General features: G+C 45.7%; 1 protein-coding gene across 1 annotated transcript; it reads left to right on the forward strand.

The window, feature by feature from the left end:
• Positions 1 to 11,598: 11,598 nt before the first annotated feature.
• Positions 11,599 to 109,756, forward strand: rspo2 (R-spondin 2). The gene is made up of 6 exons (XM_080194857.1): positions 11,599 to 11,768; positions 12,110 to 12,477; positions 58,012 to 58,200; positions 67,813 to 67,956; positions 69,687 to 69,875; positions 109,025 to 109,756. The coding sequence occupies exons 2-6, from the start codon at positions 12,384 to 12,386 to the stop codon at positions 109,135 to 109,137; spliced, it is 729 nt and encodes a 242-aa protein (XP_080050983.1). The 5' UTR covers positions 11,599 to 11,768; positions 12,110 to 12,383; the 3' UTR covers positions 109,138 to 109,756.
• Positions 109,757 to 144,179: the final 34,423 nt, after the last annotated feature.

Below are 144,179 nucleotides of genomic sequence, written 5' to 3' on the forward strand. Positions count from 1 at the left end.
CCACACTGTCAGAGGGTCAGTACTGAGGGGGTGCCGCACTGTCAGAGGGTCAGTACTGAGGGAGTGCCGCACTGTCAGAGGGTCAGTACTGAGGGAGTGCCGCACTGTCAGAGGGTCAGTACTGAGAGAGTGCCGCACTGCCTGAGGGTCAGTACTGAGGGAGTGCCGCACTGTCAGAGGGTCAGTACTGAGGGAGTGCCGCACTGTCAGAGGGTCAGTACTGAGGGAGTGCTGCACTGTCAGGGGGTCAGTACTGAGGGAGTGCTGCACTGTCAGGGGGTCAGTACTGAGGGAGTGCCACACTGTCAGAGGGTCAGTACTGAGGGAGTGCTGCACTGTCAGGGGGTCAGTACTGAGGGAGTGCCCCACTGTCAGAGGGTCAGTACTGAGGGAGTGCCGCACTGTCATAGGGTCAGTACTGAGGGAGTGCCGCACTGTCAGAGGGTCAGTGCTGAGGGAGTGCCGCACTGTCAGAGGGTAAGTATTGAGGGAGTGCCGCACTGTCAGAGGGTCAGTACTGAGGGAATGCTGCACTGTCAGAGGGTCAGTACTGAGGGAGTGCCGCACTGTCAGAGGGTCAGTACTGAGGGAGTGCCACACTGTCAGAGGTTCAGTGCTGAGGGAGTGCCGCACTGTCAGAGGGTCAGTACTGAGGGAGTGCCGCACTGTCAGAGGGTCAGTGCTGAGGGAGTGCCGCACTGTCAGAAGGTTGGTACTGAGGGAGTGCCGCACTGTCAGAGGGTCAGTGCTGAGGGAGTGCCGCACTGTCAGAGGGTCAGTACTGAGGGAGTGCCGCACTGTCAGTGGGTCAACACTGAGGGAGTGCCGCACTGTCAGAGGGTCAGTGCTGAGGGAGTGCCGCACTGTCAGAGGGTCAGTACTGAGGGAGTGCCGCACTGTCAGAGGGTCAGTGCTGAGGGAGTGCCGCACTGTCAGAGGGTCAGTACTGAGGGAGTGCCGCACTGTCAGAGGGTCAGTACTGAGGGAGTGCCGCACTGTCAGAGGGTCAGTACTGAGGGAGTGCCGCACTGTCAGAGGGTCAGTGCTGCGGGAGTGCCGCACTGTCAGAGGGTCAGTACTGAGGGAGTGCCGCACTGTCAGAGGGTCAGTGCTGAGGGAGTGCCGCACTGTCAGTGGGTCAACACTGAGGGAGTGCCGCACTGTCAGAGGGCCAGTACTGAGGGAGTGCCGCACTGTCAGAGGGTCAGTACTGAGGGAATGCAGCACTGTCAGAGGGTCAGTACTGAGGGAGTGCCGCACTGTCAGAGGGTCAGTACTGAGGGAGTGCCGCACTGTCAGAGGGTCAGTACTGAGGGAATGCAGCACTGTCAGAGGGTCAGTACTGAGGGAGTGCCGCACTGTCATAGGGTCAGTACTGAGGGAGTGCCGCACTGTCAGAGGGTCAGTGCTGAGGGAGTGCCGCACTGTCAGAGGGTAAGTATTGAGGGAGTGCCGCACTGTCAGAGGGTCAGTACTGAGGGAATGCTGCACTGTCAGAGGGTCAGTACTGAGGGAGTGCCGCACTGTCAGAGGGTCAGTACTGAGGGAGTGCCACACTGTCAGAGGTTCAGTGCTGAGGGAGTGCCGCACTGTCAGAGGGTCAGTACTGAGGGAGTGCCGCACTGTCAGAGGGTCAGTGCTGAGGGAGTGCCGCACTGTCAGAAGGTTGGTACTGAGGGAGTGCCGCACTGTCAGAGGGTCAGTGCTGAGGGAGTGCCGCACTGTCAGAGGGTCAGTACTGAGGGAGTGCCGCACTGTCAGTGGGTCAACACTGAGGGAGTGCCGCACTGTCAGAGGGTCAGTGCTGAGGGAGTGCCGCACTGTCAGAGGGTCAGTACTGAGGGAGTGCCGCACTGTCAGAGGGTCAGTGCTGAGGGAGTGCCGCACTGTCAGAGGGTCAGTACTGAGGGAGTGCCGCACTGTCAGAGGGTCAGTACTGAGGGAGTGCCGCACTGTCAGAGGGTCAGTACTGAGGGAGTGCCGCACTGTCAGAGGGTCAGTGCTGCGGGAGTGCCGCACTGTCAGAGGGTCAGTACTGAGGGAGTGCCGCACTGTCAGAGGGTCAGTGCTGAGGGAGTGCCGCACTGTCAGTGGGTCAACACTGAGGGAGTGCCGCACTGTCAGAGGGCCAGTACTGAGGGAGTGCCGCACTGTCAGAGGGTCAGTACTGAGGGAATGCAGCACTGTCAGAGGGTCAGTACTGAGGGAGTGCCGCACTGTCAGAGGGTCAGTACTGAGGGAGTGCCGCACTGTCAGAGGGTCAGTACTGAGGGAATGCAGCACTGTCAGAGGGTCAGTACTGAGGGAATGCAGCACTGTCAGAGGGTCAGTACTGAGGGAGTGCCGCACTGTCAGAGGGTCAGTGCTGAGGGAGTGCCGCACTGTCAGTGAGTCAACACTGAGGGAGTGCTGCACTATCAGAGGGTCAGTACTGAGGGAGTGCCGCACTGTCAGAGGGTCAGTGCTGAGGGAGTGCCGCACTGTCAGAGGGTCAGTACTGAGGGAGTGCCGCACTGTCAGAGGGTCAGTACTGAGGGAGTGCCGCACTGTCAGAGGGTCAGTACTGAGGGAATGCAGCACTGTCAGAGGGTCAGTACTGAGGGAGTGCCGCACTGTCAGAGGGTCAGTGCTGAGGGAGTGCCGCACTGTCAGAGGGTCAGTGCTGAGGGAGTGCCGCACTGTCAGAGGGTCAGTACTGAGGGAGTGCCGCACTGTCAGAGGGTCAGTGCTGAGGGAGTGCCGCACTGTCAGAGGGTCAGTGCTGAGGGAGTGCCGCACTGTCAGAGGGTTGGTACTGAGGAAATGCTGCACTGTTTATGGATGAGATGCTAAATGAAGGCCTGGTCTGGATGTTTGAATGGAATGTAAAGGGAACCTTGGAGAAGAGCAGGGAGAATTCTCCCAATGTGTAGCCAATATTTATTCCTCAAACATCATCACAAAAAGTAAATTATTCGTGATCTTTATTCCATCTGTGGGATCTTGCTATGCATAAAATAGCTGCTGCATTTCCTACATTACAACAGTCACTTCACTTCTAAAACCACTTCATTGGTCATAAAACACTGAGAGCTGCAGAGATGGGGAGAAGTGTGATATGAGTTTCTCATGTCTTTGATTTTGGGAGTGAAAGGAATGAGAATTTGGTATTTTTAGATGTTGCTGACAATTTGGTTTTTTGGGCGCTGTTGTCGAATAAAGGGTTAACAATGCCAATATAACAATGAGGCACAGTCACATGACTGAGATCTGGCAGGAAGCGGGAGTCAAACCTCGTGTTTCTGGGAATTTCTGGGAGTGAGATGTTTCTGATTTGATCTGATTTGATTTATTATTGACACATGTAATAGTATACAGTGAAAAGTATATAGTTTCTTGCACGTTGTACAGACAAAACATACATCAAGTACATAGGGGAGAAGGAAAGGAGAGGGTGGATAGACTGGGATTTTTTCCTCTGGAGTGTAAAGGCTGAGGGGTGATCTTATAGAGGTCCATAAAATAATGAGGAGCACAGATCAGTTAGATAGTCAATATCTTTTTCCAGAGGTAAGGGAGTCTAAAATTAGAGGGCATAGGTTTAAGGTGAGAGGGAAGAGATACAAAAGGATCCAAAGGGGCAATTTTTTCACACAGAGGGTGGTGAGTGGAAGAAGCTGCCAGAGGTAATAGTAGAGGCAGGTACAATTTTGTCTTTTAAAAAGCATTTAGACAGTTACATGGGTAAGATGGGTATAGAGGGATATGGACCAAATATGGGCAATTGGGATTAGCTTAGGGGTTTTAAATAAAAGGGCAGCATGGACAAGTTGGGCTGAAGGGCCTGTTTCCATGTTGTAAACCTCTATGACTCTATGATTCTATGAGAGATTGCAGAATGTGGTGTTACAGTCATAGCTAGGGTGTAGAGAAAGATCAACTTAATGCAAGGTAACTCCATTCAAAAGTCTGAAAGCAGCAGAGAAGAAGCTGTTTTTGAGTCAGTTGATATCTTTTTCCTGATGGAGGAAGGTGGAAGAGAGAATGTCTGGGGTGCATGGGGTTCTTGATTATGCTGGCTGCTTTGCTGAGGCAGCAGGAAGTGTAGACAGAGTCAACGGATGGGAGGCTGGTTTGCGTGATGGATTGGGCTACGTTCACAATGTTTTGTAGTTTCTTGCGATCTTGGACAGACGAAGAGCCATACCAACCTGTGATACAACCAGAAAGAATGGTTTCTATGGTGCATCTGTAAAAGTTGGTGAGAGTTGTAGCGGACATGCTGAATTTCCTTAGCCTTCTGAGAAAATTTGGGAGCAGTAGATAAACAAGCACAGTTTTTTTTAACCAGTAACCAAAAACAGCCTGTTGGAGTTTTCTTGGAAAACAGGCAAATCCTAGATCCCAAACCCAAGATAAAGATCCAGGCTTGAGCTGACAAGTGGCAAGTAACATTTGTGCCACACAAATGCCAGGCAATCACCAATAAGAGACATTCTAACAACTGCCCCTTGACATTTAATGGTGTAACCATCACTGAATTCCCCACTGTCAACATCCTTGTGGTTACCATTGACCAGAAACTTAACTGGACTCACCACATAAACAGTGGCGACAAGAACAGGTCAGAGGTTAGGAATAATGCGGCATGTAACTCACCTCCTGACTCTCCAAAGCCTGAGCACCATCCACAGGTCAAGAGTGTGGTGGAATATTCCCCACTTGCCTGGATGGCTGCAGCTTCAACAACACTCGAGAAGTTTGGCACCATCCAGCCCATTGATTGATACCACATCCACTCTCTCCACCACAGACACTTGATAGCAGCAGTGTGCACTATCTACAAGATGCACTGCAGCAATTCACCAAAGATCCTTAGCACCTTCCAAACCCATGACCACTTCCATCTAGAAGGACAAGGGCAGCAGATAAGTGGGAACGTCACCACCTGCAAGTTCCCCACCGAGTCACTCACCATCCTGACTTAGAAATATATCGCCTTCGCAGTCGCTACGTCAAAATCTTGGAATTCCCTCCCTAACGGCATTGTGGGTCAACCCACAGCACATGGACTGCAGCAAGTCAAGAAGGCAGCTCCCCACCACCTTCTCAAGGGGCAACTAGAGATGGGCAATAAATACTGGCCAGCCAGCGACGCCCAGGTCCCACAAATGAATAAAAAAAGGGACATGACCACAGAACTTAGCTGTGATAAGGTGAGACTTTGTGTCCTGGTGCGTTATTGTGTGGGTAATCATGGATTTTGCACAGTTCAACGTGAGGTGCCTAAACCTGGTTTCTACTGTTGGCATACAAAATACAGAGTTCAGGCATTGTGATTGTCAATGAGAAGAGAGAGAGAGATTCTCAGATTAAAGGGTCTGTGGGATCTTTTGGATTTACACAGCGTAGGTTTATCTGAAAACACCAATCGCCTTCTTCCTGGAATTAATTGACATTTCAGTTTAAATCCAGTATTTGAGTCTAATAGACCACCTAGTCAGCCTCATTCGTTCTAAAGTAGCCATCCAGCATTCTCTGCATAGCTGAGCTAATATTTGCAGCAGAGTTGTCAGCTCATAGGCACACACACAAAACAAACTGAACAGCTTATAAATTATTACACTCATCACAAGTGGCAATGCTCACTTTCTATAGATTTGGGACTTTATGATTTAACAGAATGACTTTGGGGGTCTTATCTTTAAGGAGGTTAATCATGACCAGTGCAGGAGAAGCTAGTGCAAAGATGCAATGAGATACTGATGGAATACAGATGGAACATGTTGAGATATTATTGTGCTGGTGCCAATTGGTGGATTTCCAGGAACAGAGGACGAGGATGATGGAAGGGCTAATGGAAGGACTCTTGGTAGTGTGGACGAGCAGAGAGATCTCGGGGTACATGTGCATAGCTCCCTGAAAGTTGGCACCCGGGTTGATAAGGTTGTTAAGAAGGCGTACGGTGTGTTAGCTTTTATTGGTAGAGGGATTGAATTTCGGAGCCGTGAGGTCATGTTACAACTGTACAAAACTCTGGTGCGGCCGCACTTGGAGTATTGTGTACAGTTCTGGTCGCCGCATTATAAGAAAACTGTGGAGGTATTGGAAAGGGTGCAGAGGAGGTTTACCAGGATGTTGCCTGGTATGGTGGGAAGGTCTTATGAGGAAAGGCTGAGGGACTTCAGGTTGTTTTCATTGGAGAGAAGAAGATTACAAGGTGACCTAATTGAGACATACAAGATCATCAAAGGATTGGATAGGGTGGACAGTGAGAGCCTTTTACCTCGGATGGTGATGGCTAACACAAGGGGACATAGCTTTAAATTAAGGGGTGGTAATTATAGGATGGATGTCAGAGGTAGGTTCTTTACTCAGAGGGTAGTAAGGGAGTGGAATGCCCTGATTACAGCAGTTGTGGACTCGCCAACTTTAAGGGCATTCAAATGGTCAGTGGCTAGGCATATGGATAACATTGGAATAGTTTAGGTTAGAGGGTCAATAGATTGGTTCCACTGGTCGGTGCAACATCGAGGGCCGAAGGGCCTGTACTGCGCTGTAATGTTCTATGTTCTATGAATAAATAAAAAAGATCAAAATATTTACCCAACATTAGATTTCACAGCTGAAAGCTTCAGGTGATCTTCAGTGTCGACAGTCTTTCAGGAGAGAGTTTTCCTGATTTCCATTCTCCTTTGTGTGAGAAAGTGCTTCCTGATCTCACCCACCTCCCCCTCTGACTCAGATTCCTGGTTTGTTCTGGAGTCCCTCAGCAAAGGGAATAATTTCTCTGTCTTGACCCTATTAGATCCCAGAATCAGCCCATCCCTGATCCATCTAACCTTAGGCTAATACAAACCTAGTTTATACAATCAGTTCTCAATAACTAAACACTCCAGCCCCTAACTCATTCTGGTGAATCGCTGCTTCCAACACCAATGTATTGTCTGAGGCACAGTGCCCTGAATTAAATGCAGTGACTCCAGATGAGGTCTCTGTAAAACCGATCTATTGCATCCTTCCCTGTGTATTCCAGCCTGGTTGTTAGGCTAAGACCAATGTTGCATTAGTCTCTTCAGTTCAGCAGCTTTTAGTGATCTGTGCACCTTCACAGATTCCAATCCCTTTGCTCCTGAACAATCCTATCCCTTGAAACTTGGGAAATTTGCGTGGCACCCAAATACCATCATGCACTTTGGAATTGTCCCAGCCAATGACCAGAGGTTTGGAATGAGCTGCATAAATAGGCAACAGGATCAGATGTGACATCCACATAGAAAACCCTGCAAACACAGACTGAGCCAGAATGTGAAAGCTTTGATAATTAATGACTAATATGTGAGGCAGCAGGCAAAGGTTTAGGGAACCGGCTGAACCTGACCCAAGGGAAAGTGACTGATCCTTACAGCAATCACTGAGACAGCACTGGGCCGGAGTACTCTGAAGACACATTCTGGAGGAGAATAGCAGAGATAACAGCAATGTCAGTGTTCATATTGAATCCAGCCCATGAAGCTTTCACATTCTGGCTCAGTCTGTGTTTGCAGGGTTTTCTATGTGGATGTCACATCTGATCCTGTTTCCTATTTATACAGCTCACTCCAAACCTCTGGTCATTGGCTGGGACAATTCCAAGGTGCATGATGGGATTTGGGTGCTATGTACCTTGGAACAATTTCACATTTCCCAAAAGACAAGGGGCCAGCATTGGTCCGACATGTTTGGTGATGATAAGAGTTGAGTTGCTTTATCAATGGCTCCAGCTGAGTCAGGAGGGAGATTACTCTCTGCAGAATTCCCAGTCTCTGACCTGCCCTTGTAGTTGTATTGATATGGATGGTCCTGTTCAGATTCTGGTCAATGCTAACTTCCAGAATATTGTAGTGATTCAGCAATGATAATGCTATTGAATGTCAGAGAGGAGATCGTTGGAGTCTCTCTTGTTGGAGATGGTCATTGCCTAGCACCTCTGTGGCATGAATGTTTCTTAGAAGGACTAACATGGTAAGTGAATACACAATGAACGGCAGGATGCTAGGAAGTACAGAGGACCAGAGGGACCTTGGAATGCATTTCCATAGATCCAGAGACAGCAGAACAGGTAGATAAGAAGATATATGGTTTACTTGCCTTTATTATCCGAGGTATAGAATATAAAAGCAGAGAGGTTATGATGAAGTTGTATAAGACACTGGTTAGGCCACAGCTAGAGTACTGTGTGCAGTTCTGGTCACAATACTATAGGAAGGATGTGATTGCACTGCAGAGGGTGCAGAGGAGATTCACCAGGATGTTGCCTGGGATGGAGTGTTTCAGCTATGAAGAGAGGCTGGTTAGATTGGGGTTGTTTTCCTTCGAGCAGAGGAGGCTGAGGGGGACCTGATTGAGGCATAGAAAATTATGAGGGACACAGATAGGGTGGATAGGAAGGAGCTTTTCCCCTTAGGAGAGGGGTCAATAACCAGGGGGCAGAATTTTAAGATTAATGGGCAAGAGATTTAGAGGGGATTTGAGGAAAGACCTTTCCATCCACAGGGTAGTGGGAATCTGGAACTCGCTGTCTGAAAGGGTGGTCATGGCGGGAACCCTCGCAATATTTAAGAAGCATTTAGATGACCACTTGAAACACCATAGCCAGTGGAGTGGACCGAGTGCTGGAAAATGGGATCAGAATTGATAGGTACCCGATGAGTGATGCAGACATGATGGTCCAAATGGCCTCTTTATGTGCTATAAAATTCTATGACTCGAAGCTGCTTATCATCCTCAGTCTTGATTTTGTCCAGATCTTGCTGCACTTGGACATGGACTGCTTCAGTATCTGAGGAGTCGCAAATGGTGCTGAACATTGTGCAATCATCAGCGAACATCCCCACTTCGTACCTTATGATGGAAGGAAAGTCATTGATGAAGCAGCTGAAGATGGTCGGGCCTCGGACACTGCCCTGAGGGACTGCCGCAGAGATGTCCTACAGCTGAACTGACTGACATCTAACCACCACAACCATCTTCCTTTGTGCCAAGTATGACTCCAACCAGCAGAGAGTTTTCCCCTGATTCCCATTGACTCTGGTTTTGCCTGGGCTCCTTGATGCCACACTCAGTCAAATGCTACCTTGATGTCAAGGGCAGTCACTCTCACCTCACTCTGGAGTTCCACTCCATGTTTGAACCAAGGCTGTAATGAGGTTAGGAGCTGAGTGTCCCTGGCAAAACAGGATTCTATAGACTCTGGAACAGTCCCTGCAGATTGCAGGGCAGTGAATGTTGCTGCAATATTCAAAAAGAGAGATAGAGAGAAAACAGGGAATTATAGACCAGTCAGCTTTACATCTGTAGTGGGGAAGATTCTCAAATTCATTATTAAGGACTTTATAGCAGAGCATTTAGAAAGCAGTGGCAGATCAGACAGAGACAGCATGGATTTATGAAGGGGAAATCATGCTTGACAAACCTGTTGGAATTCTTTGAAGATGTAACTAGTGGAGTTGACAAGGGGGAGCCAGTCGATGAGATATATTTGGACTTTCAGAAAGCGTTTGACAAAATCCTGCATAAGAGATTATCGTGCAAGATTAAAGCGCGTGGGATTGGGGGAGGTGTATTGAGATGGATAGAAAACTAGTTGGCAGAGAGGAAGCAAAGAGTAGGAATTAATGGGTGCTTTTCAAATTGGCAGGCAATAACTAGTGGGGTGCCACAGGGATTGGTGCTGAGACCCCAGCTATTTGTAATGTGTATTAATGATTTGGATGAGGGAGCAAAATGTAACATCACAAAATTTGCCAATGGTACCAAGTTGAGTGGGAGGGTGAACTGTGATGAGGATGCAGAGATCCTTTAGAATGATCTGGACTGGTTGGGTGAATGGGCAAATCAATGGCAGATGCAGTATAATTTTGGATAAATGTGAGCTAATTCACTTTGGAAGCAAAAATAAGAAGACAGATTTACTACCTGAATGGATGTAAATTGGGAGAGGGGAGTGTGCAGCAGGACCTTGTGCACCGGTCACTGAAGGTAAGCATGTAGGTGCAGCAGGTGGTAAAGAAGGCAAATGGTATGTTGGCCTTCATTGTGAGAGATTTCCAGAACAGGAGCAAGGATGTGTTGTTACAATTATACAGGGCCTTGGTGAGGCAACACATACAGTATTGTGTGCAGTTTTGTCTTGTTTTCTGAGGAAGATGTTTTTGCTCTTGAGGGAGTGCAGTGAAGATTTACCAGGCTGATTCCGGGCATGGCGGGACTGGTGTATGAGGAGAGATTGACTAGGTTAGGATTATTTTCACTGGAGTTCAGACGAATTAGGGGGGATCTCATAGAGATTTATCAAATTCTAACAGGGCTAGACAGGATAGATGCAAAGAGGATATTCCTGATGGTGGGGGAGTCCAGAACCAGGGGTCACAGTCTGATGATTCGGGGTAGACCATTTAGAATGGAGGTAAGGAAACATTCCTTCACCCAAAGAGTGGTGAGCCTGTGGAATTCATTACCACAGGAAGTAGCTGATCCAAAACATTGAATGTATTCGAGAGGTGGCTGGATATAGCACTTGGGGTGAATGGGATCAAAGGTTATGGGGAGAAAGCAGGATTAGGTTATTGAGTTGGATGATTAGCCATGATTGTGATGAGCAGGCTCGAAGGGCTGAATGGCCTTCTTCTGCTCCTATCTTCTATAGTTCTGCGTTTCTATGTTAAAACTCAAATTGAGCATCAGTGAGCAGGTTATTGCTAAGTGTCACCTATTCACAACGCCTTCCATCACTCTACTGATAATCGAGAGTAGACTGATTGGGTGGTAGTTGGCTGGGTTGGATACAGGGCAATTTTCCACATTGTCAGGCAGATGCCAATGTTGTAGCTGTATTGGGATAGCTTGGCTAGGGGCAAGTCCTGGAGCACGTCCTCATTTTAATCCTGATCCATAGACACAATTCCAGATTAATCTGTTTGTACACACGGTTCCAGACTTGCTAATTAACCTTCAGCCAACAAACTAAGCACAAATTATTATGGAATAGATTTTTCTATTCAACCTTTGGAAGATTGACTGTGGGTGGCAGTGATGCTGGGTTCTAACTGTAACATTCGCTTAACGTCTTCTGCACTGTAGGGATTCCATGATTAAGTGGTAGGTTGTAGATTTCTCTGTGATGGCTCTGTGACTGTGGAAGTGTAGGTCTTTGGGGGAGTGGGGTGAGGAGGAGACAGAAATGAAGAGGGGGAGGTGGGAGTGTGGGGAGTGAGGGGGAGAGAGAGGCTGGCTGTTGAGTGAGTGGGAAGTGAGGGGGGAGTGACTGGCTGCTGAGTGTGTGGAGAGTGAAGATGAGTTAAGTAGCTGGCTGCTGGGGATGTGAATGCTCCAGGCAGTAGGACCCCGCGGAGAGCAGAGGACAATGTCTTGAGAGGAGTTGGTGTGAGATGAGAGCACAGCACCCCCTGTTAGTCCTCAATCCTTTTTGCACCTTGCAAAAAAAATAGGAACGCTTCTCTCTCTCTCCACCTCCCTGAGCTGTTCCCAGCGTCATCCGTGGAGCGGTTGCAGAGGGAGGGACAGAGACATTATTTGTGCGGGGAAGATCTGTGTTGAATTGCAGTCGGGATGTGAGTGAGCAACAACTGGAGACAGAGAGAGAGACACACACAGAGAGGCAGCAAGAAACAACTTCAGTGTCCCTGGGATCATGTCCTTGCTGAGGTGCCTGGGTCACACACACTCCATTTACTAGCTGCTTTACAGAGGCTCCCAGAAGGTGTTATTCACATCACCCCAACCCCCAGGTAATTGCATTGAAACTGACCGACTCAATTGCAAAAGATTTTTTTAAAAAAAGGGCATTTCTTCCCAGTCCTGAAATGTTCTCCCTTTTAAAAAATATTTTTTTGTTTTAAATCCAATCCCAACAATTCTTGGGGAGGGAGAGATTATGTTTCATATATTTATTTGTTATTTGCCAGGAGGGCTGGGTGGGGGGAGAGGGAGGTATTTAGCCCCAGTGAGAGGGGGGTATTTAGCCTCACTAAGTATGATCTGTTGGATTGTGTCTTGCCCAGGGAGTTTATTGGCGGTGTGAGTTTGATGTGATTATTGATAAAGTGCTTCTCTTCTGCTCCCTGTCTAGGGCCAGGCCAGCTGACTGTCTGGGGTTCTCACTTCTTATCCTGGAGCTCTGAAGATGTGGGGGTGGCAACTTCTCAGCCTGGTGACTCCCTGCTGCCCAGAGTGAGGGACAAATCCCTACCCTGCCTCACTCACTCTGTCTCTGTCCGGCTGCTTCACCATCATTACTGTCTGGACATTTCTCTAATGAGCCGCCACTTTCTGCATTAAACACCGGAGCAGAGAAAGAGAGAGAGAGAGCGAGTGCACAGTCCGATCCCACTGCAGGAGCACAGATGCATTTTCGACTCTTTTCACTGGCGCTGGTTCTGCTGAACTGTATGGAGAATGGGCGCAGCCTGAGCCAGCGAGGGAAGCGGATCAGGAGAGGTCAGTACCCCGTCTGGCACCGGGTTTAATACCCACTCAGCCCCTCTCTCACTCTGAGAGGGCGGACACTTGGCAAACTTCATCCTTTAACAAAGTTAGGCGATACTAAATCAATGGAGAGTTTGTTCCTAACGGAATCCTTGTAGATTGTGCTGTGTTTTGGTGAAGATTCCGGAGTTAAACTGGATCAGGATCAGGGTGAGGCGGAACCCCCAGAATCGCACTGAACTGACCAGGGACCCTCCAACTTTCCCTCCACTCACCCACTCATCAGGGATTGATTGTGTCTGACTGTGTGTGTATCTGTGTCTCTGATTCTGAGTGTGTGTGTGTGCGTGTCTGTTTGTCTGTGTGTATCTGTGCCTCTGACTGTGTGTGTAACTGTGTCTCTGATTCTGACTCTATGTGTGTGTGTCTGTGACTCTGTGTCTAACTCTGTGCCTCTGTACACGTGTGTACCTCCTTAACTCTCTGTGCATCTGATTATGTGTTCCTGACCACCTGATTGTGCAAGTGTGTGCCTGATCATCTGTGTACCTGTAAGCCTGATGGTTTGTCTGTGTGACTGTCTGTCTGCATGTAAGCCTGACTGTCCATTCGAATGGCTGTGTGTGTGTGTGTGTGTGTGTGTGTGGGGGGGGGGGGGGGGGGGTGGCAGTGGTGTGTGCGGATGTGTGTGTGTGTGTGTAGGTGGGGCAGGGGTGTGTGTGTGGGTGAGTGTGTGTGTGGATGTGTGGGTGTGTGTGTGGGGGGGGTGAGTATATGTATAGGTGAGTGTGTGTGTGTGAATGAGTGTGTGTGTATGAGTGCGCGTGCGTGTGTGTGGGTGAGTGTGAGAGTGTGTGTGTGGGGGGTGAGTATATGTGTAGGTGAGTGTGCGTGTACGAGTGTGTGAGTGTGTGAGAGTGTGTGTGTGGGGGGATGAGTATATGTGTAGGTGAGTGTGTGTGTGTGTACGAGTGTATGAGTGTGTGTGTGTGGGGGGTTGAGTATATGTGTAGGTGTGTGAGTGTGTGTATGAGTGTATGAGAGTGTGTGTGTGAGTGTATGTGTGAGTGTGTATGAGTGTATGAGTGTGTGTGTGTATGAGTGAGTGTGTATGAGAGTTGTGTGTGTATGAGAGTGTGCGTGTGTGTATGAGTGTATGAGAGTGTGTGTGTGAGTGTATGTGCGTGTGTGTATGAGTGTATGAGAGTGTGTGTGTGAGTGTATGTGTGAGTGTGTATGAGTGTATGAGAGTGTGTGTGTGTATGAGTGAGTGTGTATGAGAGTTGTGTGTGTATGAGTGTATGAGAGTGTGTGTGTGTGTGTGTGTATGAGAGTGTGTGTGTGTGTGTGTGTATGAGTGTGTGTGTGTGTATGAGTGTATGAGAGTGTGTGTGTGTGTATGAGTGAGTGTGTATGAGAGTTGTGTGTGTATGAGTGTATGAGTGTGTGTGTGTGTGTGTGTATGAGTGAGTGTATGAGTGAGTGTGTGTGAGTGTGTATGAGTGTGTGTGTGTGAGTATGAGTGAGTGTGTATGAGAGTTGTGTGTGTATGAGTGTATGAGAGTGTGTGTGTGAGTGTGTATGAGTGAGTGTATGAGTGAGTGTGTGTGAGTGTGTATGAGTGTGTGTGTGTGAGTATGTGAGTGCGTGTGGAGTGTCATGTGGTTAGGTGGGTAGAGGGGCTGTGTGGGTGTGTTATAGGGGGGTTATATTGAAGGCAGTGTGGGGATTGGACAGTTTAGGTTTTGGGGGGGTTGAGGACAGCAGCGATACATCAGGAACTGAAAGCACGGAAAGCAGTGGGTGGGGGGCTGGATTCTCATTTTCGAAATCTGGCAGTGAGTGAGGGTCCACTTGCTGTCTGGGGGAGGGGGTGCTGTCTTCAGGGGTGCGTTAGAATGTTCTTCAAGGGGTTAAATTTACACTCCAGCTGAGAATAAACAAGGAATGAACTCGCCACAATGATGCTCTGTCTAAATAAAAGATGATGCTTTGTCAGTGAAATAAGCAGTTTATTATCTGTGATCCCAGGTTGCTCTGCGGAGAGGGTTAATTCTCAGCTGACTATATCATGTCTCCCCAGCTGCTGTTTAATGTCCCGATGTGAAATTAGTGAACCTCATCAAACCTAATGAATGAAAACTAACTCTTTCAGTGAGTAACAGGCTGGGAAATCCTGTATTTGGAACCAAACATTGTAACCAGGAGGGTAACATTGCCCCCTCCTCATTTTCAACACGACCCTGCTATATGGCAGTTATAATACTGGCCTAATGAGGGCTCATGGAGGCACTTTGAGGACTTCTGTTAATCAGTCTGTTAATAAAGAGTTGGTGTGAGTAAAAGTGACCCATGGAGCTCAGAGACAGTCATTAAAAACACATTCATTCAGAAATCCTCATGTGTTCCTGTAAATATGTGACTCCAGAGGCAGGTTCCATCTCAGCTGACTGCACTGCGCTGACCTGAGCCATGTGTAGAATGAAACTACCCAGTGGCCTAAGCTAGCTCTCTAAGACATGGCTGTGAGAATTGGACAATATGTTCTTTAAAAAGTGGGTTTATATAAATTTAAAACACAAGCTGATGTTAAGTGGCTTCATCAGTGCATTAGTAAGAGGGTAACTGTGGAAACTGGATGTATTACTGTTAATCCTGTAGAAACTGGGGTTTATTACTCACTGTTACTGCTGTAGAAACTGGGATTTATTACTCACTGTTACTGCTGCAGAAACTGGGGTTCATTACTCACTATATTGCTGTAGAAGCTGGGGTTTATGACACACTGTTACTGCTGTAGAAACTGCAGTTTATTACTCATTGTTACTGTTGCAGAAACTGGGTTTTATTACTCACTGTTACTGCTGCAGAAACTGTGGTTTATTACTCACTGTTACTACTGCAGAAACTGTGGTTTATTACTCACTGTTACTGCTGTAGAAACTGGGGTTCATTACTCACTGTTAATATGTAGTAACAAGGTTTTATTACTTGCTGTTACAGCAGTCGAAACTGGGGTTTAGTACTCAGTGTTATTGCTGTGGAATTGTGGTTTATTACTCACTATTACTGCTGCAGAAACTGTGGTTTACTATTCACTGTTATTGTGTAGAAACTGGGGTTTATTACTCATTTTTACTACTGTTGAAACTGGTGTTTATTACTCACTGTTACTGCTGCAGAAGCTGTGGTTTATTACTCACTGTTACTGCTGTAGAAAGTGGGGCTTATTACTCACTGTTACTTCTGTAGTAACTGGGTTTTATTACTCACTGTTATTGCAGTAGAAACTAGGGTTGATTACTCAGTGTTATTGCTGTAGAAACTGTGTTTATTTCTCAGTCTTACTGTGTTGAAACTGGGGTTTATTAAGCACTGTTACTGCTGTTGAAATGGGTTATCACTCACTTTGCTGAAGAAACTGTGTGTTATTACTCAATGTAACCATGTAGAAACAGGAGTTTGTTACTCACTCTTATAAGGTGTAGAATCTGTGTTTTATTACTCCCTGTTACTGCTGTAGAATCTAGGGTTGATTCCTTCTGTTACTGCTCAGAAACTGGGATTTGTTACTCACTGTTACTTCTGTAGAATCTCGGGTTTATTACTCACTGTTACTTCTGCAGAAACTGAGGTTTATTACTCACTGTTACTGCTGTAGAAACTGGGTTTTATTACTCTGTTACTGCTATGGAAGCTGGAGTTTATTATTCACTGTTGCTACTGTAGAAACAGAGTTTCATTATGGTTACTGCTGTAGAAACTGGGGTTTATTACTCACTATTACTGCAGCAGAAACTGGGGTTTATTACTCATTGTTACTGCTGCAGAATCTGGGGTTTATTGTTCACTGTTACTGCTGTAGGAACTGGGGTGTATTACTCAGTCTTACTATGTTGAGGCTGGGGTTTATTACTCACTGCTAATGCTCTTGAAATGGGTATTGCTCACTGTTTTTTCTGTGGAAACTGGGGTTTATTACTCACTGTTACCGTGTAGAAACTGGGGCTTATTACTCACTGTTACTGGTATAGAGTCTGGGTTTTATTACTCCCTGTTACTCCTGTAGAAACTGGGGTTGCTTCCTTCTGTTACTGCTCAAAAACTGAGGTTTATTACTTACTGTTAGTGCTGTAGAAACTCTGGTTTATTACTCACTGTTACTTCTGCAGAAACTGGGATTTGTTACTCACTGTTACTGTTGTAGAAACTGGATTTTATTACTCCATTACTGCTATAGAAGCTGGAGTTTATTACTCACTGTTACTGCTGTAGAAACTGGGTTTCATTACTGTTACTGCTGTAGAAACTGGGGTTTATTATCCACTGTCACTGCTGCAGAATCTGGGGTTTATTGCTCACTGTGACTGCTGTGGAAAATGGGGTCAATTACTCACTGTTACTGTTGTAGAAACTGGGATTTATTAGTCTGTTATCGCTGTAGAAACTCGAGTTTATTACTCTCTGGTACTGCTGTGGAGACTTCACTTTATTACTCACTGATACTGCTGCAGTCACTGGGGTTTATCACTCCCTGTTACTTCTGTAGAAGCTGTTTTTATTACTCACTGTTAATGCTGTAGATACTAGGGTTCATTAATCACTGTCCCTGATGTAGAAACTGGGGTTTATTACTCACTGTTGCTGCTGCAGAAATTGGGGTTTGTTACTCACTGTTACTGCAGTGGAAACTGAGGTTTATGACACTGTTGCTGCGGTAGAAACTAGGGTTTATTACTCACTGTTACTGCTGCAGAAACTGGGGTTTATTACTCACTGTTACTGCTGCAGAATCTCGGGTTTATTACTCACTGTTACTGCTGCAGAATCTCGGGTTTATTACTCACTATTACTTCTGTAGAAACTGTGGTTCATTACTTACTGATACTGCTGTAGCAACTGGGTTTTATTACTCACTGTTACAGCTGCAGAAACTGGGCTTTATTACTCACTGTTACTGCTGCAGGAACTGTGGTTTATTACTCACTGTTACTGCTGCAGAAACTGTGGTTTATTACTCACTGTTACTGCTGCAGAAACTGTGGTTTATTACTCACTGTTACTTCTGTACTAACTGGGTTTTATTACTGTTACTGCTACAGAAACTGGGGTTTATTACTCACTGTTACTGCTGCAGAAACTGTGGTATTTTACTCACTGTTACTGCTGTGGAAAGTGGGGTTTATTACTCACTGTTACTTCTGTAGTAACTGGGTTTTATTACTCATTGTTACTGCAGTAGAAACTGGGGTTGATTACTCAGTGTTATTGCTGTAGAAACTGTGTTTATTACTCAGTCTTACTGTGTTGAAACTGGGGTTTATTAAGCACTGTTACTGCTGTTGAAATGGGTTATCACTCATGTTTTTGCTGAAGAAACTGTGTGTTATTACTCAATGTAACCATGTAGAAACTGGAGTTTGTTACTCGCTCTTATAAGGTGTTTTATTACTCCCTGTTACTGCTGTAGAATCTAGGGTTGATTCCTTCTGTTACTGCTTAGAAACTGGGGTTTGTTACTGCTGTAGAATCTTTGGTTTATTACTCACTGTTACTTCTGCAGAAACTGAGGTTTATTAATCACTGTTACTGCTGTAGAAACTGGGTTTTATTACTCTGTTACTGCTATGGAAGCTGGAGTTTATTATTCACTATTGCTACTGTAGAAACAGAGTTTCATTATGGTTACTGCTGTAGAAACTGCGGTTTATTACTCACTATTACTGCAGCAGAAACTGGGGTTTATTACTCATTGTTACTGCTGCAGAATCTGGGGTTTATTGCTCACTGTTACTGCTGTAGAAACTGGGGTTTATTACTCAGTCTTACTATGTTAAAGCTGGAGTTTATTACGCACTGCTAATGCTCTTGAAATGGGTATTGCTCACTGTTTTTTCTGTGGAAACTGGGGTTTATTACTCACTGTTACCGTGTAGAAACTGGGGCTTATTACTCACTGTTACTGGTATAGAGTCTGGGTTTTATTACTCCCTGTTACTCCTGTAGAAACTGGGGTTGCTTCCTTCTGTTACTGCTCAAAAACTGAGGTTTATTACTTACTGTTAGTGCTGTAGAAACTCTGGTTTATTACTCACTGTTACTTCTGCAGAAACTGGGATTTGTTACTCACTGTTACTGTTGTAGAAACTGGATTTTATTACTCCATTACTGCTATAGAAGCTGGAGTTTATTACTCACTGTTACTGCTGTAGAAACTGGGTTTCATTACTGTTACTGCAGTAAAAACTGGGGTTTATTACTGTACTACTGGTGTAGAAACTGGGGTTTATTACTCACTGTCACTGCTGCAGAATCTGGGGTTTATTGCTCACTGTTACTGCTGTGGAAAATGGGGTTAATTACTCACTGTTACTGTTGTAGAAACTGGGATTTATTAGTCTGTTACTGCTGTAGAAACTCGAGTTTATTACTCTCTGGTACTGCTGTAGAAACTTCACTTTATTACTCACTGATACTGCTGCAGTCACTGGGGTTTATCACTCTCTGTTACTTCTGTAGAAACTGTTTTTATTACTCACTGTTAATGCTGTAGATACTAGGGTTCATTAATCACTGTCCCTGATGTAGAAACTGGGGTTTATTACTCACTGTCGCTGCTGCAGAAATTGGGGTTTGTTACTCACTGTTACTGCAGTGGAAACTCAGGTTTATGACACTGTTACTGCAATAGAAACTAGGGTTTACTACGCACTGTTACTGCTGCAGAAACTGGGCTGTATTACTCACTGTTATTGCTTTAGAAATTGGTGTTTATTACTCACTGATATTGCTGCAGAAACTGAGGTTGATTACTCACTGTTACTGCTGCAGAAACTGGGGTTTATTACTCACTGTTACTGCTGTAGAAACTGGAGTTTATTACTCACTGTTGCTCCTGTAGAAACTGGGGTTTATTACTCACTGATACTGCTGTAGAAACTGGCGTTTATTACTCACCGTTGCTGCTGTAGGAACTGAAGTTTATTACTCACTGTTACTGCTGTAGAAACTGGAGTTTATTACTCACTGTTGCTCCTGTAGAAACTGGGGTTTATTACTCACTGATACTGCTGTAGAAACTGGCGTTTATTACTCACCGTTGCTGCTGTAGGAACTGAAGTTTATTACTCACTGTTACTGCTGTAGAAACTGGGGTTTATTACTCACTGTTGCTGCTGAAGAATCTGGAATTTATTACTCCCTGTTACTGCTGTAGAAACTGGGGTTTATTACTCTTTGTTACCACTGTGGAACCTGGGATTTATTGCTCACTGTTATTGCTGTAGAAACTGGATTTCACCACTCACTGTCACTGTGTAGAAAGTAGGGTTTATTACTCACTGTTACTGTTGTAGAAACTGTGGTTGATTATTTACTGTTACTGCTCAGGAACTGGGTTTTATTACTCACTGTTATGGCTGCAGAAACTGTGGTTTATTACTCACTCTTAATGCTGAAGATTCTGGGTTTTATTACTGTTACTGCTGTAGAAACTGGGGGTTATCATTCACTGTTACTACTGTAGAAACCAATGTTTAATCCTCACTGTTATTGCTGTAGAAACTGGGGTTTATTACTCACTATTAATGCTGCAGAATCTGAGGTTTCTTACTCACTGTTACTGCTCTCGAAACTGGGTTTTATTCCTCACTGTTACTGCTGTAGAAACTGGAGTTTATTACTCATTATTAATGCTGCAGAAACTGTGGCTTAGTGCTCAATGTTACTGCTGTATAAGTGGGTTTATTATGTACTGTTACTGCAGTAGAAACTGTGGTTTATTACTCTCTCTTACTGCAGTTGAAACTGGGTTTTATTACTCATTGTTACTGCTGCAGCTATTGGGGTTCATTACTCACTGCCACTGCTGCAGTAACTGGGGTTCATTACTTAGTGTTACTGCTGTAGAAATGTTTTTTTTTTACTCACTGTTACTGCGGTAGAATCAGGGGTTTATTACTCATTGTTCCAGCAGTATCACTGTTACTGTTATAGAAACTGGGTTTTATGATTCACTGTTCCTGCTGTAGAATCTGGTGTTTATTACTCTCTGTTATTGCTGTAGAAAATGTGGTTTATTACTCAATGTCACTGCTGTAGAATCTGGTGTTTATTACTCACTGTTATTGCTGTAGAAAATGTGGTTTATTACTCAATGTCTCTGCTGTAGAAACTGGAGTTTATTATGCACTGTTACTGCATTAGAAACTATGATTTATTACTCTCTTTTACTGCAGTAAAAACTGGGCTTTATTACTCACCGTTACTGCTGCAGCAAATGAGGTTCATTACTCACTGTTACTGCTGTAGAAACTGGAGTTCATTACTCACAGTTACAGCTGTAGAAACTGCGGTTTATTGTGCGCTGTTATTGCAGTAGAAACTGAGATTTATTATTCACTGTTACTGTTGTAGAAACTGGGGTTTATTATGCACTGTTACTTCTGCAGTAACTGTGGTTTATTAATCACTGTTACTACAGTAGAAACTGTGGTTTATTATTCACTCTTACTGAGTAGAAACTGGGGTTTATTACTCACTGTTACTGCTGTACAAACTGGGGTTTATTACTCACTCTTACTACTGTACAAACTGGGTTTTATTACTCACTGTTATTACTGTGGAAACTGGGGTTGATTATTTACTGTTACTGCTCAGAAACTGGGGTTGATTACTCACTGTTTCTGTGTAGAAACTGGAATTTATTACTCATTGTTACTGCTGTAGAAACTGGTGTTTATTAATCTCTGTTACAGCCATAGAAACTGGGGTTTATTACTCACTGTTACTGCAGTAGGAACTGGAGTTTATTACTCACTGTTATTGCTGCAGAAACTGAGTTTTAATTCTCACTCTCACTGCTGTAGCAACTGGCGTTCATTAATCATTGTTACTGCTGTTGTTTATTACTCATTGTTATTGCTGTAGCATCTGGGGCTTATTACTCATTGTGCTGTAGAAACTGGGGTATATTACTCATTGTTACTGATGTAAAAGCTGGGGCCTATTACTCAGTGTTACTGGTGTAGAAACTGGGGTTTATCACTCACTGTTCCTTTGTAGAAACTGGGGTTTATTACTCACTGTTACTGCTGTAGAAATTGGGGTTTATTACTCATTGTTACTGTGGTAGGAACTTTATTATGCGCTGTCACTGCTGTAGAATCTGGGTTTTATTGCTCACTGTTACCGCTGTAGAAACTGGATTTTATTACTCACTGATATTGCTGCAGAAACTGGGGTTTATTACTCATTGTTAATGGTGTAGAAACGGGTATATTAAACACTGTTACTGCTGCAGAAACTGGGGTTTATAACTCAGTGTTACAGCTGCAGAAACTGTGTTTTATTACTCACTGTTACTGCTGTAGAAACTGCGGTTTATTACTCACTGTTACTGCCATAGAAAGTAGGGTTTATTGTCACTATTTTTGCTGTAGAAACTTGGGTTTATTACTCACTGACACTGCTGTCAAAGCTGGGTTTTATTACTCACTATTACTGCTGTAGAAACTGGGGTTAATTACTCAATATTATTGCTGTACAAATTGGAGTTTATTATTCTCTGTTACTGCTGTAGAACCCGGGTTTTATTACTCACTGTTTCTGCTGCAGAAACTACTGTTATTACTCACTGTTAGTGCTGCAGAAACTGGGGTTTAGTACTCACTGTTACTGTGGTAGAAACTGTGGTTTATTACTCGCTGTTACTTCTATAATAACTGGGATTTATTACTCACTGTTACTGCTGTAGAAATTTGGGTTTAATACTCATTGTTAGTGCTGCAAAAACTGGGGTTTATTGCTCACTGTTACTGCCAGATCTTTGTGCTGGAGTGGATTTCATGAGGGGAGGAGTGGTGCGATAATGAAGGTAATTATAAACCAGAATATGATGTTTTTATTGGGAAACTTTACCTGTTTGGGAGTCATTGTAATTCAGTGACCACAGACCTGATGCTGCAGTGGGACTTGATTTCGAGGTAGGACACCAACAGCAGTTTTGGAAGGTTGCCCTGTAATTGTTGGGATATTTAATTCGAGAGATGACATAAACAGGAATAAGAGTTCTCAGCTGCAGATGAACTGAGGCAGGAGTGAATTCTCCCAACGAGATGGAGGTAGCATGGGGCAGTCTTCCTGATGGTGCGGGTACGAGGTCACAAGCTCACCTCATTCGGTACTCCTGTATGTCCTTGTCTGCCACCATTCAGTAGATTGTGAAGCCCAGTAAGATGTCCAAGTATTTAATTGAACTGCTGGGAAATATTTGTCAAAGTGTTTTTATTAGAGACAATATGCGCGCCTGCCTCAACTTCTTATCAAATTAAACATAGCTCAACAAATCTCCAGCGTTGAGCAATCCCGCTCAGCTGTGTTAAAAGATGAGCAGTTTGATGTGATCTTGATCAATTGGGCCAGTGGGCTGATGAATGGCAGATGGAGTTTAATTTAGACAAATGCAAGGTGTTGCATTTTGGTAGATTGAACCAGGGCAGGACTTACTCAGTTAATGGTAGGGCATTGGGGAGAGTTACAGAACAAAGAGATCTAGGGGTACATGTTCATAGCTCCTTGAAAGTGGAGTCACAGGTGGACAGAGTGGTGAAGAAGGCATTTGGCATGCAGTCAGAACATTGAATACAGGAGTTGGGACGTCTTGTTGAAGTTGTACAAGACATTGCACAGATCAGCTAGATAGACAATATCTTTTCCCAAAGATAGAGGAGTCTAAAACTAGAGGGCATAGGTTTAAGGTGAGAGGGAAGAGATACAAAAGGGTCCAGAGGGGCAATGTTTTCATACAGAGGGTGGTGAGTGTTTGGAACAAGCTGCCAGAGGTAGTAGTAGAGGTGGCTACAATTTTACCTTTTAAAAAGTTTTTTATATAGTTCCATAGGTAAGATGGGTATGGAGGGATATGGACCAAACGGGGGCAATTGGGACTAACTTCAGAGTTAAAAAAAGGGCAGCATGAACAAGTTGAGCCAAAGGGCCTGTTTCCATGCTGTAAACCTCTATGACTCTATGACTTGTTTGCTAAGAGGCCACTACATCAGCGATTGAATTCATAAACAAGGCTAATGTGGGCATGGGTTATATGAAAGGGTGTGTCTGGTATCTGAGTGTAGAGGTATGCGCAGTGTTATACAGACAAGAGGCTGTGTCTAATCTGAAATGCGGATATGAATTCAGAGTGACGCAAAGGGGGGGAGGTGGCGGGTGGGGGGAGGGCAGAGAGGAGGGTGGGTGGGGGTGGGGGGTGGGGATGGGTGGGGGAGGAGGTGGGGGGGCTTGGTGTGGCTTGAAGTCGGGAAACCCGGACAGAGCAGTTTTCTCCTTGGTGCTGCCAAACTTCATGGCGGAACCATTAGATAGAAAACTGGATGGCAGACAGGAACCAAAAAGTTGGAATGAGTGAGGCATTTTTCAAATGGCAGGCAGTGATGTCTCTTGCTGCAGGGTGTGTGCTACTTTGGGGTCACACCTGGAGTTTCAGTGTCAGCTCAGGGAGGGACAGACTGAGCCCGTACTCTCTGGAGTTAGAGCTCATAAAATCCCTACAGAGCAGGAAGAGGCTATTTACCCCATCGAGCCTGCAGCAACTCTCTGACAGATCATCTGACCCAGGTCCTATCTATGTAACTTTGTGTATTTACCCCGCTAATCCCAAATCCCACACATCTTTGGAGTGTGGGAGGAAATCGGAGCACCCTGAGGAGAATGTGCAAACTCCACACAGAGTGACCCAAGCCGGTAATTGAACTCAGGTCCCTGGTGCCATGAGGCAGCGGCGCTAACCACTGTGCCACTCTACCACCTAGTGACCTCACTGGAACATATTAGGAGGTTTGATGGTGTAGATTTGGACAACTTGTTTACCCTGGGCTAGGGCCTGGAACAAGGGTGATTGTTTCAGAGTGAGGGGTGAACCATTTAAATGAGGCTTGTGACTGAGATTCCTTCACTCAAAGGAGTTGTGAAGCTGGAAACGGGAGTTCAGGATGCTCTGTCTCTGAACACATTCAGGTTTGGAATTGTTAGGTATTTGGGTATTGAAGGAATGGAGAGGAAGGGGATAGTCTGAGAAAATGGAGTTGAGAGAATGGTCAGGTGTGAGTATTACCCTTCAGCCTCTAATAAACTGAGGGTATTAGATAGAATGATGGCTGCAGAGAGACGGAGGAGCTGTAGAGGGTACAGGGAGGTGTGTGGAGACATTGTTGTGTCCTGTGGGGGGTGGTGGGATGGGGGTGCGGGGAAGGATTGTGATGTTCTGTGGGTGGAGGGGGGAAGGGACAGAGGGGTTTGCGGTGTCCTGCAGGGTTGGGGAGGGGTGGGGAAGTTGCTATGTTCTATAAAGAAGCTTTTTTCTATATCCTGTAGGGTGGTGGGGTGGGGTGGGGAGTGGGGTGGGGTGGGGGTTGGTTGCTGTGTCTTGTAGGTGTGCAGGGGTGTGGGGGCGTTCCGATGGTACACCCAGTGCCCAACGTATCAGACCAATGCAGAAGTGGCTGGAAGATGTGACAAAATGTAGGGTTTGAGTTAGTCTCCACCCTGGGGGATGTGGTTCAGGGAGTTCCAGGGGCTTGGACTCGTGCAGAGAGGAGCTCTCACTGTGAAATTGAAAGTAATACTTACATGGAAGGTGTAAAGAGTGTAAAATTGGAGAGGGAGTGCTGTGAGCGCATTGAAGATTGTGACTACAGGAGTTACCCAATTAGTGTTTGTCCAGATTTGCTTCTTCCTCAATTTCCAATCCCAGTTTTTCTATGGTTGGGGAGACTCCAAAATCCCCCACCAATCATGTGGCCAGGTGCTCTTTAACCAGACTTTAATATAACTTCAAAATGATTTAAATAAGAGGTTATTTATCAGAACCATTGTTCCATTGTTTTCTGACAGATCCCAGTAAAAGTCCCCCTCTGCACTCAGGGGGTTAATTTCAGCCAGAAGACAGACAGGTACCCAGGATGCCTCCTTCACATCTGAGGGGAAAGTGGAGGGCAGTGATTTATTGAGGGTGTTTGTGAGTGGAGTATTACCACTGCTGGGGATACAAAGAACAACTATACAGCGCAGGAACAGGCCCTTCGGCCCTCCAAGCCTGCACTGACCATGTGTTCCTAACTAGACCATCTGTTTGTATCCCTCTATTCCCAGTCTGTTCAAGTAGCAATTGTATGTTGAGAGAGTGAGGGGGATTGTGGAAAACGTTAGCAGCTGCATTCTGACCCTCTGAGTGTTCCTACAGAGATATTTCACTGTGTAAGTGTGAGTTGGAATGAAATGTGGCCAGACAAATGAACTGAATGAAGCGCAGTGATTTATTGAACATGCAATGCCAGTTTATAAAACTTGACCTCCCCTGAAGGATGGAACTGCAGTTATTTCTCAGTTATCATAGAATCATACTGTGCAGAAGGAGGCCATTCAGTCCATCGAGTCTGCACTGACCACAATCCCACCCAGGCCCTATCCCCAAAAGCCCACACATTTATTCTGCCAAACCACTGACACTAAGGGACAATTTAACATAGCCAATCAACCTAACCCGCACATCTCTGGAGTGTGGGAAGAAACTGGAGCACCTGGAGGAAACCCATGCAGACATGGGGAGAATGTGGACCCAGTCACCCGAGGCCGGAATTGAACCCGGGCCCCTGGTGCTGTGAGGCAGCAGTGCTAACCACTGTGCCACTGTGCTGCCCCATTGATCCATTATCTGTTATTTTTTGATAAGTGTGTAACACAGACTGAAATTAAATAGCATGAGGATTTCTCAGTAACCCATTCCTTAATTCACTGTCAGATTTTCACTTGGGGCGTTTAAGTTAAACCCAGCAATGGAGCGTTTTGTTTCTACTGGCTGATTGATTGTGTCTTGTGGGAAATATCTTTAAAACCTTAGGTCGGGGTACTTTTACAAAATGAATCTCACCAATCAGAACTTTGGACCGGTGCCTATAGGAGGCAGTGTTTCTTATGCAATAAACTTCAGTCTGACCTTCCCATCACTAAACTGGAACTTCAGTGCAATTAAATACAAACGATCTACAATTCAAGTGGTGACACTTTTCAACACGGACTTTGATTCATTGCGGCAATCCCACATCGACATGTCAAAGATTTCTGAGATTTTAAATGAAACGACTTTAAGAGTTTGGACCTTGTTTACATTTAACAATACGCAAACTGTTTTAAAGAACTTTCCCCCCTAATTGTTGACTGGATTGTGATTCACCCACTGCTGAGTCACAAGGCTGTGGGTTCAAGTCCCACTCTAGTACATCATCATTCATTCATGATGTACCAGAATCCCTACAGTGAGAAAGAGGCCATTCGGCCCGTTGAGTCTGCATTGACTCTCAGGCTGACACTCCCAGTGCCGCACTCAGGAGGGGTACAATATCCAAGACGCCAACATTCAGATAAGGTATCAACTCTGGTGTAGTCGCATGACACTATTTTATACAGGAGTAGGGGCAGTTCTCTCTGGTGCACCGGACAATATTTACCCCAAATCAATCAGATTCATCTGGCCATTATCACATCGCTGTTCTGTGGGAGATTGTTGTGTGCAAATTAATTGCTGTATTTCCCACATTACAACATTACCTACACTTCAAAACTATCTCAGTGCTTGTAAGGTGGGTTGGCATGTTCTTGGGTTCTGAAAGATGCTATATAAATGCAAGTCTTTTCTCTTGAGGTAATTGCAAAGGGAAGGGAGTCTGTTATGTGAAAGCAGATTCTTTCCAAGTCCTTTTGTTCAGCTTGCAAGACTGTGATCTATGGAGTTAGAGTCAGTCCAGTGCAGCAGGATTGGCTAGTTGTGTTTGCCCGCAAGAGTATAAAATGGCACAAGTCTTCAGTCACTGTTCAGTTGGCTAGAGATTGTCTTTAGACGTGGTCAAAATGGCAAACACATGTCTAGAGAACAGTTCTCCCAAGAAAAATGGCTGGGATTACCATTGACCTTGGCTGAGTGTCCGATAGAACTGGCCATAACAAAGACCCACCTGCAGGATTGAGAATGCAGGAGTGATTGTGGAACCAACTCTATAAATAGAAATGAACACTGCTTCGCATCTCCAACAGACTATGGGTTAGTGAATGAAGTTCGTTCCAAATTCCTGATTCTAATTTAAAATTAAAATAAATAATTCTAGGGATGTGGGCATCATTGGCAAGGTTAATTATTCATTGACAACCCTTGGTTGTTTTGAGAAGATGGTGGTGAGCCTTAGATAAAACTAAATGGTCGACTAGACCACTTCAGAGGGCAGTTTTGAGTTATTCATGTTACTGAGGGATGGGAATCAGACAGACGCAGACTGACAAAGGATATTGGACTTTTCCTCCTCTCCTAAAGGGCAATTGTCAACCAGTTGGGTTTTCTTGACAATTCCATGGCTTCTGGGACCCTCTTCTTGATTCACATTCTCAGAATGCCACAGTGAGCTTTGAGCTTTCATTCTTCGAGTTATTCCTCCATGTGGGAGAAGGGGAGAGGGAGAGATGAGGAACGTCTGTGGCTTGGAGACAGTTGCCTAGAAAGATCTGTTCTGGCTGCTGCTGGTCCCTGCTGATGTGCTCCCCAGAAACTTGTAGACTCAGCTCCCAAACTTTCTAAACACTTTTACTAGACTGGAGGTTGTCCCAAAGCACTTCACACTCAATGCAGTATTTATTGGGAGTGCAGTCACTATTGTTAATGTTGGAAACACAGTAGCCGATTTCCACAAGGCAAGATCCCCACAAACAGCAATGTAGATAATGATCTGATGATCTGTTTTTGGGACTGTGGTAACCTGAGACCACAAATAAGGTAGTCGAATGTGTTATTTAAAGAATGATTCTTTCTTATATAAATCTAAAAGAAGGTTTAAAAGTAACTAACAGTATAACAGTCATAACTATGAAAACAGGAGCACTCTCTTGCAGACTGAGAAGCCTGTCAAAACCTACACATGCTCAGAACCATCAACAGATGTCAGTAAAACAACTGCATAGGAGAAAGGTTTAAGAGCGCTCTGTAGTTAAAATAACACCTTTCCCACCTGAAATTTCAATCTCCTATCAAAGCAGAAATACAATGAAAATAATGTCTTAACTGTATGGAAGTCTGTCAGGAGCTTTGCGGGTGTGTTGTAATCTGTGCTATACCACTGGTGAAACTTGTAATGATGATTCAGGAATTGTAGGTGTAGAAATGAGCTCAGAATCTGTACCTGAACATTCCTCTTCTACTCCACAGCAGAGTCAACTGGCAAACCTGGAAACCCAGGAACAGCTTCCTAGTGAACTTCCCTTTGCCATGTTCCCTGTAACAGTTGCTGACTCTGAAACTTTTTCTGACCCCAGGTCACGTCATAAACCAAAAGAGAAAATCTCAGTAGGTCTGGCAGCATCTGTAAGGAGAGGAAAGAGCAAAGGGTCATCTGGACTTGAAACAACAGCTCTTTTCTCTCCTTACAGTTGCTGAGACCTGCTGAGATTTTCCAGCGTTTTCTCTTTTGGTTTCAGATTCCAGCATCTGCAGTAATTTCCTTATACACATCATAAAGCAATATGGTCTTAGTGTCTGCAAATAGCTTTTCTGTTTCACAGTCTCACAACTCAAGATACTGGACCACTTTAATCAAAAATTATTCCCAGTGACTTCTGGATGTAACTAAAGTGCCGGATGTGAACTTGATCATCTGGTTTGAACTGCCGCTCTATGGTGTGGTAATCGTATCTCTCCTTCTGCTTCTCTTGTCTCCTGCTCACTTGCCCTCTGAGATCTGGATGAAGCAGATCCTGGTGAGACTTCTACCTAACAACAGTTCTGCTGAAGAGAAGCCGCTTGTAGATTGTGGTGTGATCCGATACTGGGATAAAAATCTGCAGAGCTTTATACTCTCAGTGTCACTTGGCATTCTCTTCAATCCTTCCTTCAGAGTTTGAACAGCTCGCTCTGCTAAACCATTCGATGCTGGCTGAAATGGTGCAGTACACACATGGCAGATACCATCTTACAAATGAATTCTTGTAAACATAGTGCTTCTATCTGAAACAAGTGAATCTGGTAAACCAGGAGTTGCAGAAATTTGATGTGGTTTCTCAATGTCATAGGAACTGTAATATTACTCATCATCTGATCTGCCAACCATTTTGAACATACATTGACAACAATCAGAAACACATGGTTCCCAAAATAAACAGAAGCACTAGTAAAACAGGTTTCGCTTACAGAGTACTCTCTCTTGCAGACCGAAAAGCCTTCCAAAACCTACACACGCTCAGAACCCTCAACAATTACATCAGAGTTCGTAAGGACTGTAACAGAGTTCGTAAGTTCTTAAGGACACCATATATTCAGAATGACCCTCTGGAACAGTGATGTTGGTTGAGGGGTAAACATGGGTCAGGACACAAGGGAGAACCCTCCCTCGATCTCTGAGTAATGTCCATGAGATGTTTTTATATCCAGCTGAGGGAGCAGACAGGGTCTCTGTCGAGAAGCAGGCTGAATTTCATGAAATGGAGGCAGGTTAGAGTTAAATGGAACTATTTAAACCCTCTGCTGCATGTTGTCAGTCTTCAGTGATGTGAGTTATTGATTGAGGTGTACCACAGCTGTAGTCCAGGATCACTGCAAGGCCCCACCTGTGTCGATTTGCTGCACAAAAGCCTTGGCCACTTGACCCAGTGTGGAAGCGGGTGAGGAGAGCCCAATGTTGGCATTGTAGGGTGAAGCTGGGTGGGTGGGCTGTGGGATCTGTGACGAGGAAGTGGTTTTGAATGGTGGCATGTTGATTTCTGCTGCCATAGCGTCTCTGCTGTTATCCCTTGGCCTGGTGGTCTTAGCCATAAGGCTGGCGGGAAGGGAGGTGAGCAGTAGCTGGATTGGTGAGGTTCTTGTGCACTGACAGGATTGGGTTGATGTAAACCTTCTCCAGGAGTTTTCTTGTTGCAATCTCCCTCCTTATGTGAGGGGCTGGGGTGTTGCTCAGGACTGGGAGCCGGGAGATTGCACTGATCAGAAGGTCCCTGGCACAATACACATTGTTGTGTTGAGCTGAGAATCTACAGGACTGGTGGGGACGAGATGCGGCACCCTGGTGCACAGTGCTCTGCATCGAGTAGACGAGGGCAGGAGTTGAGAATCTTAAGTCATGAGAATCTGAACCCCATGAAGAGCAGCAAGTTTGCTGAGGAGGATGTTTGCATTTTGATCTTTGCTGATGTCTTGTTCTGAAGTTTTTTCTATGTCAATGTTTGGCCAAGGGTAAGACAAAGATAAACAGGATTCAGAGTCTTGCCATTCAAGGAGATGTTGAATTCCCTTTTGGCACTGGCATTATGGTGATGGATTATACTGGAGACCGTTTTGTTGCTCTGGGCTGAAGGCTCCATTTCTTATAGCAGTTGGCCAACTTTACAACATCATTATTTAGTGTTGCCTCTAGTTTAGAAAATGCCTGATACTGAGAGACACCACATACATCATAGACAACAAGCTTGGGGGAAACTCATTGACGTGGAGATTTAAAAGGGTTGGGGCTGAACAGACCCAGGGAATGCCCAGAATTAGTTCCTCCAGCCTCTTGTCTCATCTCCCATGTTCACCCTGAACCATCTATCTCCGAGTCATATTTCAATGGTGTCACTATCCCATGGAGACAGGACTCTTGAGGTTTTCATAAGGAAACCACTGTTCCAGACTATGTCATATTCTGCCATGAGATCGAGAGGGAGACCACGTTGTTTCAAGCTGTTTACAATGACAGTGCTGAGAACAAGGAATTGAACACATGAGCCCCATCCTCACTGAGAACCAGCTTGGACAAGATTGTCTCCACTTCTGGCATATTTAAAGAGGCAAATAGAAATACTGGCAACCGGAGGGTTGTAGGATTTGCTAACAGTGAAGTGAAAGAAGTGGGGGAGAGGCTGGAGGCAGAGGAATGGTGAATAATTGAGGAGGTGAGGACACAGGCCAGAATAAGTCTGGAGGAATTAGCGTTCCAGTGCTGGTGACCTTTACACTGGGGCAGCTTTGTGAGGATCACTTCTCCAAGCTCTGTATCCTGTGCCTCCATCCATTTTTGACCGTGGCATTGTTAGAAAGCAATTTGCTTAGAGTCTCTTGCAGCTATTCTTTTCTGTAAGTGTTCCAGGCAGACGTGCCTGGGAGTGACTCTGGGAGTGACCCTGTCTGGGAGTGACTCTGTCTGGGAGTGGCCCTGTTTGGGAGTCACCTTGTCTGGGAGTGACCCTGTCTGGGAGTGACCCTGTCTGGGAGTGACCTTGTCTGGGAGTCACCTTGTCTGGGAGTCACCTTGTCTGGGAGTCACCCTGCCTGGGAGAAACTGTAACTGGGAATCATTCTGTCTGGGAGTCACCCTGCCTGGGAGTCTCCCTGTCTGGGAGAAACTGTAACTGGGAATCATTCTGTCTGGGAGTCACCCTGCCTGGGAGAAACTGTAACTGGGAATCATTCTGTCTGGGAGTTACCCTGCCTGGGAGTCTCCCTGTCTGGGAGAAACTGTAACTGGGAATCATTCTGTCTGGGAGTTACCCTGCCTGGGAGTCACCCTGTCTGGGAGAAACTGTAACTGGGAATCATTCTGTCTGGGAGTTACCCTGCCTGGGACTCACCCTGTCTGGGAGAAACTGTAACTGGGAATCATCCTGTCTGGGAGTTACCCTGTCTGGGAATCACCCTGTCCGAGAGTCATCTTGCTTCGCACATCGTTGAACCAATAAGATCAGACGGTGGGTATTTTTGGGGTGAAGATGTCTTATTTCAGAGACTCAGTTGCAGTCCCAGTCACCTGATCATTCCAGTGGCTGACTTCAATCCTGCTGTTTCCCTCCTCACTCCAAAGTGAGAACAACTTGAAACCAGATGGTTGTGATGGTTGGATGTCAATCATCTCAGTTCCAGGACATCACTGCAGCAGTTCCTCAGGACAGTGTCCAAGGCCCAACCATCTGCAGCTGCTTCAGCAATGACCTTCCCATCATCTTAAGGTCAGAACTGGGGATGTTTGCTGATGATCGTTCAGTCCCACTCTTGGTGTCTCAGACACTGAAGAAGTCCATGTCCCTCTGCAGCAAGACCTGAACAACATTCAGTCTTAGGCTGTCAAAGTGGCAAGTTACATTTGAGCCACGCAAGAAATGACCACCTCCAACACGAGAAATCCAACCATCTCTCCTGGGAATTCAATGGCATTACCATGACTGCATCTTATTTCACCCCTGTCCCCTTCAACATTCTGGGGGTTACCAGGGACCAGAAACTGAACTGAACCAGCCATATAAATACTGTGGCTACCAGAGCGGGTTAAAGGCTGGGAATCCTGCGGCGAGCAACTCACCTGCTGACTCCCCAAAACTTGTCCACTAACTACAAGGCACAAGTCAGGGTGTGATGGATAGTCTGAGTAACTTAAGAGAAATAATTTCTGGTTCAAATTTGCCCAAAGTTTTACTGTGACAGCATTAGGCTTGGTACCTCGGGGAGGGTGGCATTGGGGCATCATCTTGGGGGAGGAAACAAGCAGTCTCGCTCCAAAGGAAAAAAAACCTTGTCAGAAACTGTAAGTTGAGGCTGATGCAGATGCTAATCTCTCTGCGTTTCTCTAACCCTTCGTGGACCCCTCAGTCCAATGTGAGGATTCTACAGCTGCATCATTTACTAACTTACATCTGCTAATAATTGAGCAGACACAGCGGGACAGCTGATGTGACCATCACTCTGCTATTCGGTTTTCTTGTAACACTTCTTCCCTCTCCTCTACGCACTATTGTATCATGTTTTTGAAAACATATCTCTTGGCAGAAATTGGTGAGTCAGGAAAGTAACATCATGTTGGTCATAAACCCAGTATGATGGACCCTCTCTCTCTTGCCCTCACTCTCTCTTGGCTGCTGTGTATCATCCACTTTAATCTCACAGATTTGTACAGAAATTGCCATTTAACTGCTGGAACCACACTGCCCGACTTGGCAGCAATGCTTTTTTTCAAAAATGTATTTTTCAAGTTGGAGTGAATTTTCTGCTGTTAAATTCAGCATTGTTGCTGAATCCCCGGCTGGATGCTAGTGTGAAGTTTATGATGGGGAAATTGGGTATTGGATTCTGAATTGGCACAGAAATAGAATGAGGGGCTGCCCATGGATCACACTCTTTTCCCTGCCCTGCTGGGCTAGATTCCAGATTCTGGCTGTGTGACTGCCAAAATATAAACTTGTGTTTACAGCAAATACTGACCCTGTAATAAGTGTGAGCACGCTGAGATAACTGTGTGCGTACAATTGAAGTTCATCACTTCCTGTTCTGCCTTATTGCAGAATTAACTCACAAGAAGGCATGAGTCTTATGAAGTGAGTCTTTCAAATTCTTTGAACTGTGTGTTTGAGCTCTGATAAGATGTTTTAAACCTTGGGTGATTCATCAGTTGTTTGCCTCCCTCACTCTGAGCTCCGATCTTTCTCTGGTTTCTCTCTCATTCCCCAACATGTCTTGTTCATGACACCTGTCCCCTACTCCCTTGACCTATCACCACCAATCCAGCTTCCCCTCCTGGTCTCCACGGTAACTAATATGGTGAACAGTTTGTTCCCTTCAGATATTATCCCTCTCTCCTTTTAACCTGCTGTCATCACACCGCTCCTCACAAAAAAAACCTTGAACTCACCATCCCTGCAAATTACTACCTCTCTTTCCTCACCAAAATCCTTGAACATGTTCCCACCTCCCAAACTCCTTCCCATCTGTCCCAGAATTCCAGGTTTCAATCTCTCCAATCAGGTTGCTGCCCCGGTCACAGTACCCAATCAGCTCTTATCAAAGCCACAAACAACATCCAGTGTGTGAGTGTGACAAAGAGAAACTTTCCCTCCACGTCCCTCTCCAGCTGTCTGCAGCCTCTGACTCGATGGCTGCACCATCCTCATCAACACCTCTCCACTGTCATCCAGCTGGGACTGCTCTCACCTATTTCCATTCTTGTCTATTTAATCACATTCAGAGAATCACTGGCAGTGTTCTCTCTTCCAGTTCATGTGCCATTATCGCTGATGTCTCCCAAAGAACATAAGAAATAGGAGCAGGAGTAGGCCCTCTAGCCCCTTGAGCCTGCCCCGCCATTCAGTAAGGCCAAGGCGGATACACTTTTTTTTTGCCTCTTGTATGTGGGGCAGCCAAGTGGCAGGAAGGAGAGTGCATCAGGAGAAAAGCACGTACACTAGTGATAGTGGCTACAAAATGGGGATGGCACCTTGGTATATTCACGGCAACATGAGGCCAGCGGGAGGGAATCAGGTCAGGGAGTGGAGGTAGCTCAGTCTACCGGAGTCTTCGTTCTTGATTTTGTAAATGGGAAGGGCTGCATATCGATTGATTTTTGGCTATGAATTGTCTCCTCATTTACTAGGCACAAGTCAGGAATGTGATGGAATACTCCCCACTTGCCTGGGTGAGTGCAGCTCCAACAACACTCAAGAAGCTCAACACCGTCCAGGACAAAGCAATCCACTTGATTGGTACCACATCCACAAACACCCACTCTCTCCACCACCGACACTCAATAGCAGCAGTGTGTACTACCTACAACATGCACTGCAGCAATTCACCAAAGATCCTTAGACAACACCTCCCAAATCCACGACCTCTTCCATCTCGAAGGACAAGGACTGGAGATACCTGGGAATACCATCACCTGCATGTTCCCCTCTGAGTCACTCACCATCCTGACTTGGAAATATATCATCATTCCTTCATAGTCACTGCGTCAAAATCCTGGAATTCCCTCCCTAATGGCATTGTGGGTCAACCCACAGCACATGGACTGCAGTGATTCAAGAAGGCAGCTCAGCACCACCTTCTCAAGGGCACCTCGGGATGGGCAGTAAGTACTAGCCAGCCAGTGACACCTATGTCCTATGAATGAATTAAAAAAATCTCTTCACGCTTGCAGAGCAGCAGAGTGGATTTATCTGAGGACAGTGCTGCAATGGGGATTCCTGCTTTGCTTTGTGTTTTCCTGGTCTTTTCGATCCACTCAGAGTGCAGCCTGTCGTGTAATATCCATGTACAAGGTAGACTCTCGAATGGGCAGCACAGTTCCTGCTGGGTAGAATGACGGAGCAGCTTAACTGGCAGTGGGATGACCAGCAGAGGAACTTGAAGTCTTGGCTCTGTTTCTCTCTCCACAGATAATGTCGGACCTCTGGAGTTTATTCAGTGTTTTCTGTTCTTTTATTCTAGGCCGTGGGATGAAGCTTTTGAAATTTGTTCACAGGTTGCGGATGTTGCTGGCTGGGCTAACACTTATTGTCTTGACTCTCGTTAACCTGGAGAAAGTGATTAATGATCAGCCTTCACCTTGAGGCACTAGGCTCCATGTGGTGTGGGTACATCCACTGTCTGATTTTCCAGCAGCATAGTGGCTCACTCAGCCACAGGCAGTTAAGTGGCAACCACATTGCTGTGGCTCTGGAGCCACATGTAGGCCAGACCGGATAAGGCTGGTAGATTTCCTTCCCTAAAGGACATTATAGTGAACCAGATGTGTTTTTCCGACAATCCAATCGATTCATGATCATTTTTAATAAGACCAGCATTTTATTCCAGATTTATTAATTGAATTGAAATTTCACCAAGTGTGGTGAAGCGATTTGAACTGGTCCTGCACATTGTCCATCTATTACTGTTACTCTGAAGCTGAATCGTTCACACATTCATTTTGGTGTCATGATCGAGTCAGTACCTTGTCTTGACAAGATAGATCCCAACCCCAACTTGGAACCCTGCATGTTTTTATTATTGCCAATGTTGGTCTGTGAGAAAAACCTCTGCAACAAAAAAAAGTTCAAAAGAGTTTATGGAAAGCTGATATGAAGTAGGGTTTCGCAGTTTCTTGTTACGTGGTATGTTTTCGTTCTAATCTGAGAGTTCTGTTCCATGGCCCAAGTTGTAAACCTAATTCCTAAATCCTAAAATCCTTCTTAATTCTGGATAGCAAATCACTGCAAGATGTACAAATTTCCCAAGCATGTGCTAGAATTTGCAGTAAGTAACTGTGTGGCGGGGGGGTTGGGGGGTACTTTACTGCTCTTGCTTTGTTAATTAAGAAGCATATATAGGTTAAAACAAACTGCTTGGCTTGTTTTTGCCTCAACATATGTTAATACTTTGAAATTGCTACAGTTTCCCACACTTGACTGACTGCATGTTTAAAGCATTGTGAGAATTTGGGAAGTTAAATATGTCAGTGATTTATGGGCAGTTAAGATGTTGTGTTCCGTTGGAGAACGTGAACCAACAGAGACCATCCCACTTTGGAGAGGGCTGCCGGGCCTTACTTTTTTTCTCTCTTTTGTTTCCCTGGCGATTGTTTGGGGGTTTCAGCCAATGAGGTCTTGTGTGAGTGTGACGTTGAAGGTTGTAGCGTTCCATATAGGTTGGTCTCTGGGAAATCCAAAATATTTTCTAAATTTATGATGAATCTGTGGTCTCTCAGCTGCCTTCTAAACGTTTGGAGAGACGCTTATTGAGATCTTAATGGGACCTGACCTGAACTGTGAGCCTTATTCGGAAGGAACAGCGTCAGATAAAGGTGAGAGGTGGTGTATGTTCACCATTATCATTTCAAACAGTCGTGTGAGCAAGCTGTACTGTTTATTCAAGATTCGTACATGTTAAGTGAATAGATTTGTTTTCTCATGTAGAGGTCAATATTCAAGTGTTGTGGTTTTCTTTCCTACATTACAATAACTACACATCAAAATAGGCTGACGTAAAAACAGAGGGTGCCGGATAAACTCAGCAGGTCTGATAGCATCTGTGGAGAGAGACACAGAGTTAATGTTTCCAGTCAGGGCTGAGAGGCAGCAATGCGATAGGCTTCATGTTGTTGAAAAGAGAGAGGGGGCAGCTGCAGCAAAAAGGGAAGGTTAGAGAGAAGTGATGCCCCACAGCGCTAAGGACCTGGGTTCGATTCCTGGCTTGGGACGCTGTCTGTGTGGAGCTTGCACATTCTCCCTGTGTCTGCATGGGTTTCCTCCGGGTGCTCTGGTTTCTCCCCACATTCCAAAGATGTGCGGTTAGGTCAATTGACCGTGCTAAGTTGACTCTTGTGTCGGGGGGGATTAACAGGGTAAATGTGCGGGGCTGTGTGAGTACAGCCTGGGTAGGGTTTTGGTCGGTACAGACTTAATGGGCCGAATGGCCTCCTTCTGTGCTGTAGGGATTCTATGATTCTATTCAAGTGGAGGTTAAATAAACCCAATGTGATGGGACAAGAGATCGGTAGGGGAAGGAGGTGGGGCAAGTGTTGGTAAACACCTTATCATCAGCAGGAGGGAAAACAATGAAACTGAACACAGTGAAAGAGACTGTGGAAGCGTGGCTCCTTTAAGGGGTGTTCCCTGAAGGTCATGTGATCGGGTCGGACCCAATGGAGTGTCGGGGCGGGAAGCCGAGTCAATCAAGAGCAAGGACGTGCATCCCAAGTTGGGGAGAATCCTCAGTTGGAGCCGGGGGGAGAGTTGCATTGTTGAATGGTTTATTCTGTCTGGCCCTTCATTGTAAATGCCAATTTATCATTGACAATAAATTCTTTGTTACTTTGAGTCACATCAAGTTACCCTCGATTTATTACAGAGATAAACAGAAATCCCATTGGAGAGAAGAAGAGAAATTCAGGGCTGACTTCCCAGTCTAATACTGAGGGGTCCAACTGGAGTTGCCGTTTATTGGATGAGGTCCCAGTGTATGTAAAAAGGTCCACTGGCAATCATTTGATGAGCAAGAGAGTTCTCCTGGTGTTCTGGCCAATATTTATCCATTGACTTGGGATACTGTGTACAGTTCTGGTTACCCTATTATGGAAAGAATATTATTAAATGAGAAAGAGTGCAGAAAAGATTTACTAGGAAACTACCGAGATTAGATGGTTTGAGTTATAAGGAGAGGCTGGATAGGCTGGGCCCTTCTTCTCTGGGGTGTAGAAGGGTGAGGGATGATTTTATAAAGGTCTAAAAAATAATGAGGAGCATAGATCAGCTGGATAGTCAATACCTCTTCTGAAAGTTGGGGAGTCTAAAACTAGAGGGCATAGGTTTAAGGTGAGAGGGGAGAGATACAAAAGTGTCCAGAGGGGCAATGTTTTCACACAGAAGGTGGTGAGTGTCTGGAACAAGCTGCCAGAGGTAGTAATAGAGGCGGGTACAGTTTTGTCTTTTAAAAAGCATTTGAACAGTTACATAAGTATGATGGATATAGAGGGATCTGGCCCAAACGCATGCAATTGGGATTGGCTTAGGGGGTTGAAAAAGAAGGGCAGCATGGACAAGTTGGGTCGAAGGGCATGTTTCTATGCTGTAAACCTCTATGACTCTGTGACCACCTAAAACAGATCATCTGGTTGTTATCATACTGCTGCTTTTGGGGCCTTGTTATGTTTTCTCTGTCATAGCAGTGATTATTTCTGAACTGCTTCATTGACTACAAGGTGCTTTGGAATGTTCTGAGGTTGGGAAAGGTGCTGAAGAAATGTCAGCCTCTTGTATCTTTAAGCGTTCTGGCTTGACCAATAAGAAGGGAGGCCTCATCCTGAGATGGCCCTTGGACCACAGGGGACAAACTGCTTGCCAGGAAGTGTTACTGCCCTTCCCCCCAGAGAGGTGAGTCACTTTTGGGGATTTGTCTCCTTTGTAGCTATGCTCCACTGGGTGAAATTGGTCTTTGAAGCTCTGAATGTTTCAGGTTGGATTATAGAATCATAGAATCCTTACAGTACAGAAGAGATCATTTAGCCCATCTAGTCTGCACTGACTCTCTGACAGAGTAACTTACCCAAGCCCTCTCCCCTGCCCTATCTGAGTAACTCCATGCATTTACCGTGGTTAATCCCCCTAGCCCAAACATCTTGGGAGACTAAGGGGCAATTTCCCATGGCCAATCCACTTAACCTGTATATCTGTGGATGTATTAATGTGTGTATTTAGTGTGGGCTGTTGTTACTGTGTGCTGGAAATAACTTGCACCCATGAATGTAATGGTAAAACCTCTTTTACACTTTGACAGCTGAAGTTTTTCAAGATGCCTTTTACGCTCTGAGCAGACTTTGTTCAAGTTCTGATGGAAATCAAGGTCCCTTTAATGACCAATAGCAAATTAATGACATTTCTCCAAGGTGGCCACAAGTACCGGGTATAATTCCAGTCTTACTTAGTGAAATAATATTAGACTGTGCTATTAAACACTGGGGCTTAAGGGCAAACGAGGAAAATATTTGAGATGAACTGAGTGTGTTTGAATATAATCGCTGTCACCTGAGCAGAATTAGTTCTTGCTGACACTTGATTTGATCTGGAGTTTATTCTTGGGATTTGATTATCTGCTAACTGTTCCTGCGTTTTTTAATGTAACTGTGAACAGTGCTCCATGAACCTACTCTTACTTGTTAATGCGAGCTAGTGCCCTCCATATCTCCCTCCCACCAGCTTTGTTCGCTCTCAATGTACAAGATAATCTTGTTTTTAAAAAAGTTGCTTTTTTTTAATAACTCTAATTGTAAGTTGTTTGATTCTTTGATCTTTATTTAAAATGTTCTGACTGCGTTTCAATATGAACATTGACAGATATCTCTCTGGCTGTAACTGAATCAGTTTATTCATGTTTACTAGTAAGTCAGTAATTGGAGGTCAGTGGGAATCAGGGTGAGAAAGGCTACTGAGGTCAGTGACAGGTCCTGGGACACCCTGTCCACTGAGGGTAACTGTAGTGTCTTTACTGCTGATTGAGCTTCATTTCTGAGTATAGGCCATTGCCACAAGATGCTTGTCCTTGGAGATCCCTTGTTAATGCTGATTTGAGATCTTGGCCTTATATTTCAATGTAAAAATCTGCTCTTTCTCTTTGTAGTAACAGGATTGTTTGGCTAATTCCCACGCTGATATGACAGGTGGGACCAAGGTAATGAGTCCTGGCTCAATCAGTAGCCTTTCTCAGCCTGATTCAGAAGGTAATGGCTTCAAGTCCCACTCCATGGAATTGAGTCAATAATTCCAAGCTGACACTCAATATTTTCAGTAACGAGATTAAATTTCTCACCCAATTTTAAATCATTTTCTCACGGGATTCTTTTTCTTCTGAGCAGGAAAACAAGTTTGCTTAGCATTTATTGTTGCTTCTTAATCTTTGCAGATGTCAAATATTGCTGAGGCGATTACACGGGCTAGAGTTCCATGGAATTAGCATAACCTCTAACCATGTATGAGTATGACGTATTATCCATTCCAAACCTCACTGGCTCATAGTTTGGAACAGGGGTCTTCAAACTACAACCCGCGGGCCACATCATAGAATCCTATAGTGCAGGAGAAGGCCATTCGGCCCATCGAGTCTGCATCAACCACAATTCCACCCTGGCCCTATCCCCATAACCCCATGCATTTACTCTAGCTAATCCCCCTGACACTAAGGGGCAATTTGTCATGGCCAGTTTGCCTATCCCGCACATCTTTGGACTGTGAAAGGAAACCGGAACACCCAAAGAAAACCCACGCAGACACAAAGAGAACGTGCAGATGTCACAAAGTGACCCAAGCCGGGTATTGAACCCGGGTCCCTGGTGCTGTGTGGCAGCAGTGCTAATCACTGTGTCACTATGCCACCCCAATAAGCGGGTATCCACTTCCATACCCTCTCCCCATTGTTCAGATACACATTCTACATGAAGTGTGTATGATACTATTAATTTACTCTTAAATGAAACCCAAATAGCTCCTGGTTATACTCTTGGATTTTAGACACCAATAACTTGATATTCTATCAAAATATGAGTAGTAAAAGAATGGGAAAAGGAGAAGTAAGGCCGATTAGGGACCTAAAAGGGAATTTACACATGGAGAGAGGTAATAAACGAACACTTTGCTTCATCTTTCACACGGAGGTGGCTGCTCCTCAGGACATGGTGATTATCTGGTGATAAAGGAGAATCCAGAAACCCTGTCTTAAAATTCCAGTTGGGTCAATTAAAACACAAATTGGGAGGCATTTGGTTACACAAAGAGTAGCGGAAATTTGGAATTCTACCCCCTGCTCCCTCCCCAAAAAAAGGGCTGTAATGCTGAGGGTGGGTTGAAATTTATCTGGCCGAGGTTGGTAGTTCTGTGGGGCTGGTGATGGATATGGAATAAAAGTGAGAAGATTGCATTGAGGTACAAATCAGCCATGACCTCCTCTGAACATGAAGAGATGATCCTTTTCAGTGTTGATTGAAGGATAAATAATGGCCAGGACACCAGGGAGAACGCCCCTTCAAAATATTACCATGACATCTTCCCCAGTTTAACATCTTATCTGAAAGATGGCATCTCTGACAGCACAGCACTCCCTCAATGTTTAAAGTTTATTTATTAGCATCACGAATTGGCTTACATTAACACTGCAATGAAGTTACTGTGAAAATCCCCTAGTCGCCACACTACACTGCCTGTTCGGGTACACTGAGGGGGAATTTAACATAGCCAATGCATCTAACCAGCAAGTCTTTCAGACTGTGGGAGGAAATTGGAGCACCTGGAAGAAACCCATGCAGACACGGGGAGAATGTGCAAACTTCACACAGACAGTGACCCAAGCCAGGAATTGAATCCAGGCCCCTAGTGCTGTGAGGCAGCAGTGCTAACCATTGTGCCACTGTAATACTCCATTGGATTGTCTCCACAGTGATAGCCATGATGTGGAGATGCTGGCATTAGACTGGGGTGGGTCTCAAAACACCAGATTAAAGTCCAATAGATTTATTTGGAATCATGAGCCTTCAGAGCACTCCTCCTTCATCAGGTGAGTCCACAATGGGACTTGAACCCATAAATCTCTGACTCATGTGTGTCAACTACTGACTGCATCACATTGGTACACCGGTTTTATGTACTGTGAGACCATTAAAATTCCTGATGTCCTTCAGTTTATTCATTTCAAGGTGTTGTATTGAAGTCTCTGAGGAAGTATATTGTGAGATATGAATGTTAGGAATAGGTTATCTTCAGGGTAATTAAGAATATTTGCTTTGAGGTAATGGGAACCCATTCAGAGAATGCAGAAGATGTTGTCAGAAATAACTCCTCAGATATGAGGGTTGTCTTTAGTAAAGATCATTCTTGGGTTTTTTTGATTAACTGTCTTTCTTTTTAAACCTTCCCAAAAATCTAGCGTGCAATCAGATTTCAGCTTCAAGGACATCTTGGATTGAGATTAGGAGGTGGCTGAAATAAAAATCTATTTCATCTTATTCCAGGAATAGTTGGAGTGCAGCTAGAATCCAATTTGCTTTTGAAGTTTTGCGAGTATCTGAGCTTTGCATTTGACAGCTTGTTGGTCAGTCCGAGGGTTGTGAACATTGTGCATCGCTGTTCTTTACAAAAGTGTAATAACATTCAGACTGGACAATAGGATAAGCCAGCCCTTCAATGGGAGAGTGGGGGGGAAAGGGTGAGGCGGATGGGGGGGTTGTGGATTTGGGAGCTGCACAGGGATGTCGTCGCTGAAGGGGGCACCTCAGATGCCTTGATCAAAGGTTGACTTTGAGTGATTTGGTGTTATGAGGGATGGGCTACATTAAAGCAGATATTAAAGCTTGTTCGAGTTCAGCTTCCTCTCTGCTCCTCTTTAAACTTTGCTACACGGACATTCATGTAAATTGATAGCCTGTTTGATCATTTTAGGTCCCAGTTGCCCTCCCATGGGAGACAGTGATGAGAAATATTGATTCAAAGTGAAGAGAAAATGAAGTTTATAGTGAATTAATAGAAACTGTAATCTTTTAATAACCTTCATGATTCCAAGAAGGAGTTTTTTTTAAATCTTGGAAGTTATTAACCATTTATGTTTGCGACAATGCCCTGGCCACTGAGTTTAAATTCCACTGCAGCAACTGGTGCAATTAAAATTCATTCATAAATTATAAAATCTGGATTTGAAAGCTATACAGCAACTGTGAAACGATTGACAGAAACACCCATCTAATTCACCAATGTCCTTTAGAGAAGGAAATCTGCCGTCCTTACCCAGTCTGGCCTACATCTGACTCCAGAGCCACAGCAGTGTGGTTGATTCACAACTGCCCTCTGAAATGGCTGAGTGAGACACTCAGTTTAAGGGCAATTAGTGATGGGCAATAAATGCTGGCCTTGATGCCCACATCCTATGAAAGAATAAAAACCTTGGGTTGACTTATATCAGTCACATTGAGTAATGAAGCATGACCACCTGAGAGCAAAAAGCTTCTCCTTATCTCTATTTCCAATGGACGTCCTCTTGTTTTTAAACAGTGATCCTCTAGTTCTAGATATTCTAACAACAGGAAACATCTTCTCCACATCCACCCTGTCAATACCCCGAAGGATTTTAAAGGACGTTTCAGTACATTAAAGATGCTTTATAAATATAAGTTGTTACAGACAGCTGTATTCGAGCCTAGGCTACCTGTAACTATCCAGATAGTCACATGGAGAGAATCATAGAATCTCTACATTTCAGAAGGAGGCCATTCAGCCCATCGAGTCTGCACTGAGCACAATCCCATCCGGGCCCTATTCCTGTGACCCCTCATATTTACCCTGCTAATCCCCCTGACACTAGGGTTAATTTAGCATGACCAATCAACCTAACCCACATGTCTTTGGACTGTGGGAGGAAACCGGAGCACTTGGAGGAAACCCACACAGACACAGGGAGAACATGCAAACTTCACACAGACAGTGACCCAAGCTGGGAATTGAACCCAGGTCTCTGGTGCTGTGAGGCAGCAGTGCTAATCACTGTGCCACCGTGTCGCCCCAAAAAGAGAGTCAGTGAACTAGTTACCGTGAAGATAAACAAGAACTTATATTTCAATCCTGCCTTTTGCAAACTCAGATTCGAACCGTCATTGTGCTAATGAAGGAAATGCAGCAACCAAAATTACACGCAGCAAGATCCCACAAACAGCAATATAATAATGTCTAAATGATTGTTTAGTGATTTTTGGTTGAGGGATAAATATTGGCCCAGTGACTGGGGGAAAGCTCTCCCATTCTTCTTTAACATTTAAACCACAGGATCCTTTACATCCACCTGAGACTGGGAAAAACAGGATTTCTGTTTATAATGTCTCAGCTGGAAGACAAGTTCTTTAACAAAGTGAGAATCCCAGGTTAGGAAGCCTGTCTGTGGTGGGGCAGTGTGTCAATGGGAGAGAATCCAAGAGCAATAAAGTTGTTCTCAGGTTGGAGGAGGAAGTAAGATTATTCATGAATATCATCAAGAAAAGTTAAAAGCAAAACACTGCAGATGCTGCAATCAAAACCAGAAAATGCTGGAAAAGCTCAGCCGGTCTGACAGCATCTGTGGAGAGAGAACACAGCTCCATGTCTATATGGATTTCCTCCGGATGCTTCGGTTTCCTCCCACAGTTCAAAGATGTGCGGATTAGGTGGATTGGCCATGCTAAATTGCCCATTAGGACCCCAAGATGTGTAGTTAGCCATGGGAAAAGTGTGGGGTTAGGGGGATAGGATGAGGGAAAAAGGGCTGGGCAAGGTACTCTAACAGAGAAGTCAGTGCAGATGTGATGGGCCAAGTGGCTTCCTCCCACACTGTAGGGATTCCATGATTCTATGACTCTGACGAAGGGTTATCCAGACTCAAAACATTAGCTCTGTTCTCTCTCCACAGATGCTGTCAGACCTGCTGAGATTTTCCAACATTTTCTGTTTTTGTTATCGAGAAAAGGCCACGTTCTAAAACATGAGAACTTGCTGGACGAGGTCTTTGGAGAACGATTAGAGAGATGTGGATCAAGAGGGAGAAAGAGAATGGTGTTAGATAATGGGAATAAGAAAAGTGCAAGAATGGAGGAGTGAAGACCTGAGCAGAGGCTGTGCCCAGGGGCACACCACTCTGACTATTGATGAGATGACAGGAAGTGGTGTATGCAGCTTCTGCCTCCCAGAGTATGATGCAGGTTTGCCCCAGAGGGAATTATGATGCAGCTTCACCCGACCGGCTCTTGGGATGAGGGACCATCCTATGGGAGAGACTGAGTAGACTAGGTCTGTATTCCCTGATGCTTAAAGGAATGAGGTGCCCTCATTGAAACTTAATTGAAAATTCTAAAGTATATTTATTTGTCATAAGTAAGGCTTACATTAACACTGCAATGAAGTTACTATGAAATTCCCCTAGTCGCCTGTTTGGGTCAATGCACCTAACCAGCATGTCTTTCAGGTTGTGGGAGGAAACTGGAACACCCGGTGGAAACCCATGCAGACATAGGGAGAACGCCTAGACACCACACAGACAATGACCCAAGCCGGGAATTGAACCTGGGACCCTAGCACTCTGAGGTAGCAGTGCTAACTGCTGTGCCACCATGCCATTCTGAGGCTTGGCATGGTAGAGCTGAGAGGGTGTACTTATCTCCTGGCTAGAGAATCCTGAACACCCCCAGATCCGTATCAAATTAGCATAAATCCCATGCTTGTGTGAGGTTGCTGTTTGCTATTGCATTTCGTAGGGTTGGCATGGTGGCACAGTGGTTAGTACTGCTGCCTCACAGTGCCAGGGACCTGGGTTCGATTCCCGGCTTGGATCACTGTCTGTGTGGAGTTTGCACATTCTCCCCATGTCTATGGGGGTTTACTCTGGGTGCTCCGGTTTCCTCCCACAGTCTGAAAGATGTGCTGGTTAGGTGCATTGACCTGAACTAAATGCCTGACTGCAACACATTACAGTGTTAATGTAAGCTTTACCTGTGATTAATAAATAAACTTTTTAGTAACAGCAATAATTCAAGTGCTTAATTGGTTATGAGGTACTTTGGGATGTGGAAGATATAGATATGTCTTTCCTTTGAACAGATAATTAATGCATGTTTTCTTCATTCAAATAAATGGTGACAATTTGTAAAAATTTGGATTTGTGTTGCCTGAATGTTTTTGGCTCTGTCCTAAAATTACCCAGCACGTAAGATAGAAATGTATTTGCTATTGTTTTGGGTAAGTCTAGCGCTGTCCCATTGCAAACATTGCCCAAGTCTGATTTATTTCTTAAATCTTTGACGTGGTATTTTCCCAGCATCGTCCAGTTGTTACTGAAGATTCTCTGCTGTGTTGGGAATTACATAATGCAATTATTGATTGAATTGCACTGTGATTCGATACTTGCAGCTAGTTCTGGTATCCATGACAACTGGCTTGTTTCCTCCACTGATCTGATTATTTTTTTAAATCCAACTATTACAAAATCTGCTCCAGGCTGTAACCTCATAAATTTATTGGGTGTCAAATCAGTACATTTTTAGCTGAATCCAGAGGGATGTGAGTGGACAGTTCCCCAAGTGTGTGTGCGTTTATGCGCGTGTGTGCGTGTGTGTGTGTGTGTGCGCGCGTGTGTGTGTGTGCGCGCGTGTGTGTGTGTGCGCGCGTGTGTGTGTGTGCGCGCGTGTGTGTGTGTGCGCGCGTGTGTGTGTGTGCGCGCGCGCGTGTGTGTGTGTGCGTGCGTGCGTGTGCGTGTGTGTGTAATGCTGCCATTGGTAGTCTCGGAAAATGCTTTGCAATTTGGAATGTACATGATACAGGCTGTTTAGCCTATCAAGCCCGCTGTGCCATTCATAAGGTCATTGGCTGATCCTCTGCCCTGTGGCCTTATCCCTCCACATCCCTTAGAAATCAATAGATTTTTGAGCACTGTCTCAGAAATACTCCAACGATTCACAACCCTTTGAGTGAAGACATTTCTCCTCACCTCAGTGCCAACTAATTGACCGCTTATTCTGAGATTCTATTCTAGATTTTCCAGCCTGGGAAAGCATCGCCCCGGCCTCTAACCCTTCCAGAATTTTGGAATATTTCAATGAAATCACCTCTTGTTCTTCTTACAGGGAATATGGAATTACTCCTCAATTTCTCCTTGTGGGGAAGACTAATCCAGTGAACCTTTTGTACACTCTAGAACAATCGTACCCTTCCTTGGTGAAATGATAATTTGATAGATTATTTGAACAATGGATTGAAAAATGGGTAAATAGACTGATTCATAGATAGTTGATAGGTGAATAGTCAGCAGATGGCCAAATAACTAAGAAAATATCTAAAGAGACATAGGAGCAGGCAGATGGAGATACAGAAACATTCGGGGAATCTGCTGAAGATGGAAAATGTTTTCTTGTCCATAAATGATGAGTAAAGATAAAAGAGAGTTCACCTCTCTCCATTTCTTATCCTTCTGCCAGCTCCATTGTTCTGCAGATTCATCAGGGTGCTGGCATGACCTTCTGAGCCTTCGGCAAATGGCACACGACTTTAGAGAATGTTTGTATCATTATAGTAAGACTTCTTTAATCTTGTACTTCAATCCCCTTGTAACTCATGACAACGTCATTTTGCCCAATTGCTTGCAAATTTTGAGGCAGTGACGGATTTAACACTGGAGCCTGGTGCCTGATTTGATTTTTGAAGCAAAGGTTTGACTTCTCCCCGTGACCCAACGTTCACCTACCAGTTAATCACATGACTTCATTGGGTCAAAGCGAAAGGTCCTGCTTCTTTTCAATGAAGCATTTAAAGATGAATTTATTTCACATCTCACTCCTACACAGTGAAGTAATAACCATCTTGTGACTGACTCCATTAAGTCTGGCCTAACGCTCTGTTTTTATAAGATAAATTTATATTTGAGAAGTGTGTCTGATAGTTCCTTTATAAACTATTTAGACTTTGTAACTGGAGCTGGAAAATGGTGAGTGTAGACCAAATGACCATATATGACACAGATATTAAAGGGTCATGCAATCATACAATATAATCATAGAATCCTATAGAGCAGAAAGAGGCCATTCAGCCCACCGAGCCTGCATTGGCAACAATCCCACCCAGGCCCTATCCCCATAACCCCACATATTTACCTTGTTAATCTTCTGATGCTAAGGGGCAATTTAGCATGGCCAGTGCACCTAACCAGCACCTCTTTCAGACTGTGGGAGGAAACCGGAGCACCCGAAGGAAACCCACACAGGGAGAACGTGCAGACTCTGCACAAACACTGATGCAAGCCGGGAATTGAACTCGGGTCCCTGGTGCTATGAAGCAGCAGTGTTAACCATTGTGCCAGCCCTGTCATGTGACAGAAGTTTGGGAGCTCTCCCCAGAGTACGGGCAGAGTGGAAGTTTGTTGGAGCTGCTCATTGTACGCAATAAACTATTGTTTGTTCTAAGCCCCATGTCATTGGAATCCAACACTTCTACAGTGAGTTTAGAATTTATTTGATTACCTTTAGGATACCGGTAATAGAACTCCATTTCAAAAGTTTATCCTAGAATTTCCAGGGATGTGACTCTTTAAATTTACTCCCCCTCTCAGTCTGTGGTGCAACATAAGTGTCATTGGTGTCTGTTTTCACATCTATCTGATGTAGTTTGTTGGAGAAAATGGCATGCAGTCTTGGAGATATTGGTTATTTTTCAATGCCAGGTGGTGTATTCAATGACTTATTTGTAGCGATTTATACAACAGAGTGGCCTCCCCCCACATCCTCCACAACCCCCGCCTCCCCCCACATCCTCCACAACCCCCGCCTCCCCCCACAACCCCCGCCTCCCCCCGCAACCCCCGCCTCCCCCCGCAACCCCCGCCTCCCCCCGCAACCCCCGCCTCCTCCCACCTCCCCGCCTCCCCCCGCCTCCCCCCACAACCCCCGCCTCCCCCCACAACCCCCGCCTCCCCCCATCTCCCCGCCTCCCCCCACAACTCCCGCCTCCCCTGCAGCCCCCACACACCCCGCCTCCTCCCCTCCCCCACATCCCCCACCTCCCCCCACAACCCCCGCCTCCCCCCACAACCCCCGCCTCCCCCCACAACCCCCACCTCTCCCCGCCTCCCCCCACAACCCCCGCCTCCCCCCACAACCCCCGCCTCCCCCCGCCTCCCCCCACAACCCCCGCCTCCCCCCACCCCCCGCCTCCCCCCACAACTCCCGCCTCCCCTGCAGCCCCCACACACCCCGCCTCCTCCCCTCCCCCACATCCCCCACCTCCCCCCACAACCCCTGCCTCCCCCCATACCCCCCCACCTCTCCCCACACCCCCCGCCTCCAACCACATCCCCCCCATCTCTCTCCATCTCCCCCCACCCCCGCTTCCCCTGCCTTCCCATTTCATCTGTTCCCCCACACCCCCTCGTTTCCTCCTCCCCGTTTTCCCGCCTCCTCCAGCCCCGCTCCACCGCCCCCCGCCTCCTCCAGCCCCGTCCCATTCCCCTCCCTGCCCACCTCCCCGTTTTTTGCCCTGCCTCTGGCCTCTCCCCCCTTCTGGCTCGTTCAGACGTTGAACTGAGAGGATTTCTGTTTCTAGAAGCTGGAAACTCTGCTCTGGGTATTTCAGAATTTTACCTCTTTAAATTTGTCATTGATCACTGCTCCCTCCATACTTATTTTTAAAAGATTAAATCGTCTGCATTGATTTAAAACATAGAAACTAGAAGCAGGAGGAAGCCATTCGACTCTTCGAGCCATTCATTTTGGTCATGGCTAATCATCAAATTTAACATCCTTGTCCCCCCCCCTAATATCCCGTGGTCCCTTTAGGTTTGACTAAAAGCTGAAACATTTTTTGAAAAGTGGTATTTCCAGCGAGAGGGTTAAAAGTGTTTTGCTGAACGCTGCTCTTCTAAAAATGAATGATGGGGTGGGGGGATTTTGAGTTTAGAAACCAGTCAGTTCTTGCTGTGGAAGGTGTGTAGATTTTGTCTTTGGTATGATCCTAGGTTGACGCCTGATGGTTTAATTTTTAATCACTTGTTCCTCTGTTAGACAGTCACAATTGTCAAGCCACCTCACTTCCACTCTCTGCCTTGGACAAATGTTTAAAAAGTAGGACTTCAAGTTTTAAAGTGATTTTTTGCCAGCCTGGTGTCTGGATTTTGTTCTTATCTGGTCTTGTGCCTCTCCCACTCCCTGCTCAACAATTGGTGGCCGTGCCTTCAGCTGCCTGGGCCCTAAGCTCTGGAATTCCCTCCCTAAATCTCCCCACATTCCCTCCCTCCTCCTTTTGGGATACATTTCCGAGCCAGTTTTCGGTCACCTGTCCCGACATCCCCTTAACATGGTTCAGTACGTCTGATTTATTCTTTTTATCTCATAACACGTGTTCAGGAATGAATTACTCTGCTTTCAGTTTTAAGGATTGTTAAGATCCAACCAACAGCTCATAGAGTCATAGAGGTTTACAGCATGGGAACAGGCCCTTTGGCCCAATTTCTCCTTGCTGCCTTCTTTTACCGCTGAGCTAGTCCCAATTGCCTGCATTTGGCCCATATCCCTCGATACCCATCTTACCCACGTAACTGTCTAAATGCTTTTTAAAAGGCAAAATTGTATCTGCCTCTACTACTGTCTCTGGCAGGAATCTTCACTAGAGGCAGAGTCCTCTAGGGGAATCTCACAGTAACTTAATTGCAGTGTCAATGTAAATTTTACTTGTGACCAGTAAATAAACTTTTAACTTTGTTCCAGATGCACACCACCCTCTGAGTGAAAAAATTGCCCCCGGACCCTTTTGTATCTCTCCCCTCTCACCTTAAATCTATGCCCTCTAGTTTTAGACTCCTCTACCTTTGAGAAAAGATATTGACTGTCTAGCTGATCTGTGCCCCTCATTATTTCACAGGCCTCTGTAAGATCACCCCTAAGCCTCTTATGCTCCAGGAAAAAATGTCCCAATCTATCCAGCGCCTGCTTATAATTCAATCCATTAAGTCCCAGCAGCATCCTAGTAAATTTTTTCTGCACTCTTTCTAGTTTAATAATATCCTTTCTATAATAGGGTGACCAGAACTGTACACAGTATTCCAAGTGTGGCCTTACCAATGTCTTGTACAACTTCAACAAGACGTCCCAATTCCTGTATTCAATGTTCTGACTGATGAAACCAAGCATGCAGAATGCCTTCTTCACCACTCTGTCCACCTGTGACTCCACTTTCAAGGACCTGTGAACCTGTATCCCAAGATCTCTTGGTCTGTAACTCTCCCCATTAACTGAGTAAGTCCTGCCCTGGTTCAATCTACCAAAATGCATCATCTTGCATTTATCTGAATTAAACTCCATCTGCCATTCATCAGCCCACTGGCCCAATTGATCACAATCCCATTGCAATCGTGATAACCTTCTTCATTGTTGACTATGCCACCAATCTTGGTGTCATCTGCAAACTTACTAACCATGCCTCCAAGCTTTCAATGCATTTAGAAGAAAGAGAAAAAACAGTTTTTTAAAAATAAATGATTGTGTTTGAAGTGCCACTGGTTAACCTGATGCCAAAATCATTCCCATTTTCACTGAATTGGGGTTACCTTTTCTGTGTTTTATGGGATTGAAGGAATTATTTGACGTTTAATACAAATAGCCTTTTTTATCTGCTACAAGTCTCATGATCAGATACGAAGCAAGTATAAGGTTTTTGGATAGTTGACTCAAGAGATAAGCTTGCAGCTTCGACATGAAGGTCTGAGATGGCAAATCTATATTCTTTTAAAAATCTCTTGCTCTAGACAACAATAAGTTGAATTAATTTTCTGATTGGGTGCCTCAATTAATTGTGAATGATCCAACTTCCAAAGGTGGCACGGTGGTTAGCACTGCTGCCTCACAGCGCCAGGGACCCAGGTTCAATTCCTGGCTTGAGTCACTGTCTGTACGGAGTCTGCACATTTCCCCGTGTCTGCATGGGTTTACTCTGGGTGCTCTGGTTTCCTCCCACAGTCCAAAGATGTGCAGATTAAGTGGGTTAGCCATGCTAAATTGGCCCTTAGTGTCAGGGGGATTAGCTAGGGTAAATGCATTGGGTTCTGGGGATAGGACCTGGGTGGGATTGTAGTCGGTGCAGACATGATGGGTCTAATGGCTTGCTTCTGCACTGTAGGATTCTATGATTCTAAGTTCACAGCTAAAGCAAAACGGCAATACATCAGCCAGAATATAATGAGGAGAATATTTTCTTTCAAAATACCAGTTTGGAAGGCAAATCACTAAGTCCGAACTTTGGTATTCCTTGCAGATAATAAATGTCGGAGCACTTTTTCCAGGCAAACTGGGGAGAGAAACTTCCCTTGCCAATCAGTAACAACATGCGGACTCCATCTGTCCTGCTCCAAAACAGCATGCACAAGTTCCAACTCTTGACTAATGCTTCCGCCCCTCCAAATATCAACTCATTTCTTGATTTATCATGGGAACAATCACCCAAAATGAGACTTGTGATTTAATCCGAGACTGCTGGGAACTGAACTGAAATGGCCCCTTCAGTCCATCGTCAAGGCTGGAATGAATTTCAGGTCTGCGAGTTGCAGAGGTGATGCATTCTTACCCAGTGGGTTAGAATTATGTTAGTGCGTGCTGCTGATTAATAAGCGTAGGCCTGCTTTTTCACGGCTTTCAGTTATTTGGCATTTGAAGTTTTGTAAAGACCGTTGGTTGATATTTCATCCAGATTGGCTGTCCAGGGTGAATATGCCTCTGGATTCATTTTGTCAAGCTTGGCAAGGAGGTAGATGTGCTTATTTATTTTATATTAGCTGAAGACCTCAGTCACTGTTTGCAGGATCTACCAGAAGGACATTGATTTGATTTGATTTATTATTGTCACATGTATTAGTATACAGTGAAAAGTATACCGTTCATAGAGAAGGAGAGAGTGCAGACTGTAGTGTTAGTCATGGCGAGCGTGTAGAGAAAGATCAACTTAATGCAAGGTAAGTCCAGTCAAAAGTCTGACAGCAGCAGGGAGGAAGCTGATCTTGAGTTAGTTGGTACGTGACCTCAGACTTTTGTATCTTTTTCCCCGACGGAAGAAGGTGGAAGAGAGAATGTCTGGGTGCGTGGGGTCCTTGATGATGCTGGCTATTTTGATGAGATTGCAGTCTCTCTCCCTCCCTGGGACACTGCCTGGTCTGAGGAACCAGAAGCCTTGAACCATTGGAACATTTTAGTGAGACTGTTTTCTCAGAGACATCATAGGTGTTTTGAATTACCAAGGGGTGGGATGGGGAGACGGAGTTTCTGGTAGAATGAGGACTTCATTTACTGCTATAAAAATAAGTTAGCACAGGAGAAAGCTCCGCCAGTCAGATTTTGTAGAATTGATCTGGCCATTGGCAGCTGCTTCCCAGTTGTCAGTTGCAGGGCTCTTGTAAAGGAGAAATGGGTGCCCAGCAGGTCATGACCCAGAGCAGTGTACCGATCTTGGAATATCGTCAGTAACTGTGAGCGAGCCCCTTGTTAGTTCAGCAACAAGTGTGTGCTGATGGAATCAGCGTGCTTCAGGACCTCTGAGTGAGTGACCCCTGCCCTGGAAAGAGATGAAGCATCTGCTACAGTGAAGGTGGACATTGTTCAGCCTTTCTCCTGCCTGTCATATATTGCTTAGGTCTGTAGACAGTACTCTCAGGATGCAGGCTCCATACACAGTGCAATAGGAAAGATGTAAGCAACAGAAATTCATCCTCCAGCAACCGTTCAGATGTGCATTTATTTCCTGGACGAGCTGCGGGGCTAGATTAGGGGAGGCAGCAAATCCTACACATTTATACAATGCCCGGATCAGTACCTGTGATGTAGCGAGTGCCTGGTGTTGGGAGGTGGCATTACAATGGGCAGCTGTTTTTATCGTCAGTTTTTAGATGGAGAGGCATGGTGGCAGAATGCTTAGCACTGCTGCCTCACAGGGACCCAGGTTCGATTCCTGGCTTGGGCCACTGTCTGTGTGGAATTTGTATGTCCTCTTCGTGCCTGCATGGGCTTTCTCTGGATGATCCGGTTTCCTTCCACTCTCCGATGATGTGCAGGTTAGATGGCTTGATCATGCTAAATTTACTCTTAGTATCTCAAAATACGTAGGTTAGATGGGATTAGCCATGGTGAATGCATGGCGCTACAGAGATAGGGCAGGGGAGAGGACCTGGATAAAATACTCTGTAAGAGAGTTGGTTCAGGCTTGATGGGTCGAATGGCCTCTTTCAGGTCCAAAACTGGCCTGGAGGGATAGTCAAGGAGGTGGTTACAGAGGGGGAAGTACAGGTTCGTTGTGATACACAAGGTATTGTCACAGTTGGGACAAGTTGACTGCACTGGAGACCTTTATCTACCCGTGATTGTGTTTGGAAAGCCACAGTCTGGGTCAATGGAATAGCTGAATGATTTCTTGATTGTCGTCACTGCGGGCAAACATGGATCAAATAGGAAATAACTCCAGCAGTACCAAATCCAGTCAGCCTCTTCCGCTGAACATTTATTTCCGAGTGTTGGTGAAGAGCAGGGCTGTCGAAGTTGGACATTGCTTTGGCTAATCCAACCACAGTGAGCCTCATGACTCTGGCCATCTTTCGCAGAGGGTGCATTTCATTGGAGTAGGATGAACCATCCAATGGAAAATATCTGAGAAGCAGCCTGGATGCGACTGACTGATTGCAGAATATCGGAGGGAAATGAGATGAAAATAATGTTGAGATAATGTAGAATGAGGATTTTGGTGAGAACTAAAGGAAAGGGAATTTTCACAAAACCCTGGGTGACGATGAGGGTCAGTACTGAGAGAGTGCTGCACTGTCAGAGGGTCAGTACTGAGGGAGTGCCGCACTGTCAGAGGGTCAGTACTGAGGGAGTGCCGCACTGTCAGAGGGTCAGTACTGAGGGAGTGCCGCACTGTCAGAGGGTCAGTACTGAGGGAGTGCCGCACTGTCAGAGGGTCAGTACTGAGGGAGTGCCGCACTGTCAGAGGGTCAGTGCTGAGGGAGTGCCCCACTATCAGAGGATCAGTACTGAGGGAGTGCCGCACTATCAGAGGGTCAGTACTGAGGGAGTGCCGCACCGTCAGAGGGTCAGTACTGAGGGAGTGCCGCACTGTCAGAGGGTCAGTACTGAGGGAGTGCCGCACTGTCAGAGGGTCAGTACTGAGGGAGTGCCGCACTGTCAGAGGGTCAGTACTGAGGGAGTGCCGCACTGTCAGAGGGTCAGTACTGAGGGAGTGCCGCACTGTCAGAGGATCAGTACTGAGGGAGTGCCGCACCGTCAGAGGGTCAGTACTGAGGGAGTGCTGCACTGTCAGAGGGTCAGTACTGAGGGAGTGCCGCACTGTCAGAGGGTCAGTACTGAGGGAGTGCTGCACTGTCAGAGGGTCAGTACTGAGGGAGTGCTGCACTGTCAGAGCGTCAGTACTGAAGGAGTGCCGCACTGTCAGAGGGTCAGTACTGAGGGACTGCTGCACTGTCAGTGGGTCAGTACTGAGGGAGTGCCACACTGTCAGAGGGTCAGTGCTGAGGGAGTGCCCCACTGTCAGAGGGTCAGTACTGAGGGAGTGCCGCACTGTCAGAGGGTCAGTACTGAGGGAGTGCTGCACTGTCAGAGGGTCAGTGCTGAGGGAGTGCCGCACTGTCAGAGGGTCAGTACTGAGGGAGTGCTGCACTGTCAGAGGGTCAGTACTGAGGGAGTGCCGCACTATCAGAGGGTCAGCGCTGAGGGAGTGCCCCACTGTCAGAGGGTCAGTACTGAAGGAGTGCCGCACTGTCAGAGAGTGAGTGCTGAGGGAGTGCCGCACTGTCTGAGGGTCAGTCCTGAGGGAGTGCTGCACTGTCTGAGGGTCAGTACTGAGGGAGTGCAGCACTGTCAGAGGATCAGTACTGAGGGAGTGCAGCACTGTCAGAGGGTCAGTACTGAGGGAGTGCTGCACTGTCAGAGATGCTGCTATTTGGATGACATGTTGACTGAGGCTCTAGCTGCCCTTCTTGGATGAATGTAAAACCTGCGATGATGCTATCAAAAGAACAACTGAAGAATTCTCCCCAGTATAAATTAATTCAATTAACATCTCAAAACACAGCTGATTTGATCATGATTGCTGTGGGATCTTGCTGTGTGCAGTTGCATTGCCTCTTTTCCTATATTGCAGCAATGACTTCACATCAAAAGCCTGATTGGTTGAGTGTGCTGGGGAATCCCAGCTCATACACTTGTGATGTGACCCAGAGTTGTGGAGTCAATTGTATTTGTTTCCAGTTTGAACTGAGCTCCTTGATTTTTTTGTAACAGTGAGGACCTGAGAACGTACCAGGAGCAGCAGAAGGCCATTCGGCCCCTCGGGCCTACTCTGCCATTTCACACAAACATGTTTCTGACTGTCACCTCAACTCTATTTCCCCATCTGCTCCCCAATAACCCCTGACCCTCTTCTTGATGTAAATAATGTGTATCTCAGCCTTGAGTGTCCTCAATGGCCCAACCTGCTGCTCTCTGAGGGAGAGAATTCCAAAGATTAGCAGCTCTCTGAGAGAAGACATTTCTCCTCTTCTACAAGGAAGATACAGCACGGTAGCACAGTGGTTAGCACTGCTGCTTCACAGCTCCAGGGATCTGGATTTGGTTCCTGGCTTGGGTCTCTGTCTGTGTGGAGTTTGCACATTCTCCTCGTGTCTGCGTGGATTTCGTCCAGGTGCTCTGGTTTCCTCCCACAATCCAAAGATGTGCGGGTTAGGTTCATTGGCCATACTAAATTGTCCCTTAGTGTCCTGAGATGCATAGGTTAGAGGGATTAGTGGGTAAAATACGTAAGGATATGGGCGTAGAGCCTGGGTAGGATTGTGTTCGGTGCAGACTGGATGGGCCGAATGGCCCCTTTCTGTAGTGTAGGGTTTCAACAATTTCTATAACTGAAATTGACAACCCCTCATTTCAAAACTGTGCTCCCTCTTTCCAATTCACACAGTGAGTGGTTAGGATCTGGAATACACTGTCTGAGAGTGTGGTGGAGACAGGTTCACACAGTGAGTGGTTAGGGTCTGGAATGCACTGTTTGAGAGTGTGGCGGAGACAGACTCACATAGCGAGTGCCTCGGGTCTGGAATGCACTGTCTGAGAGTGTGGTGAAGACAGATTCACACAGCAAGTGGTTAGGATCTGGAATGCACTGTCTGAGCGTATGGTGGAGACAGATTCACACAGCAAGTGGTTAGCGTCTGGAATGTACTGCCTGAGAGTGTGGTGGAGACAGAATCGCACAGCGAGTGGTTAGGATCTGGAATGCACTGTCTGAGTGTGCGGTGAAGACAGATTCACACAGCGAGTGGTTAGGATCTGGAATGCACTGTCTGAGTGTGCGGTGAAGACAGATTCACACAGCAAGTGGTTAGGATCTGGAATGCACTGTCTGAGAGTGTGGTGGAGACAGATTCACGCAGCGAGTGGTTAGGATCTGGAATGCACTGCCTGAGAGTGTGGTGGAGACAGATTTAATGATGCCTTTCACAAAGCGGTTGGTGTATTACGTTGAGGAGTAGATCTATAGGCCACAGGGAATTTTGCAGGGCGGCGTTGGGGGGGGTGGTTGGCTGAGGGTTAAAGGGACCAGCTGAGTTGGCCTTTGCAGAGAGCTTGCATGGACACAAGAGGCTGAATGGCCTATTTCTGTATGCTGACCATTCAATTATTCTATTTCTGTTTTTTTCTGCAGCTAACACTGGACCATATCCAATCTGTAAGGGCTGCCTGCTTTGTTCCAAAGACAATGGGTGTCTTAGCTGCCAACAAAAGCTATTCTTCTTTCTTCGACGGCAGGGGATGCGTCAGTATGGAGAGTGTCTACACTCCTGTCCATCGGGGTATTATGGTGTCCGCGCACCTGAGCTGAACAGATGTGCAAGTAGGTCCCATTTTGCTGTATTTGACATGGGCTCAGTGGGGGGATTGTGTTCTTGATTGCTACCTGCCCCAACATTAAACATTGTTGCTTATTTACTCAGGGATGCGGGCTTGGCCTGCAGTTATTGCCCATCCCTGGGGGCACGTAAGAGTCAACCACATTGCTTTGGGTCTGGAGTCATGTGTCGGGCAGACCAGGCAATGATGGCAGATTTCCTCCCTAAAGGGACATTGGTGAACCCAGTGTGTCCTTCCAACAATCGGCAATGCTTTCATGGTCATTGTTAGTCTTTTAATTTCAGAATTTCTAGAATTTAAAGTTCACCATCTGCTATGGTGGGATTCGAACCCGGGTCCCCAGAGCATTACTCTGGGTCTCTGGATTACCAGTCACAATGCCACTGTGATAAACAGACTTCTGTTATTCAAGAAGGAAATAGTTGAATTGCTGGGAATTTGGGATATGCGGAGAAACTGAATGGGTCAAACAGTTTAATCATCTGAATCATAATCTATTTTTATTCCATTCGGAGATTTTATTGCGATACATTTGCAAAGATTCAGTGATCAGGATATGCGGAAATGAATTTGCAAATTCAGATTTATTTTTTCCATTGAAACTGCTTTAATATTTGGAGATATTTTGGGAGTTTTGGTTTTGATGAGTTGATCTTTGCTGCTATTTGACGGAAATCTATCTTTGTGAAGTTATTTGTCAGTTTTTTTCTGTAATGATTGAAGGGATGAAATATCTTGTCCTGATGGCCACAGGTTATGTGTTTTTTATCAGTGTGATTTATGATGGTGTGTGATGTGTTTTGAAGTTTTTTTTCTTGGTGTTTTCTAAAGATTGCAGTCCTCTTCAAAACGATAGTGAACTCAGTTCACATCTCCAGGACTGGTTTAAATCACTCGAAGGAATTGAAAGGAATGTTCCAGATTTATTTTCTTCTGTTTCCTTTTTCCATTTATTTTCTCCTGGCATGTCACTCATTCTCTTTCTCTTCCCCTTCATCTATCATAGATCATAGAACCCTACAGTGCAGAAAGAGGCCCTTCGGCCCATTGAGTCTGCACCGAACACAATCCCACCCAGACCCTACCCCCATATCCCTACATATTATACCCACTAATCCCTCTAACCTACACATCCCTGGACCTAACGGGCAATTTCTTAGCATGGCTAATCAACCTAACCTGCACATCTTTGGACTGTGGGAGGAAACCCGAGTACCCGGAGGAAACCCACGCAGACACGAGGAGAATGTGCAAACTCCAAACAGACAGTGACCTGAGCTGGGAATCAAACCCAGGACCCTGGAGCTGTGAAGCAGCAGTGCTAACCACTGTGTACTGTGCCGCCCCATCTATCTTTTTCTTTTTCTCTCTCTTCTCTTCATCTCTTTCTTCTCTTTTCTTTCTCTCTCTTTCTCTTTCTCACTTTCACTTGTTCTCTTTCTCTCGTCCTCTGTTTCTTCTCTTCATCCCTCTCTCTTTCTCTCTCTCTCTCTCTCCCTTTCTCTTTCTCCCTCTTTCTACTCTTCAAATCTCTGTCTTTATCTCTCTTTCTCTTTCTCTTTTTCTCTCTGTCTCTCTCTGTCTCTCTCTGTCTCTCTCTTTCTCTCTCTCTCTCTCTCTCTCTCTTTCTCTATCTCTCTATCACTCTTCCATCTTTCTTTCTTTTCTCTTTTTCTCTCTCTCTGTCTCTCTCTCTCACTCTTTCTTTCTATCTCTGTCTCTCTCTGTCTCCCTCTCTCTCTCTTTCTGTCTATCTGCCTCTCTCTGTCTCTCTCTTACTGTCTCTCTCCCTGTATCTCTCTCTCTCTGTCTATATGTCTGTCTGTCTCTCTTTCTCTCTATCTCATTCTCTCTATCTCTCTCTCTGTCTCTCTGCCTCTATCCCTCCCTCTGTCCCTCTCTCTCTCTCTCTGTCTCTCTCTCTCATTGTTTCTCCCTCTGTCTGTCTGTCTCTCTCTCACTGTTTCTCTCTCTATCTCTTTCTCTATCTCTCTCTCTCTGTTTCTCTCTCTCTCACTGTTTCTCTCTCTCTCTCTCTCTGTCTCACTATTTCTCTCTCTCTTGCTCTGTCTCTCTCTGTAATGAGAAGCAAGGTTACATGGTCAGTCAAGCTCAATATGATTCTGGCTGATCTTGGGTTTTGATTCCACTTTTGCTCCTGCTCTCCATATCCCTTCCATGAGAGGTAGAAGATTCCAGAAGCCATCTCATCCCTGCCTGTCGTGCCCACCCTCAATAAGCTCATTCTTTCTGAAACACATCAGTGCTGTCTGCTTCAACTGCTCTGTCTGGCAGTGAATTCCAAACAACTAATTCACTTGGCTAATAAATGCTTCACAGGAATTCTATTTCAGTATTTTTTTGCTGAATTATACTGTCTTAATCCAATGCCAGAGTTTTATGTAGATGCTGATATGGCGATAGATTTTTGGAGCTTGTCTTTCCACTGCCAGCCCTCTCCATTGCCAAACTCCACACATTCCACTCGAGAGGCTCTGGGAATTCTGAGGGATAGATTGCCACACTCTCCCCACAAATCCGACCCCCGACATATAGCACTTGTTACTCTCAGCAGAATTTACAGTTCCTATGTGTTACACCCCAAAGCAATACCTCCTGGAGACCACCCAAAACCTGGAGAATTTCTATTCTTTTCCCTCCTTGCATTTCTTTAGCACCTTACAGCCAATGAGATCAGTTTGAAATGCAGTCCCAATTGCACAGTAGGAAACACAGCATCAATTTGTACACAGCAAGATCCCACAAACAGCAATGTGATGATAAGCAGTTAATCTGATTTTGCAATGTTGGCTCAGGGATATATTTTATCCAGGATACAGTATAGAACTCCCCAGCTTCTCTTCAAAATGACGCTACAGGATCTTTTACATCCAACTGGGAGAACATCCCAAAGACAGGACCCCTGACAGTGCGACACTCCCTCAGTACTGACCCTCTGACAGTGCAGCATTCCCTCAGTACTGACCCTCTGACAGTGGGACACTCCCTCAGTACTGACCCTCTGACAGTGCAGCACTCCCTCAGTACTGACCCTCTGACAGTGGGGCACTCCCTCAGTACTGACCCTCTGATAGTGGGGCACTCCCTCAGTACTGACCCTCTGACAGTGGGGCATTCCCTCAGCACTGACCCTCTGACAGTGGGGCACTCCCTCAGTACTGACCCTCTGACAGTGGGGCACTCCCTCAGTACTGACCCTCTGACAGTGGGGCACTCCCTCAGTACTGACCCTCTGATAGTGGGGCACTCCCTCAGTACTGACCCTCTGACAGTGGGGCACTCCCTCAGCACTGACCCTCTGACAGTGGGGCACTCCCTCAGTACTGACCCTCTGACAGTGCAGCATTCCCTCAGTACTGACCCTCTGACAGTGCGGCACTCCCTCAGTACTGACCCTCTGACAGTGCGGCACTCCCTCAGTACTGACCCTCTGACAGTGCGGCACTCCCTCAGTACTGACCCTCTGACAGTGCAGCACTCCCTCAGTACTGCCCTGAAATGTTGGCCTCGATTTTTAAGCTCTGATCTCTCGAATTTGCTTCCACAACTTTCTGACTTGGGTATGAGTGTTGCCTGCAGGCACCTATCATTGCCCTGGAGCTGCTGTCGGATGATGTGGAGATGCTGGTGTTGGACTGGGGTAAACACAACAAGAAGTCTCACAACACCAAGTTAAAGTCCAACCAGTTTATTTTATAGTAAACCCACAAGCTTTCAGAAACATCAGGTGTGTGGAAGGCTGCTGTTGCAACCTCTTTGTTGGGAAACCTCTTTGTTGAGAAAACAAACTCTTTGTTTTCTTTTGTTTAAAAGTAATCGAATATATATAATCTGCAAAGTATCTAGTTCATTGTTCATGTTAATAGTTCAGAGGCAATTCTTAGCTTAGGGAAGATAAAAGATTTAACTGAAGAAAATGGGCCAAATGCAACTAAAGCACCTTGAAATCTATTATGTTTAATTGATTGGAACTATGTTCACTTGAGAGATCAACAGCTAGAAAGGTGTTATCCTAAAACAGCAGGTAGGCTTTCTTAGCTGGATGACTGGGGATGCAGGCCAGAATTTTACTGCCACACCCACTCCGGAATTGGGGCAGCTAAGGCTTGCAGAATGGAATTCTCCATTAGCCTCGGGCGGGATTTTACCAGCCTCACTCGAGCAAGGTTGTAAAATTCTGGCCACGGTCTCTACTTGGCTTACAAGGAAGTAGGGTCTTGAGAGACGCTTTGCTTGAGAAGTTAGGAGTAGGTCAGTTTAAAGGCTTCAGTGAACCTATGGAGATAGGTTGAGTTTGAAGTGATTCTCAGGTTTGTTGGGAGAAAGGATTGGTTGCAGTTTGGATCTCATATGGTTTGCAGTTGAGAGAAGCCCTGGAAAATGTTAGTAGTTCCAGGCTGTTAGAGCTCAAAGGCATCTTGTAAGCTGAGAGAGTGATGGAAGGTCATTGGTTCCCTGTTGATGAGGGTTAGGACTCTTAAGAAGCCTGGGAGCCAATTATAAGTTGGTGCAGTTGGGAACCTGGAGATTGGAGAAAATAGGAGCAGTGCCAGCTTATTGAAGCTGAGAATCTGTGAAAGCATTGGAATTGTGCTGGTAATTAGAGCCAGGAGTGCAGTTTTATGAATGACATGAAATGCAGTTTTGGGAAAAGAGATTGAATCATTGGGAGGTGAGCAGTTAATGCGGAGTCTGAGGCATTTGAAAGCTAAGTCCTCTTGAGAGAGACAGTATTCTAATGAAATTTTGTGATTCACAGTGACCACTGATGTCTAGGTGGATTGCTGAGAAATCTGTGGGACCTATCTTGGTTGCATCTACCATTTTAAGGTGCAGTGTAATGTATTTGACCTCAGTTTATCTGTTAATTTATATTTACCCCAAGTTAATTCTGAATGTTAGAGTATGAGATAGGTATGGCAGATTGCTAAATTTGTCCAGTAAAGTTTTTGTTTCCTTCAAGCTGTGGAATTCTGTGCTTTTGTGGAATTTCAAACTTTAAACAAAAATGTTCCCGGGCCCTACCTGGGTTGTAAGAGCTTAGATTACTGCCCATTGGACTGTCCTGTAACAGTGCTGTCACTGGAACTGTAGTTTGAACTTGACTAATGTTCAAAGTGAAATGTATTCCTCCTTTGTGAAATGACCCAGATTTTTGAGATCAGTTTTTTAAAGATCCTTGGAAAAAAAGTGTAGGCTTGAAATTGGGCATAAATTATGACTGGCTTAACCCCCACCTTCCCCACTTCTCCCTATGTCACTGTGGGTGTATCAAGTTGTTCCCTCATGATCGTTGTATGAATGTCTGAACCTTGTCTTATCACATAAACATCGAGGGGGAGAGAGGATCCTGGCAGTAATTAACTGGGCACCTGGCTGTTGAGGATGCGAGGGGAGAGTGGAGGATGCGAGGGGAGAGTGGAGGATGCGAGGGGAGAGTGGAGGATGCGAGGGGAGAGTGGAGGATGCGAGGGGAGAGTGGAGGATGCGAGGGGAGAGTGGAGCATGCGAGGGGAGAGTGGAGCATGCGAGGGGAGAGTGGAGCATGCGAGGGGAGAGTGGAGCATGCGAGGGGAGAGTGGAGCATGCGAGGGGAGAGTGCATTTCCAGGAAAATCAGGGTGAAAACTTGAGAAAGATATTGAGGTTTAACACAAACAGAAACACAAAATGTTGTAATATCTCAGTAGGTCTGACAGCATCTGAGAGAAAGAACAGAGCCAACATTTCAAGCCTGGATAACCCTTTGATTTAATTTGATTTGATTTGTTTTATTGTCATATGTATTGACATAGAGTGAAAAGTATTGTTTCTTACACACTATACAGGCAAAGCATACCCTTCATAGAGAAGGGAAGGAGAGAGTGCAGAGTGTAATGTTACAGTCATAGCAAGGGTGTAGAGAAAGATCAACTTGCCTCCTGACTCGACTTTGTTGATCTTCCAGTATTTTCTGTGTTTGTTTCGGATTCCAGCATCTGCAGTAATTTGCTTTTATCTGGAGATTTAACACTTCAGTTGCCACAACTGATCATTGATAACTCCTTTGATTGTTTCATTCAGCAGAGGAATTACCACTAAATGGAATTAGAGATGAGTTGGGGAAATGTTACAGAAATTTGCATTTTAGTGTCAGCAAGATAATATCCTGGGGCTGGTGCTTTCTGTAGCATTGGAATTCTCAGCACTTTTTTGGAAGTTATATTTTTAGTGAGTTCTACATTAGAAACACTTGTCTAAAGCACGTTTTCTGTTTTTCATCTGTTCTCTCTGCCCTGACTCTGATTGTGGAAGGTCATGAAACCAGGTTGGTATCAGGAAAGATTGAACAGACAAGAAAAGGGAAGACTGAGGGGGTGACCGGATAGAGGCTATTAAGATCACAAAAGACTTTTGCTGGGTAAACTGTGGGAAGACATTTTCATAATGTGGATGTATGCACGTGTGCAAGCATGTCCATGTGTGTATGTGTGTGCATGTGTGTGATTGTGTGTGTGCATGTGTGTTGTGTGTGTGTGGTGAGTGTGTATTGTGTGTGTGTGGTGAGTGTGTGATTGTGTGTGTGTGTGTGTGTGTGTGTGTGTGTGCAATTGTGTGTGTGTCCAAACTGGGGGTCTCAAATACAAAATTGTTGCTGAGAAATCGAATGGGGAATTCAGTAGAAACCTCATCCCGAGAGTGAGGAGAGTGTGGAACTTGCTCCCACAGTGAGTGGTTGAGGTGAATAGTGTAGATGCGGTTAGGGGGAAGCTGGATAAACACGTGAGGGAGAATGGAAAGTAGCATGGCATGATTGGTGGGGGGGAGGACGAGGACATTATTGTCGGAGGTGGAATCTTTCAAATCAGACATTAAAAGCCGGGACCCACGCTGCTCTCTTCACATGAATGTAACTTGTTGCTGGCATCATTTAAAAAGCCAGGAATTTCTCCCTCACATCCCAGGCAAAATGTATCCCTTAACCAATATCACCAAAACCCATCAACTGGTCATTATCCCATTGGCATTAACAGGGTCTTGCTGTGTGAAAATTGGCTGTTGCGTTTCTGACATTACAACAGTGACTGCACTTCACTGAGTAGTGGACTGGAAGTTGCTTTGAGATGTTGGATTGGTGAAAGATGTTGTAGAAATGCAAGTTATTTGTCATATTTGTGCCTGTACAAAGCTTTAATGTGAGAATGAAGATACCTTGATTTGAAAATTGTCCACCTTTCTTGATGATCCTATTACGTTGATGTGGATTGACAAGAGTTCCAATAAATGGCACAGTAAGAAGATTCTCAACACCAGGTTAAAGTCCAACAAGTTTTTTTGGTAGCATGAGCTTTCAGAGCGCTGCCCCTTCATAAACCTGATGAAGGAGCAGTGCTCCGGAAACTTGTGCTACCAGATAAACCTGTTGGACTTTAATCTGGTATTGTGAGACTTCTTACTGTGCCCACTTCAGTTTAACGCTGGCATCTCCACATCATGGCTACCAATAAATGGCGTCATGCGTTTTTCTGACTGTCCTTCTGATTTGGTTCTTTTTTCAAAAATCTCAATTCCAGACTATTGTTTTTTCTTCTCCCCCTTGTCATTTTTCTTTTCTGTTTCTATCCTGCCCAGTGTGCCCTCACTACTTATAACTGTTGTGAATACACTGTATCGCCTCCACTCCTTCCCATCGCACTGTCATTTCTTTGTGAAGTTCTCTGTCTCTGATGCTCTTACTTCCTCTCTCTCCCTCACTGCCCGCTCCCTGTCTGTCACTTGTCTCTCTCAACAACACCAACAATCATTTACAAATTATCTCTAATTTCCTAATCCATGGAACTTTACAGGAGTCTCACTGGTAAAGAACTTGACAACAAGAAGGAGGCATTAGAGAAAGTAATCAAAGGTTTAGGTGGAGAAATAGGTTTTATCAAAAGTGTGTGGGCAGAACGCTTTCGGGTGAGACTTCCAAACCTGAGTCCAGACAACATTGATCCTTGAAGAGTGGCCAAAGACCGAGGTCAGAGCACCAATGAAATGGAAGGGAGTGAATGTGTAGATACGGCTGATACTACCATTGACATCTCAAGTTAACTGGGAAAGTGCGAAAGCGATTGAGTTGGGCAGGGGAAGAAGCTGGGCATTTTGTAAGCCAGTGGTTTTGCATTACACATCCACTGCCAGGGAGTAGGTAAGAATTGGAGACGTGAGGGAGGAGTTTAAATAGAGAGGGCAGTTAAAGAAATTCTCCAAATCTGAGGGACAACAAGTAGCAGAAGACAACATCGTGAGGCAGTTTGAGTAGAATTCAAATACAATCATGTGATCATACAGCCTACAGAAAGACCAGTCATCACTGGGACCCATACGGATTCTCTGAGCAATTTCCTCTGATTTTGGAGATCTTAATAGAGTCAAGAGTTGCTCTTGGTGACGAGTTCAGCCAGGTGATGGAGCGAGGCTGGGTCACTGTTGAAAGTTCAGGGAAAGAGTCGTGCTGGGAACTCGGAGCTGAAATCAGGAATTGTTAGAGGAGGAGTCATGGAGATATGGATTGGTGGTTTTGACCTGGGAGGAGAGGCAGTGAAATTGAGCAGGAAGAGGTTAGGACTGAACCCCTTCTGTATCCTGGGGAAGGGGGAACAAAAAGGAGCAGCTGAAGGGGTGACAAAATTGATGTTGGGTGGGTGAAGCTAACAGCAGTCCAGGAAATGATGACAGTTTAGCTATAGTTCAGTAGAAAATCCATTTTCTGTGATAAATCAATCCACTTGGATCAGCTTCCATTGTTCCTAAGTTGGATAATTCAACTACGGTTTGAGGAAGTCCCATTGTCCCATCGAAATCTGAACTCCTTTCCTCCTAGTGTGGCAATGAGATTCTCGGCTGGATGACCAAGTCCCTCCCTGGTCTCTCCTTATCTTTGTAATCCTCACGCAGTTTCTGGTTCTCTGCACTCCTCCAATTCTGGCTCCTTGTGTGTCACCGATTTTCTATTGTTCCCACATTGCCAGCCATACCTTGAGCTGTCTGGATCCTGTGCTCTGGAATTCCCTCCCCAAACCCACTCGTTCTCCCCCAGCCTCTAGCATTCACGCTCCTTTGAAACCTTATTCTTTCAGCAAACTTTTGGCCATGCACCTGTCCTGATGTCCCCTTGAGTGATTTGATGTCAGTTTGGTTTGATAGAGAGGGGGATTCTTTATTACATTTAAAGGTGCCATATAAATGCACATTGTTGAGTAGGGAAAATACCTCTTGTAATTCTTTTTAGACACAGATTGTAATCTCCATTTTCCCTTTCCTGGTTTTAAGTTACCATGCTAGTAAAAAATTCCACTCCAGCCTTGCGAGACTGTTTAATACGATGAAGTGGCAGGTGCCCTATTCCTCACACAAGATGAATTACATTTGATTCGAAATGTTCAGGAGATGACAGCTGACTGCAGCTGCTTCCCATTCCGATACCTGGTCAGAGTTCTCCCTCCGACCTTCTGCAAGGGAACCTGCGATTTGCTAAAAAAGCTCCAATTGTTCCAGCGAGATTTACCAGTGTGCTGTCTAACTTTCTCTCTCTTGTTTATTTTAATTTCCAGGATGTAAAATAGATAATTGTGATACATGTTTCAGCAAAGACTTTTGTACGAAGTGCAAAGCTGGCTTCTACTTACACAAAGGTCGATGTTTTGAAGAATGCCCTGAAGGGTTTGTACTATTGCAAGAGCACATGGAATGTGTGGGTAAGTGATTCTGTGTAACACCCCTTGGAGAGGGTCTGGTGTATGTTTCAGGCAGTTGGTTCCATTTGAGATTTATTAATACCTCGTGTCCAGTTTAATAAACTGAATTGTTTTCCTGAGAATTGTGCATGTGTGTGTGTGTCTGTGTATGTGTGTGTGTGTGTGAGAGTGTGTGTAGTGTGCATGTGCGTATGTATGTGTGTATTGTACTGCGTGTTTGTGTGTGCATGTGTGAGTGTGTATGCGAGTGTGTGTGTGCGTGTGCATGAATGTGTGTGTGTGTCTGTGTGTGCATGCATGCATGCGGGTGCATGTGTGTGTGTGTATATGTGTATGTGTGAATATGAGAGTGCGTGTGCGCCTGTGTGTGTGTATGTGAGTGTGTGTGTATGGTTATGTGTGTGTGTGTGCATGTGTGTAAGTGGGTGTGTGTGAGCGTTGTGTGAGTGTGTGATATGTGTATGAGGGTGCAATGTTTGTGAGTATGTGTGTGCATGTGTGTATGTGTATGTATGAGTGCATGTGTGTGTTTCTGTATGTGTGTGTGTGTGTGTGCGGATGCATGCATGTGTGTGTGTATGAGTATGTGTGTGTGATGTGTAATGTGTGTGAGTGTGTGTGTGTGAGAGAGTGTGATGTGTGATGTTTGTGTGTATGCATGAGTGCATGTGAGTGTGTGTGTGTTTGTGTGAGTGTGTGTGTATGTGTGTGTGTGTATATGCGTATGTGAGTGTGTGTATGTGTGCGTATGTGTGTGTGTGTGCGCGCGCGTATGAGTGTGTGTGTGTGTGTGTGTGTGTGTGTGTGTGAGAGAGAGGAAGAGCAACTGTGTGCTGTTGGCTTCCCTGAGTCAGAAAATTAGTCCACACAGTAGTTGTGACATACTTGTCTTGTGATTCATGTTTTATTGGGAGCTGCCAGCAATGTCACACATTTGCATGGATAATTTGTAAGAAAAGGTTGCAACAAGCAGAATAAACATCTGTAACATATCATTTCCCAAATGCATTGAATTCTAAGGAGAGCAGACATAGTGCAATTTGGAAATCTCCAGTTGACCCCCTTTTTCCCCACCAAACTGACACTGCCCTTTCTGTGAAGAAATGCTCGCTGATGTTAATCCAAAAATGCAAGTTCTGCCCCCTTTATTCCTGCCATCAGGGGGCAATCACTTCTTGCAACCTACCCCACAGACCTCCCCCCGCCTCATCACCTGAGACACCTCCGATTAGATCAGCCCTCAATCTTCTAACCACAGTGGAATGCAAGTCAACTTTATCAACACTCTCACACGGAATCCTGGGCAGTATTCTGGTGAACCTGGTGCTGATATCTGAGGCCAATATCATTCTTGCTTTACATTGTCACAACCTGGGCACAGCGCTCAGCTGGGGCCTGAACAACACACGATGCAGCAGAAGGCTCATTGCCGTACTTTTTGAACTCCATTCATGTAAGAACAAACTTGTCGTTGTCTCTTGAACATTCTACAAACACTCACCTTATTGAAGGATATTACAAAGGTCCCATTGGAGCTTTTAGGTTTGAATATGATAATTGATCAAGAATGAGAGAGTGAGATAGTTTGCAGTGCAGCACTCCCTCTGTGAGTTCACATGATTAATGATTACTGAGCTGTGCCCGATTGCTGTTTAACTGATACTTGTGCACTGTTGTGTTTTCTTTGACTGTCTTCAAACCCTCATTGTGTCTGTATGTGCTGTATTCAGATGGTTGTGAGGTAGGGCCCTGGAGCAACTGGGGAACATGTATAAAGAACAACAAGACATGTGGCTACAAATGGGGCCTGGAAACCAGGACACGACAGATTGTGAAAAAGCCAGCAAAGGATACAATACCCTGTCCAACCATCGCAGAGTCCAGGAGGTGTAAAATGGCAAAAAGGCATTGTCCAGGAGGTAAGAAAAACTCTCCCTGAAAATCTGCAAAGTGCAAAATATCTGATATGTTGTTGTGGTAACTTCCCCACAAACAGATAGTCGAACACTTTGTGATGTTTAATCTACTTTACTTGTAACAATATTAAAATACAGTATAGCATGGACTTAGAACTGGAGGCAGCTAACTACACATCTAGTTACACAGCTAGGTGCACAGCTAGTTACGCAGCTAGTTACACAGCTAGGTGCACAGCTAGTTACGCAGTTAGTTACACAGCTAGGTGCACAGCTAGTTACGCAGCTAGTTACACAGCTAGGTGCACAGCTAGTTACGCAACCAGTTACACAGCTAGTTGCACAGCTAGTTACATAGCTAATTACAGCTAGTTACACAGCTAGTTATGCAGCTAGTTACACAGCTAGTTATGCAGCTAGTTACACAGCTAGTTGCACAGCTAGTTACATAGCCAGTTACACAGCTAGCTGCACAGCTAGTTACATCGCTAGTTACAGCTAGTTACGCAGCTAGTTACACAGCTAGCTGCACAGCTAATTACAGCTAGTTACACAGATAGTTACGCAGCTAGTTACATAGCTGGTTATGCAGCTGGTTATATAGGTAGTTACATAGCTAGTTAGGCAGCTAGTTACACAGATAGTTACGCTGCTAGTCATATAGCTCATTATGCAGCTAGTTACACTGCTAGTTACAGCTAGTTATACAGCTACAGTTACGGAGGTCCCTTGTGATTAGACTAAACCCACGAAAGCCTGTGTTACCAGCGATGTTACTCACGCATGCTCATACCCGCTAAAGACCATATGCATTCAAATTGAAAGATATTTCCTGTAAAACTCGAAAACAAACAGTTGTGATCTTTGACAATTTAGTGGTAATAAGTGTGAAGAGTGATGAGCACCATCCATCTCCCCTCAACATTCAATGGCATTACCATCTTTGAAACCCTTACAGTCAACACCCTGGGGGTTACCATTGACCAGAAACTGAGCTGGACCAGTCAAACAAATACTGTGGCCACCAGAGCAGGTCAGAGGCTGGGAATCCTGGAGCAAATATCTCACCTCCTGACTCCCCAAAGCCTGTCCACCATCAACAAGGCGCAGGTCAGGAGCGTGATGGAATATTCTCCACTTGTCTAGATGGGTGAAGCTCCAAGACTCAAGAAGGTCGACACCATCCAGGACAAAGCAATTTGCTTGATTGATATCACATCCATAAGCATTCACTCCCTCCACCACCTTGCACAGTGACAGCAGTGTGTACTATCTACAAGATGCACTGCAGCAAATCAGCAAGGTTCCTTAGACAGCACCTTCCAAACTCATGATCTCTACCTTCTAGAAGGGCAAGGGCAGCAGGGACATGAAACAAGTTGCCCTCCAAGCCTCTCACCATCCTGACTTGGAAATACATCGCCGTTCATTCACTGTCGCTGGGTCAAAATACTGGAACTCCCTAACAGCATTGTGTGTGTACCTATACCTTAGGGACTGCAGTGTTTCAAGAAGGCAGCTCACCACCACCTTCTCAAGGGAAATTAGGGATGGTTAATAAATGCTGACCAGCGACATCCACATCCCATGAATGAATAAAGGAAAATGCACTGCAGCAGTTCATAAGGTGCCTTAGTGCCACCACATTAGGCGTAGACTAAAATCATGAATAGGTCACTGAGACAGTGGGACGGCGGCGCGGGCTCGTTGGGCCGAAGGGCCTGTTTCCCGTGCTGTGTTGTTCTTTGTTCTTTGTTCTTTGTTCACTTTCAGCAGCAATTAGGGATGATAATAAGTTGTGGTTTTGCCAGTGACACTCATACCCTTTGAATGAATAATTTTCAACAAGTCACTGTTTTGTGTGTCTTGCAACTTTGAGATTGTCAGTGAAATGATACATGATTTCACTGCACGAGTTTCATGTTTTTGGTTTTCTCTAGCTGTGTGTTGTCTGTGTGGATGGAGAATGCGGCGGCTGGAGGCTGATGGTCAGTTGATTTAGAGTTGCTTGCTTTCAGTGCTGGGCCATCTTTGAAACATAGAAACCCTATAGTGTTTGGACCATCGAGTCTGCACCGACCACAATCCCACCCAGGCCTTACCCCATATCCCTACATATTTACCCACTAATCCTCCGAACCTACACACCTCAGGACACTAAGGGGCAATTTTTAGCATGGCCAATCAACCTAACCTACACATCTTTGGTTGGAATCTGTGTGATTTTTGTCCTTGATCCAGGCTTACTTCAATGTAGGAGCTGAGTAAATGGGAATCTCAGATGGCTGGACTGGGATGAAAGTCCAAATTCTTACGGAAATGTACGGAATGGAACAGGAGCTCATGTACACTGTTAGCCTAGTATCAGGGGATGCTCAATTTAGTGTTGATTTGCAAGCATTTCAGAAGGGTTTCTGAACATTGGATGATTTTGTGCAGACTAATGAATAGGTAGAGAAGAATATGGGATAAAAGAAAGAATGAATGGACTCTACGTTGAAATGGGGTTTCAGGGCAAACATGCCAAAGTTCTTCTCATTTCCAATTTGATCACCTTTACAAAGCAAAGGCTTTTCATTTGTGTAACGCCTTTCATGGCCGCTGGATGCCCCAAAATGCTTCACAGCCAATAAAGTACTGGACTGTGATCACTGTTGCAATGTAGGAAATCAGCCAATTAGCGCACAGTAAGATCCCACAAACTGCAATGTGATCATTCCCAGATAATCTGTGCTGTTAGTTGGGGGATAAATATTGTCCAGGAGCCGAGAGAGAAAACTCCTGTTATTGTTTCTGGAATAGTGCTGTGGGATCTTTTGCATTGAGCTGAGAGACAGCTGGTTTAAACGTTCAGTTGGAAAGCAGCATGTGATGTTCTCCGAGGTTGGAGGGATTGTATTGGTGCAAATTCTGGCTATTTGAGCTTTTTCCCTTTGATTGTACTTTCAATGTCAAATTACTCTGAGTTCATTTCTGTTGCTGCCCACTTTGTAAACAATGGTTAGGGCATTAGCTATGAGGAGAGGTTGGAGAAACTTGGTTGGTTCTCACTGGGACGACGGAGGTTGAAGGGAGACCTGATAGAAGTCTACAAGCTTATGAGGGGCATGGACAGAGTGGATAGTCAGAAGCTTTTTCCCACGGCGGAAGAGTCAATTACTCGGGGGCACAAGTTTAAGGTGCGAGAGGCAAGGTTTAAAGGAGATGTACGAGGCATGTTTTTTACACAAAGGGTGGTGGGTTCCTGGACCTCACTGCCGGGGGAGGCAGTGGAAGCGGACATGGTAGTGACTTTTAAGGGACATCTTGACAAATACATGAATAGGTTGGGAATGGAGGGATATGGTCCCCGGAAGGGTAGGGGGTTTTAGTTCAGTCGGGCAGCATGGTTGGTGCAGGCCTGGAGGGCCGAAGGGCCTGTTCCTGTGCTGTAATTTTCTTTGTTCTTTGATGTTTTCTTACCTGCAAGCATTCTCTTTCTGCATTTGCCTGATTAAAAAAAAACACCCCAGTCATGTAACAAAAGCCTACCCCAGCTGACTAAAGGCACCATCAGGTACATCTCGAGACCATTCCTGTGCAAACTCTTGCATTCTCCCCTTCAGTTGCTGGTGTCTCTGTGTCCAAATGCAGACACCTCGCTACCTCTCCTTCCCGCCCCCTTCCCTCTCCTTCTCTCCCTCTCTCTACTCCCCCTGTCCTTTTCTCATCCCAGCCTCCTTCCCTCTCTATTCTTCCTGTTTCTTCCCTCCTCCCCCTTCTCGATATGGCCAGCAGGGAATATATGGCATTTCTCCTGTAGATCACAACATGCTTTACACCATTTGGAAATCATTTGAAATTATTTGTCTTCATCTTGATGTGTAGTCAAAACAAGTGCCTGCTGTGTAGGCCATTGGCACTGGACGGTTTAATACAAAGGGGAAAGGCCGTTGGGAGGTACGGTAAGCAGTGTATAGATTTAATCAGTGGATGGACTTGATTACCCTGCAGGTTAATGTGAAGTCATCCACTTTTCAACGAAAAGGAATAGAACAGGCAACTCCCAAAATGGTGGAAAGCTAGAAACAGTAGGAATTTAAATTATCTTGAGATCCAGGTACATATATCATTAAAATATCATTAACAAGTACAGAAAGTGACCAAAAAGGAGAATGGAACATTGGCATTTGGATCCGGACTAGAATGCAATGGGAAAGCAGCTAAACTAGAACCTTACAAAGCCCTGCTTCAACCGCATCTTGAATTACTGGGTAGACTTCGCCCAAAAAAGTGGCAATGGCTGGCATTCTCCGGTCGTTCATGCCAGTGGGATTCTCCAGTCCCCCAACAGCGCACTCCTGCCCATGGGTTTCCTGGTGGTGTGGGGTTACATCGATGGGAAATCCCATCGACAGCAGCGGGAGCAGAGAATCCCGCCACGTTCCACCGCCAGCGAACACACGGCAAGGAGATCAGAGAATCTCAGCGAGTTTCTCCCCAGAGAAGCAGCCAGGATTTCTCTCCTCAGGACTCAGTGAAAGGGTTTATTTTTTCCCTCTGGCTGGAAGGTGGGGTTTGGGGTTGATCCCAGGGTTAAGTACAGATGGACTCTGTTTGATTTTCACAAACTTACATTTGAATGGTATTCCTGTGCCCAAAATGCACCCAGGTGAATTGTGCCAGTTTGCTTTGTACCTTATTCCAATCAACGATTAAATTTGAATGATTTGAAGTACAAAATGAAAATCGCTGCTTGATTGAAAGAAAGGGATTTGTTGCTGAACAAGTCCCATCATAACAGAACGGGTTCTGAAACCTATTCATTTACAATTTCTTTACTAACCTGACACACTCTCAGCATATACCCATCAAGCCAATAGCTTCCTATTCTACTGCAGGCATTATGTTGTCTTGAACTTGATTGAATGACTCTTACTCTTGATATGTGGGTTATATAAAAATTGAAATTGTTTCCAGTAATAATTCTGGGTGTTCTGCTATGCAGTCTCAAACTGTTTGAGTTTCCTGGTCTGACCATTGGAGTCGTGTCTGTTCTCCCTTGTTTAAACTATCTAATCTGGCTCCTCTAATGGGACATGGTTCAATAGCTAGCAGTGTGACTGCTCACTCTCTCTTTGTCCTGGGTGCTGTAAAACTCACAAATCACGGGTTTGTTATGGTGCAGAAGGTCGTGTCTGCATTGGCTCTCTAAGCGAGCATCATGACTTAGTGCTATTCCTCTGACCTTTCCCTGTACCCCTGCACATTGTTTCTCTTCAAATAATTACCTGATGCTCTCCCAAACTCTCGATTAAGAGGGTGGCTCTGAAGGAGAAGAAGAGAAAGCTCTTGTATCGATGAGGCACCCTGGCTGACAGCACATTGCACGCTGCTTCAGTGTTTTACAGTTTCTGATGCACTTTCTGAAGTGCATTCACTGTTATACTGTAGGAATCATGGCAGCCAATCTGTGCACAGCAAGATCCCACAAACAAAACTGGTAATAACAGACATTTTGCTTTTTTTAATCATGCTGTTTGAGGAATAAATATTGATTAGAACATTAGGGACAATGCCCCTACTTTTCTATGAAATGGTGTCACATGACCTTTCATGTTGACCTGTGTGGATAGACTGGTTCTCTGTTTTAACATGCTGTCTGAAAGATTTTGATTTGATATGATTTGATTTATTATTATCACATGTATTAGCGTACAATAAAAAGTATTGTTTCTTGCGCACCATACAGATAAAGCATACCGTACATAAAGTACATAGGGGGGAAGGAAAGGAGAGAGTGCAGAATGTAGTGTTATAGTCATAGCTTTGGGTGTAGAGAAAGATCAACTTAACGCAAGGTAGGTCATTTCAAAAGTCTGATGGCAGCAGGGAAGAAGCTGTTCTTGAGTCGGTTGGTACATGACCTCAGACTTTTGTATCTTTTTCCCAAAGGAAGAAGGTGGAAGGGAGTATATCTGGGGGGTGTGTGGGTTCCTTAATTATACTGGCTGCTTTGCCAAGGCTGTGGGAAGTGTAGACAGTGTCAACAGATGGGACATGTTTCAATAGCTAGCTAAATAGTTTGCGTGATGGATTGGGCTAGATTCACAACCTTTTGCAGTTTCTTGTGGTCTTGGGCAGAGCAGGAGCCATACCAAGCTGTGATACAACCAGAAAGAATGTTTTCTCTGGTGCATCTGTAAAAGTTGGTGAGAGTCACTGCACCAGTTCACTAGATTCTCTATCTCATTCCTGTACTCTATCTTGTTATTGTTTGTGATCTGTACCACTACAATGGTGTCATCAGCAAACTTGAAAATTGAATTGAAGGGAAATTTTAGTCATAGGTGTATAAGGAGTATAGTAGGGGGGCTGAGTACACAGCCTTGTGGGGTACCGGTGTTGAGGATGTTCACGGAGGAGGTGTTGTTGCCAATCCTTACTGATTATGGTCTGTGAGTTAGGAAGTTTAGGATCCAGTCACAGAGGGAGGTGCCGAAACCCAGGCCACGGAGTTTGGAGATGAGTTTCATGGGAATAAGTGTTGAAGGCTGAGCTGTAGTCAATAAATAGGAGTCTGACATAGGTGTTATCTAGGTGTTCCAGGACTGAGTGCAGGGCCAGGGAGATGGCGTCTGCTGTGGATCTGTTGTAGTGGTAGGCAAACTGTAGTGGATCCAGGCAGTCTGGGAGGCTGGAATTGATTCATGCCATGACTAGCCTTTCAAAGCACTTCATAATGATGGATGTCAGAACCACCAGCCGATAGTCATTAAGGCACGCTGCTTGGCTTTTCTTAGGTCGTCTTCTTGAAGCAGATAGGTATCTCAGATTGGTGCAAGCTGAGGTTGAAGATGTCTGTGAATATTTCGCCAGCTGATCCACACAGGATCTGAGTGCCCATCTGGGTCCCCCCTCTAGGCCAGTCACTTTCCCTTTGAGAAAGCTGCCCTGACATCTGCAATGGTGACCCCAGATTCATCCAGTTCTTCCAGGATGGAGGGCATGCTCTCACAGATCTCTTGCTCAAAACAGGTATGGAATGAATTGAACTCATCAGGAAGGGATGTGTTGGAGCTGGTGATTTTACATGTCTTCATCTTGTAGCTGTTATGTCTTGCCGACCTTGCCATAGTCAGTGGGAGTCCGTATGGCTAGCCTGGGACTCCAGCTTGGTCCGGTACTGTCTTTTGACATCTTTGATGGATCTGGCTTTCTTGGCTTTTGTATCTGGCTTTCTTGTGTAGGTCAGAGTTGCCTGACTTAAACACCTCAAGCCTGGACTTCAGCAAGCAATGGATATCCCAGTTCATCCATGGTTTCTGGTTGGGAAACATGCAGATTTGTTTCTTTGACACACAATCTGCTACATATTTACTAATGAAGTCAGTTACTTTAGTGGTGTACTTGTTCAGGCTGGTTGCAGAGTTTTTCAATACTGACCAGCCTACTGGCTCCAAGGTGGCACCTCCCCACAATGCAGCCCTCTCTCGGTTCGGTGCAGCTGGTGTGTGTCGGACTGCGCTTTTTGAGCTCTGGTCTCTGGTGTGAGATTTGAACTCACGACAGCGTGACTCTGGGGCAAGGAATGCTGCTCACTGAGCCAGAGCGGACACCCAGGAGGAGATCCAAGCTGGAAGCTTTGCTGTTACAGATGAAGATTTGTGCAGTGGGAGTGGTGTGTATGAGATGAAAACCAACCTCACAACTTCAGAGACGCGACTGGTTAATACCAGTCATACTTCACTGGGTTTGATCGAATGGAGTTTGGAGTCAGTTGGTGGACAGATCTGGCGTGACCACTGATCCACATTTGAACTGAAATGTTTTTCCCTGTGTCGTGTTAGCTGAATGCGGGTTTATAGCAACGATTCAAGAAGGTAGCTCACTACCATCTTCTCAAGGGCAACTAGGGATGGGCAATAAATGCTGGCCAGCCCATTTCCCACCGATGAATAACCCTTTAATACACTTGAGAACCCAAATGATGCGTGATATTTCAAACCTCTTCATCCAAGATTAACAAAGCTTTCTTAAATCTGCAGGAATATCAGTGCAGGAAGCTCCTTTGTGACAGTTGCCTTGCATTGTTGTGAAGTAAGATTAGCTTTCTAAACCAGATTCCTGGAAAGACCAAAACCATGGTGGAAAAGGTCACTTGTTCATCTTTTGGAGAAAATAAAATTGAACAGTGAAATCAGCTGGTTCTTCAAACAGCTGTAGAAAATGGCAATAAAACTGTCTCCGCATTCTTCCTCTTCCCGTCATTACACACCCCCCTCACTCACACTCACACTTCCCGCTGTGTTCGCACACCCTCTCTCCCCCTTCACTCACACTCACACTTCCCGCTGTGTTCGCACACCCTCTCTCCCCCTTCACTCACACTCACACTTCCTGCTGTGTTCGCACACCCTCTCTCCCCCTTCACTCACACTCACACTTCCCGTTGTGTTTGCACACCCTCTCTCCCCCTTCACTCACACTCACACTTCCTGCTGTGTTCGCACACCCTCTCTCCCCCTTCACTCACACTCACACTTCCCGCTGTGTTTGCACACCCTCTCTCCCCTTCACTCACACTCACACTTCCCGCTGTGTTCGCACACCCTCTCTCCCCCTTCACTCACTCACACTTCCCGCTGTGTTTGCACACCCTCTCTCCCCCTTCACTCACACTCACACTTCCCGCTGTGTTCGCACACCCTCTCTCCCCCTTCACTCACACTCACACTTCCCGCTGTGTTCGCACACCCTCTCTCCCCCTTCACTCACTCACACTTCCCGCTGTGTTCGCACACCCTCTCTCCCCCTTCACTCACTCACACTTCCCGCTGTGTTCGCACACCCTCTCTCCCCCTTCACTCACACTCACACTTCCCGCTGTGTTCGCACACCCTCTCTCCCCCTTCACTCACTCACACTTCCCGCTGTGTTTGCACACCCTCTCTCCCCCTTCACTCACACTCACACTTCCCGCTGTGTTTGCACACCCTCTCTGCCCCTTCACTCACACTCACACTTCCCGCTGTGTTCGCACACCTTCTCTCCTCCCCCACTCACACTCACACTTCCCGCTGTGTTCGCACACCCTCTCTCTCCCTTCACTCACACTCACATTTCCTGCTGTGTTTGCACACCCTCTCTCCCCCTTCACTCACACTCACACTTCCCGCTGTGTTTGCACACCCTCTCTCCCCCTTCACCCACACTCACACTTCCTGCTGTGTTTGCACACCCTCTCTCCCCCTTCACTCACACTCACACTTCCCGCTGTGTTCGCACACCTTCTCTCCTCCCCCACTCACACTCACTCTTCCCGCTGCACTGGCATGCCGTCTTTCCCCCCCCACCTTCCTCGCTTCCCAGTCCCTCTCTCCCCCATCACTAACTCTGGGAATTGAAGGCATTGGCACCAATTGCTCAGCAATTCTATTTGGGGCTGCTCGAGAGGCCAGAATTGGAGGAATGAAGAGATCTTGAAGGGATGTAAGGGCTGGAGGAGGTTACAGAGATAGGGAGAGGTGTAGGGAACTGGAGGAGGATACAGAGATAGGGAGAGGGTGTAGGGGCTGAGGGAGGTTACAGAGATAGGGAGGGGTGTAGGGGCTGGAGGTGGTTACAGAGATAGGGAGGGGTGTAGGGGCTGGAGGAGGTTACAGAGATAGGGAAGGGTGTAGGGGCTGGAGGAGGGCACAGAGATACGGACGGGTGTAGGGGCTGGTGGAGAGTACAGAGATAAAGAGGGGTGTAGGGGCTGGAGGAGGTTTCAGAGACAGGGAGGGTTGAGATCATGGAGCGATTTGAAAACCAGGATAAGAATTTATAAAACCTCAAAAATGGAAAGTTATCTGAAGTTTTTTTTCTGAATCAAGTGGACAGAATTTGGAGACTGGCACAAATAGAATTGATTTGTGGGGAATATAGATCTGTCACATCCAGTAACATCTCTCCACAATAAAGAATTAATAATACCTCCATTTTAATTAGAAACTGTATTAAAATGATACAATTGCAGTAATGCTACACTAATGCCGAATATTTTGAAGAAGTATTACATTAACACTCATTATATGCTTCGAGTCGAAGTGTCAGTCCCTTGGTGATGTGTTGCATCATGCCTATGTTTCTGGTGTTTAATGCAGGATGGAGAACTTGCTTCAATTTTGAGAAGGATGGATTAGCCAAAGTTCCGTTGCTTGCGGAGGCTTGAGATTTTCTCCTGTATTTACTAGCTGCGTGTGTGCAGGGGGAAGGAGGAGAATTGAATGACCATTGGATGCTTTCAGCAGATGAGTTTTTGTTTTTGAATTTGATCCCTGTCTAATCCAGGGCATTGCAGAAATGAGCTTGGAATCTTCAGCAAACAATCATTCTGCAGTGTTCCTGTAATCTGATGACCCAACTTAATTTGATCATTCTGCCTTGGAATGATGACATGTGGCCCAGATAAGGCCACAATGTGCCCAAATTGCAACAAAGCTGAACTGCATTGAATGAAGAATGCAGTTAGTCTGATGTAATTGTTTTTGTAACTATGTTGTAAATGTGTCCGGATCATCGGGCCTGGCACAATTATCAAACTAATTTTATAACCTTTCGTAGAGTCATAGAGGTTTACAGCATGGAAACAGGCCCTTTGGCCCAACTTGTTCATGCTGCCCTTATTTTTTAAATCCCTAAGCTAGTTCCAATTGCCTGTGTTTGGCCCAAATCCCTCTATACCCATCTTACCCATGTAATTGTCTAAATGCTTTTTAAAAGACAAAATTGTACCCGCCTCTACTGCTACCTCTGGCAGCTTGTTCCGGACACTCACCACCCTCTGTGTGAAAAAATTGCCCCTCTGGGACACTTTTGTGTCTCTCCCCTCTCACCTTAAACCTATGCCCTCTACTTTTAGACTCCCCTATCTTTGGGAAAAGATATTGACTATCTATGCTCCTCGTTATTTTATAGACCTCTATAAGATCACCCCTCAGCCTTCAACACTCCAGAGAAAAAATTCCCAGTCTATCCAGCCTCTCCTTATAACTCAAGTCATCAGGGCCTGGTAGCATCCTAGTAAATCCTTTCTGCACTCTTTCTAGTTTAGTAATATCCTTTCTATAATAGGATGACCAGAAATGCACAGTATTCCAAATGTGGCCTTACCAATGTCTTGTACAACTTCAACAAGACGTCCCAATTCCTGTATTCAATGTTCTGACCGATGAAACCAAGCATGTCGAATGCCACCTCCACCACTCTGTTCACCTGTGACTCCACTTTCAAGGAGCTATGAATGTGTACCCCTAGATCTCTTTGTTCTGTAACTCTCCCCATTAACTGAGTAAGTCCTGCCCTGGTTCAGTCTACCAAAATGCATCACTTTGCATTTGTCTAAATTAAACTCCATCTGCCATTCATCAGCTCACTGGCTCAAATAATGAAGATCCCATTGTAATTGGAGATAACTTTCTTTACTGTCCACTCTGTCACCAATCTTGGTGTCATCTGCAAACTTACTAACCATGCCTCCTATATTCTCATTCAAATCATTAATATAAATGACAAATAACAGTGGGCCCAGCACTGATTCCTGAGGCATACTGCTGGTCACAAGCCTTCACTTTGAAAAACTACCCTCTACGACCACCCTCTAGCTTCTGTCAAGAAGTCAATTTTGTATCCATTTAGATACCTCACCCTGGATCTGTGAGATTTAACTTTATGCAACAACCTATCATGCAGTACCTTGTCAAAGGCCTTGCTAAAGTCCATGTAGACAACATCAACTGCTCTGCCCACATATACCTTCTTGATCACTGCTTCAAAAAACTCTATCAAACCAGTGCTTTGAGAATGACTATTTGACTAAACTTGAGTTATCAAAAAACAAGTCAAACTGCTGTATCTTTGGGGATGAATTTGAGACTGATGTGTCTGATACTGGGGTCAGCCTGGCCCCATTACCAGCTGTGAATCTGGACAGTCTTCTCTCCCTCTGCAGTAAATGCTAATTCTGGTGTCTGCAAGCCGGGACTAAAGGTTGAAAGTTTCTCTCTGCCTGCCCACCAAGTTTGAAAAGTTAAAAAACTTTCACTTCCCCAAAATTCCAGCTCAATTTCTTCACAAGTGGATGAGCCGACTCCAAGAATCAGATGTTGAAGGAGTATCTGTGAGATAACTTGCCAACTGTGATTCAGAAGGCAACACACTCACCTGTGGGTCAGAAAGTTCAAGGCCCACTTTCTATACTTCAAAACACCGAGGGGCTACCACTATCTTTTGGAGGAGTCTTCAAACCCAGGGACCTCCTCAGATGGATAGCGGCACAGTGGCACAGTGGTTAGCACTGCTGCCTCACGGTGCCAGGGACCCGGATTCAATTGCCGGCTTGGGGTTTGCACGTCTGCGTGGGTTTCCTCCGGGTGCTCTGGTTCCCTCCCACAGGCCAAAGACATGCAGGTTAGGTGGATTGGCCATGTTAAATTCTGCCTCATTGTATCTGAACAGGTGCCAGACTGTGGCAATTAGGGGATTTTCACATAACTTCATTGCAGTGTGAATGTAAGCCTACTTGTGACGAAGAAATAAACTTTAACTTTAAAGAAAATCTCGTCATGTTTTTGAAGGGGAATATTTACCCTTCCAACAACACCTATAACAGGTTGCCTGGTCATTACAGTGTGGACCTGGGATCTTGCTGTGCGTAAATTAACTGCTGCATTTGCTGCAGTACAACAGTGATATTGTCAGAAATATTGACTGGCTGGAAAACATTTCAGGACATTCTCAGGTGATGAGAGACACTGCAGAAGTGCAATGAATTTCTTTTTTTTTGTTCATGTCTTGGCACTGGGAATTCTCTGGTGGGGGCGGGGGGAAGGTGAAATTCCATGGGGGAGTAGCGGAATCCCATGGGGGAGTAGCGGAATCCCATGGGGGAGTAGGGGAATCCCATGGGGGAGTAGGGGAATCCCATGGGGAGTAGGGGAATCCCATGGGGGTATGTCATAATGACTAAGCGACTTGTTACAGATGTTGTTTTCAAAAGGCCGTGTTACTGCTGGACCAAGCTTGTGGACCATTCACTTTCCCTTCTCAAATGTCAGAATATAAGGTGGGGAAAGTCGGTCATTCAGCTGGCTAGCTACACTCCGCTGTTCCCTACCTGGGCTGACACTTTGATAAAAAAGAATCAGAAAGTTCCACCCAAAAATTTTGTAAACAGTGTTGTTGCTGTCAAAGCGTTATCAAACAGGTGACTATTTCTGTGTCCCTTTAATGCAAATCTCACAATTCTCTCTGCAAATGAAGCAAAATCCCTTTATTTCCATATTTTCCATAATTTGAGTCTTCATTGTGACAGGATATCTGAGTTGCAGCTCATGGCTGTTATGAAATCTCACTCACTGCAGAATTTGAATAGGTAGTAATCCCCTCTGGAAATAACCCAACTAAAATTCACAAAGCTTTGCAATAAATCTAAATGTCTAGAGTTTTCAGTTGGGACAGAGAGGGATTTGTGTGGTATCTCAGCTGCATAGCGTGTGTTGTACCAACAGAAAGATGCAAATGACACCAATATAGAAACAAAGAGGTTGGAATCTGCTTTGGTAACTTGGTCCATATGCTGCAGTTCACAAAGATCTGATTGAGTTTCCCACATGGTGACTACATAAAATAGCAGATCAAGGAGAAGGAGAGAATAATGATAGCCCAAGTCGGGTAAGACGCTAGCCTTTTTACATTTCTAACCTGCAGTTAAACCTTCTCCTCAATTACTACAGTCCTTTAACTTGCCTTTTGAGCAGAAGGCTAATCATGTACTTTACTTATGTATCCATGTAATTTCGATAGACTTTCAGAAGTTCTATCACTCTGCAATGGTTAGCCCACGCGCCTGTGGTCTGGCTACAGACAGAGACAGTAATTAATGCTGTCGGAGTACAGGGACGGCTGCTTGCTAAAGATCTGCTGTTTTCACACAATTAACTCTGGCCAGACTCCTCAAGCCCAGGATCAATGTGCTGCTACCCAAACTTTTCTGCTCTTGTCACTAATTCACTGTAGGATTGCAGGATGTTCCGGAACTGACAGGTCACTGTCCTGGTGCTCGTGTTGCTCCAACACTGCTTTCCTGCTCGTTTGCTGGAGGTTGAATAGACTTTGCTTCAACAATGTCTTGTCACCCCCACATTCCACCCACATAACGCACAGTTCTCTCTCCATCCCTGTCCCCCTCCCATTTGTTTCCATATCGAAGCCCTGTGTCTGTAGCTCCTGTCTGTGTACACCAACCAACCTGGCTCTCTTTTAACAAGATCATTTGTTTCATTCACTTGAATCCTCAACAATTTACAGCACGGGGAGAAGGCCATTCAGCCCATCCTGCTGGCTGACAAGTAGCCATTCAGCTTAGTGCTGCTTTCCAGTTCTTGGGCCACTGTTTTGCACTGCCATCTCTTAATGTCTTCAGACCTTCAGCCACAGCCTCCCAATGCAGCTTCCCTGTCCCAATGTGTTGTTGGGTTGTTGCTCCCTGTGCTGTATGCTGCTTAGGCAGCGGTGTTGAAGTAGTTATTGAGAAGCCTTTATTATCATTATTGAATGATGTATATATTTGCAGTAGAGGGTAGAGTTATGGGGAGGATTCCATGGCACATCCTTATGTGTTGTTACCAAGCTCTATATTAGAACCTTAGAATTGTAGAATCCCAAAGTGAGGCCATTTGACCCATCGAGTCTGCACCGACTCTCTGACAGAGCATCTTACGCAAGCCCAACCCTGCCCTATCTCCACAACCCCACCCATTTACCCCTCTAGTCCCACCAAGGGACAATTAGCACGGCTTATCCACCGAACCAGCACATCTCTGGACTGTGGGAGGAAATCGGAGGATCATGCAGACACACAGAGAACATGCAAACTCCACGGACAGTGACCCGGCTAAATGGCTTTCTGGACCACTGCAATGGGCAGTTAAGAGTCAAAACCATCGGTGGCAATACCAGGCTTGGGCTGCACGTAACATTCACAAGTGCCAGGCAACGATCATCTCCAATGAGAGTCTAGTCACCTCCCCTTGATTGTTAATGGTATTATCATTGCCAAATTCTCCCCCCACCTAACAACATCCTGGGGTTCCCATTGACCAGAAACTGAACTGGACTAGCCATATAAATACTGTGGTTGCAAGAGCAGGTCAGAGGCTGGGAATTCTGAGGTGAGAAACTTGATTTCTGACTCTGTAGAGCCTGTCCACCATCTAGAAGACACAAGGCAGGAGTATGATGGTGTACTCACTTGCCTCAAGAACAACACTGAAAAAGCTCAACACCAACCAGGGCAAAGCAGTCCTCTTGATTGGTACATACCCCATAAATATTCACTGCCTCCACCACCAATGCACAGTGGTAGCATCTACAAGAGGCCCTGCAAAAATTCACCAAGATTCCTTGAGCAGCATGTTCCAATCCCATGACTGCCACACCATCTAGAAGGACAAGGGCAATAGATACCTGGGAACACCACCACCTGGAAGTTCCCCTCCAAGTCACTCACCATCCTGACTGGGAAATATATCACCGTTCCTTCACTGTCGCTGGGCCAAAATCCTGGAACTCCCTCCCTAACAGCACTGTGGATGCACCTACACCACATGGACTGCAGCGGTTCAAGAAGGCAGCTCACCGCCACCTTCTAAAGTGCAATTAGGGACGGGTAATCAATGCTGACCTCGCCAGCGACACCCACATCCCATGAAAAAAGAAAAACACTCCCATTAAAAAGTTTATTTATTAGTCACAAGTTGGCTTACATTAACACTGCAATGAAGTTACTGTGAAAATATTTAAAGGGCTGATTTTGTGAATTTTCTGTGGGTGTGTAGTCAGGGTGACTTGATGGAAAGTTTATACCAATGGCATTAATGAAAAAATGTTAGCCCAGAGGTTTCAGAAATACAAAATCTCCATACTAAGACTAGCCAATCCAGAACAAGGTTGGGTTTGACATGGTCAACACATACACTGATTGTTAGCCATACCCTCGTTTCTAATCAGCAGTCCACCAATCTACAGGGCCAAATTTCTAATCTTTAATGACTCTTTGATGTTTTAGTCAGCTCCGGAAACTGGTTTGTTTCGTGAACCATGGTTTTTTAATATCCATCTCCAACTGGGCAATGACTTTGTGAGATTGATGGGTGGGGTAGGGAATGGAGGTGATGGTGGTTGCGGGGAGGACCGCGCTGCTTCCTCCGTGTGGGTGAGACTGCGTTGGCAGCCAAGTGGTGAGGGGCAATTATTCATCTACAGCTGCTTCTGCAGATGTGAGTCTCAACCCGATTAAACCAAAAACAAATGTTGGTTAAGGTCACGGGTGGGGATTTGGAGCCAATTCTGAGCAGGGGGTGGGGGGGGAGGGGTGTTGGGGGCTGGGTGATGGGCAGTGGGTGCAATTGTCAAGGTGTTGAAGGCAGTGCTGGCGAGATTTACTCAGCATTGTGCCAGGGACTTCAGTGACGGGGAGAGAGTGGAGAAGCTGGGATTGTTCTCCTTAGAGGGTGGAAGGGTTAAGGGTAGACTGAATAAAGCTGTTCAGAAGTGGAAACGAAAAGAAACTGTATCCATTGGCAGCAGGGTCAGTGATTTCGGAGAATTGTCACACGAACCAGAGAAGCAGCAAGTTCTGATCTGGAATGTGCTCCCTCAAAACAGCTTCATTCGTAACTTTCCAAAGGGAAATTTGATAAATTCTGGCAATGTTTACAGGACTGAGACATGTGATTGGTTAGATAACTGTACCAAAAAGCTGGCACGAACACCATTGGTTGAATGGCGTCCTTCTGTGCTGTGTCATGACATGATTAGAACCAGACTTTCCGACATGGTGAGAAAGGCAGTCATGTATGTGGTTTATTGAATGTTTTCATTCTCCTATTCTCACTGAAGCTTGCTGATTCCTATTTCTTGAGATTAGTTTTCCTAACACATCACAATAAAAATTGCAGAGCTTCCTTGACTGCACTTTCTTCAGGAGCTGTGTCTGACATGCATGATTGGGGTCTAAGCATTGACAAATACATTTCTGGTGTTCAAAGGACAGTATGCTATAAGCCAGGTATTTTGTTTGGCCCCTGATTGGTCTTAAGTCTGGGCATGTACTAACGACGTTGGGAGGACACTGATACACAATCCTTTGGGAGAAGTAGTTTCCGCTACCCCTTATCCTAAGATCTCTTGTCCTAGATTGCCCCACCAGCAAAGGCATCTGCTCCACACATACTTTATCCGTACCATTTATCATTTTGTATACGTCCATTTGATCTCCCCTTATTCTTCTAAATTCCAGAGAGTATCGACCTAAACTGTTCAATCTCTCTTCATGCAACAAACCCCTCAGCTCTGGAATCAATCTAGTGAACCTCCTCTGAACTGCCTCCAATGCCACTACATCTTTCCTCAAATACAGAGACCAAAACTGTGCACAATACTCCAGGTGCGGCCTCACCAATGCCTTGTACAGTTGTAGTAATACTTCCTTAACTTTATATTCTATTCCTTTAGCTATAAATGTCTACATCCTATTTGCTTTCTTTATTATCTGCTGAGGACTGTCTTGTTTTTGGCTCTAAGAGCTGATAGCTAGGCAGTTGCCTTTCTCTGATGTGATGACACCAAATGAAGGGTGTTGGAAAATAAATTACATTCCTGTGTAAGTGGAGTCTTTGACCTCTCTTTAAGGTTGTTATTTGGGAGCGAGAACAGAAAACGAGCTTTGTTTTGTTATTCTGACTGGGTTCTGGGTATTGAGTAATCTGTCCCATATATAGTGCTAAATAAGTCAGTGCATAGTTTGCAGTGAAATCTCAATGCTTCACTATAACAGAGGGACCTCCTGGATGAAAAAAACAGTAATTGGCCAGTAATTGACATGACATGAACATTGCATGTTTAGCACACACCAATGTCAGGCTGCCTCTGAAGCCAAGAGAAAGATGCTGTTCTACACAGTTTAGCTTTCTTCCCGAGTGTGATTCTGACAATGGGTTTTGTTTGCAATCAAACACAGCATGGTGGTAGAGTGGTTAGCACTGCTGCCTCATAGCACTAGGGACCTGGGTTTGATTCCAGCTTTGGGATCACTGTCTGTACAGAGTTTGCACACTCTCCTCGTGTTTGCGTGGGTTTCCTCCAGGTGCTTCATTTCCTCTCACATTCCAGAGATGTGTGGGTTAGATTCATGGGCCATGCTAAATTGTCCATAGTGTCCCAGGATGTCTATTATAGGAATTAGCAGGGTAAGTGTGTGGGGTTGTGGGAAAGGGCCTGGGGTGGGATAGTTGTCAGTGCAGACCTGATGGGCCGAGTGGCTTCATCCTGCACTGTAGGGCTTCTATGATTCCATGAAAGCTGCTCTTGCACTATAATTACTGTTTGCCTTTTGAACTTCCCAAGTAACTCTGACCCCTCTGCCTCTTATACTCTTAATGTTGCATGAGGAACTGCAGCAGCTGCTGATACAAGGAGGGGGATCAGTGCGGGAATGCAGAGGGATACAAGAAGGGGAGGGGAAAATAATGAATGAGTTAGGCACTTGACGGCCTTCTTCAAATAAATGCCAACTTGTGCATGCCCGCTGGACCCAGCGAGTTTTCCCACTGGGGTCACAGAGAATTGGGCATGGGGAGAATATTCCAGATCAACCTTCAACTGCATCCCAATAGCAGGATGCATAGTGGCACAGTGGTTAGCATTGCTGCCTTACAGCGCCAGAGACCTGGGTTCGATTCCTAGTTTGGGTCACTGTCTGTGTGGAGTTTGCACGTTGTCCCCGTGTCTGCATGGGTTTCCTTCCACAGTCTGAAAGACGTGCTGGTTAGGGTGCATTGGCCATGCTAAATTCTCTCTCAGTGTACCCGGAGTGTGACGACTAGGGGATTTCCACAGGAACTTCATTGCAGTGTTAATGTAAGCCGACTTGTGACACTAATAACTAAACTTTAAACTTAAACAAATCATTTCCATGCCAGTCTTCAGTGGGATTTCCAATCCGACAAAGCGACATTGGAAGATGCTGTGGGAAATTCATATCGACCTAAAACCAATTTTTGGGCTCCTGTGGTGAATTTCCACCCTCCACTGAACCGGTTGGCACAGGGCACGGGGGAATTCCACTCGCTAACTCTTCTCTCTTCATGGTAGTTGCCTGAGCCGCTGATTATTTTTCTATCTGTTTTACACTGTAACTGCTTTGTTCCGTTCTGCTCCAAATGCACAGAGCTGCAAAGCTGTTGACTTACTCCTTATTACAGCAATGGCCCTGGAATGGAAAAAAACATTAAAAACATAAGCATTTAAAGAAAACTCTGCTAAGGTCAGCTTTGGGTCAGATGATCGATCGTTGAAATCAAGTGGATAATGAGGGAGGTTTGTTGCTGTCGCTTTGTCCTATGAATATTGTGTTGGGAAATCGGGCAGATGGATAATGGCAGCTCCACTCAGCTGTAAAGAGCAGGAGAATAGTTTTTGAAAATGGAGGCATTTTGCGAAAAGGAGAATCTTTGCTGGAAATTTTGTTTTCCTTGTTCTGTTTCCTATTTTCCTGACATTGTGCTTTGGCTCTTTAGATGTTGGAGGGTCGGTAGCCAACCTGTGTGACTGCTTAAAATCAACATAGCACGTGGTGTGTGTTGACGGGACAGTTGCAGGGGGTAGGGTAGATATGTCAGATAGCATGCATGCTGCATCTAATCTGTGTCCCTGAGATCAGAGTAAAGCCGTTACTGTGCACACACAGCTTTAGCTACAGCTTGAACCCAAGGTTGGGGCTCCAAAATGAACATGAGCAGAAAGTCTGTCTCTATATGAGCGGCATAGATCAGGTAGATAGTCAATATCTTTTCCCAGTGCTAGGGGAGTCTAAAACTAGAGGGCATAGGTTCAAGGTGAGAGGGGAGAGATACGAAAGGGTCCAGAGCGGCAATTTTTTCACACAGAGGGTGGTGAGTGTCTGGAACAAGCTGCCAGAGGAGGTAGTAGGGGCGGGTACAAATTTGTCTTTTAAAAAGCATTTAGACAGTTACATGGGTAAGATGGAACAAACACAGGCAATTGGAACTAGCTTAGTGGTTAAACAAGGGCCAAAGGGCCTCTTTCCATGCTGTAAATCTCTATGACTCTGCTACAGAGAGTTTAGTGTTGGTTTGAAGCTGTTTTGGATTTGTGTTGACACTAAACCTGGTGTGTTCATCTAATATTAACGGTGGACACGTGTCCTGTGGAAGTGGGAAGTATATGCCTGCCTTGGTAGGGGATCTACGCTGAAGTTTCACTAGATTGAATTCTGGAATGAAGGTGCTGTGCCCTGAAGAGGAATCAAGCTGAATAAACCCAGTTTATCCTCTGGAGTTTAAAAGATTGCGAGGTGATTGCACTGAATTGTGTGTTTAATTGGGTGGATGGCAAGCGGCTGTTTTCCCCCTGGCTGCAGAATAAAGAACATAGTGCCAGCCAAGGGGTTTGCCACTTCAGATTGGGGTGAAGGTTGGACTTTTACAACCTCTCAGTGGTGGGCTTAAGGCCTGCGAGAGGTGGTCACTGCTTGAGCTACAAGTAGTTCTAGCAGTCCATGCCAGAGCCTACCAGACTGGGTCAAATTGCACAGAAGTCGGGGGCACATGGGCAGGTGGGAGGAAGGTCACTGACAGAATTTTAAGGGACCCCAATCTGGCTGGGGCCCTTTAGATTCTGCCCCAAGTCTGAGGGATGGGCCTTGAACCCACAACTTATTGACCCAGAGATAAGAATGCTACCAGCGGAGTGGTAGCTGGGGAGAGAATTGAGCAACAGGTGTAAATACAGAATTCTTTCAATGCCCGGATTGGAAAGTAGAAAGCTTCTTTTATCCACCAGTTCACCAAACAATGAAGTTGAGAAACTCGTTCTACATAGAAACTAGCAGCAACAGTAGGCCATTCAGCCATTCGAGCATGCTCCGCCATTCAGTATGATCATGTCTGATCATCAAATTCCTGATCCCCGCTTCCCCCCATATCCCTTCATCCCTTTAGCCCCAAAAGCTATATCTAGTTTCTTCTTGAAATCACACAATGTTTTGGCCTCAATTACTTTTTATGGCAATGAATTCCACACATTCAGCACCTCTGGGTGAAGAAATTTCTCCTCACCTCAGTCCTGAAAGGTTTTCTCCTTATCCTCAAGTTATGACCCCTAATTCCAGATGTCTCCCCCCACCCCCACCACCATCAGAAACAACAACAGTCTCCAGACAAGGAACTTTGCCCAGTTGACCAGCCAATATCAATATGCACAGATTGCATTGAGAGACTTGTGTGGTTTAAAGACTTTGTGCAATGTATGTGCAGAGACTAACTAGTCAAACAAAGCTTTGGTAATGCATGGGAACTGTGGGTGTATAGTGGATAACTTGGGTAACTCACAGTCACACAGGATCATGCATGCAAATTTCTCTTTTATTTATAAGGAAAAGTGGAATTTCCTGTATCTTTTCTCTTGAGATGAAGTGGGGGGTGTTTGGGTTTTGAAATGTAATCAGTCTGATTGACGCATCCAGATTTCCAATAATGTGAATATGCCATGAAGCTGCACTTGGAGGCAGACGTCTTAAGAATCTCACTAGTATACACACTGATAAAGACTACTGTCGTTGTACATGAAACGGTGCCCATTCTCCAAGGTAAGATGTTTAATTTGAAAGGGCGATGGAGCCCAGAGTGGTCATAGTCCTACCTGATCAGTGAAGAGAATCCCAATGGGGTGAGCACTGGGGTGATGAGCATGCATCAGGCAGTAAATTATAGACCTTGCTTGGTTAATTATTTGCAATGGCGGAGACTTGGACAAAGAATGCTGTGTGAAATTCTTACTGACCATGGCTAAAGGTTTTCCCGAACTCCTAATTCATTTCAAAGTCTGGGACTGAAACTTTGGCTGGAATTTTACTGTCCCCTGCCCCCACAACCTCTGCCCCCCCCCCATAGGAATCGGAGCGGGTGAGGGGCAGACAATGGAAAGGTACATTGACCTCAGGTGGGATTTCACAGTTTTGGGACAAGTGAGGGTGTAAAATCCTGTCCAGAGACTCGCTGGGTTGATTCGTTTGGTTGTTGGGCTTTGATCTGTTTGTGATGGAGAGGCAGGTTGAATTTATTTAATTGTCTTTGCTCTCCTAACCTTCAGTGCATCTGGGGAAAATCAACTCATGAAAGAACATTCTGATTTTTAGTTGTTTTTATGAGAAAAGCAGTGAGGTTTTGTCTACCTCCTGAAGGATGTGATTTAGTTTGGTCATGGCTGCAGAGATTTCCTGTCAATAAATATGGAAAATCAAAATGTAATAACCTAAACACAGGCGGTCCATACCTCTTGAATATCACAAGGAACCAGTTTCACCAACTCTAACACAGCCTCTGTCTTTTGTACTCCATGAATGAGCATTTTACATTTACATTTAAACTAGAAGCAGGAGGAGGCCATTTGGCCCTTCCAGCCTGCTCCACCATTCATTTTGATCATGGCTGATCATCGAATTCAATATCCTGACTTCCTGCCTGTCCCCCCCCCCCCCCACCCCCCGACCCCCTCACAACTCCCCTCCCCCATATCTCTTCATCCCTTTAGCCCCAAGAGCGATATCTAATTTCTTTTTGAAATCAGACAATGTTTTCGCCTCAACTACTTTGTGGGAGTGAATTCCGCACATTCACCACTCTCTGAGTGAAGAAATTTCTCCTCACCTCAGTCCTCAAACTATGACCCCTTGTTCTGGATTCCTTAGCTCCTTTTCTTAGCTAAATAGACAAGCAGTGGAATTTTAAGGTTTCTGACACACATCGATCAGAACCTCTAAGAAAAATATTCAATTCTGTCATTTTTAAGATTATTACTTTAATTGTTATGGTCCAGTCCTTACCTTGTGCTATTACACTGTCTTTTCAAATCTCTTCCAGCCTCACTACTCTCTAAAATTTCTGTTCAGCTCCAATTCTGGCTTCTTGAGTATCTCTGATTTTTAATTGTTCCACCATTAGTTCCCTCCTTAAACCCCTCTGCCTCTCTCTTTCTGAAGATTAAATATACCTCTTTGTTGGTCGGCTGAACTTTCTTATTCTGCGATTCAGTGTTAGATTTGTTTCATGATGCTCGTGGGAACCACCTTGGGGCTTTTTACCACATTAAAGCACTCTATAACTCAAGCTCTTACTGCTCTTAATGCACAAAAATTCACTTTCCCTCACAGTGCCCCCCAGTTCAGTGGAATGGCAGTCTGTGTGTGAGGTGTAGCTCGCTGTATATATGTACTGTCCATAATGTTTTAATATAGCTCAGCATATTACTTCACCACCTATTATCACACTGTTAAAACATTGACTCCAGCAGGATGTTAAAAGAAAGACTAACGTTTCTAGCATTGTAATCTTGACCTCAGGATTTTCTAACATTCTTTGCAGCCAGTGAAGATGTTTGAAGGATAGCAATGTAGAAATGCAGCAGCCTATGTGTGAATATTAAAACCCTACAAACGTAAGGCAATGTGACAAATCACCAGATATTCACTTTTACTGATGTTGGTTACAAGGTATATACTGAGTGCAAGAGAAGCTCCCCTGCCCTTCTACAAAATAATACAATGGGACTGTTTACTGGGAGGGCTGACAAAACCTTGGTTTAGCATCGCTGACCATGCAGCACTCCTTCAGTACTGCAGTGGTTTAGCATTGCTGACCATGCAGCACCCCTTCAGTACTGCAGTGGTTTAGCGTCGCTGACCATGCAGCACTCCTTCAGTACTGCAGTGGTTTAGCATCGCTGACAATGCAGCACTCCTTCAGTACTGCAGTGGTTTAGCGTCGCTGACCATGCAGCACTCCTTCAGTACTGCAATGGTTTAGCATCGCTGACCATGCAGCACTCCTTCAGCACTGCAGTGGTTTAGCATTGCTGACCATGCAGCACTCCTTCAGTACTGCAATGGTTTAGCATTGCTGACCATGCAGCACCCCTTCAGTACTGCAATGGTTTAGCATTGCTGACCATGCAGCACCCCTTCAGTACTGCAGTGGTTTAGCATCGCTGACCATGCAGCACTCCTTCAGTACTGCAATGGTTTAGCATTGCTGACCATGCAGCACCCCTTCAGTACTGCAATGGTTTAGCATCGCTGACCATGCAGCACTCCTTCAGTACTGCAATGGTTTAGCATCGCTGACCATGCAGCACTCCTTCAGCACTGCAGTGGTTTAGCATTGCTGACCATGCAGCACTCCTTCAGTACTGCAATGGTTTAGCATTGCTGACCATGCAGCACCCCTTCAGTACTGCAATGGTTTAGCATTGCTGACCATGCAGCACCCCTTCAGTACTGCAGTGGTTTAGCATCGCTGACCATGCAGCACCCCTTCAGTACTGCAATGGTTTAGCATTGCTGACCATGCAGCACCCCTTCAGTACTGCAATGGTTTAGCATTGCTGACCATGCAGCACCCCTTCAGTACTGCAATGGGAGAAAGTCAGCCTGAATTTTGTGCTGCAGTGTCTGCAGTCAGACTTAAAGCTACAATTGGGCCTCCAAGGTGAGATACGACTATTTAATTCCAAACCAGAACGAGATATTGAGAAACTGTTCAGGAAAGCACAATGGTTCTGCCTTAGAAAGCTGTGGCAGGCTATCGGACAGGGTTTTACAGCCTCATTCATCCTAAAACCGTTAAGTTCCACTTGAGGTCAACTGAGCTTTCCATCGTCTGCCCCTACCCGGCTCTGATTTCTGTGTCTGGTGGGGCAGTAAAATTCCAGCCACTGTGTGTTTGTTGGGACTGAAACATTCTGGAGAGTTGTCTCTTTCCCTGGGTGTTTGGGTGAAGTTATCTGCTGTTTGTGGCTGTCTGGCAGTGCATCCCAGTAGTCTGGAATGGGACAACCCCGGGTCTGGGAGGAGGTCTAATCTCTGGCTGTGACAACGGTAAAAGACGGGAAGTTCTGCAGGATTAGCCATTGTCATTAGCCTGGCAGATTGGGCAATCCCTCTACTGATTGTTGTCGTGGTGAGTTGAACTCCTTTCTGCCAGACAATGTCGTGTAGAGTGCTCCGAGTGAAATGTTGCTACATGTGGGCAATATATTGCAGTGTTGTGAGATCATTAGGTATGGTTGATCTTGGGAATTACTACAATGGGTATGGCTGTCGACAGTCTGCTCAGAAGACCATTTCCCCATATGGTGAGGGGGAATTATATTTTCCTCCTCATTCTCTTCAGTGGGCGTCGCTGGCTGGGCCAACATTTATTACCCATCCCTAAGTGCCCTTGAGAAGGTGGCGGTGAGCTGCCTTAAAGCAATCCATGTGGTGTAGGGAGACCCAGCGACAGTGAAGGAATGGCCAATATAGTTTCAGAAAGTGTGCATCTTGCCAGGCAGTTTTCAGGTGGAGGGTCCCCCCATGCTCCTGCTGCTCTAGCTGAGTCCTTCTAAGTGATGGCGGCTGCAGGTTTGGGAGGTTCAGGGAACCTTCATAAGTTGCCATAGTGCTTCATGTCGATGGGATGCATCATGAGCACCATTGGTATAAGGTGCGAATATCAGAGCTAGCAGTGGGGGCTGTTGGTTCAAATGAAGTGGGGCTGCTTTGTCCTGGATGGTGTTGAGCTGCTTGAATGTTATTGGAGCTGCATCCATCCAGGCATAAGAACATAAGAACATAAGAAATAGGAGCAGGAGTAGGCCATCTAGCCCTTCGAGCCTGCCCCGCCATTCAATAAGATCATGGCTGATCTGTCGTGGCTCAGTTCCACTTTCCCGCCCTCTCCCCATAACCCTTAATCCCCTCTCTTATCAAAAACCCATCAACCCGCGTCTTAAAAATATTTAGCAAGGCAGCCTCCACCACTTCAACGGGCAGAGAATTCCAGAGATTCACCACCCTTTGAGTGAAGAAGTTCCTCCTCAACTCCGTTCTAAAGTGCCCCCCCTTTATCTTGAGGCTGTGCCCCCTAGTCCTACTGTCTTTTTTGAGCGGGAAGAGTCTCTCCACCTCTATCCTATCCATCCCATTCATCATCTTATATGTCTCAATGAGATCTCCCCTCATTCTTCTAAACTCTAACGAGTACAAGCCTAGTTTATTCAGCCTCTCCTCATAGCTCAACCCCGTCAACTCTGGCATCAGCCTAGTAAAGCTCCTCTGCACTCCCTCCAAGGCCAAAATATCCTTGCGTAAGTACAGCGCCCAAAACTGCACACAGTACTCCAGCTGCGGCCTCACCAATGCCCTATACGGCCGCAGCAAGACCTCCCTACTTTTATATTCAATCAAGTGGAGACTATTCCATCTCCTGCTGTCTTGTGCCTTGTAGATGGTGGACAGGCTTTGGGGAGTAGGAAAGTGAGTTACTTTTGTATTGTAGCACTATGGCAGCCAATCTGCACAGGAAATCTACCAAACAGCAATATGATGAAGAGGCGATCTGATGTAGTTGAGGAATAAATATTGGCCAGGATACTGAGGATGTGCTATTAATCCTGTTCAATTAATGACTTGGGGGTAGATAGATTCACGTGAGAGGTGGGTAGGATCTCAGTGTAACACACTGAATGATAGCAGCTCCAACACTGCACTGCACACAACCCTTTACTGATCTGCTGAAGTCTATGGAGTGAGACTAGAACCAACAACTTTCTAACTCACAAGCAAGAACGCCATCTCCCCACTGAGCCACTGACACACCATTCGCTGCAGGAATACTGTTGGATGAGTCACTGATTTGGAACATGAGTTATAAAGGTCAGTAAATGGGAATGGTGTGAAGATCAGCCATGATATAATTAAATGTTCCAGCAGGCCCAGAGGGGCTGAATGGCCTCCTCCTGCTTCTATGAATGCAGATGCCTTGCTGTCACTAGGGCAGCAGAGGAAGGGTTGCTTGGTCACGTGCAGTGTTGTTGAGGCTTTTGATCTTTTTCTTTGCCACCTGGGAAGGTGAACAGATGATGAATATCTCACAACGGAGCAGCGTCTCCAATTTATCAGAACCAGTTCTGTTTAATTCCTGAGTCCTGTAATAATGGAATGCGTGTGACTCTGCTGCAACTGATTTTCCCAATGCTGTTGTTGGCTTCTTGCTTGCCTTTCGTTCGGCAATGTAGACAATCTCTCTTTTTCCCATTCCTCTAACTCCCAGCACTGAATCACTCTCTCTCTCTCTCTCTCTCTCTCCCCACCGTTGCGCTCTCTGGCTCTCTCTATCCATTTCCCTATTCTTTTTCCCTGACGGTATTTCTTCCTGTCAGATTTATTCCATGAATCCCACTGTGATATCGACTTCCGACCCTCTGCATTAACGTCGACTGTCTGGTTTTCCCTCTGATACACGTCCTTCGAAAAAAAAACAACACTTTCAAATATGGGTCGGATTTGCAAAAGAACAGAAATCGCGTGACGTGGCTGGCCAGGTTTGCTGAGGGTATTAATAACTCCAGGCCGAACACTAACTAAATATTCCATAAAGCACATTGACGTGTAGGCATTGTAACACTAGAAAGTGCAGACATTTCGGCAACTCTAGGGGTCTATTAGTAGCTCGAAAGGATGAAACTATTTTTCTCTTTCTTTTTGGACCACGTGAGCTATAATTCGAAATGAGAGCCAGGGATAATATTACCCTTAACATCCATTTGGCATATATCCTCACCGCAGTACGTGCCACAGGAGGAACATCCGGGAGGGGGGGAGTGTGGAGGAGGGTGGGGGGTGGGGGAGGTGGTGGGGGGCTGGTATTGGAGCACGGTTCTAATCCTTTATAAGGCCACGAATACAAAATCTTTTTCTTTGGAGGATTGAGGCGCGTGCGCGTTTGATTCTTGGGGAGGAGTGAGTTTTCCTGCTTCTCCGTTCTTGCCAATGTCCCCCCTCCACTGCAGAGTTCATCATTTTGTTTTGAGTTTTTGCAATCTGTCCCTTCGCCAATGAACAATTAACTCTTAAGATGCCACCTTTTTTTTCACCATCTATCGGCACGGCAGCAATCTGTGGCTATACCTCAGACCTCGATTCTCAATTTTGACATGTTTGGATCCTGCCCACTCCCTGATATTTGTTATTTTTGGTGATCTTTTAAAAGATAAATTAAATTATCCAATAGATCGGATTAAGTAACATAAATAACATGTCAAAGAGGATATGTTCTGTCAAGGAAAAATAACTGAATGAAATAGACGCGTTGTCTTAATAGAATTCCTTTCCTAATGGAACTGCATATATTGATAAAAGATACTCAACTTTAAAATCTCAATTGATAAAAAATTATCTTTGAGTTGGGTTTAGTTTTAATGTTATTTACATTGGATAAGTCAGTCTTTTCTCTGTACTGAAGCAATCTGAAGCTGTTTATGGCTACTTGGATTTAGATCCCATTCCTCACAGCGCTCTCAAATTTTTGCCTTGTTGTAATAACTGGCCTCGGCAGCCGTTCAACTGAGGGAAGGACTCGCCTTCAACTTTTTGATTCATAAATTTGACTGTAGTTTCAAGCAAAACTTCTGAAACATCCTGAAGTTAAGGACTCATTAAACCTTAAATTGAATCCAACAGTTGGAACCCACTTTAATATCCAGTCCTTGAAAATGTCCTTTTCTTTTGTTCTCTGGATTTAGGCCTCGAAGGGAAAGCCTTTCATAAAGCCTAATCTATGCATTTCTGTCTGATTGATCGATATTCGGGATGCAGACTGAGGTTAGGGTTTTTTGCTCTCAATTCGGAGGTTGAGGGGGAGGGCTGGATCTCACAAGGGGGCCCCAAAGCCGGTCTGAAGCTGACGTGAACTGAGTGTGCCCTTTGGCCATCAGTGGTGGGCCCCATTTCTTGTCGCTAAACATCATTAGCATACAGCAGCATCTCATTCTGATGCCTGCATGCTAGGACCATCCCTCCAGACTGGATTAAGAGTCCATGTTGGCATGGAATTGAAACAATGTGTTTCCGTGGTAACTGCAAGGATTGGAGACCTCCGGTTAGCATAATGGACTATAACGGTTTATTTACACTCACGGGTAGACAAGATACTTTTACAACCTTATCACCAAATCCAGGACCCACTCTGCCTGTAAAAGCCTGTGATCTGCCCACAGTCCCTACGCTCATTTCCTATTGGGCAATTGCGTCACATGATCCTTCCAATGTACACCCTTTAAAGGGGCCAACTGTTACACCCTCCCCCTTTAAGTCCCTTATTATACAATGCATAAATAATGTATGCAATTTCCAAAACAATGAATATTTTTAACACCGCCTATCAGAAACTCAGTGTGTCAGGGGACTTTCTCTTCACTTGGCAGCCATGTGGCTCACCTGGTTGAGGTTGAACTGTCGAGGTAGTTTGGGTTGAGCTCACTTCATTCAGACTCTGTCTGGGTTCCAGGACATCACTGCTCACTATCTTCAATGGGAGCAGCGCTCTGGCCTGTCATTGATTGATCAGCCTATCACTTGGTGCCACCACTGGGTCAGACACTGGCTCCTGCGATTCCCATCTCTGCAAATGGCCCCCGTTATTCTCCACTAACTTGTCCTCCACTTTCACTGCATAAAACAGTGAACCCCATCCTGGCCGCCACCACTCCTGAGATCCAATTTGATCTGCTTTCAAAATTTTTCGCAAAGAGTGGATCATTTATCTCAAATGTGATTTCTACTTTTAAAGAATTGTGGTGCCTTTTCTGACAATTCTGTCTTTTCTCTACTCTCCCTTCAGTTTTGGACCTAGCCAGCTCAGTTGTCAAACATCAGCCTATTAGCAGCTCAGCTGGAGTTATTCTGGTTGCGGTGTGCAGGCTAACAGGAACCATGTTAGCTGAGTTTCCAGTGATGTAGGTTGTTACTTTTAAGGTCTAAACTGCATGTTTGGCCAGTCCATTTGAAGAGGGGTGACATGGTGTGGTTTGCTTATGTTTTATACTGTTAGATGTCATGAACTTCTGGCATTTGGCATTTATGAGCACCAATCCATTGTCTGAGACCAGCACTCCTGGTACGCTGTGACAGGTGAAAGATTGGTACAGTTTTGTCAACTGTTGAGTGTGTTGAGCTCATTTTGAATACCGCCACCCAAAAGCCCCCCGTCCCACCCGCTCCCCGCCCAGGACCAACTGCCACATTCCTCAGGCTTTCCGTGAACACTCTGCACTTCTGTTTTGCCATTCACACATTCCAATCAGCTAATGGACACTGTTAGCACCATTCTCAGCCTTTATCATCATCATTTACATTTCCTTTGTCCAATTACTGTCCCCCCCCCACTCCACTCCCCACCACTCTCACAGTGTAAACCTTGTCTGATTTTTATTTTCAGTTCTGACGAAGAGTCACCCAGACTCAAAACATTGGCTCTATTCTCCCTCTACAGATGCTGTCAGCGTTTTCCAGCGTTTTCTACTTTTGTCTTAAAAACTGCAACTAGTGCTCCTTTTGCCCCGATTAAAATACTTTCAAGTTGTGTGGAGCTTCGCCACTGGCAGATGAAATGTAGTGTTTGGGAGAGATTTCTTTCATAGAATGTGGTGAGGATGTGGAACTTGCTGCCACAGGGAGTGGTTGAAGCAGAGGGCATTGATGTGTTTAAGGAGATGAAGGATGGGTAGTAATGTTGGCTCCAATGGTACCCACATCCCGGGGATGCATTTTTAGAAAGTTCGATAAAGAGTCACCGAGAGATTTGTTCTCTGATTGCATTTGGGAAGAGTCCTATTTTGCCAGGCTTGTGATGCCTTTAAGGTTTTCACTCTTGAGAAATCTTCACTGAAGCTGCCCCAGATGACATGGATCCTCACATCACACCCTGTTCTTTCATTCAGTACAACAGCTTTGAAATGCTCTGCTGATTTAGCATTTTAAGAGTTTTAGTCATGCTCAATTATAAATGTTGCTCCTTTCCTTTGTGCCAATCGCACACTTACCTACAGAGAGAAGAGGACAAGGTACCTTTTGGTCAAATTGACCTTCAACTTTGACCCTCATGGGAATGAAGTCTTGTTAATCAGTATATTTATATTTCCAGTTAGCATATAGATGGCAGCCATGGCTGTGTGAGTAATGTGATCTGCTTTTACAAAAACTCATGGGTTTATATCCCATCTGAAACTTCAGCACAGCCTACATTTCCATCACAGTATCTCCGGCTGTCCATGGAATATGGAACAGAAGCCCTTGCTGTGGCTGGTAGATATAAAACATGATGTGGAGGTGCTGGCGTTGGGCTGGGGTAAACACAGTACGAAGTCTCACAACACCAGGTTAAAGTCCAACAGGTTTATTTGGTGGCAAAAGCCACTAGCTTTCGAAGCGCTGCTCACCTGATGAAGGAGCAGTGCTTCGCAAGTAGTGGCTTTTGCTACCAAATAAACCTGTTGGACTTTAACCTGGCATTATGAGGCTTCTTACTGGATATAAAACATCCCAGGGCAGGATTAAAAGAACAGGAGAATGGCCTCACCACCATTCCTCCCTGGGGCAGCCTTTAATATAAGTTATATTAAAGTTATATTGTGCTGTGCACAATGCCATGTGTTGTTGCTTCACGACTTCACTGGGTTGAATCTTGCTGGCACTCCAACCTGTGTGATACAACCTCAATCAGAGGTATATGGTCTCAACCAGTTGTGTGTTTCCCTAACCACTGCCGTGAAGTTTGTGTTTTACCCAATTTGTCATTTCCCAACATTCAGTTGTCCTGCACTTTGAACTATAGAATCATAGAACCATAGAACATTACAGCACAGAAACAGGCCTTTTGGCCCTTCTTGTCTGTGCTGAACCATTTTTTGTCTAGTCCCACTGACCTGCACCTGGACAATATCCCTTCACACCCCTCTCATCCATGTACCTGTCCAAGTTTTTCTTAAATGTTAAAAATGATCCTGCATTTATCACTTCATCTGGCAGCTCATTCCACACTCCCACCACTCTCTGTGTGAAGAAGCCCCCCTTAATATTCCTTTTAAACTTTTCCCCCTTCACCCTTCATCCATGTCCTCTAGTTTTTTTCTCTCCTAGCATCAGTGGCAAAAGCCTGCTTGCATTCACTCTATCTACACCCATCAAAATCTTATGCAGCTCTGTCAAATCTTCCCTCATGCTTCTAGCTCCAGGGAATAAAGTGCTAACCTATTCAACCTTTCTCTGTAACTCAGTTTCTCAAGTCCTGGCAACATCCTTGTCACCCTTCTCTCCACTCTTTCAACCTTATTAATATCCTTACTGTAATTAGGTGACCAAAACTCCGCGCAATACTCTAAATTTGGCCTCACCAATGTCTTACACAACCTCACCATAACATTCCAACTCTTATACTCAATACTTTGACTTATAAAGGCCAATGTACCAAAAGCACTCTTTACGGCCCTATCTACCTGTGACGCCACTTTTAGGGAATTATGTATCTCTATTCCCAGATCTCTCTGTTCTACTACACTCTTCGGTGTCCTACCATTTACCTTGTATGTTCTACTTTGGTTTGTCCTTCCAAAGTGCAATACCTTGTACTCCAGTGCAGTACTGAGACAATGCTGCAGGATTAAAGGTGCCATCTTTTGGATGGGAGATTCAACTCATGAGCTACCTACACTCTCATAAGTCCAATGACACTATTTTAAGAAGAATAGGGGAGTTCTCATCGGTGTCCTGGCCAATATTCACTCCTCAATCAAAATCACAAAAGCTGGCCACTATCTCTGCTGTTTTTGGAATCTTGCTATGTGAAAATTGGCTGCTATGCTACTACATTATTATACAACTTGCGTTAAAGTAGTGTTCTGTGCCAAATCCTTGCGTCAGTAGTTTCCGACAAGTTAATGGGTGAATCAATGATAAGCGTTAATTGTACATTATGTTTTGGAGATAGGCAGAGATGTTACACTGACTTCTATCTGTTGTTTAAGGTTTGCCCACATACTTCCAACTTACTGCTTCAACTTACTTTCACTTTCTCTGAAATCATACCCAGACTTAATTAACAGCATAGCAAACAGTCAACAGGTATACATAGTCAAACATCAAGGAACTGTGTTTGGGTGGGTTTCCTCCGGGTGCTCTGGTTTCCTCTCACGGTCTGAAAGATGTGCTGGCTAGGTGCAACAGCCATGCTAAATTCTCCCTCAGTGTACCCGAACAGGTGCTGGAATGTGGCTACAAAGGGATTTTTACAGTAGCTTCATTGCAGTGTTAATTTATGCCTACTTATGACATTAATAAGTAAACTTTAAACTTTCCTTTTTTAACATTAGCATGAAGGGTGTGAGGGATGATTTATTTATTCATTAATGAATGGTCTTTTGAAATACGGAATCATTATTGGGAATGTTATTCCTGTGCACCTTATCCTTTTTATGCAATTTCCAAGAAGAAATTTGATATAGCCCCTGAGGCTAAATGGATTAAGGGATATGGGGGATTAGGATATTGAATCTGATGATTAGCCATGATCAAAATGAATGGTGGAGCAGACTTGAAGGGCTGAATGGCCTATTTGTGCTTCTAGTTTTGATGTTTTTAAGTCTGACTTTTCAGAAGTTAGCTGAACAAGGGTCCAAATTAATAATCCATTGATCCCTACCTAAGCAGATGGTGCAATGTTGTGCAACATTGTAGCAAAATCCTGCAGATGCTGGAAATCCGTAATAAGCCGGGTTTAACTTTGATTATTAGATGTATTCTTCCGCTACGGTTCATGTTCATATTCTCCCAGACCCCATCATCTGATTGTGTAGTTCCTCCTCTTTTAGAGGTGGAGGAGTCACATGTTGGTATTCATAAAAGCAGCATCTCGTTGACAGTCTATTAATTGGCACTGCGCAGTGGGCCCGTCATCGTTCAAGCTAGAAACCTCTTGAAGTCTATTTTAATGGACTGTGTCTGTCTCGCAATCGTTCTCAGATATTAAGTTAAGTGCAGCGTACTAATAATTGTCACTGATGGTGGGTTCCTTGATGCTGCTCTGCTCCTTCCAAGTGGTGGTTTCATTCTGATTGAAAAGCTTAATGTTCAGGGCGATTTAACTGATGCCAGTAATTGAGCTGAGGGATTCTCAGCTGGCTTTTCTGTAAAAAAAACATTCTGGCAAATTAATCCAATTGAAAATTTCACTCACTCCTGTGGGGAATGCGGTGCTCACACTATTGTTCAGACCTGGAGTGAAATCTAGTTGTGACCTGATCTCTCCCAGCTTCTGCTTTGATCTCTCTCATAGCTGGAGTTCGGAATGGAAAGAAAAATGAAATTGCTGGCAAAGCCATCTCCCAGCTTCCTTTCATTGGGAGTGGAGCAAAACATAGGCACTGGAAATTGACATAAAGTATAATTAAGGACCCCACGCACCCCGGATATTCTCTCTTCCACCTTCTTCCTTTGGGAAAAAGATACAAAAATCTGAGGTCATGTACCAATCAACACAAAAATAGCTCCTTCCCTGCTGCTGAATGGACCTGCCTCACATTAAGTTGTTCTTTCTCTACACCCTAGCTATGACTGTAACACTACATTCTACACTTTCTCCTTTCCTTCTCTATGAATGGTATGCTTTGTCTGTATAGCTCTCAAGAAACAATACTTCTCAGTGTATGTTAATACATGTGACAATAATAAATCAAATCAAATTATTAAAGACAGAAAATGCTAGAAATACTCAGTCGGTCAGGCACTGTCTGTGGAGTGGGAAACAGAGTTAACAGGTGGAATTTTCTCGTCTTGCCTGCTACGGGGATATTAGCAGGCAGGACAGAAACATGCAAAGCTCCGTCAAACTTGGGTGGGAGTTTCCGACCTTGGGGCGAGCTTGGCCAGAAAATCTCACCCTAAGTTTCAGGTCTGTGACCTTACACCAGAACAGGGTGAAGTTCGAGGTGTGATGGCTTTTGGGGTGAACGGTGGATGGAGAAAAGGACAAAAAGAGGGGGTGTGATAGGCTAGAAGACAGGACAGGTTAAACAACAGAAAAGTTAGTCCTTCGGAGCCAGAGGAAATGGTAACAGAGCAAGGAATAAAAGAAGGGAAATTAGTGCCTACAGCTGGTGTGTTAACCGAAAAAAAAAACCCTAATATACAAAGCGGAGGATGGATAATGGTCTGAAATTGGCCAATTGGAAGATGAGGTTCTATTCTTCATGTCCACTGGAACAAGCCAAGGACAGAAATGTCAGTGTGTGAACAAGCTGCAGAATTTAATAGCCACCGGAAACTTGGGTTCTTGGGAATGACCAGGGACATGCTGCGAGATAGCCAGCCCTCCTCTCTGTGTTTGGGCTCCCCAGGTCAGTCCGTCACCACCTCGAATCCCAGCAATGCTGCTTTCAAACAAACACTAAGCTCCTAAACCTGCTGCGTCTGGCTTGTTCGTTTTGCTCAAAGCCAGCGCTAGTCTGTCAGTGTCAGTGATGGGAGGGAAAAGGAGCTAAGGAAATAACCATGTCAAGAGGAAGGGAAGCAGCTCTGTGATGTTGTTACACCAGCAATTTAGTGAGGGTGCTAAGGTTATCAGATTTGGCCCATTCATTGATTGTGTGGATGCATTTGCAGCACGTGGTGTGTTCCAAAGCTATCTGAAACTGAAGGATCGCTGTTTGACCCTCAGTAAATGGGCTGATCCTCGTGTAAGAAAGTGAAATGTTGGCTTTGATTGTCAGCCTTCAATATCCAGTTGGGTCTATAGCCTTTCAAAACAAAACTGCTTCCTCTACGGCTCACTGCTCTCCTGAATGTATTGTAGCTCAGGTTTATTCTTTGATTGAGTTCTCCTCAGAGTACGAGCAAAGTCCATAGTCTGGAGGGAATCGAGATGAGGTGACTGAGAGCAAGGAGGTTAGCTCCCAAGTAGAGAAGGACTGTAGACAGTATGAGAGGGAGTTAGACAGGTGATGGAGAAGGGAAGCACCCAGACCGAGGGTCTGAGGTGTGTCTACTTTAAAGCCAGGAGTGTAGTGAATAAAGTTGATGAGCTTAGGACATGGATTGCTGCTTGGGAATGTGATGTGGTGGCCATTACAGAGACTTAGATGTCTCAGGGACAGGACTGGGTACTTCAGGTGCTGGGATTCAGATGTTTCAGGAAGGACAGGGAGGGAGGCAAAAGAGGTAGCGGAGTGGCACTGTTGATCAGGGACAGTGTCATGGCCGTGGAGGGACTGTCTACGGAGTCTCTGTGGGTGGAAGTTAGGAACAGCAAGGGGTTCTTTGCTGGGTGTTTTCTATAGGCTGCCCAATAGTGACAGGGAAGTTGAGGTGCAAATAGGGAAACAGATCCTAGAGAGATGTAGTAATAAGAGAGTTGTCGTGATGGGAGACTTTAATTTCCCAAACATTGACTGGAATATTCCTAGGATAAGGGGTTTGGATGGGAAGGAGTTTGTTAGGTGTGTTCAGGAGGGTTCCCTGACACAGCACGTGGATAAGCCTACGAGAGGAGAGGCTGTACTTGACCTGGTGCTGGCTAATGAACCAGGACAGGTGACGGATCTCTCAGTGGGAGAGCATCTCGGGGATGGCGATCATAATTCTATCTCCTTCACGATAGCATTGGAAAGAGATAGGATCAGACAGGCTAGGAAGGTGTTTGTCTGGACTAAGGGGAAATATGAAGACATCAGGCAGAAAATTGGATGAGTAAACTGGAAGGAGGTATTCTTGGGGAAAAGTAGTGAAGGAAGGTGGCGGATTTGCAAGGAATGTTTGTCTGGAGCTCTGCACGACAACATTCCGACGAGACAGGGATGTTTTGGTAGGTCACGGGAACCGTGGTGCACGAAGGTTGTGATGAACCTAGTCAGGAAGAAAAGAAAGGTGTATAAAAGGTTCAGAGAGCTAAGAGATGTTAAGGATCTAGAGGAGTATACGATTTGTAGAAAGGAGCTGAAAAAGGAAATTAGGAGAGCCAGAGGGGTCATGAGAAGGCCTTGGTGGGTAAAATTAAGGAGAATCCCAAGGCGTTCTACAAATATGTGAAGAGTAAAAGGATGAGAAAAGAAGGGATAGGACCTATAAAAGGTGAAGGGGGAAAAGTCTGTGTGGAACCGGAAGAAATGACAGAGGTGCTTAATGAGTACTTTGCCTCGGTATTCACGGTTGAAAAAGATCTGGGAGGTTGTACTACAGGTTTGCGGCAGACTGAAAAGATTGCGTATGTGGATGTTAAGAAAGAGGATGTGTTGGAACTTTTAAATTCTATCAAGATAGGTAAATCGCCGGGACTGGATGGGATGTACCCCAGGTTACTGTGGGAGGTGAGGGAAGAGATTGCAGAGTCCCTGGCGATGATCTTTGCGTCATCGATGGAGATGGGAGATGTTCCGGAGGATTGGAGGATTGCGGATGTGGTTCCTATTTTCAAGAAAGGGAACAGGGATAGCCCAGGAAATTACTGACCGGTGAGTCTGACCTCAGTGGTTGGTAAGTTGATGGAGAGGATACTGAGGGACAGGATTTATGAACATTTAGAGAAATTTAGTATGATCAGAAATAGTCAGCACGGCTCTGTCAAGGGCAGGTCGTGCCTTATGACCCTAGTTGAGTTCTTTGAAAATGTGACTGAACACATTGATGATGGAAGAGTGGTGGATGTGGTTTACATGGACTTCAGCAAGGCGTTTGATAAGGTCCCCCATGCAAGACTTCTTGAGAATGTGAGAGAGCATGGGATCCAAGGGGATGTTGCCTTGTGGATCCAGAACTGGCTTGCCTGCAGAAGGCAGAGAGTGGTTGTGGATGGGTCTTTTTCTGCATGGAGGTCGGTCACCAGTGGAGTGCCCCAGGGATCTGTTCTAGGACCCTTGCTGTTTGTCATTTTCATAAATGACCTGGATGAGGAAGTGGAGGGATGGGCTAGTAAGTTTGCTGAATACACGAATGTTGGTGGTGTTGTGGATAGTCTGGAGGGATGTCAGAAGTTGCAGCGAGACATAGATAGGATGCAAGACTGGGTGGAGAAGTGGCAGATGGACTTCAACGTGGATAAATGTGTAGTGGTCCATTTTGGCAGGTCCAATGGGATGAAGAACTACAATATCAAGGGAAGGACTCTCAGCAGTGTTGAGGAGCAGAAGGACCTTGGGGTCCGGGTCCATAGGGCTCTTAAATCGGCCTCGCAGGTGGAGGATGTGGCCAAGAAGGCGTATGGTGTGTTAGTCTTCATTAATTGAGGGATTGAGTTTAGGAGTCGGGAGGCAACTTTATAAGACCCTTGTCAGACCCCACTTGGAGCACTGTGTGCAGTTCTGGTCGCCTCACTACAAGAAGGATGTGGAAGCTATTGAAAGGGTACAGAGGAGATTTACAAAGATGTTGCCTAGATTGGGAGGCATGCCTTATGAAGATAGGTTGAGGGAGCTAGATCTCTTCTCCCTGGAGAGACGAAGGTTGAGAGGCGACCTGATGGAGGTTTATAAAATGTTGAGAGGAACAGATAGGGTGGATTCTCAGAGGCTATTTCCCAGGGCTGAAATGGTCGCTACGAGAGGACACAGGTTTAAGGTGCTGGGGAGTAGGTACAGAGGAGATGTTAGGGGTAAGTTTTTCACTCAGACGGTGGTGAGTGAGTGGAATCGGTTGCCGTCAGTGGTGGTAGAGGCGAACTCGCTGGGGTCTTTTAAGAGAGTTCTGGATGAGTACATGGGACTAAATGAGATTGAGAGTTATAGAGAGGCCTGGTAGGTATGGATATGATCGGCGCAATTAGTGGGCCGTAGGGTCTGTTTGTGCTGTAGTGTTCTATGTAAAGTCATCCCTAATTGCCCCATGATAAGGCGGCAGTTGATTGTTGAAGGTCACTTTCTTGATCCGCTGCATTCCCTGTGGTGTAGGTACACCCACAGTGCTGTTAGGGAGAGAGATCCAGGATTTTGACCCACTGACAGATATATTTCCAAGCCAGGATGGTGAGTTACTTGGAGGGAAACCTCCAGGTGGCAATGTTTCCATGTACCTATCCTTCAAAGTAATTGAGGTCACCAAGTTTGGAAGATAATGTCAAAGGAATACTTTGACTCAAACTAAAGAGGGGGAACTCCAAATTTCATCTATGTTCTAGCTTGCTTGTTGGAGATCCACATCTTGCCTGCAAGAAAGTTTAACCCTTCTAATTATTTTTCATCTCTCCTTTACACAGAGCGAAAGCAAAAGAAATCAAAAGGCAAGGGTGACAGGAAGCGGAAGCGGGCCAGACCCAGAGGTCACAGACAGTATGTCGCCCTTCAAGCTACAGAGAACACTGAGCAGTAAACGGACAAACCCATTTATTTACAAAGTGCATCAAGCCCCTCCACCCTCCTACGCACCACACACCTTGGCAGTGCTGCTATATTGACCATATCAGTGGCAAGTAACCAGAGAGAGAGAGAGAGAGCACAAGCTTTGTTTTATGTAGACTTTTTTTATTTGTCGTTTTTCCCCCTTTGACCTGAATGGAATGAGTTCAGTACGTCGAAGATTTTTACCCAGGTCGGTGGAGACCGATTGATCCAATAAGCTGCCATTAAAATGATAACTTAGATAAAACAACAGCAACTGAGAAGCCCCATAAATTCCTGCTTGAATAGCCGCAGAAACAGGTGGAGAATGGGACTTGTTCTGTCTATTTATATGAAAGAAGACATTCTGACACAGGAAGAGGACTGTTCATTTAAGGCAGTTTTGTTTTCTTTTATCATACATTCCAAAAAGACCGTCCCAGATGCATGAAACATGCAGAGCTACAACGTGTAATCCTCAGCACCAGTTATATTGACAGTCGCTGAAATAAAATGCTTTAAAGGCTTTATCTGTATAGCGGCCAGCAATGAATATCTCCTGGTTGCTTGACTGGCATGTTCACTGTGCTGAGTCTACCCATAATAAACGTATTTACTGTACATGTAAACATTTAAAGTGTCGACAATCTGCTTCATCATACTTCGCACCAGTATCTTCCTTCCCACGCGAGTTTGCATTTTGTGAAACTATAGTGGCACCTATCAAGAAATGCTGTAGTGATCCACTCAATAATTGGAATCTTGATTTACACTCGAATGAATGTTTAGTAACCAAACCTGTTGTATATTTCATATCTTGAGTGCTAATGCAGAGATGACTAGTTTAAGTGTGTAACTGGTTGTGTTCAGTGCTTTAAACTGTTTGCTCCTCGCATTGGCTCCAGCCTCCAGCTTTTTCTGTGTTTATTTTACTCAGAGTCCACATCCAGACTTAACCAATCGAACAGCGAGCATTGCATAATCAAATGAAGCACTTGAACACTGCATCTTATCCCCACTGTAGAAGTGCAGACCTTATTTTAAACTAAGCCAAGCTGTACGACAAACACTTGTATATCGAGGCATTGCTTGAGAAAAATCGGACGTACAGAAATGGTCTTTGAGGAATGTGGGTCTCTGGTGACTATGCTGACGTGAAGTGCTGGTCCTGTACGATCAACTTGATGAAGGATATCACAGTCATTGATTAAAGAATGAAATGTATCTTCATATTCACAGTCCTCAACATATCCTGCTCTCCTCACTCCTCATTAATCATCCCGCATTCCATTCCAACAGATTAGTGTTGATTTGCTTTGATCCAAATAGCGATAATGCAAATTTGTGCTCACAATTTGGCCGTTTTGTGCAAGTACAGTTTCCAATTTCAAATCCTTGTTTCTTTACCGCTGGATTTGTTGAAGTAGATTTTGCTTTACCGTATCACTGGGCTCTCTCCTGCATTTGCTCTTTCATTCTCATTGATTGGTCGTGACAGCAGGAGAATGGTTAGTGGCGGGCAGAAGTTCCAACCTATCCCAGGAATGGCCTGTGTTCTCTGGGAGAGAGAGTGTGGGCTGGGTCGATGTGTGTGAAGGAGGACGTGAATGGATTGTTTAAATCTCAGACTGTCCTTTATCACCCGCTCAGGTTGTTGGATGCCACCATTGAATGATGGGTTGTATCGTGATGTCAGATGGTGATGGATTCCATAACTTGCTAGAAACTGTAAACTGACTGTAAACAAACGGTTGTCTGTGGTGATATTCCTGAAATACCCCAATGGGTATGCAATTTGTCAGGAATGTCAATAGTGAAGTGTTGGGAACGGAATTTGGACCAAATTCTGGCTATTTGCAATGTAGGTCATGAAAAACAAGCAACAAGCTCTGACCAAGGGTAATCCAGACTTGAAACATTGACTCCATTCTCTCTCCACTGATGCTGTCAGACCTGCTAAGATTTTCCAGCATTTTCTGTTTGTGTTGTTGTGTTTGGAACATTTTCTTGTCCAGGGTGTCAGTTTTGAAGCGCATGGGAATTGTCAACATTCCCAAAACCGGAATAATTAAGTCGTCTAAGTTTGGAAAGTGAATGTTGCAGAAGTTACAAAAAAATTCCAACGGCAAAGTTTGCTTGTCAAAGCAGATATTTTTGTTCCAACATTGATAAGTGACACTGAGATGTCCACAATCTCCACTAAGCATTCCTTCAAATGCCCCACTCCATTACTGTACATGATTGTATGGACAAGCAGTTCCGATGGGTATTTCCACATTTAGGCCTGAGGTTGAAGGCTTTGTACGATAATGGGAATTTGTTGATGGGACTGTTGAGGTCTCTGACATTAGAGCTGTTTGGGCACAGCATGTTTGCAGCCCTGAGTCCAAGGGCATCTTGTGCTCAATCAGGGTGCCACTAATATTGCCACCTGCAGAATGCCCCAGACTCAGAACTGAAGATCTAATTAGTTGAGTTTGTTCCTCCAAAGCTTTGTGTGACTCACTTAGGGTTTTAACCCCACACCAAGTTGCTGTGGGAAGAACATTTTCCTTTTTAACTTTTCCAGCATGGAACAGAAAGGAACTAGCCTAAACTTCCGACTCAATTGGAAAAATGTGCTTGGATCCGGAGCCTATCTGAACTTCGCTCAACTTTTAACATCAAGCAAACAAAAATGTCTGAAGGGAGCTGAGTTACCCAGCACCTGAATGATGTTTCAGTCTAGGAAATTAGGCTGAAGAGAAAAAAAATTGATTTGATTTATTATTGTCACATGTATTAACATACAGTGAAAAGTATTGTATCTTGTGTGCTGTACAGAGAAAATATACCATTCATAGAGAAGGAAAGGAGAGAGTGTAGAATGTAGTGTCACAGTCATAGCTAGGGTGTAAAGAAAGATCAACTTAATGCAAGGTAGGTCCATTCAAAGCTCTGATGGCAGCAGGGAAGAAGCTGTTCTTGAGTCGGTCGTTACGTGACCTCAGACTTTTGTATCTTTTTCCTGACAAAAAAATTGGAAGAGAGAATGTCCGGAGTGCATAGTGCTCTTAATTATGCAGGCTACTTTTTCCAACGCAGTAGGAAGTGTAGACAGAGTGAATGGACAGAGAGAGGCTGGTTTGCGTGATGGATAGGCTACATTCACGACTCTTTGTAAGTTTTTGCGGTGTTGGGCAGAGCAGGAGCCATACCAAGCTGTGATGCTGCATCAGTAAAAGTTGGTGAGAGTCTTAACTGGACTCTTGGGAAAGAACAGGAAAGTGGGATTAACTGGAGTAGGAGCTAACGTGGACTCAATGGGTCGAATATCCATCTCCTGTGTTGCACTATATTCAGTAACTGAACACAGATCCTGGTAAATTGGTCTCCACTGGATGTATCCCAGCCAGATGGGTTGAGTTATCCCCAGGAACATCTGCATTTATTGTTCTTCATCTGTGCTCCTCAACATTTAAATATATTTGATGTCTGTGAACTGATGAGGAGCTCCATGACCCGCTGAGTTAATTGTGACTTTGATATAAGGCAAGGCCATTCATTCAGATGGGATATTGTACCTGGAAAATGAGAAGCAGACTGAAACGATAAGCAATAACACATGGTGCCCGTGGCTTTGGTCAAACCTGCCATGTTTATTCAATAGGAGTGTATAAATACACCATTACCTGTGCCCATAAAGATCTTAATGAGCTTTATTGTTGAAATCCTATTGACCGCTGACATTCTGATTAAAAGTATATTTTTTTAATGGAAGTGTATTTGCTGGATTAATGATGCAAAGGTTTGGATCAATGATCCCAAAATTGTGGTATCGATTTCCACTCAGACAGTCTGCAAAATGGCACCCAAACTTGAAATGTTGGCTCTATTCTCTCTCCACAGAAACTTTACCTATTGGTGGAAGGATTGGGAACCAGAAGCACAGGTTCAAGTTGATTGGCAAAAGAAGCGGTGGCGACATTTTTCTGCAGTGAGTGGTTGGGATCTAGGTTTTGCTGCCTGAGTTTCTGGTGGAGGCAAATTCAATTGAAATATTCAAGAGGCAGTTAGATTTTTTTTATTCATTCATGGGACATGGGTGCCACTGGGTGGCCAGCATTTATTGCCCATCCCTAGTGGCCCAAGAGCAGTTGAGAGTCAACCACATTGCTGTGGCTCTGGAATCACATATAGGCGAAACCAGGTAAGGACGGCAAATTTCCTTCCCTAAAGTGAACCAGATGAGTTTTTCCTGAAATCGACAATGATTTCATGGTCATCAGTAGATTCTTAATTCCAGATTTTTTAATTACATTCAAATTCCACCATCTACTGTGACGGGATTTGAACCCAGATCCCCAGAACATGAGCTGAGTTTCTGGATTAATTTTCTAGTGATAATACCACTGGGCCATTGCCTCTCCCTCAAAAGGGAATTAGATAATGATCTGAGGAGAAAAACCTTGCAGAGGTACATGGGAAAAGGTGGAGGAATGCAGGGAGGTGAACAGCTCTTCATCAGGCCCCCCCACTGCCTCCTTCAACTCCCCAGACAACCAGGCAGGTAGAGCAGGGGTCCCGCTCACAAACCAGTTTTCCATTATGGAAGCTGGTGAGAACGCTGGATCTTCAGCAGGGGGGCGGGCTGGGGGAGTGGAGTGCGGGGGGTGCAAGAAAGGAAGAGCAGTCGTGATCAAGGGTTTATTAGTTAGGGGAACAGACAGGGGTTTCTATGGCCGTAGACACAACTCCAGGATGGTGTGTTTCTTCCCTGGCGCCAGTGTTAAGGATGTCACAGAGCAGCTGAAGGACTTTCTTCTGGGGAAAGGTGAAGAGTCTGAGGTGGTAGTTCACATTGGTACCCATAACTTAGGTAGAAGGGGGAAAGTGGTGCCGTAATCAGAATTTAAGGAATTACACAGAAGAGTAGTAAGCAGGATCTCAAATGTAATAATCTCTGGATTACTCCCAATGTTACAAGCGAGTACAGAAACAGTAGGTCATGGCAAATCAATGTGTGCTGGAAAGGGTTTTGTACATTCATTCACGGGATATGGCTGTCACTGTCTAGACCAGCATTTATTGCCCATCCCATGTTGCCCTTGAGAAGGTGGTGGGGAGCTGCCTTCTTGAACTGCTGCAGTCCCTGAGGTGTGGTACACCCACACTGCTTTGGAGAGGGAGTTCCAGGATTCTGACCCTGTGACAATATATATTGCCAAGTCAGGAAAGTGAGTGGCTTGGAGGGGAACTCCAAGTGGTGGTGTTCCCAGTATCTGTTTCCCTTGTCCTTCTGGTGTTAGTGGTCATGGGTTCGGAAGGTGCTTAAGGAATCTTGGTGAGTTGCTGTAGTACATCTTGTTGCCGGTGTTTGCCAGTGGTGGGGGGGATCGAACGTTTGAGGAAGGGGGAACAATCAAGTGGGCTGCTTTGTCTTGGATTATGTCAAACTTCTTGAGTGTTGTTGGAGCTGCATCCATCCAACTCAGTGGGAAGTATTTCTTCAAACTCCTAACTTGCGGCAAGTAAATGGTGGACAGGCTTTGGGAAGTCAGGAGATGAGTTACTCTCTGCAGGATTCCCAGCCTCTGACCTGCTTTTGTAGTCAGAGTTTTTATGTAGATAGCCCCGATCAGTTTCAAGTCAATGTAACCACCAGGATGTTGATAGTGGGTTACGATTGACCAGGAACTGAACTGGACTAGCCATATAAATCCTGGGACTACCAGAAGCTTCTTTGGTAGAACAAAAGAGCTTTATTACAAGACTGCATCGTGACCTGTGTGCTTCCGGTTAGTCTACGGTTCCCTCCACAACAGGAGAAACTTCTCCCCCGGAGAGATTTTCCACGCTGGGTCCTGATTGTTCATTCAGACCATGTAAGGCTGCTCTTAACAGGACAATCAATATATCCCTCTCCCTCTAACTTCTTTGTACAATCCCTAGCTAACCATTTACTCCTAAAATCTACACAAATCGGAAAATTATAAATCTTTGTGGGTTTTTCTGTTTCTTACAGAATGATGTGACATCATTTAAGATTCTTCCACAGCATTGGCATTAACAGGAACAGGGTACCTCTCTTGGCACAAGCTTTTCATTACACCCTGCTTCCCTGGGGACGTCAGCTATTCGATAACAAGTTGATTAAGTACTTCAGTGCTTATTGGGTTTGGACACATTTCTTGATGATAACAATGATTGCTGTCTCTCTACTACTCCGCTGATCCACATAGTTATGAATGATTCATTCCTCCATCCCATCTGGATGCGACGGGGGTCCGGTCTCAGAGACACGAATTCTGAGGATCTAACTTGATTTGTTTTTCATGTAAACAGCTTTGTCTACCCTCAATGTCAGTGCTGTATGATGTAAATTGTGGCCTGTTTTTGGATTACTGTGCCCAGCCTCTTCTCTCCCTGGGTAAATTTGGGCGCAGGAGGCTCATACTCATTTTATTAGCAGTTCTGTTGCTGGAACTCCCGCTGTTACATATGGACGGATACGATAGCAAGTTGTGAGATTTAGTTCTCCAAGCTTCCTCCTGACAGTTCCTCAGGCCAGGTTTCACTTTCCCTCCTGTACCCCATTACCCTCGACTCTCTAGTCGATAGAGGACTTAACTCTGCCCTGAATAAATTCACTGTCCCAGTCTCCATGCTTTCTGGGGAAAAGAATTCTGCAGACTAATGACCGTCTAACAGAAAATAATTCTCCTCATCTTCATTTTAAAAAGGAGACCTCTTATCCTTAAAACGGTGTCCCGTGGTTCTAACCTTCCTCACAAGAGGAGACATCCTTCAGGTACCCATCCTTTCAAGTCTTCTCAGGATTTGATGTGTTTCGTTAAGATTGCTCTCATTCTTTTAAAGTCCAGTGAGTACAGGTCCAATCTGTTCAACCTTTACTCATAAAAGAAGCCCCTCATTCCTGGAATGAATTGAGTGAACCTTCCCTGAACTGCTCCTAACACAGTTATGTTGTTTTGTAGATGAGGAAATCCCAACCTGTGCACAATACTCCAGATGTGGTCTCACCAAGGCCCTGTACAGCTGCAGTAAAACCTCCTCACCTGTAACAACTCAGGAAACCCGAGTGGAGAAGAGCAGGATTTATTGTTAAATGCAAAGTAAAGCCATTTCTGCGTGGCGTACATACACAAGTCCCAACTTTCCTTTTAGTTAAACAAGTTATCCAACTATATTATAATTTCACCATGATAAATGATTAAAACAACAAGCTGATGTAATTACAATGTCAACAGCAAATATACCTTCCTTAATACAGCCGCAGACAATCTCCCTTCCAATGAAAATGGAGTCCAGTTATTTGGCACCTTAGGGGTTTTGCCTTCTGGGGTTTCACCTTCCAGGACACACCAATCCTCACCGGGACAATAATTCCGTGACTCTTCCCAGCCTTATGAAGGACTCAGGTGATGAGGTCCACCTAGGCAGCCCATTGCCTGTTACCAAGGGAACTCGTATTCAATGAGTTCCATGGAGAGATCACCTAGAGATTCCCCATGGAGTTATCACACTTCCTTTATATTCCATTCCCCATACAACAAACAATAACATTCCCTTCATCTTCCTAAACTTACTCACTGTAATTGTGGGCTAACTTTTCCTGACTCGTGTAATTGTCTGGAACTCACTGCCGGGGGAGGTTGTGGAAGCAGATACGATAGTGAGTTTTAAGGGGCATCTTGCCAAACACATGAATAGGATGGGAATAGAGGGATATGGTCCCCAGAAGAGTAGGGGTTTTAGTTAAGTCGGGCAGCATAGTCAGTGCAGGCTTGGAGGGCCGAAGGGCCTGTTCCTGTGCTGTAATTTTCTTTGTTCTTTGTGTACCAGAACACCCAGGAGGGTGGTTCATTGCCCACCGCCTGTGGTTAGTTAAGCTGAGGTCTGAGCTGGTGACTGTGATATAAAATAGTTTGGTGTTTGACTGTGTGTCTGTCGCCTGGTCATTTGTGTGATCAAATAAGCCTCGGCATGAGGATCGGGAAAGGAAGACAGAGACTATACAAGGCTGGTTGCTGTGGGAGCAGACATTCTAAAGCACTGGAAAGAACGCTCCTCTTATATCTGCATTTCTCTATAAGATACAATTGTGACAATCGAATTACTGACAGACTCAAGGTAACCTGTCCAGTGCGTGCGTGCAGCTCATCAGCAGAAACACAAACGGCCACTTAGGATCAGAGCAGCTGCCATCTGAGCCTGGCCATCCCAGGATGCTTTAGTTGGTGACCACATATGTGAACCTCAGAGATGAATAATGAATAGTTTCCAGTGAATCCTGGCAGCAGTTAGAGTGGGAACTCAGACTGAGTAACTGTTTCGCCAAATTGTCAAAGTGTGATTTTGGAAAAGATATAATGTATGAGCTGTGTCAACCAATAAGCTGCGAATGTTCACCCAGGGGCAATGTGAATAAATAAATAATCAAAGCAATGATTTATCTTCACGATTACTGGATATTGTCAGTACGTTTTACTAGGGAAGCAGGAATTGCTTTGAGGAACAAATTGCACAACCTCAGTACGAGATCCTGGGACTGGGGTAGCAGACAGCATTGTCCTTTCAGCCCATATCTGGGAAAATACCAGAGCCCAATATGTTAGCATCATGAAGCTTTACAGCATGGAAAGAGACCCTTTTGTGTCTGTGCTGGCCCTCAGTTGTATTCAATGTACTCTGCTTCAAATCCATCCTGCCTCCAAATAACCTGCATTCTCCTCCAAGCCAAAGATAGGGGATGCTTCTTTCGTCCAAAGTGGCCAGAATGTTTACCGGTCCTTAGCCCTGGCATCAAGGGGGTGTGACCAGCTGTAAACTTTCACAGTCTCTGTGAATGAACACAGTGTTTATTGATGAGAGATCAGCAGTCTCGTGGCTGACGCTCGCTCACAAAATGTCTCCTGTCTAAGAGGGCTCCACTTCCAGGAGAGGTCACTCGCTCAGTCCCAATTGGTTTGGTGACTCTTAACCTGCTGTGTTGCCTTTGGAGGGCCGATATATTTATCTCATTGCCTCCTGGTTGAAGCAGAATGCTTCTGATTCTTGCTGTCCTTTCCCTTCCTAAACAGTGATTGTTACTGTGAATATGGTCATGGAGGTTCCAGAGATCCATCCCGAGGGAGCTGTAGCTTGGTGAAGCAGGCTGGTTACTGATGGTTGGTATCTCTTTGCCTGTGATGCATTCTGTCAGGTATTTGGGGGTTGGGCTTAGATTCTTTTCTATGACTTTTGTTTAATGAGTGGCACAGTGGTTAGCACTGCTGCCTCCAGGGACCTATGTTCGATTCCCGGCTTGGGCCACTGTCAGTGCAGAGTCTGCACATTCTCCTTGTGTCTGGGTGGGTTTCCTTCCACAGACCAAAGATGTGCGGCCATAAGGGAAAATGCTGGAAATCTCAGCAGGTCTGGCAGCATCTGTAAGGAGAGAAAAGAGCTGACATTTTGAGTCCCGATAACCCTTTGTCAAAGCTAAAAGGCACAGAAAATAATTATACTGCAAGGGGAGGGAATGAAAGGTGAGTCATAGTCACAGAAACCTGTGCTAATAGCTGTCCACAGATAGAATAAAGGGTGTGAATGGCCAAATGGCAGAGAAACTGTAAGCTGTAACAGATGAAGATGTGGGGGTGGAGGGGGAAATGGGACAGAGGTGGAATGTAGAAAAGGGGAAGCGGGGGGGAGAGAAATGTTAAGGGAAGAGGGATGGAGTTTTATCTAAAGATGTGCAGGTTAGGTTGATTGACAATGCTGAATTTCCCCTGAGTGTCCCAGATGTGTAGGTTAGAGCTTGATTAAGGTAAATATTGCAGTTATGGGGATAGAGCCTGGGTGGGATTGTTGCCGGTGCAGAATGGCCTCCTTCTACACTGTAGGATTCTATGATTTCTGTGAATGTGCAACCACAGAATGGGGACAGGAATGTTATATTTCAAGGTGATGTGAGGAGAGTCGCAGATATGCAAAAGTTGGGGTTAGAAATGTTTTCAAATCAGGCATACCTTCCCCAAGCATGGATACAGTCTCCAGCTCTAAGAGACTAGGGACACCTCCTTAGATTTCTCGAATCAGCTATGCCTCAGGAGGCTTCAGCTTCAATCAGAAGGAGATGGGGTAAATATACTGGCTGCTCTCTAAAGACCCGTTGCCTATTTCTGTCAGGAGATCTAGTCTACACCAACTTCGGTCACCATTACCTTAAACTTCTTTCCTTCTGGATCCTTCCAAGCAGCATCAGGTGACCTGCGCCACAGTAGTCAACATTCCATGATGCTACGCACAGTAGCTGACACACTTCACTTCCATGTGTGAGAAGAGAGAGGGAGAATTATCCCGATCTGTTGGCTGGTTGGGTTTTCTGTGGGTGCAGTGGTCAGTTAAGAGAGCTCAGGTGCCACTCTAAAGCACCAGTGTGAACGTCCCCCATGTTTTGAAGCTTCATTTTCCATCAGTGTCATTCCTGTCAGTGTGTGAGGATTATCTCCTGATCCTGGATGCTCTCAGGCCCTCAGGATCTTCTAGCGTGTGACATTCCACCATTGCAGTCTTCGGAACTCAAGGCTGTGGATTGGGGACTGGGTCCAGTGATAACTGCAGTCAATCTACAAACAGTGCGCCTCTATCCAACCTGCCTCTTTATTTCATAACGCTAAATACCTGGTCAGGAGCCAGGAGGAATGGGCAACAACTGCTGGCCTTGTCACATCTCTAGAATGAATACAAAGAGGAAATTACATTGTGTTGTCCAATAATCTTCTTTGTTCAAATGAGAACAAATTCAATTTTCATGTTTTCTTTCATGTTAATTGTATCTGAAATTTATCTGTAAAATTCTATCTCGAAGCTGTTCCCTTTCCACTCTCTTTTGTAAATATTTGTTCTGCTAAAAATACTCATTCAATGGAAATAAAAACCACATTTAAAATGGTGATTACAGTTTAATTCCCATACGGTTAACATTTAAAATAATGTTTTGTGTTTGTACTGATTTAGTCACAATTATTTGCTGTATCTTTCCTGACCCAGTGACAGGCAGTGAATTTAATTCTTCCTCCTGTTTAGGATGTGTTAAGAATGATCCTCACCTCGAGGAAGGATTGCTGCCGCTGGATTGCAGAGAGGAAAGGAAGACTGGCATTGTCCTGATACCACAGGGTATCACAAACCCCTCAGAGCCAAGGAAGTGTGATTGCGAGCTCGGAATGGCAGTAGTAACTCTGTGCACAATAAGATGCCATTTGCAGCAATGTAATCAGGGCAGATTGTTTTAAAGTGATTGATTCTGAGGGATAAATGTTGGCCAGCACATCAAGTAGACATTTCCTGCCAAATGGGATCTCTTAGCACCACCAAATAGGACAATAATGCTTAGTTTCAACTCTTATTCATCATCTCCTCTGTGCGGCACTCCCTCAGTACTGACCCTCTGACAGTGCGGCACTCCCTCAGTACTGACCCTCTGACAGTGCGGCACTCCCTCAGTACTGACCCTCTGACAGTGCGGCACTCCCTCAGTACTGACCCTCTGACAGTGCGGCACTCCCTCAGTACTGACCCTCTGACAGTGCGGCACTCCCTCAGTACTGATCCACTGACAGTGCGGCACTCCCTCAGTACTGATCCTCTGACAGTGTGGCACTCCCTCAGTACTGACCCTCTGACAGTGCGGCACTCCCTCAGCACTGACCCTCTGACAGTGCGGCACTCCCTCAGTACTGACCCTCTGACAGTGCGGCACTCCCTCAGTACTGACCCTCTGACAGTGCGGCACTCCCTCAGTACTGACCCTCTGACAGTGCGGCACTCCCTCAGTACTGACCCTCTGACAGATCGGCACGTCCTCAGTACTGACCCTCTGACAGTGCAGCACTCCCTCAGTACTGACCCTCTGACAGTGCGGCACTCCCTCAGTACTGACCCTCTGACAGATCGGCACGTCCTCAGTACTGACCCTCTGACAGTGCAGCACTCCCTCAGTACTGACCCTCTGACAGTGCGGCACTCCCTCAGCACTGACCCTCTGACAGATCGGCACTCCCTCAGTACTGACCCTCTGACAGTGTGGCACTCCCTCAGTACTGACCCTCTGACAGATCGGCACTTCCTCAGTACTGACCCTCTGACAGTGCAGCACTCCCTCAGTACTGACCCTCTGACAGTGCGGCACTCCCTCAGTACAGACCCTCTGACAGTGCGGCACTCCCTCAGTACTGACCCTCTGACAGTGTGGCACTCCCTCAGTACTGACCCTCTGACAGTGCGGCACTCCCTCAGCACTGACCCTCTGACAGTGCGGCACTCCCTCAGTACTGACCCTCTGACAGTGCGGCACTCCCTCAGTACTGACCCTCTGACAGTGCGGCACTCCCTCAGTACTGACCCTCTGACAGTGCGGCACTCCCTCAGTACTGACCCTCTGACAGATCGGCACGTCCTCAGTACTGACCCTCTGACAGTGCAGCACTCCCTCAGTACTGACCCTCTGACAGTGCGGCACTCCCTCAGTACTGACCCTCTGACAGATCGGCACGTCCTCAGTACTGACCCTCTGACAGTGCAGCACTCCCTCAGTACTGACCCTCTGACAGTGCGGCACTCCCTCAGCACTGACCCTCTGACAGATCGGCACTCCCTCAGTACTGACCCTCTGACAGTGTGGCACTCCCTCAGTACTGACCCTCTGACAGATCGGCACTTCCTCAGTACTGACCCTCTGACAGTGCAGCACTCCCTCAGTACTGACCCTCTGACAGTGCGGCACTCCCTCAGTACAGACCCTCTGACAGTGCGGCACTCCCTCAGTACTGACCCTCTGACAGTGCGGCACTCCCTCACTACTGACCCTCTGACAGTGCGGCACTCCCTCAGTACTGACCCTCTGACAGATCGGCACTTCCTCAGTACTGACCCTCTGACAGTGCGGCACTCCCTCAGCACTGACCCTCTGACAGTGCGGCACTCCCTCAGTACTGACCCTCTGACAGTGCGGCACTCCCTCAGTACTGACCCTCTGACAGTGCGGCACTCCCTCAGCACTGACCCTCTGACAGTGCGGCACTCCCTCAGCACTGACCCTCTGACAGTGCGGCACTCCCTCACTACTGACCCTCTGACAGTGCGGCACTCCCTCAGCACTGACCCTCTGACAGTGCGGCACTCCCTCAGCACTGACCCTCTGACAGTGCGGCACTCCCTCAGCACTGACCCTCTGACAGTGCGGCACTCCCTCAGTACTGACCCTCTGACAGTGCTGCACTCCCTCAGTACTGACCCTCTGACAGTGCGGCACTCCCTCAGTACTGACCCTCTGACAGTGCGGCACTCCCTCAGTACTGACCCTCTGGCAATGCAGCAGTCCCTCAGTACTGACCCTCTGACAGTGCGGCACTCCCTCAGCACTGACCCTCTGACAGATCGGCACTCCCTCAGTACTGACCCTCTGACAGTGTGGCACTCCCTCAGTACTGACCCTCTGACAGTGCGGCACTCCCTCAGTACTGACCCTCTGACAGTGCGGCACTCCCTCAGTACTGACCCTCTGACAGTGCGGCACTCCCTCAGTACTGACCCTCTGACAGTGCGGCACTCCCTCAGTACTGACCCTCTGACAGTGCGGCACTCCCTCAGTACTGACCCTCTGACAGATCGGCACGTCCTCAGTACTGACCCTCTGACAGTGCGGCACTCCCTCAGTACTGACCCTCTGACAGATCGGCACTTCCTCAGTACTGACCCTCTGACAGTGCAGCACTCCCTCAGTACTGACCCTCTGACAGTGCGGCACTCCCTCAGTACTGACCCTCTGACAGTGCGGCACTCCCTCAGTACTGACCCTCTGACAGTGCGGCACTCCCTCAGTACTGACCCTCTGACAGTGCGGCACTCCCTCAGTACTGACCCTCTGACAGTGCGGCACTCCCTCAGTACTGACCCTCTGACAGATCGGCACGTCCTCAGTACTGACCCTCTGACAGTGCGGCACTCCCTCAGTACTGACCCTCTGACAGATCGGCACTTCCTCAGTACTGACCCTCTGACAGTGCAGCACTCCCTCAGTACTGACCCTCTGACAGTGCGGCACTCCCTCACTACTGACCCTCTGACAGTGCGGCACTCCCTCAGTACTGACCCTCTGACAGATCGGCACTTCCTCAGTACTGACCCTCTGACAGTGCGGCACTCCCTCAGCACTGACCCTCTGACAGTGCGGCACTCCCTCAGTACTGACCCTCTGACAGTGCGGCACTCCCTCAGTACTGACCCTCTGACAGTGCGGCACTCCCTCAGCACTGACCCTCTGACAGCGCGGCGCTCCCTCACTACTGACCCTCTGACAGTGCGGCACTCCCTCAGCACTGACCCTCTGACAGTGCGGCACTCCCTCAGCACTGACCCTCTGACAGTGCGGCACTCCCTCAGCACTGACCCTCTGACAGTGCGGCACTCCCTCAGTACTGACCCTCTGACAGTGCGGCACTCCCTCAGTACTGACCCTCTGACAGTGCGGCACTCCCTCAGTACTGACCCTCTGACAGTGTGGCACTCCCTCAGTACTGACCCTCTGACAGTGCGGCACTCCCTCAGTACTGACCCTCTGACAGTGCGGCACTCCCTCAGTACTGACCCTCTGACAGTGCAGCAGTCCCTCAGTACTGACCCTCTGACAGTGCAGCACTCCTTCAGTACTGACCCTCTGACAGTGCGGCACTCCCTCAGTACTGACCCTCTGACAGTGCGGCACTCCCTCAGTACTGACCCTCTGACGGTGAGGCACTCCCTCCGTACTGACCCACTGACAGTGCGGCACTCCCTCAGTACTGACCCTCTGACAGTGCGGCACTCCTTCAGTACTGACCCTATGACAGTGCGGCACTCCCTCAGTACTGACCCTCTGACAGTGCGGCACTCCCTCAGTACTGACCCTCTGATGGTGAGGCACTCCCTCCGTACTGACCCACTGACAGTGCAGCACTCCCTCCGTACTGCACTCGGATGTCAGCCTGTGTTCTGTGCTGAAGCCACAACTGCGGAAGCGTGCTACTCACTGAACCACACTGACACCTAAACACTGAAGCACTCGTTATCTTCACTGTCACCGCAATATAACTAGATGAAGCCTCACAAAAAATTAATGGAAGTGGGAGGAATCAATAAGGGATTTGCTAAGCCATTCACAATTACAGAATTGTTACAGTGCCGGAGGAGGCCATTTAGCCCATTGTGTCTGCACTGATCTCCAAATGAGTGATTTGGCTGGTGTCCTTATCTCCTACCACTCACTGTGTGAATCTGTCTCCACTATACTCTCAGACAGTGCATTCCAGGTCCTAACCACCTACTATGTGAATCTGTCTCCACTATACTCTCAGACAGTGCATTCCAGATCCTAACCACTTGCCATGTGAATCTGTCTCCACCACACTCTCAGACAGTGCATTCCGGATCCTAACCACTCAGTGTGTGACTCTGTCTCCAACACACTTTCAGACAGTGTACTCCAGATCCTAACCACTCGGTGTATGAATCTGTCTCCACCACAGTCTCAGACAGTACATTCCAGATCATCACTGCTCGCTATATAAATCTGTCTCCACCACACTGTTAGACAGTGCATACCACATACTAATCAATCGCTGTATGAAGCTATCTCCACCACAGTCTCAGACCATGCATTCCAGATCCTAACCATTCGCTGTGTGAATCTGTCTCCACCACACTCTCAGACACTGCATTCAATACTAACCACTTACTGTGTGAATCTGTCTCCACCATACTCTCAGACAGTACATTCCAGATCCTAACCACTTGCTGTGTTGTGTCTGTCTCCACCACACCCTCAGACAGTGCATTTCAGATCCTAATAAATCACTATGTGAATCTATCTCCATCACACTCTCAGACAGTATATTCCAAATCATAAGCAGTTGCTGTGTGAATCTGCCTTCACCACACTCTCAGACAGTACATTCCAGATCCTAACCAGTCGCTGTGTGAATCCACTCACAGAAGCAGGAACGTGGTTTTATTTTATCAAATTATCAAACTCAGTTCTATTTTTGGGCCATCACTTTTGGACAAATTCTGTTTGATATTTCAGAGAGTGGAATTGTCTCTGAATTGACAGCTTGTGCTCTGATATGGCAGAGTAATTTCGTCTCAGTGTCTAAACTTGTAATATCCTTGCTATGCTAGGGGTTGTGGGTTGTAAACAAAAAAAAGATGTGGTTTGTGGATGTCGATTGAAACTAACAAGAACAGGTTTTGTGAAGGAACTGTTGCCTGTACAGAGTAGTTACTGAAACTAAAAGCAGAAGCCTGTGAAACACCACAGTGACATCACTAGCAAATCATGTGATCAGCTCTTAAAGCAATCATGCAACCACTTAAATATATAATAATAATTCATACTTGAGCGAATAGAAAATGATCTTTCATCAGTTAAGTTTCTTGGGGATGTTCTGCTGAACTGTTAATGAATTGTTTTGCCCCCCCAATGGAGAAAGCCCCATAGTGGGTGCAGAAGGAATTCTGATCCCAGTCCCATCTCGAGTAACTGAGGTCAGCTCTGTGCCCGGCACCTCAGTAAAGGCCTGGAGGAGGTGTCACACAAATTGACCAGAACCACTCCAGAGCTGAAAGGTTAAATTCTGAGGACAGTTTATATTGGCAATGCTTGCGTTCCCTTGAAGAAAGATTAAGGAGTGAGTTAATCAAGATGATTAAAGGATCCGATAAGGTGATCAGAGAGAAACTCTTCCCTCTGGTGTGTTGGGGAATACAGAACAAAGGGGAAGTATCTTAAAATTCTAACCAGGTCATTCAGGGGTGATATCAGGAAGCATTGCCTCACGGGTGTGAAATCTCGAACGCTGACCCCCCCCAGACGCTGTTGATGCTGGAGGTTAATTAGCGATATCAGGCAGATGGCAGAACTATCTCCAGGGGCTGAATGGCCTTCTCCAGGTTCTATTTTCCCTGCTGGGAGTTTGCTTTTGTGTGATATGTGAGCAGCCCCCTCTGGCAGAAGGGTTGCAGAGCAAGGTGTGCCTAGTAGAAACTTTACTGTTAAAATCCAACAATGGATTGGCAGTGCCATTAGCCATTACTAAACCGAAATGAATGAGAGTGAATAGATTTTTATGTAAATGTTGAGGCATCAATTAATGAACAATATCACAGAGACAGTATAACTCTGATTTGATTTGTTATTGTCACATGAAAAGTATTGTTTCTTGCGCACTATAGAGAAGAAAAGGAGTGCAGAATGTAGTGTTATAGTCATAGCTAGGATATAGAGAAAGATCAACTTAATGAAAGATAGGTCCATTCAAAAGTCGATAGCAGCAGGGAAGAAGCTGTTCTTGAGTCGGTTGGTAGGTGGCTTTAGACTTTTGTATCTTTTTCCCAAAGAAGGAGGTGGAAGAGAGAATGCCCGGGGTGTGTGGGGTCCTTGATTATGCTGGCTGCTTTGCCGAGGCAGTGGGAAGTGTAGACAGAGTCAATGGATGGGGGGCTGGTTTAGAACATAGAACATAGAAAAACTACAGCACAAACTGGCCCTTCGGCCCACAATTTGCGGTGAACGTATCTCCACCTACTAGGCTTACCTATAATGCTCAATTCTATTAAGTCCCATGTACTCATTCAGAAGTCTCTTAAGAGATCCTATCGAATCCGCCTCCACCACCACCGATGGCAGCCGATTCCACTCACCCACCACCCTCTGAGTGAAAAACTTATTCCTGACATCTCCTCTGTACCTACTCCCCAGCACCTTAAACCCGTGTCCTCTTGTAGCAGCCATTCCAGCCCTGGGAAAAAGCCTCTGACTCTCCACTCGATCAATACCTCTCAACATCTTATACACTTCTATCATGTCACTCCTCATCCTTCGTCTCTCCAAGGAGAAAAGACTGAGCTCCCTCAACCTATCCTCATAAGGTATGCTCCCCAATCCAGGTAACATCCTTGTAAATCTCCTCTGCACCCTTTCTATAGCTTCCACATCCTTCCTGCAATGAGGCAACCAGATCTGAGCACAGTACCCAAGTGGGGTGTGACCAGGGTCTTATACAGCTGCAGCATTATCTCCTGACTCCTAAACTCAATTCCTTGATTGATGAAGGTTAGCGTGATGAATTGGGCTATATTCACAATCTTTTGTAGTTCATCACGATCTTGGGCAGAGCAGCAGCCATACCAAGTTGTGATACAACCAAAAAAACTGCTTTCTATGATGCACCTGTAGAAGTTGGTGAGAGCCATAGCTGACATGCCAAATTTCTGTGCTACTACTCTGTAGATTCTTGAATTCTGTTCTCTTCCAGTCTCCGTTTATTACCAGATTCCGGAATAATGAATAATCCTGGGAAATCTTTGCAATGCAATCAAATCCTGATCCCAAAGCACTTGTTCTGAACTCTGTCACTTGGGCCAGAAAGCAATCAGAAGGCTCTGCGATAGTATCATTCGTAAAACAAAATCTGCCAACAATCTCCTCAAGCCACTTAAGTCACAGATAGCGAATAAACAGAAAACATTCACTTTGAACTATGTTTTCATTGGGTGGAGGAAACAAGAAATGTGAAGTGTGCTATGGATCAGGGAATGGGGACAGGCTGGAGACAAGTTCCTGGGATTCTATACCTTCCTGTACGCATCTGTTTAAGATACGATAGTGAGTTTTAAGGGGCATCTTGAAAAATACATGAATAGGATCGGAATAGAGCAATGTGGTCCCGGAAGAGGAGGTGGTTTTAATATATTCGGGCAGCATGGTCAGTATAGGCTTGGAGGGCCGAAGGGCCTGCTCCTGTGTTGTAATTTTTTTTGTTACACCATTGAGAGTGACTCCAATACTGGACTGGCTTCACAGATTGGTGCTGCCATGGGAACATCCTCGCATTCTTATAAGTAGTAAGACTTTGAAGGGCTATGGTGAGCAGGCAGCAAAGTGCAGTTGAGGCTGAGATGAGATCAACCATGATGGTATTCAATGACGGAGCAGGCCCGAGGGGCTGAATGGCCCACTCCCGCTCCCAGTTCTGATATCCGTACAGCCAAATTGGCAGGCAGTGCAGGTTGCTAAACCCTGTGCCTTGGGGAGGTTGGTGAGGTAATCCCTGTAAACAGAGAAAAGCTGAAACCTCTAGCCCAACGAGGGAGACGTTATGTCATAGATTCTGGAGGAGTCACTTGCACAAAGGCCATTCCTTCATCATCCCCTCGACCTCCCCCACCTCCTCATTCCCCGTGCCCCCTTCACTCCCCCCTTGCCCCCTGTGACCCCCCTCACCCTCCGCACATCTCAGCTCCCCCCCACCATCTGCACCCCTTCAACACCCTCCATTTCTCTGCAATGTTTCCCTTTTTAATTATTTTTCTAAGTCTTGTTTGAAAATTATTATTGAGTTAGTTTCCACTGCCCTTCCCTTTGGCCAACTAACAGAGGTTATGTACCAGAGATTAAACTTTAAGAGGCTTCGCGTCAGTAAAGATACGTGAGCTAAAATTTAACTTACATCTTTCTGAAATACATTGTCCGTTTGACCCGAACTCATCTACGAAATAAACAACATTCTGGCAATTTCCTCTGCAGAGGTATTTTTTTCTGACTCGATTCAAAAGACTGTTACCACATGTGGACAGTCAGCAGTGATTTTTGTTAATTACTCAGTGCTTTTTAATTGACATCAGAATTGGTGCTTGTAAAAGCAGCCTCTAGGTATTTTCTTGAAGTCTGGCTGAATGTTGGAGTACAATCATCTCCTCTAATTACACCAGCTATAGTTTCAGTATTCCTACTTCCAGCTGACATTTTGAATTACTGTTCTCTCTCTGATCCCCAATCTGCTGCAAAGGGAAGCAATTAGTCACCATCGAACTGTAGGAAGATGTTTGTAGAAGCACCCTGCTGATTTTGGGGTGAACATTTCTAACTTGCGTCGTGGCAATGGGCTGGACCGGAATCTTTTATAAAATGTCAGATCCACAAAACAAGATTTGTCTAATCAACGTGCTAATTTCCAGATATATTCATTTGTTGGTCACCATTACAATATATCACAACAGTTACAATATATACATTTGTCTCAAGTAATAGTGACCTCATTACTGCCTTGGTTCAAACATGGACGAAAGATTTTGATTTAATTTTGATTTGATTTGATTTATTATTGTCATATATATGGAGTGAAAAGCATTGTTTCTTGCACGCTAAACAGACAAAACATATCGTTCATAGAGAAGATCATCCTCAATACCAGTGCCCCACAAGGCTGTGTTCTCAGCCCCCTACTATACACCTATGACTGTGTGGCCAAATTCCCCTCCAGTTCAATTTTCAAGTTTGCTGATGACACTACTGTAGTGGGTCGGATCTCAAACAATGACAAGACAGAGTACAGGAATGAGATAGAGAATCTTGTAAACTGGTGCGGCAACAATAATCTTTCCCTCAATGTCAGCAAAATGAAGGAGATAGTCATTGACTTCAGGAAGCGTAGAGGAGAACATGCCCCTGTCTACATCGATGGGGATGAAGTAGGTCGAAAGCTTCAAGTCAACAACCTGTCCTGGTCCCCTCATGCTGACACTGTTATCCAGGAAGCCCACCAATGCCTCTACTTTTTCAGAAGACCAAGGAAATTTGGCATGTCAGCTACGACTCTCACCAACTTTTACAGATGCACCATAGAAACCATTCTATCTGGTTGTATCACAGCTTTGTATGGCTCCTGCTCTGCCCAAGACTGCAAGGAACTACATAAAGTTGTGAATGTAGCCCAATCCATCAAGCAAACCAGCCTCCCATCCAATGAATCTGTCTACACTTCCTGCTGCCTCGGCAAAGCCGCCAGCATAATCAACAACCTCACACACCCTAGACATTCTCTCTTCCACCTTCTTCCATACCAACTGACTCAAGAACAGCTTCTTCCCTGCTGCTGTCAGACTTTTGAATAGATGTACCTGGCATTAAGTTGATCTTTCTCTACACCCTAGCTATGACTGTAACACTACATTCTGCACTCTCTCCCTTCCTTCTCTATGAACGATATGTTTTGTCAGTGTCGCATGCAAGAAATAATACATTTCACTGTATGTTAATAAATATGACAATAACAAATCAAATCAAATGTTTAAGCTTACGAAGTTTATTTATTTATTAGTGTCACTGGTAAGCTTACATTAACACTGCAATGAAGTTACTGTGAAAATCCCCTAGTCACCACACTCCGGCGCCTGTTCGGGTACACTGAGGGAGAATTTAGCATGGTCAATGGATTTAACAAGCAAGTCTTTCAGACTGTGGGGTGGAAACCAGAGCAGGAAACCCATGCAGACACAGGAAGAACGTACAGACTCCACACAGACAGTGACCCGAACATAGAATGGAACCCTGATCCCTAGTGCTGTGAGGCAGCAGTGCTAACCACTGTGCCACCGTGCCACCTTGTGTGGGGTTACAGGGATAGGGTGAGGTTTGAGCCTGGGTAAGATACTCTTTCGGAGAGTCAGTGCAGACTTGATGGGCTGAATGGCCTCCTTTTGCACTTTAGGGATTCTATGGATCATACCACGCAAGAAAGTGGGATTGGAGGAGCAGTAAGTGACACAATCACTAAAGCATATTATCTGGTCAACAACACATTACTGTGGGATCTTGCTGTGCACAGGCCACCACATTTCCCACAGTAAAAGGATGAGTTCACTTCAGGAGTATTTGACTGGCTGCAAACACCTCGAGGTTAGTGGTCATAAACAAAATGGCCCAAATCCCAGTCTTTCTGTCTGTAAAATGTTCACCTTTGCCCCAATCTCAGTGTGGGTGTGAAATAGTCTTATTCCATTCAAGAGATATTTCTACAATTCCGAGTAGGGAGGCTCCGTGTACTTCTTCAGAAACTGCCCCAAGGAACTTGATGGGAGTAAGTCCCAATGGGGAAGCGATATGTGAAGCCATCCCCCGGCAGCTCTGGGCAGCCTCAGGCACAGAGACAGCTCCATGGTGACATCTAGTGTACACAGCCTGCAACTTACACTCCCACAACAAAAAAAGGGCAGCATGGTGGCACGGTGCTCATGACGTGGAGATGTCGGCGTTGGACTGGGGTGAGCACGGTAAGAAGTCTCACAATACCAGATTCAAATCCAACAGCTTTATTTGGTAGCAAAAGCCATTAGCTTTTGGAGCGCTGCTCCTTCGCCAGGAGAGTGGCAAAGGGGCTGCCTGCACTCTGAAAGCTAGTGGCGTTTGAACAAAGAACAAAGAACAACACAGCACGGGAAACAGGCCCTTCGGCCCAACGAGCCCGCTCCGCCGTCCCATTGTCTCAGTGACCTATTCATGATTTTAGTCTACGCCTAATGTGCGAGGATCAGGGAGGTCCAATATAGGGACAATTTAGTACCCAATCAATCAGCCTAAAAGCACATCTTTGGGATGTGGGAGGAAACCGGAGCACCCGGAGGAAACCCACGCAACCACGGGGAGAACGTGCAAACTCCCACAGACACAGGCCCAAATCCATGTGTCTGCACAGTAACAGAGATAGTCTCTGAGCTGTCATGTTGCCCTCAAGATGGTCCAGTTTAAGCACACTAACGACATGAAGCAATAGGCAACTCCCGAAGCAACATCCAAGAGCAGCCCACTACAACCTGCCGCATGCATGCCCCTTGCTGGACTTAAATGCCTGTGGAGACAAAAAAATTCATTATTAAACAGGCAAAGACTGTAACATCCCTGAGGCAAAAACGTAATCCCAAGCCTACAATGTTTAGTAAGGCCTGCTATATCCCCCTATATGTAGCCCGCTCATGTGGCTGTCTAAGTGACTCTTAAACAACCCTAGCGTGCCTGCTTCCACCACCTTACTCGGCAGTGCATTCCACACCCCCACTACCCTTTGCGTGAAAAACTGCCCTCTAATATTTGTATTATACCTAGCCCCCCTCACCCTAAGCCCGTGACCCCTCGTTCTATCCATTTCTAATAGCGGAAAAAGCTTACCACCATTTACTCTATTTATCCCCTTCATAATCTTATAAACCTCTATTAGATCCCCCCTCAGCCGACGTCTCTCAAGGGAAAACAGCCCAAGTTCATTCAATCTTTCCTCGCAAGACAGCCCCAAATAAACCTGTTGGACTTTAGCCTGGTGTTGTGAGACTTCTTACTGGGCACCGTGGTTAGCATTGCTGCCTCACAGCGCCAGACACCCGGGTTCAATTCCTGGCTCAGGCCATGGTCTGTGTGGAATTTGCACATTCTCCCCGTGTCTATGTGGGTTTCTTCCGGATGCTCCGGTTTCCTCCCCCCACTCCAAAGATGCGCAAGTTAGGTGCATTGGCCGTGCTGAATTGCACCTTAGTGTCAGGGAGACTAGCTAGGGCAAATGCATAGGCTTTTGGGGATAGGGCCTGGGTGGGATTGTGGTCAGTGCAGACTTGATGGGTTGAATGGCTTCCTTCTGCACTGTAGGACCCTGTGATCTATGGTTTGACACAGTCCCTGGCAGAAACCAGTCCTAAACTTGTTTAATGGAGTCTAATTAAACCTGGCTACCTTGTGGCACCCTACACAGCCTTACACATCCGACACACCCTACACACTCTTACATACCCCTGCATATCCTTACACACTCTACACACCCTATACACAGTTACACGGTCTTACACACCAGACACACCCTTACATATCTTTACATGCCCTTACAGACCCTTACACACCCTACACAACCTACACAACCTTACACACTGTTACACACCCTACACACACTTAAACACCCTACACATCCCACACATCCTTACACATATTATGCACCTTAAAAGCCCTTATACACCCTTTCACACCCTTATACATCCTACATACCCTTATATACCTTTATACATCCTGCACACTCTACACAACCTTACACATCCCACACATCCTTACACACCCTTACACACCTGTACAACCTACACAGCCTTACACATCCTACATACCGTTACATGCCCTACACATCCTTTCACACCCTTACACACTCTTACACATCCTAATGTGACTTGCGCTGTATTGGTTATTTCCCAAATTATCTGTTAGCGATGGAGCTTAAATCTCCACAGTTAAAAAACAATGATTTCCATTCATATATCATCTTAAATTATAACATTGAATGTAGAATCCCATAGTGCAGAAGGCAGCCATTTAGCCCATCGAATCTACACTGACCACAACCCCACCCAGGCCCCATGCATTTTACTCTAGCTAGTTCCTCCTGACACTAAGGAGCAATTTAGCACAGTCAACCTACCTAACCCACACATCTTTGGAGTGTGGAGGAAACCGGACCACTCGGAAGAATCCCTTGGTGGCAAAACAATGGCAAAATATTTCACCAAAATGCTATCAAACTAAATTCGACACTGTGACTGCATAGGGAGGTATTACGACAGGCTTGGTTAAAGAATGTGTTTACAGGAGGAGAGGTTTAGGGAGGGAATTCCAGAGCCTAGGGCTCCTGGTGGCTGAAGGGACGGCCGCCAATGGTAACACCTTGAGAAGCCAAAAATTCCAGTGAAGCATATAACCTTCCAAAAATTTCATCAAATACTGATATTTTGGCCCTCGTTATTTCACTCCTCAGTCAGTTGCAACTGATCATTTTCAGAAATTTACAAGTTGGAGGCGATTTGAACATAGAACATTACAGCGCAGTACAGGCCCTTCGGCCCTTGATGTTGTGCCGACCAGTGGAACCAATCCAATGACCCTCTAACCTAAACTATTCCAATGTTATCCATATGCCTATCCACTGACCATTTGAACGCTCTTAAAGTTGGCGAGTCCACAACTGCTGCAGGCGGGGCATTCCACGCCCTTACTACCCTCTGAGTAATACCCTCTGACATCCATCCTATAATTATCACCCCTTAATTTAAAGCTATGTCCCCTCGTGTTAGCCATCACCATCCGAGAAAAAAGGCTCTCACTGTCCACCCTATCTAATCCTCTGATCATCTTGTATGCCTCAATTAGATCACCTCTTAACCTTCTTCTCTCTAACGAAAACAACCTCAAGTCCCTCAGCCTTTCCTCATAAGACCTTCCCACCATACCAGGCAACATCCTGGTAAACCTCCTCTGCACCCTTTCCAATGCCTCCACATCCTTCTTATAATGCAGGGACCAGAACTGTACACAATACTCCAAGTGTGGCTGCACCAGAGTTTTGTACAGTTGCAACATGATCTCACGGCTCTGAAATTCAATCTCTCTACCAATAAAAGCTAACACACCGTACGCCTTCTTAACAACCTTATCAACCTGGGTGCCAACTTTCAGGGATCTACGCACATGCACACCAAGATCTCTCTGCTCGTTGACACTACCAAGAGTCCTTCCATTAGCCCTATATTCTGTACTCCTGTTACTCCTTCCAAAGTGAATCACTTCACACTTTTCCGCATTAAACTCCATCTTCCCCCTCTCGGCCCAGCTCTGCAGCTTATCTATGTCCCTCTGCAAACTGTAATATCCATCCTCACTACCTACAACTCCTCCGACTTTAGTGTCATCCGCAAATTTCATAATCCATCCTTCTACACCCTCATCCAGGTCATTTATAAAAATGACAAACAGCAGTGGCCCCAAAACAGATCCTTGAAGTACACCACTTGTAACTGAACTCCAGATTGAATATTTCCCATCAACTACCACCCTCTGTCTTCTATCAGCTAGCCAATTCCTGATCCAAACTGCTAAATCACCCTCAATCCCATGCATCCGTATTTTCTGCAGTAGCCTACCATGGGGAACCTTATCAAACGCTTTGCTAAAATCCATATACACCACGTCAACTGCTTTACTCTTATCCACCTCTTTGGTCACCTTCTCAAAGAATTTGAGTCTTGTTTTGGAAAATGGGCATGGATCTTATCTGGTGACAGTTGGAAATTTGAAGTTATTTAACATCATAGAATCCTACAGAGCAGAAGGAGGCCATTCATCCCATCAAGTCCGCACTGACCACAATCCCATCCAAGCCCCACCCACATAAATCCACACTTTTACCCTAACTAGTCCTCCTGAACCAAGGGGCAATTCAGCACGGCCAATCCCCCTAACCCACACACCTTTGGATATGGGAGGAAACCGGAGCACCCAGAGGAAACCCACACTGACACGGGGAGAATGTGCAAACTCCACACAGAGAGTGACCCAGGCCGAGAATCAAACCTGGGTCCCTAGCGCTGTGAGGCAGCAGTGCTAACCACTGTGCCACCATGGCACCCTTCCCTGATTCCACTTCACCTTACGTCCCAATATTTCCAACTTTATATGTCACTCTGCGCGGCTGACTGATGTTGTGAGTGTTTGCAGAAACGAACCATTGGGAGAATCAACAATGAAGATTCTCTTGTGACTGCTGCACCCTCTCCATCTAATCCATCATTGCCCAATGAAGACTCCATTACATTTTAAGCCTAATGGTGACACTAATAAATAAACTTAAATATGTGTGGTTTAGGTGGATTGGCCATGATACATTGCCCCTTACTGTCAGGGGGATTAGCGAGGTAAATGCATGGGGAAAGGGCCTGGGTGTGATTGTGGTTGGTGTAGGCCTGTTGGCTCTTTCTGCACTGTAGTGATTCTATGCATGCGTCTTATCAAAGGAATGCTGCACCTCTGAGAGTGCAGCGCTCCCAAAGTAACACATTCCCGCAGTGTCACACTGTGTGACCAATTAAGCTGTGACTATGTTGCAGTTCAGTACGCAGCATCACACGTTGGGGCTGTGCTGGTTTGGAGCGTCATGGTCCTGATCTTCCCATCTTGCCCCAGCCAATCACCCTAGCCCCGATGCCAAACAGCTCACTGAAGGAGAGGCAATGAGAATGGTGCCCCAGTCACATCCAGAAGTCCCGAATGAACATCCCATGTATTAGTGCAATGGGACACTTGCTGAGAAGGGATAAGCCCCAGTCCCCAGAATGGCTCAGAGCTTTTCAGTGAACAAGGACTCCTGGGCTGTCAAAGCTTTTGTTCTGAAGATAACGTGTTAGACTCACTGTCGCCCTCGAGTGAATCCTGCTCTCGGTATGTAACTGGAACAGTGTGCATGTCACTGAGACACACATCCAGGTACATCAATTCAACTGGCATTCAAAAACACTTACAAAACAACAGGTCAGAATGGTGCAAATTTCACCAGAACTTTAAACACTCGGATGGTTTCCATTTTAACATCAGTTCCAATAAAATTGAGATCTGATGGACTTGCTGATGTGGTTATTCCTGGAAACTTCTCTCTTGTCCTTTCTCGAATCTACTTTTGAGGGAAGCCGGCAGTTCATTTGTTGGAACGACATGTTATTTTCAGTTGTTTCAAAACCTAGAATCCCTACAGTGCAGAAGAGGCCATTCAGCCCATCAGGTCTTCACTGACCTCCTGACACAGCATCTTTCCCAGGCCCTCTGCCCCGTCCATTTCTCATGGCTAATCCATCAACCTACACATCTTTGGAGTGTGGGAGGAAACCACACAGACGCGGGGAGAGTGATCAGACCTGGCGCAGACAGTGACCTAAGGCTGGAACTGAACCTGGGTCCCTGGAGCTGTGAGGCAGCAGTGCCAACCACTGTGCTGCCCAAATAGTAATGTTTAACACAGAGTCAGGGGATTAACAGCTGGCACTGGCACCAATATTCTTCGCCTAATTCCTTACATCCTGGATTGTACTGCCTGATCCATTTTATTGTTCATATTAGAAGGGAACTATTGCAACAATTTCAGTTTCCCTGTGCGTGCCATTGGCCCAGGAATCAATGAATAGGAACTAAAAGTTTGACAAGAGCAGAATAAATTGCCTCAGTTTTGGATCCTGAAATGGGTGTTGCTTGCAGTCAACTTTTAATTAGAAATGGGAATCTTTTTTGCAGGACACCATTGCTGGTAGATCTGTGCAGGGGCTGAACTTTCATGGGATTTCCCAGTGTTCCGATGGTGAAATTTACCATCCACAGCTGGGCAGTGATTTCCCAGAAACATTGGTGAAGGAGCTCCCCGCTGTCCAATCCTGGAGACTCTACCCTGGGCCTGATTTGAGTACAAGGCGGTCTCCCCAACCCCCTGAACCCACCCAAAACCAGATCGATGGAATTCGATGAATCGCTCAATTAGCTAAAATCAACCAGGTCTCACCTGGTGATCCACACTGGGGAAGTATCCCATCCCTCTGACGTGCAGCACCCCCTTGGTACTGACCCTCTGTCAGTGCGGCACTCCCTCAGTACTGACCCTCTGACGTGCAGCACCCCCTTGGTACTGACCCTCTGACAGTGCGGCACTCCCTCAGTACTGACCCTCTGACGTGCAGCACCCCCTTGGTACTGACCCTCTGACAGTGCGGCACTCCCTCAGTACTGACCCTCTGACGTGCAGCACTCCCTCAGTACTGACCCTCTGACAGTGCGGCACTCCCTCAGTACTGACCCTCTGACGTGCAGCACTCCCTCAGTACTGACCCTCTGACAGTGCGGCACTCCCTCAGTACTGACCCTCTGACGTGCAGCACTCCCTCAGTACTGACCCTCTGACAGTGCGGCACTCCCTCAGTACTGACCCTCTGACAGTGCGGCACTCCCTCAGCGCTGACCCTCTGACAGTGCGGCACTCCCTCAGCACTGACCCTCTGACAGTGCGGCACTCCCTCAGTACTGACCCTCTGACAGTGCAGCACTCCCTCAGTACTGACCCTCTGACAATGCAGCACTCCCTCAGTACTGACCCTCTGACAATGCGGCATTACCTCAGTACTGACCCTCTGACAGTGCAGCACTCCCTCAGTACTGACCCTCTGACAGTGCAGCACTCCCTCAGAACTGACCCTCTAACAGTACAGCGCTCCCTCAGCACTGACCATCTGACAGTGCGGCATTCCCTCAGTACTGACCCTCTGACAGTGCAGCACTCCCTCAGTACTGACCCTCTGACAGTGCAGCACTCCCTCAGTACTGACCTTCTGACAGTGCGGCACTCCCTCAGTACTGACCCTCTGACAGTGCAGCACTCCCTCAGTACTGACCCTCTGACAGTGCAGCACTCCCTCAGTACTGACCTTCTGACAGTGCAGCACTCCCTCAGTACTGACCCTCTGACAGTGCAGCACTCCCTCAGTACTGATCCTCTGACAGTGCAGCACTCCCTCAGTACTGACCCTCTGACAGTGCGGCACTCCCTCAGTACTGACCCTCTGACAGTGCGGCATTCCCTCAGTACTGACCCCCTGACAGTGCGGCACTCCCTCAGTACTGACCTTCTGACAGTGCGGCACTCCCTCAGTACTGACTCTGCATTAAAGGCTTCTCTCGGTTGGAGTCTGTCACATTTTCTGATATAGCTGTTGAAACACCCTGTCTCCAGGGATCAGCACTCAGCTGAAGTAGAAGGATAGGAATGAAGGGGAAAGTGTCCAAGAGACCCACTTTATTACAGTGCCTTCCGAACACAAAGATCATTTTTGAGAATCATTGGACCAACGAGTGACACAGCTTCTGCAGGAAGTGGGATTGGTTTTGTTCACAGTGGCCTGGGATTTCTGCAATGCCGGAGATGGATTGAATGCAGCCAGTGAACAAGCAATGGACTCTCATGAGGAAAGGTATCACCGTGGAGACAGTGCTTTAGAGTTTCTGCCTTATTGAAAAATCAATGTCCATTTGTATCAGTGACATGTGACTGTCAGTGAGACGGTGGGTTGCTTGGAAAATGTCTGCACTCATCATGTGATATCTGACCATCGTTACCTGATGCTCATCTCTCTCTCTCTCCCCCTCTGCACTTAGGAATTTTGTCATTAAGACTATATTTTTTTCTCCTCCCATCACTCAATCTCTTGCTTTTTTCAATTCAATCCACGGCTCATATTAATAAAGAATAAAAACATTAGCACGAGGACATCACTCAGGGCAAACTAAATTGCATCGCTGCCGAGAATTGGCATGGAGATGGCGATGCAGGATTTGCCCACTTGTATAGGCAGTGTGCACCTCCCTGCAGCGTGCAGACACACTGCTGAGTGGAGCCAGGAGACAGCAGAGAAAACTCTACCCCAGACAAATGATTATACTCTGCCAGCTGACCCCCTGTGCCATTGCTGCTGCCAAATCACTCCATCCTGTAAAGGCACCAGTATTATCCCAACCAATGCACAAATTAACTAACTGCGACAGCATTGCTGTGTATTTATGTTCTCACGACCCTTTCAGTCTCAGTCTCAGAACTCGGAGTTATCTGCTGGTTAATTCCATCGGGACTGTTGGTGAGAGTTTGGAAACAGAGAGATATCAGATGCTCTGGAACATCTTGCTCCAGGTTCCGGGAAGCGAAGTGCAGGAGTGTGACCCTGAACAGCTGACTGATCCATTGGATTGCCCAAAGTTCAGGTGACCTCCTATGGGTGAAAGGGGTTTGCAGATTGCTAACTGTTTGTAAATGTTTGGCTCCAAGACCCCAAGAAAACCAGCTTAGCCAGAATGTCCTTCTCCATTTTCAAATATTTCTGCACTTTAGAGTAAATCAAATTGATATTCGATGTTTTTGGTTTATTGTCTTTGATGCCATGCAACTTAGAGAAATTCATGTTACCGTTTTAATTGTATTATGATAATAGAAGCAAAGAGAGACTACGGTGGCACAATGGTTAGTGCTGCTGCCACACAGTGCCAGGGACCTGGGCTGAATTCCAGGCTTGGGTCATTATCTGTGTGGAGTCTGCACGTTCTCCCTGTATCTGCATGGGTTTCGTCTGGGTGCTCAGGTTTCCTCCTACACTCCTAAGACGTGCTGGTTAGGTGGATTGGCTGTGCTAAATTGCCCCTTAGTGACAGGGGGTCTAGTAGGGTAAATACATGGGACTATGGGGATGGGGATGGGGCCTGGATGGGATTGCAGTTGGTGCAGACTCAATGATCCGAATGAGCCCCTTCTGCATTGTAGGGATTCTATGATGGAAAATAGGAGCAGGAAGAGGCCATTTGGCCCTTCAGATCTGCTCTGCCTTTCATTCTGATCATGGCTGATCATCAAATTCAATACACTGATCCCATTCCCACCTCCCCCCATATCCTTTAACCCTCTTTGCGCTAAGAGCTATATAGAACTCCTTCTTCAAAACATTCAATGTTTTGGCCTCAACTGCACTCTGTGGTAGTGAATTCCACAGACTGACCACTCTCTGGGTGAAAAGACTTCTCCTCGCCTCAGTCTTAAACAGCCTACCCTGTATCCTCAGTATGTGACCACTCCCATCATCAGAAACATCCTTCTTGCATCTACCCTGTCTAGTCCTGTTAGAATATTACAGGTTTCCATGAGATGTCCCCCTCATTCTTCTAAACTCCAGCAAATATATGTCTCCCCATATGTCAGTCCCTCCATCCTAGGTGATGGAGGGAGCCTAGTTAGATTTAGAGATGAAACATGACTTGTTTCTTTTTAATCTTAAGGGAACACTTTGTATCGCAATCCCTTGAGAAGACAATGATCTCCAAGTTGGAAAATGATTCAAGATTGAAGAGTGGTTCTCCAATCCATAGTGCCAACAGGGCGCAGTGGTGGCAAAGATGGAAGTCTTGTTTTAGCATCCTGTTCTGATGATGGAGCAGGAAAACATTCGTTCAGAGAAATGAATCCATTGTGATAGCAAATATTTACCCCAACATACTGAGAAGGCAAGGTCCGTGAAGTGTCGCCAAAGTTCATGAGAGAGTCAATGAACACAGGAGAGGTTCTGCTAAGTGCAGAATGTCAGCTAACACTCAGGGAAAGTAATAAATCTGTTCTGGGCAACTAGAACCTATTTATTCCTGCGCTGGTGCCGGTTAGAATAATGGCATCATTATCAGGGAACACCCGTGTGATTATGCAATGGGCCAATAGATGGGGAAGGCTCTGCTTGAATAATAATGTTGGTTATATTCAGGAATTGATATCGCAACTGTGTGCAATCCCTAAAATCCCCTGGCAGTGTTCCTCACCAAAGACCCAACAGTGATAGGTTAAGCTTATAAGTGGAGCAATCCATTTATCTGTGCATTCTAACAGTGCTTTAAAAATTGTTGGAAAAGGTCATTGAATGTCTTGAAGACAGAGATAGACAGGTTCTTGATTAATGAGGGGTTCAGGGGTTATGGGGAAAAGGCAGGAGAATGGAGCTGAGAAAAATATCAGCCATGACTGAATGGCTGAGCAGACTTGATGGGCTGAGTGGCCTAATTCTGCTCCTATGTCTTATGGTCTGATGGGCTTAGTCAATGAAAATGCAGATGTTCCTATCATTTAGAAGATGTATTGGTAAAGCAACAGATTTAAACTTAGACTATGTTTTTTCTCCATTTAAATTAAGTGCAGCAGTTACAATCTTCCTGTTACCATAAACACGTGGGGTGTGATCTTACTGACTATTCACACCACGCTCCCACTGCAGTGAAGTCGGAGAATTTGGCAGCCATTGGTGTGTACAGGCATAACAATTGGGCCACGAGCTCTTAAATTTTAACCCCACCTTAATGCTTCGTGCAGCATCAGGGATTAATTCGAACTGCGAAAAGCTAAGGATAATCGGAAGCTTTTTCCCAGGGTGGAAGAGTCAATTATCAGCAGGCATAAGTTTAAGGTGTGAGGGGTAATGTTTAAAGGAGATGTACGAGGCAGGTTTTTTACACAGAGGGTGGTGGGTGCCTGGAACTCACTGCGGGGGGAGGTAGTGGAAGCAGATACGATAGTGACTTTTAAGGGGCATCTTGGCAAATGCATGAATAGGATGGGAATAGAGGGATATGTTCCCTGAAACGGTAGGGGGTTTTAATTCAGTTAGGTAGCATGGTCAGTGCAGGCTTGGAGGGCCGAAGGGCCTGTTCCTGTGCTGTAATTTTCTTTGTTTTTATTTTGTTCTTTGAGAAGCAGGAAGTGATGTAACATCTCACGATCTTGCAGCTTTCTGGTAAAATGAAACCACAGTAAGATTATTTTTTAATAAAGCTAATGCTTTCCTTATCTCGACAGAGTTGTTAAATATTCTGTGCTAGCTCAATAAGGCTAAGAATATAATATGGTGGCAGCGAGTGAAAGAACAAGTCTGGAAAAGTCTCTGCCTCTACTGTAAGCCATCAAGCAGGTCTCAGACCTGGCAGAAACGTAGCTGCATTGGTACTGAAGATTTGTCCAGCATCGTGTAAGATTGGGACTCACGCAATCACTAAGCAGTGAGCAGGTCAGTGGGCGGTGATACGTGATGGGTGGCTGCACGGACGATATCAGACCAGCAACAGATCAATGAAGAGAAAGCTGTGTATGATGTAGCAATAAAGCACTTTACATCTACTTTCATCTGCAAAAGAATACCATTGCTGAGCAGGTTAACTTTAACAAGTATAACCAAAGACAAGGGAAAGTATTAACACATTTATCAATGATCCATATAGAATTGCAGTAAACTGTGAATGTGGCAGCTAAAAGATGAACTAGTCAGTCTTAGATGAAGCACTTTCTCTCCAGAGAGATGATTTGATCTTACCAAAGAGAATTCAATCAAGCCAACAAGCTGAGGTCAGGAAGAAAGATCAGTCGGTGATTTGGGGTGACAAAGAGGACACTTCAGTGTAGTTGATGATTTACTCTTCTGATGAGAGGCTGAGTGTTCTGAGACTCGGCATGCTGCACTGATTGCACCAAGGACACTATGTGGAGCCAGTGTGAGATATTCCCTCTGGTGGCCAGGGCTCTCTAATGCACTGTGAAGGATGTTATCAAACTAATCATCGTTAGGAGACAAGGGAATCATTGATGTCATCTTCCTTTCCATTGAGATCATGGGAATGTCTTGGGATGGTCCTCTTCGGACACAGGGGCAAGACCTTCTTAAGCATGGTAGACTAAAGCCATTTACGTCAGCGGGGTATTCTCATCCTGCTGCAGTGATTAGAGTTCCCTGCAATGGGAGTGTGGTGTGAACGGCTGGTAACATTGCATCCTATGATAGATGGCACGGTGGCACAGTGATGAGCACTGCTGCTTCACAGTGTCAGGGACCGAGGGTCAATTCTGGTCTGGGGTCACTGTTTGTGTGGAGTTTGTACATTCTCCTCGTGTCTGCGTGGGTTTCCTCCAGGTGCTCTGATTTTCTCCCATGGTCCAAAGATGTGCAGGTTAGGTGGATTGGCCATGCTAAATTGCTCCATAGTGTCAGGGGGATTAGCAGGGTAAATGAGAGTTATGGGGCTATGGCCTGGGTGGGATTGTTGTCAGTGCAGACTCGATGGACTGAATGGTATCTTTCTGTATTGTATCTAAGGAAGGATGTGCTGGCCTTGGAGAAGGTCCAGAGGAGATTCACAAGAATGACGCTGGGAATGAAAGACTCGACATTTGAGGAGTGTTGAGAACTCTGGGTCTGTATTCGATGGAGTTTAGAAGAAAAGTGGGGGAATCTAATTGAAAATTAGAGAATCTGAAAGGCATGGATAGAGTGGATGTGGGGAAGATATTTCCATTAGTGGGAGAGACTAGGATCCAAGGGCACATCCTCAGAGTAGAGACAATCCTTTAGAACTGAGATGAGGAGGGATTTCTTCAGCCAGAGGGTGGTGTAGCCTAGGTGGCAGACAGTACCTCGGATCCCTCCGAGGGGGTGTCAGCCTGGAATGGGGGCATGGATGGGACTAGCTAGGGGTTATGGGGATAGGGTCTGGATGGGGCTGTTGTCAGTGCAGGCTGGATGGGCCAAATGGCCTCCTTTTGCAGTGTAGGATTCTATGATTCTATGAACACATAACCTTCTGGCAGAAGTGCTGACCACTGAGCTACAGTGGTCTTGGAGAGGCTGATTAACCCCATAGGAGAATTGAATCAATGAACTGTGTGCTGTCATCATTGCACTCTGACCGATGGATCTAATCAGCTAACCCCACAACCCTGTACATGCCAGCAACTCATTTCACAGCAAGAAGTTTAATTTCCTTCAGATCCAGCCTAC

The sequence above is a fragment of the Carcharhinus amblyrhynchos genome, chromosome 8 (assembly GCF_965287045.1).
Source record: "Carcharhinus amblyrhynchos chromosome 8, sCarAmb.v2.hapA, whole genome shotgun sequence".
Taxonomy (NCBI): domain Eukaryota; kingdom Metazoa; phylum Chordata; class Chondrichthyes; order Carcharhiniformes; family Carcharhinidae; genus Carcharhinus; species Carcharhinus amblyrhynchos.

Excerpts from the sequence above, each read along its gene's own strand:
- rspo2 (XM_080194857.1), top strand. The coding sequence starts at position 12,384 with ATGCATTTTCGACTCTTTTCACTGGCGCTGGTTCTGCTGAACTGTATG. Across the intron at positions 12,478-58,011 it reads AGGGAAGCGGATCAGGAGAG|CTAACACTGGACCATATCCA; the intron begins GTCAGTACCCCG and ends TTTTTTCTGCAG. Across the intron at positions 67,957-69,686 it reads AGAGCACATGGAATGTGTGG|ATGGTTGTGAGGTAGGGCCC; the intron begins GTAAGTGATTCT and ends TGCTGTATTCAG.